The sequence below is a fragment of the Engystomops pustulosus genome, chromosome 8, assembly GCF_040894005.1.
Source record: "Engystomops pustulosus chromosome 8, aEngPut4.maternal, whole genome shotgun sequence".
NCBI lineage: Eukaryota > Metazoa > Chordata > Amphibia > Anura > Leptodactylidae > Engystomops > Engystomops pustulosus.
The window spans coordinates 41,095,577-41,230,188 of record NC_092418.1 but is presented as its reverse complement, the minus strand read 5'-3'; the positions used below and the strand labels follow the sequence as shown (position 1 = coordinate 41,230,188).

The 134,612-nt window shown below is 44.3% G+C and overlaps 3 protein-coding genes across 7 annotated transcripts; 2 read left to right on the top strand and 1 right to left on the bottom strand.

The window, feature by feature from the left end:
• Positions 1–9,706: 9,706 nt before the first annotated feature.
• LOC140075181 (lipopolysaccharide-induced tumor necrosis factor-alpha factor homolog) lies at positions 9,707–24,217 on the top strand. The gene is made up of 6 exons (XM_072120745.1): positions 9,707–9,912; positions 12,298–12,380; positions 13,071–13,145; positions 15,564–15,656; positions 23,132–23,258; positions 23,559–24,217. The coding sequence occupies exons 1-6, from the start codon at positions 9,716–9,718 to the stop codon at positions 23,665–23,667; spliced, it is 684 nt and encodes a 227-aa protein (XP_071976846.1). The 5' UTR covers positions 9,707–9,715; the 3' UTR covers positions 23,668–24,217.
• A 5,379-nt stretch (positions 24,218–29,596) lies between these two features.
• Positions 29,597–50,162, top strand: LOC140076070 (lipopolysaccharide-induced tumor necrosis factor-alpha factor homolog). Of its 4 annotated transcripts, none has more exons than XM_072122588.1 (7): positions 29,597–29,684; positions 38,793–38,893; positions 41,631–41,690; positions 44,269–44,328; positions 46,181–46,246; positions 46,331–46,481; positions 48,442–50,162. In XM_072122588.1, the coding sequence occupies exons 2-7, from the start codon at positions 38,806–38,808 to the stop codon at positions 48,548–48,550; spliced, it is 534 nt and encodes a 177-aa protein (XP_071978689.1). In that variant the 5' UTR covers positions 29,597–29,684; positions 38,793–38,805; the 3' UTR covers positions 48,551–50,162. The 4 variants fall into 4 exon arrangements, with proteins under 4 accessions (XP_071978689.1, XP_071978688.1, XP_071978691.1 ...); XM_072122587.1 differs by having other exon boundaries at positions 46,178–46,246; XM_072122590.1 differs by lacking the exon at positions 41,631–41,690.
• A 7,693-nt stretch (positions 50,163–57,855) lies between these two features.
• On the bottom strand, positions 57,856–97,927 carry USP7 (ubiquitin specific peptidase 7). Of its 2 annotated transcripts, none has more exons than XM_072120743.1 (31): positions 97,162–97,927; positions 83,533–83,637; positions 82,468–82,666; positions 80,828–80,966; positions 79,486–79,574; positions 78,906–79,014; positions 78,384–78,514; positions 77,682–77,736; positions 77,274–77,354; positions 77,103–77,193; positions 71,222–71,304; positions 70,258–70,367; positions 68,562–68,718; positions 68,302–68,446; positions 68,062–68,192; positions 67,183–67,317; positions 66,512–66,613; positions 65,884–65,995; positions 65,399–65,491; positions 65,247–65,314; positions 64,374–64,474; positions 63,046–63,199; positions 62,118–62,185; positions 61,793–61,901; positions 61,632–61,709; positions 61,084–61,184; positions 60,731–60,830; positions 60,415–60,534; positions 60,264–60,335; positions 59,853–59,943; positions 57,856–58,665 (listed from the first exon to the last, which is right to left on the bottom strand). In XM_072120743.1, exons 1-31 carry the CDS (start codon positions 97,244–97,246, stop codon positions 58,559–58,561), a joined length of 3,321 nt encoding a protein of 1,106 aa, XP_071976844.1. In that variant the 5' UTR covers positions 97,247–97,927; the 3' UTR covers positions 57,856–58,558. The 2 variants fall into 2 exon arrangements, with proteins under 2 accessions (XP_071976844.1, XP_071976845.1); XM_072120744.1 differs by having other exon boundaries at positions 65,890–65,995; positions 97,162–97,926.
• Between the last annotated feature and the right edge of the window lie 36,685 nt (positions 97,928–134,612).

Below are 134,612 nucleotides of genomic sequence, written 5' to 3'. Positions count from 1 at the left end.
GGATGCCTAGCGGTACTTGTGACCACGGCCTATCCGTGGACAGGACACGATTGTGGGAGGAGGTCACTCATAGATCCAGGCACAGTGACTATGGGAATCTTTTTGTATTGAAAACGTAATACAACAGCTGAGGAGATTTGCCTAATTACATTATGTTTTTCCAGATTGAGGGTGCGGTCACACGCCGGGTTTACGGCATGCGTTTAAAAAACGAGAGATTTGCCTAATTAAACAGCTGTTAACACTTGTGCTTACAAAATGAAATTGTTAACGTTCACGTTAACACGTACTTTAACATTTTGTTAACTGCTGCATGCATTAATGCAATGTTAATGCACACGTTAACAATGCATTAACAGTTGTGTTTTGTAAATGCAAATGTTAACATATGTCTGCAAATCTCTCTTCAGCTGTTGCAATGCGGTTTTAAAAGCATGCAGTAAATGCGACGTGTGACTGCACCCTGAGGGCGCGTTCACACGTTGCGTTTTGGTTGCGCTTTCATTGCGTTTTACGCATGCGTTTACCTGTCATGTCGGAGACGCAAGCGATTTCTTTGTAATGATTCGTAATGGGTTTGGTGTGCACTTGTTCAATTGATGCGTTTCAGTTTTATGGATGCGTCTGTAACGCAGTGAAGTGCTTAATTGGTTGCGTTTGCGTTTAGGAATTAAAGATGGACGGATGCGTTTGTGATGTTACTTTTAAATGTGTGCGTTTTGATTTTTGTCAAAGACGCATGCGTCTGATGACGCCTGCGTCAACGCGCCGACCAGCTACCATGGACAGTGTTTATTTACTTTTTCCCGCATTTTTACCTCACAACCTTACATCATCCATTTTGATGACGGGGCAGTGAAGTAGAAACTTCTCTCACAAGGATGTGGGCATACCACCGCTTGAATTTGGATGTTTCCTTTTTAATATCTTTGGTTAGTACAATGTGTATGAATTTTATGTATTTTAGGAAGGCCATTGTACTTTTTAATGTCCTTTTTGAAGTTATTTTTGGGCTGTGAAGCAAGATTTAATTATCTGTTGGTATTTGCAACTTTAAATGTGGTTTTTTGGCAGGATTAGTGTTAGGAATATTTGCCCATCTTCATGTATGTTTTTGGCTATTTCTTTGCCCTTATTTTGGTGTTCAAATTTGCTGCTTTTGTTCCAATTTTAAGTTATGACATGTGTCCCTGTCTATATTGTTTTTTAATAAGTTTAAAAAATTTTTATTTTTATTTTTAAAAGGTAATTTGATTCTGTCCGTTTGAAAATTCACACTGTCACATGTATTTTTTTTGGATATGTCTCTAGTATATTTTTTTGATTTATGTGCTAGGCCTCATGCTCACAACAAAATGATATCTTCTCTCCAGTCTATGGCTTAATTTACACAATGTATGACCGTAGTACAGCATGTATACCATGTTGCTGTGGAAAGGCGCATAGGATTAGCGCAGCTCACATCCACCCTTCTACATTGCACTATACTGCGCTTGGCGTTGTATCCCGTTGGAAGTGTGCATTTTTTTTTTTTTTCATAGGGATACAGTGTTACATTGTTGCATATGTCTGCTGCACTGTTCCGCTCACATACAGGCCTGTGAGGCCAGAGAAGTCGATGTGCCACTAATATCTGTTTAACGTATATATGTCCACCATCTGTTTGTGTGAAATGTTATTCATTTTTGTAGTATCTTTTGATGGGAACCTTTATTTTTTTTTTTTTATTTTTTTTTTTTTTTGAATTTTTTTTTGATATCTTGTAATGGACTTGTCTATGACTTTTTTTTATTTAATGTAAATTCTGGATGACTGCAAATCCTATTTTTTTATTTATTTATTTTTTTCACACACGGTATGCTGGCTTGGGGCAGGTCTGGAGGGGGATGTTTAACCCCTTTACGTTGTTTTGCAGATATATCCGCCACGGAGCTGTGAAGGTTGTATGAAGATGGCTCACAGGTTGAGCCCTCTTCATACCGAGATGGGCTTTGCTGCATCTCGCTGCAAAGTCCCATTGCTATCATCCGCGGTCTGTCCTTGCACCAATCGCGTGTGGTAATTTTTTTGTTTCCGCCGGCGGCACTTTAACCCCTTAAGGGTGCATTGATTTTCATCTAATTTCTCCATCTCCTTCTTCAAAAAGACAACTTTATCATTTTAACGTGTAATGAGCTGTGTGAGGGCTTATTTTGTGCAGAGCAATTTTTACGTTCCCCTATTTTTTTTTTTTTTTAATTTATATTACGGGTACTGCAAAGCGTAATAAATATTCAAATTTTTTAAACCCAAAAAAATTGCACGTGCTTCACATTCTTTTTTTTTTTTTTTTAACAAAATTTGACTGTTCCCCCTAAATGAGATGAGATGACTTTCAGCGCAGCTGCACCACCTGGTGGACGGCGGAGGAACTACCTTATTAAATCCCGGCCCGACCCGAATCCAGAGCAGAGAATGCGCCGCTGGATCGCGAATGGGCCGGGTAAGTAAATCTGCCCCACAGTGTCCTTCAGGGGTTAAACAACGTTGCACAGTCACACACTTGTTGACAGATATGCAGATTCAAATTTGTGTCCTGTCCATGTACGTACCCATGAACGTCGGTGTGATTGATACCTAACTTGATGATCAATGTGTGTCTCATTGCCAAAATTCATTATTTTTTTGTTATTTTCCCTTCAGAAGGAATAGCAGTTGTTCCATCAAATTCATGTTGGCAATGTTCTCGTGTAAATGGTGTGCTACTTTAACCCCTATGGTACGCAGTGTATTTGTGTATTATGATGCTTCAGGTTTCAAATCTTCCCTGTTTTTTTGGGGGGGGAATTTCATGGCTTAATGGATTGCTGTGCTTTTTGAAAAATAAAAAGGGCAGAAAAACGTCCCCTCACCTTATACCCAAGTCAATGTTTACTTTTTAACAAATAAAAAAAAAAACCTCCGGTGGGACCGATGCGTAGCACTGCTCCCCCGATGTTCGTGCGGCTCCTCTTCAGGCATCCGCGCCTGTATTCTGTCTTCTACATGGCGTCGCCAGTTTTTTTCTCCAGGGTGGCACCTAGCATGACGTCAGCAGCAGCCCATCATACTAGGCGCCGGCCGGGTGAATATCAATGGCGGCGCCCAGCAGAAGACACAAGATGGCCCAGAAGACGACCAGCGCTGCATAGTGCGGCCACGGGAGGGTGAGTATCTAATTTAGAAAATAAAAAAATGCTGGGCTTGCTGTATACTACTAGGGGCAGGCTGTATACTATTGGGGCAGGCTGTGCTGGCTGTATACTACTGTGGGAAAGCTGCCTATATTCCAGGGGGTGGGTGCTGTGACCAATGCATATTCGACCCTTGGCTTATACTCAAGTCAATATGTTTTCAAAGTTAATGAAGGTAAAATTATGTGTCTTGGGTTATACTCGTGTCAGCTTATACTCAAGTAGATATGGTTATTTGTTTACTAATTTTTAAAATAAAAATAGACTTAACCTAAAAAGGGTTTGTTTTTTCAACCCCGGCTTCACAAATCACAATCAGAACAAAATTTGTTATTTTAACATGTTTATTTAAATTTAAAATCAATGACGTTGCACTTTACTATGGTAGTCCTTATTTTACAATATTTCTATGCTGAATCTTATTAATACAATAAATTGATTAATTTGAAGGTGAAAGAACGACCTCTTCTGTGGAATGCAAAACACAAGTCCTATGCGGATAATGCAAAGCGCAAATTGGCATGGATAGAAATTTGTACCAAAGTCCATTCAACGTGGGATACATTGTCTAAACGTGAAAAAGAAACATTGGGTAATTATTGTCAGATCATTAAAAGCAAGCACAAAATGAATATCCAACATGTTAATGTATTTTTAATTTTTTAAAATATTGGACTTATTAGAAAATGATCTTCGCAAACGGTGGAGATCCTGTCGTGATCGTTTTCGCCGTGAGGTTGCACAAAATGAGAAAAGTGGGGCTTTACCATCTCGCAAGCGTCCATATCCGCATTTTGAAGAACTGCTTTTCCTGCTTCCAACACGTTCCCTACGTCCGTAAGTTCATTTGAATATTACAAAACATGACTTGGTTTAACAATTTTAATCATTGTATTTACACTTGTCCACCAATAAGGATTGTGTGAGTTCATGTGTGTTCATCCATTTTGAGGCTTGTCTTTGATCTTCTCTCAGCCACCTTAGCCGTCAGCAACATTTTCATAAAATCTGACGTCAAGCGCAACACTATGACGTCATGTTCTACGCAGCATCATAGTGAGCAGAGAGAAGACCAAAGAGGATCCTCATGCATCCACAACTATGAGTGTGATCCACAATGAACAAGGGTGCAATGGATTCAGAGTAGTTATATTCTAGAATGTTAAAAATGTTCTAGCTGTGCTCTTGAAAAAAGTCAGGTGGCTGGCAGCCTAGATACTTTGAGACTGAGACAAATGCATTAGGTACCCCTGGCGTACGCAAAATTCAAGAGCTAAATGCTTTTTCTCTGTATGTCTTTTACTTGTGTATATCCACTTACGAAAATTGATTACAAACTCAAGATTTATGTGACTACATTCTTCCTAAATTTAAAAATGCAAATAAAAATTAACAAAGTTAAAAATTTGTCATGTTCTACAGAACACAAGGCAACATTTCAGAAGAACCAACCCCCGAAAACCAGGACAGTGACGAAGAAGAGGATATTAGGCCGAATGTAAGCCCCGCATCAGCAGATGAGGAGCAACCCGAGCAACCAATGCATGACTATACTGTGCTTGGTGATTCCCCTCCTGAAACCGAATAAATTGTTCAACGTCCAAGCACGTCACGCAGGGGTCGTCGCAGGACCAGTCGCCCTTCAGTTGATGAAATTTCTCCAATAGAAACTGAAGCTGTGCGCATGATGCAAAGAGTTAATACACCAGATATGTATGATGGGTTTGGTACTGCTGTTGCAGGACAGTGCAGGAAACTAGATGAAACAAAAAGAGACACATTTATGTCATTTGTTATGATAATTGCTGAATATTTTGCAAAAACACCAATATTACCACCACTAGCTGTTCTTGAGCGTAAAATACGTTTTGCTCTAGCAACGCCAAGTTCAAACACCATCCAAGGCCAAATCCGACCCGTCACACATAGGCAGCCTTCAGCAACCGCAGCAACTGTAAATGTTACACAGCGCAGTACTATTCCCACACAAGTGCAACCACAGGCATATGACCCCGCTTCAAACACATCTTACCTAGGATTGTTAAATGCGGATCTCAGTTCATGGGGCACTGAGGTGCAAACACACGATTTGCAAACTGTCACCCCACTCCCTATATCCACATTTGAATTTGGCCCCTCAACATCTGCCGGTTTGAGCCATGTTCCTGACAAAGTTAAAAAAAAAATGAATCTTTTTGAATAGTTTTGATAAAACTTTTGGTCTTGCAATACCTTTATGTTGCAGAATGTTTACATTTAAAAGATATTAATATATTTTTTGTTACACAAATTTTATTTGTCTCTGGGATACGAAAAAGTTAATGTGATACTTTTAATATATTTTTTTTTTTTTGTGTGTGGAGTGATGTTGACTAAGTTGCATAGATTGTTGAATGTTAACTTTTTGAATTATTTCAAGTAAAAAAAATTTAAAATATAAAAACATTCACTTTGAAAATGTGGAGACAATGATACGAGGGTTTTGATGCAAGAACCCAAGTATCCAGCCATAAGGTACTGGCCATTTTTATAATTTGTATTTTATATTTATGTTTTGAGAACTTGAATTTGGAACAGTGAAAAAAAAAAGGATGGGAATATGTCAATGAAAATATTCTTTTGGCACTTGAATCCTCCAAAATTTAAATTTAAATTTTATTTTCCCACATTTGAGATTGTTTAGAAATTTAAAATATACATCTTATGTGTCAAAAATATGTGTGCTGGAACATACATTTTTGAATATGTTTACAATCAAACTTGAATAAATGCTGTTATTGTTAGTATTTTTTGGTAAAATTTCTTATTTTTCCAGGAAATTTTTTATTTATTTTTTTAAATGAACATTCATAAAATTTGTGTTGAAAATAGGAGAAATGTTCAAAATGATGGAACTTTTCACGCTACGGTACTCTGTGGACCTTAAGGTGGCACCATTTTCAAATTCTGGCCTGTGTCACTCTAATTTAACTATATTCTTTAATAAACAAAAGGCAAGCAGCACAAACAAAAGACGAAAATATTATGAGCAATAGGGTGCTATCCTCAACTCTCAACAACAGAGTCCTAGATGCATAAAAATTTTAAAACTGAAGCACTCCAGTGCATTGAAAAAACTGTGTTTTTAATCCAACCTGTGCACAGATTTTTAAATACACCCAGTTTTGTCACTGAACTGCAGCCGTTTTGGATTTAAAAAAATTTTAGGATAGCTTAAGAACACAATAAGATATCCATGTATTTTAATTGTTTTTTTTGTGTTTTTGAATTAATAAAAAACCAAAAATACAAAAAAAAAAAAAAAAATATTACAAAAATTAAACTTCCAAAATAAGAAATCAAAACGCTGGGTAAAGTCCAATACACTGCTCTCAAATAATTGAACATTGTACAGCAGTGAAAAATGTCGGAACATGCATAGCATGCGCAGACACTATACAGTGAGACATAGATGGGGTATGACTACTCTGAAGATTTTGAAGCCCCAGAGAACTCTGCAGACTGTGTGCCTCCACAAAAGCGTATAACAGCCCCCGAAAAGTTGCTCCGGGGATACTATCTATAGCAGGAAGACACTTACACGCCGTGGTCATACTTGACCAAACATGTAAGTGGGTTAACCCCCTAAATCTGAGTAAACTCCAAACATTGGTGTAAGTGCGCAATGTCACCTGGGATAGGCAGAAGCCATCCGCTGCTTCTGTTTCTGAATCCAATTGTGAGCCGGGCTCAGAAGCAGGAAGTTAAACTACGTCCCTGTGCGCAAAGTATGTAGCCACAGGAAATAAGTGTAACAAACTTGTTCACTGATGTTGAAAAAGCGCTAAACTATTTGAAAAACATGTATTTTAATAAAATCAAAAGTACACCAAAATCAAGTTTATTTTCAAAAAAATACTTACAAATATGCAAGAACACAAATCTAATAAAAACTCAAAAACTACAGTTGGCTATACTGCCAGGTTACTGCACCTGCATCACTACAAAAATAATTTGTAAATTCGTCACGAACACGCCACCCCGAAACAATATGGCAATTACAAAGGTCCCTGGTGGGTTCTCTTACAGGTTCCTCTGTACGCACTTGCATCATAGCTTCAAAATTGGGGTGACGTATGAAGTTATGAAGAACGCAGCAGGCTTTGACCAAAATATCCACATTATCCACATGAACACACAGGGAACCACGAAAAATGCGCCACTGATTAGCCAGGATCCCAAATGCACATTCAATAACTTTGCGTGCTCTGGCTAATCTGACATTAAATATGCGCTTACGAGTAGTAAGTCCTCTGCTACAAAATGGACCAACCAAATGGGATGAAAGGCCAAAAGCTTCATCCCCAATAAACACCAAAGGCAGACTGGTGTTTGTTCCTGCCAGTGTTTTGGGGGTTGGGACATTAATGTGATTCCCAATTAATTGTTTCCCCATTGCACTGGTCTCCCAAATGCGCGAGTCATTGGTGCTGCCATATGACCCAGTCTCAATTGCGATGAAATTGGAGTCAGCATCAGCCAATGCAAGCAGCACAACAGAAAAAAACTTTTTATAATTAAAATATTGGGACCCAGAATTGGGGGGCTGGATGACACGTATGTGCTTGCCATCGAGAGCACCAATACAATTGGGAAAGTTGGTTTTAGCCAAAAAGTTGGCAGAAATTACATCAAATGCCTGCAGATCGGGAAAGGGCATAAATATTGGCTGAAGCTTTTGCCAGATGACAACGGCAGTATCTCTAACAATATAAGATATTGTGCTTTTGCCAAACTGTAGATGCAGGGAGCCATAGCTTTCGCCACTTGCAAGGAACCTGAAAATAAACAATAAGCCAAATTAATAAGGGGACATCATTTTTTAAAATTAGTACTTTTTCAACACAGTAAAAAACTAAAGCAAAACCTACCGCAAAGTGACTAATAAACGCTCCGTTGCAGAAATCGGACTACGCATTACAGTTTCTTGTTTTGATAAATCCGAAGAGCACAACTGCAGTAAAAGGTCAAACTGCATGACATTTAGCCGACAGAATGCCTTGAATTTAAGCGGATACCTGTATTTAGCAAAAAAATAGAGATTACGATCTATATATTTAAAAAATTAAAAAGAAAAAAAAAAAAATAAAAAATTACCTTCGCAGCTCAGCATAAATTTTACAAAAATGACCATGGGTATCCCTTATCTGGAGCAGAGGGTGGATCCATAATCGTTTTGGCTGTAGACGCTGCAAACGCTTTTTCTACAAACACAAATGAAAAAAACATTTACAGTAAAGTTGGGACAAATAGCAGATTAAAACCAAAAATCTTAACACAAAATTGAAAAACAAATACCTGCAGAATTCGCCTTCTCCTTGCCGCCATTCCCATAAGAATAGCCACTCCACCCATAAATAAGGGATGCATGGCGGACATCAAAAGATAATGTGAAAGATCTTCAAATTTCAAACAGTCACGCACACAATCAGCAAACTATTCTCCAAAAGACTATTCTCCTTTAAGAGCACACAGTAGCAGGACCAGACGCATCTAGCACAAAATACAGGAGGTGCGTTTGCAGTAATATATTGGCTAAACAGCTGTTTGAAATAATGAACTAATGAGTGCATGCGTTTGCGTTTGTTGAAAGAAAGAATGCGTTTACAAACGCATGCAATTAAACGCACATGCAAAACGCATGCGCCCGAAACGCAATGAAAGCGCAACCAAAACGCAACGTGTGAACGCGCCCTGAGGGCGCGTTCACACGTTCCGCTATCGTCGCGTTCATAATGCGACGCTAGCGCACAGTGGGCGGGGCTCGGGCCGATCGCATATGCGTTTCCCGGGAAACGCATGCGATTAATAACCTGATCGCATGCGTTTCTCTGGAAACGCATATGCGATCGCCCCAAACTCCGGCCCCTGTGCGCTAGCGTTGCGTTATGAACGCGCCCTGAGGGTGCGTTCACATGTTCCGCTAGCGACGCGTTCATAACGTGACGCTAGCGCACAGGGGGCGGAGTTTGGGGCGATCGCATATGCGTTTCCAGAGAAACGCATGCAATCGGGTTATTAATCGCATGCGTTTCCTGGGAAACGTATATGCGATCGGCCCGAGCCCCGCCCACTGTGCGCTAGCGTCGCGTTATGAACGCGACGATAGCGGAACGTGTGAACGCGCACTGAAACCGGCATAAAACGCATGCATAAACGCCATGTGTGAACACATCCTTGAAATAGAATAGAAGGTTCCTTACCCTGAAAATTATGTGATTGGCTGAAGCTGCAGATATCATGCAGACTCATCCTGATGCACCTGTGTGGGGTTGGACCCTGCAAGTCAGAAGTGTTTCTGACACAAAGCCACATACATTAGGGGAAGGGAATGTTCCATAGAAGTGCAGGTTTGGCTGTAATTTATTTGTTCTTGTAGAAAGTATTTTTGTAAATCCACCTAAATGTTTAATTAATAGTGTTAACTATTTGGTCCCTGCGCAAGGTCTAAGCACAAAGCTTCAATGGCAATGCCCAGGAGCCTATGGATGAGTATCGCAGTATGTAACGTCATGCAGTATACAAACATCTATTTTGGACTCAATAGAATAAAAAGTCCTATTCATTGTAGGGTAAATGCATATGGTCAGCGCTCACTTGAAATTGGTGCAGAAAATCCTCTACAGATTTCAGTACCTCGATATTTCCATCCAGATTTCAGGTGTGTAGCTGGTGCAGAGCGTCTGCATCCATGTGTTTGGGGGCTGATTTGACCAGGTGCTTTCTTTTCATACATGCTGAATGCTCTGCTCTTTATCTATAGCGCTTCATAACACCAGTTAAAAAAAAAAAAAGCATCGAATATTCTGTATAGAATCCTAGTTTTGGCTTCAGGCTGGCAATTTTGAAGACCGTTGTGATCATAGTAGCGGCTACACAGACAAAAAGTATAAGGTTTTTCATAGGACACGTGGTGTTTTGAACCAGTTTTTGGCCTGTTTTTAAGGCCCGCCCTGTGCGTTAGCGTCTGCTAGTGGAAGGTTTGACCAGGGCCTAAGGGTGATGCCACACATGGCGTTTTGAAACCGTTTTTGGTCTGTTTTTAAGCAATCCGTTAAACGCATCTGTTTTTTTTTAAAAAACACATGCGTGTTTTAAAAACAGATGCTTTTTTTAACGGATTGCTTAAAAACAGACCAAAAAACGGTTTCAAAACGCCATGTGTGGCATCACCCTAAGGGTTAAGACACACGTCACGTTTTTGGGCCGTTTTTAGTTAGAAACGCGTCCGTTTTTTATAAATGCGTACGTTTTTTGAAAACGCATGCGTTTTTGTCCGTTTTTCCGAAATTGTGCAACAAAAAACGGACGCGTTTTTAAAAAACTGACGCGTTTTTAACGATGTGAAAACGCACTAACTAAAAACGGCCCAAAAACGCCACGTGTGTCTTCACCCTAAGGGCGTGTTTACACGTGGCGCTTTGGTTGCGTTTTCATCACGTTGACAATGCGTTTTGTAAATGCAAACGTTAACAGCAATGTAATTAGGCAAATCACCTCATCTCAGCTGTTGTAATGCGTTTTAAAACAAGATGAAAACTTAACCAAAGCGCAACGTGTGAACACGCCCTTAGGGTGATGCCACAGATGGCATCTTGAAAAAACACATCCGTGTGAACATGCAGTTCAGTCTGCATTTGCAAATGGAGACCAAGCCGCACCCACCGGGGCAGGCCGCGGCCTGATTGCATCAGCGTTTCTATGGAAACGCCTGCGATCGGGAACGAGCCGCCGGTGTTTTGCATTAAATTAACCCAAAACACCGGCGGCTCGTTTCCGATCGCGGGCTACGCAGGCGATACACGTGGGGCATTTGCTCTCCCCAGTCAGAACCTTTAACCCGGTAATATCACCATATATTTATGTCTCAATTCTGATACAATATAGTGGGCTATTGTATTGTATACTCGTTGGAACATTATTGTATGTTTTTTTTTGTTTTGTTTTCACGAGTCTCTAGGTGATACAATCCTGTATGGTATTTATGTAATTGTTTTTGACATCTTGGTGTCATGCATTCTTTTTTTTTCTATTTTTTGGGGGAAGTATTTTGATATTCAACCCTTCTTTGGGTTTTTAATTGTTTTTAAAGATTTGTTTCAACAATAAAATTACCGGTAGCTATTTGTCATTTATACACATCTGCTTTTTGCTTGGTGTTTACATGAATATTTTGGATGTGTGACTTATTACTTCAATTTCTAGTATTACCCCATCTTTTTGTGATTCTGTATCTTCATTTAAAGACAATTTTGTAAAAATCATTAAAAACAATAACCAATATCTATTTATCCCTCTGCAAGTTATTGGTGCCCACAGCTTTCTATCTATTCAGTTTTTAAAACACTGAGGCTAGAGTGAGATATGCAGAATATTGTATTCTTTTTATTTGAACATGTTATTTGAACATTGGGTAAAATGTCTAAAAATATGTCTGACTTCGCTATAAAAAATAATAGGTGATCTTATCAATATGATGCATGGAGTTCTGTCTCCCCCAGTGTGGTCTAGCTGTGATCAATGCTGATGTGTCGATGCCCTTAGATCCAAAAGCCTTTGTGGCAATTATTAAAGGGCTTCTGCCTCCAGGGTGAAGGATTGTAAACCAAGTACACCGACATACTGGTGTGTGTGCCCTCTATGGCAGGATCTGCTCTTCTTTAAGCTTCCTATGCCCTTGTTTTTAAGAAAAAAGGCTTTAAAATGTATGCAAATGAGTTGGGGCTCCAAGCTCTATAGACACCTAAGGAGCCTGGAGCCCCTTTGGCTCATCTGCATACTTTTAAAAGCCTGTCAGGCTCCTGCCAGAGGGGGCACACACCAGTATGTCGGTGTGCTTGGTTTACAATCCTTCATCCTGGTGGTAATGTCCTTTAAGTTCAGTACCTTGCACATCTGTAACTCTGCTTTCAACTTTTGTCCAAATGGTAGTTGATTCTAGCGATTTAGTTAATAAAATGTACAAAAATTTTAATTCAGGCCGTTAACACATAATCTTGTTATCCTAATGATAGCCTGTTTTTTTTTTTTTTTTTTTTTTTCTTAGTCCAAAAGGCCTAAAGATGTTTGATGCAGGGATCCCTAGCACAACTTGTATGGATAATGAGCCTCCACCATACCAGCCCTCAGGTATAGTTGAACAAATTTATAATTCATTTAATCTTTTTGTCTTTTTTTAATACACTTATGGCTTTGGTTCTTAGTACTACATTGGAAACTGCCGCAGTAACACAATCCTTCATCCTTTTGGTAATGTCCTTTCACATACTGCGTGTGACATAATTCTGAGTCGCTAACCCTTCATAAATATATGTGCAAGCTCCAAGGATGTTCTTTTATGTGCGACAGAAAACTGGCACAGCCAGTTTAATAGATTTGGCCCTCTGTGAGAAACTCTATCCTAAAGTGAAACTTTTTCCGAAAAAATGTTAAGAAACCATAAAATATTCTTGTTCATAACGTAAGTATGTGTACGTTCACAAGTATAAGGGCGCATTCACACAAACGTATGCCCGGCCGTAGCCGGGCTAGCATGTGTGCGCTGAAGAGGAGGGGTGACCCCCCCCCTCCACTCTCCATAGAGATGCACGAAGTATGGTCGTGTACACGGCAAAATATAGGACATGTCCTATCTTTTGCTCCTGTACAGAGCCGTACCGCAGCTCTCTGTGCGGCCACTGCAGTCTATGGGGGGCGTATGCATGGCCGCACGTATGCCCCCACCCCCCCCATGCGTTTGTGCGAATTTGGCCTAAATGTAATTTTATTTGAAAACTAAATATAAGAAATAAACTTCATTTATTGTGATTCACTTTTCAGCAGTTATTCCATCTCTGCCTGCTACACAATACTGCATACAGCCAGTGCCCACCATGACGGTCACACAGCCACAAGGTAAGAACCTCTCACACTTCCATAATCCTCTATTATATATATTTTTTATATATATATAATATTGGATCATAAGTTGCATATGAATAAGGTTGTAAAGAATTAAGTCAAAGTGAGCTAAAACTAATGGAATACATATCTCTCTCTCGTCATTTTTTGGTGAAGAATAAATAACAAGTGGGACACAATTGTGAAGTGGAACGAAATTTATTGGATATTTTAAACTTTTGTTAAAACACTGAAAAGTGGGGCTTGCCACCTTTTTGCTTTTGATAACTCATGTGACTTGCAACTGTAATCGGATCTCTATCAGTTTTACACATCACGAGACTGAAATTCTTCCTTGGAAAACAGCTCGAGCTCAGTGATGTTGGATGGAGGGCGTTTGTGAACAGCAGTTTATTTGTGAACCTTCCATTGTAGATTTTGCTTTATGTTTGGGATCATTGTCTTGTTGGAAGATGAATTTGACCCAGGTCTTTTGCAGACTCTAAGAGGTTTTCTTCCAGAATGATCATGTATTCCCTGTCCCTGCACAAGAAAAGCCCAAACCATGATGCTGCCACCACCACGTGTGACAGTGGGGATGGTGTGTTCTGGCTGTTTAGCTGTGTTGATTTTACGCCATACTTATTGGCCACAATGCCAAACAATATGTTTTCTTTTTGGTTTCATGTAACCAGAGCACCTTCTTCCACATGTTTGATGTCTCCCAGGTGGCTTGTGGAAAACTTTAAACAAAACGTTTTATGGATATCTTGGAGAAATGGCTTTCTTTTTGCCACTTCCATAAAGGCCAGATTTGTTCAATGTACACCTGAGGGTGAAGACACACATGGCGTTTTTGGGCCGTTTTTACTTAGTGCGTTTTCAGATCGTTAAAAACGCATGCGTTAAAAAACGCATCCGTTTTTTAAAAACGCATCCGTTTTTCATTGCGCAATTTCGGAAAAACGGACAAAAACGGATGCGTTTTCAAAAAACGCATGCGTTTTTTAAAAACGCATGCGTTTTTTAACGCATGCGTTTTTAACGATCTGAAAACGCACTTAGTAAAAACGGGCCAAAAACGGCCCAAAAACGCCATGTGTGTCTTCACCCTGATTGTTGTCATATGGACAGACTCTTTCCTCCCCCCCCTCCCCCCCCCCCCCCCCTCAGCTGTAGATCTTTGGAGTTCATTCAGAGTTATCGTAGGCCTATTGTCTGCATCTCTGATCAGTCTTCTCCTTGTTTGACGTGTGAACGCATCCTCGGAGATCCTCCCTGAAGTTTGCTGCACTGAAAGTAAAAGGGCTTAATAATATTGCACGCCTTTTCAGTTCATAAATTTTTACAAAAGTTTTAAAATATCCAATAAATTTTGTTCCACTTCACAATTGTGTCCCACTTGTTGATTCTTCACCAAAAAAATTTTCAATTTTATATCTTTGTTTGAAGCCTGAAATGTGGCAAAAGGGGGCTGAATACTCTCGCAAAGCATGATTAACATTTCCTTTATCTCTTGGATGAGATTCTAAAAGATTTTGCTCCATGTGAGGAAGAATTTTAATTTTTTTGCAGGGAGAATACATAGACTCCTTCTATTTTGTCATATGAAGGAAGCTTTATTATTACCTTTTCCTCGGACATCACATAAACAGGAAAATATGTTTATAGTATGTTCAGTACGTCTGAAATTATCCTCGCTAAAATAAACTTGCACCCTCAGCAAAGTGTAAATTTTTATGTTAGAGTAAGGAGAAATGGTAGACCTGTTACTGGTGTATGATCTGCTTCAGTAACATTATTTTTGGAGTTTGACAGTGGTGTAGGTGCTAATAAATCTAAATAGGGTAATAGAGTAAAACAGTAAAAAGCTATCTGGTTTCGACCTGTCTGTTTCCACCTTCATACCCGTGCGATGTTGACTTGCAGGAGACAGGGTTCCCCGGTTGCTCACTCTCTCATACTAGGAAGAAGCTAAGAGGTCTTGCTATAAAGCCCCAGGAGTCTGGTAGAGAAGAGTCCGGGATAAGCCGAGGTCTGGTCAGTGGGTTTTTTTGCAGAGTCAAGGTACAGGTCAAGTTTAGGGTGGGCAGCACATATTCCAGATCAAACTTGGTCAATACAGAAAGTCGGAGCAGGAATAAATAATAAATGTAACGTGCAGAGGTCTAAAATATGGAGGTCAATTGGCCGCAGACCAGGACAACTTTGCTAGAAACTTGTTGAGTTCATTTTTCTCATGTAATATTTGCTTGTTATCTCTGCCCTTGACATCTAAGACGCATGCCCCATAATTTGTTTATTTGTGAGTATTCCAATATAAATCTAATTTCTTGCGGTACTAACTGTAGATTTTGTTTAGGTTGTTTCACTGTCTGAATTAGTGTATGCATTAACCCTATCTTCCAGCCCCCTACTTTTGTTATTGCATAGCTATTTCGGAAGTTTTTCCTCCATGTCATCCAAAAGTCATTTATCAACAACCGGTTCCTGTTTGCGTTGTGGAGGCAGGCTTGCATCAGACAGGTAAGTGCTAGATTTTCCCTATACTCCACTGTTTCATAATCTGTATATATTGAAGTCTACATAACACAGAAAAAAAACAGCTTCTTATGACCCTGTTCTCAGCATGTTGAACAATTATTTTACTCTACAGTGGGTTTATTAGAAGACCATTGCAGAGTTCAATATACTAGGGAATTTCTAAATGCTCTGGTGCCTAGAACAGAAATGTCAAAAACCACCCACTTTGTCAACCTATCTACATGGACTATAATACACATATTTTCGTAGTATAGTAAGTAGTAGTATCTATACTATGAGTAGCATGTGAGCTCTTACTAACTTGGTATCTACAGTGGCCTAAGGTGTTGACAGGGTAATATTGGAATCTATTGCCCATGCTTGTTTAGGATTCTTACATACAGGGGTCAGTCAAAATTCCCAAAACACTCTTTTTTCAGAAACTATATGAAAAATGGGTGAGGGGCCTATGTCTGTCATCTTGAAAGACCATATTGCCTCAAGACCAAGTCTTTCCAATGGGAAGTTGTCCATGTAGCATAATTGGCTGCCAAAATCAGGTTTTTTTTCCCCGTTCACAAGTGGGGGGGATTTCAAAATGTGTCTCGGGTTCTGCCAGTTTCTAACTGGAAAACACTTGTCTTTCCCTGCGCCAGATTTTTCACTGTAATAAGAAAATATGGTGCAGGATAAGACTGTTGGTTCCTAGTTTAGACCTGCTTTCAGTTTGTCTAAACGGTGGGCTAAAATTTTGGGTGCACAAGCATTGCCCCTTTCGCACGAAGGCCATGCCCCTTAATTGGACAATTCAAGAAAATGCAAAAAAAGGTCTAAAAGCCTCTAACTGTGGTGCAAGGCATTTTACATGGTGTTTTTTTTTTTTTATGCAAAACCACCAGAGTTGTGGCACAAGTGTTTATAAATCCCCCCGGTAAGTTACAACAGAAGACCCTCCTTGTGATGCACAGCTATTTTATGTGTCTTCTCTGGTAATTAAGAGCTGAGACTGCGGGATCCAATCAATGTAAATCTGTTTGAGAATCTATGAGAAATCTCTGTGTTAACTTTAAAACCACAAGCAAATCTGATTGTACCAACTCTGTTCTTCTTTAATAAGCTAGACGACCACCTTCCCTTTGGAAAAACATGCTCTCAATGCAATAAGGTGACTTTCAAGATGGCGGACATGTTCTGGACATAATCTAAAAAAAATAAGCACCTTCTTCACTTACTTGTTTGGGTATAAATGTGTTCATTTTCATTTCTGAAATAATTGGGCGTCATGGAACTTTTGACTAACTGAATTATATTGTATGCCTTAAAGCTAAGGATGGTTAAAAGGATTTTTCAGAAATTTCTATTGATGACCTATCCTCAGTGGTAGAAGGGAAGGGGGTGACAATCGGCCCTATGATCAGTTGTTCAGTGACGCACAAGTACAGCCAAGAGAGGCAGAGGCATTTACTTCAATAGGAGCCGCAGTAGCAGTGATGGTGATCTGGTGACACAGAGCCACCGGCTTCCAGGTCCATATACTTTACTTCTCCAGTGCTGAAAAGATGATCAATGCGGTGGCTGCGTATTTCCTGCTAAAACACTTTAACACTTAATATTATATAAACTCGAAGTACAAATCGGTGGATAACTTATTTAAAACTTGGCTTTTAATTAGATTCCTAAGACAAAAATGTGTGGTATGAAATAAACTCTAAGAGAAGCAATACAAATGTCAAAGACTAAATAATGTGCTCCTTAAGAGGCGCAAACTACTAATCATCCTTGTACTCAATATGCATATCAGAATATATATGGTGGGCCACATACTTGTCCATGTTTGAGGTGGACAATTACTGAATATACCTCAGAAGTATAAATTCTTCAGGTATGGATATAAGGTATTGACCTTCGTTAAAACCATTAGAAGGCAAAAGAAAGGATCACAGAGTAAATAGTTTCTAAACGGGAGGCACTCTTTGTCTTGAGTGCAGGGTTGCCCTACACCTCGCTAACCGTGAGCAAAAGGGGTCCAGTTCCACACTGTTGGCCTCAACATGGAGCCGCAGCCCTAAACAGCTGCCACCCTGTCCCTCAATCCCTAATTGCAGGGATTTGGGGGGGGGGGGGGGTGATTATAAATTTACAGTTATGACTAGATTTTTCCGACAAAATTCATTTTGACCCGCATCGAATCATGATGAATCACGTTAAAAAACAGGTATTTCCTGACGTTGAGCCATGCTCATATATGCATAGGGACCGTGGTTTAGTCTTCAAACAATGCTGTGTTTTTCTTATGACACGCACGTGACAGCCGCTGCTCTTAGAATCGCTTCACTCTTCAATTCCATGGGCACTTACAGGGGCCAACTTCACCAAATAAGCGAAGTGGGAACGCAGCCTGACAAGGTAACATCTGTGCCAGCTCGAAAGGACTGATCTTAGGGCCAAGATCTTACTATCACATCAAAGAGTGCATTCTTTTTACACTGACATCAGATGATTATATAGATTGACAGAACCTGTTCTGTTAAACGCGGATACATGTACAAAGAGTGGAGAGGGGGTCGGCAGTAATTTTGCATTGACGTCACTGACCATTTTGCCCTTCTTTTCATCAGTCAGTGTCCCCTTTCAATCGGTCAATAATTCATCAGTATTGCTGAAGCCAAAAACAAACAGGAGTTGATCCAGAACAGAGATGACCAGTAAATGGGATATTTGCATGTCCTGTGTTCTGTATCCACTCCTGCTTTTGGCTATCAATGAAGATTTTCATCCTTCTGACAGATGAAATGTAGGGGAAAACCAAACCTAGTGGCAACGTCATCAGAATAGTGGCTGAGGCAGGTAGTTGGAATCCAGACAAATTTCTCAACATTTGGGGGAGGTGTCATGGCTGATCTAATCTGATGCATAAGGCATTGCTGTGTTGAAATCCTGGCCGATCCACGCCTGATTCATCTTGACAAAGATCAGTCTCTCCACAATACGGGTGGAAAGTGGGTTCTCCTTGGCCCCTGCCGCACTGAACACCCACTCTGATGCCACACTACTCGCTGGGCAGGACAGCTTCTCTACTGCAAACTCCGCAAGTTGCGGCCACACATCAAGTTTAGTCCAGGGGATCCTCTACCTGGGGTGGTAGAGTGCTGTCCAAGTAGGCCATCACCTGCTGGTTCAGGGTCTGCTCCATGTCTTGCTGCTGGTGGCGGCCACCCTCCTCACTAGGCGGGTGAAGGAAGCTGCTCATTAAGGACTCCAGATTTAAGCTGCTGCTGATGGAGCTGCTACTGCTCCTACCCCCCCCCCCTATCTCTCCACAGAAGCCGTGGCAGTAGTACGTGAGCGATGACTGTCAGGAATCCCTCGGTCAGACCTGACAGAGGTTGGACAATGGCGCACATAGGCAGCGGCCAACTGTGTGCACAGTATTTCTCTATAGTACTCCAGTTGTTCCTCCCCCTCGGCAGCTGGAATAAAGGGACCCTCGCTACCGGTCCAAAATTGGTGCAGGAGGGTGGAGAGCCAAAAGTCATCCCTATGCCGGATGTCACTACTTAGGCAAAGCAGCATGCTGTGGGCCATCTGCGCAAGTGACTCTTGAGGGGCTCCTGGCCTCCATCTCCACTGTATACTGCCACGATGCTTCTGGGTCATCTGCCTCAGCTTCTACCTCCTCCGGATGCTCCTGCTCCTCCTCTCTGGTCACCTGATTAGAAAAAACACTAATTTCATCAAACTCTGCTTGTGCTCCAATGTCCTCCTCCTCCAGTTCAGCCCCCACTGGACTCGTGTGGCCATGAGATGTAGTCGCTTCTTCTCCAGTGCCCTGAACAGACAGATTTTGAAGCATCTGTTCCAGGACATGAAGCTGTGGAATTACGTTATTCCTCCCATAATCCTGGCAACTGACCAATAGCGTGGCCTCTTCATAGGGCCGGAGTAAACGGCAGGTGTCACGCATGAGCTGCCAGCGGCTGACATCAAAGTTACACAGGGGAGTACTCCTGTCTGCTTGATTGATCAAAAAATCATTAATTTCTTTTCTCTATTCATACTGTCTAACATATGGAGGCTGGAATTCCAACGGGTGGAAACATTGCATATCAGCCTATGTTTGGTGAGGCCGTTCTTCCGCTTCAACTTGAAGGGTGTGCTTGGCTGTGCAAGAATGGCTGAAATGCATGCACAGTGTTCTGGCCATTTTTAGAATGTCTTGCAGATGGGTGGAAGACTTCCGGAACCTTTTGACAACCAGATTGAACACATGCACCATGCAGGGCGCATGGACCATCCCTCCTTGGTGCAGCGCGGACACCATGTTCCTCCCATTGTCTATCACCATGGTTCCGATTTGCAGTTGTCGCGGAGAAAGCCACACATTGATTTCTTTTTGCATGCACAGAGCAGTTCCTCCTCTGTGTGACTACCAGGTGTAGAACTGCATGACACCGCTGTGCCCTGCACATGTGGTATGATGGAGCAGCATTTCGACTTGTGGAGGAGGAGGCGGACAATGGCGCAGGAGCAGCAGTTTGAAAAAGTGCAGGAGAAAGCGGCATCTCCTGTTCAAGTTGTTGGTGTGGCTGGGCAGGAAGCACATTCACCCATTGGGCCATAAAGGACATGTACTGGCCCTGACCATAGTTACAGCTCCACACGTCGCGCTGCCCTGCACCCTGGAAGAAACCGATAAGCTCAAGGAATGGTCCACCTTCTGTTTTACATATTTGTGAAGGGCTGGTACTGCCTTTTAGGAAAATAAATTTCGGCTTGGCGCCATGTGTAGCGAGGAGCAGGAGCATCTGGACAGGGAGATGTCAAAGACAAATGGCTCCTTCGGCAGAGGTGCTGGAGCCTTGACTGGTTGAAACTGCATGTTTGCTACTAGGTGCTGTAGCTGCGCCTGCAGGATGGACCACCACATCTGAGACTCGTTTCTCCCAGGCCATTGGATGATGACTCTGCATGTGTTGACGCAGGGGCGTGGTGCCAACGTTGGCTCCTTGGCCGCACTTCACTTTCTGCCCGCAAATTCTACATATACACACTCGGCTCCTCTGGTGTCTTAACAAATAACTGCCACACCGCCGAGTTGGTGATTTTTTTACCGCCAACACTCTGCACTGAGTGACTACTAATGCCGCTTCCTCGCTCAGCTCCTGTGCCACTGCTTACTTGGACCTGTGAAGCAGGGTTTGTACCCCCAGCCGTTTGGCTCCCATGGCACTGGTGCCACCCTGCTGACAGACATCCACAGTAGCGATTTGCTGCCTGACGCACAAGCTGACAGCCTCTTCTTCCGACGATGATGAAGCCCTTGCTTCATCCGGCTCCCAAATGTGATCGGCTACTTCATCATCGATTTGTTTCCCTGTCACTGCTTTTCTCAACGGTCTCAGTATTCACAGCATAACTACTTGCAAGTGCAACATAACCTCCCGTGCCACTCTCCACATCTCTACTTTCACGAAACGGCTGCTGACTGTTCTCAAAGAATTTGTCCTAGCTTTATAGTGGTGCTGAGCCCAGACCACCTAGTAGCTCTCTGCCAGAGGGAAATGAACAGGACAGAGGCTGGTTGAGGACAGGTGAGGGCCGCTGACCTGCTCCTGGGCCATGCCAACTAAGGCTTGTATCTAACGAACCCACAGACTCTCTGCTGGGGTTGTCAGATATCATTTGGGATGAAGTGGACAATTTAGTCAACCAATCGAGAACCTTTGGGTTGTTGGTCAACACACTGCTGCAAGATGACACCGGCGGTTCTGGCCTCAGTCACCGCTGCTGCAACTTCACCTTACTGTGCTGCCTGCTCCACCTGCCACCTCTGTCTGACATGTTGGTTAATCAACTATGTTGATTAGACATGGATTTCTTGATATCAACTTTAGCAACAAAAAAAATGAAATTTTGGGGAATACAGAACCCCAAAAACGGACCCCCTGGACTTTCAGCAAAAATCACTCCATCAGCTACTGAGTACAAGCAGCTAGATCCTAGAGACAGCACATGCCCGCGTGAAAAGTGGGGAAAACAAAAATTGGTTCTGCATGAATACAAAGTTTACGGTGATCCGTGGGAACTAAAGTTTTCCTGAAATTCTAAACCAACTCCACTTCGTTAGAATCGATTTGCCCATCCTCTAGTTTTGACATTAAAGTTCCACAGATAAATGATATGTCAAAAGTATTAGGGAAGATCCCCAGACAGATGAGTTCAGGCATATGTGAATAGATAGGTTTTTATGGTCACAACCCTACATGACATGTTTTGCCTGTATACCATAAGCTCATTAGGGGCAAAATAGACCATTAAAGACCACATCCAGTTTAGCAACGGTGTGTTAACAGTGGGCAATATCAGATAATCTGAGAAAAGTTGTAGGCAGTGGGCAAGAAAAGAGGCGTCCATTCAGAATAATGCCTAATTGGACCTTGTGCCATTATGGAATGGCATTGTGCACACTTGACCACTACCTACAACTTTTCTTAGATTTATTCCTCATTATATAATATATATATATTTGTGTGGTAGTCTAATTAAAAGCGATCTAAGTTGTACTTAGATGTTACATTAACTTTGGTAGATCTAATAGGGACTCTACACTACCCTCCTCTTTGTACCATTGTCTAATATTATATACAGAATAATCAAGTTTTAAATTAACACTCACCATGTTGACTAATTCTGTGTAGCCCTCGCTTTACAATAACTGCCATCTCTGTCCAAAGAGTATGATGGCTCTGCAGTGCACCTCGCCGCTACATCTGTATTTGTACAATTGGGTGATTTCGCTGCAATACAGTCTAATCATACACTTTATTACTGTTTAGGTTATTGTCGAGAGATAAGGGGTTGCATCTATAGTTGAGCTATACATGAGTTCACTCTAAATTGGAATAGAATTCTCCAACATTCTTTACATCCCCTACTTCCATTCAGCCAAACAGTTAAATGATAAGCTGTCTACCACTAGAGGGAGCCCATTTCACAGGAAGGGGCTCATTTATCAGTATAGCATGTGCAATATTTTGGATGCATCTCCTCCTGTGCCTAAAACTCCCATCCGCATTGGCATAAGAACGGTTATAGAGATGCACAATAGTTTGTCAATTTCTGGTGCAAATAATGGCAAATATGCTGGGCTCTGGTTAAGCCCTACCCCCTACCCCTAAAGATCTTATCCCTACCTCCTGCTGTCCTGCAGAGCCTCCTGTTTGTTTACAGAGGAAGGTGGTTCCATCTGAACACTGCCATATACACACATTGAAAGTGATGCTGTAACAGGCAGATGGCAGTAGTTGGGAAGGAAACCAAGAGGCCACCAGTGCCGGAGGAGATGAGCATAAGATGATGATGATTTTTTTTTTTTTTTTTTTTTTAATACCACCCTCATGGATGGATGGATGGATAGATAAAAATATATAATCTATAAACCCAGACAACCCCTTTTAAAAAATCTTAATCTTTTTCAGGTAGACGTCTGGCTGATTCTCCTAGTTTTTCAACATGTCCCTCATGCCATGAAAATGTAGTGACAACAGTTTCCTTCCATTCAGGACTGCTAACCTGGCTCTTATGTACAGCCATTATGTGTTTGGGGTAAGTTTACGGTATCTTAAGAAACCTGTTGTCTGATATATTTTGCTGTATCCACCTTGTAATGCATTTATTTTAAAAGCTGTCCCCAATACATTAACTTCAGACTATCTATGGTGCAGTGAAGGCAGGTGGTCAACATCTGACAATCATAGACTATGCTAATTATTTAGATTAAAATTGCATAACAAAACAATCCTCAATAATATATCAATTGTTCTGGAAATGGCTCTTTTTTTTTTTTTTTTGAGATTTGGTTTTTCATGGTGATGCCAAATAATCCTCTTCATTTGGCCCCTCTAGGTTTCTCGCTGGATGCTGCCTGATACCTTTCTGTGTGAATGCTACGAAAGATGTGCATCATTTTTGCCCACGTTGTAACTGCTGCATCTATAAATACAGAAGGCTCTAAATCCTCCAACATCAAAGCCTGACTCGGAAGCGTGTGTGGTTTTTTTTTTTTTTTTTGTTTTTTTTTTTTGTTTTTTTAAGATACTTCTAGGTATTATGCACAAACCTCACTAAGAATCAGACTTTGCACATTGTGTACAAAGTGATTCACTGGTTCTTTAGCACCTAAAATTACAATATGTTCACATAAATATCACTTAAAGCTGCAACAGCTCTTTTATTTTTGTTGTTTCAATATGTAATTTATTAAATGCTGTAACATCCCTCGCTTAACCATCACCTGGATTCACACTTGTGGTACAGTTCAGTAAGCGATTGTAGATCTTTATATGTAAATACTTTGTATTTTTCTACTAGAATTTTATGTTACAATTCTAGCACTGTTATATCCTAAAAATGTATTTATATATGTATGAATGTTTGTAGTGTCCTGTTATCAATTACAACACATAATATTTAAGTATACATTAGAAGATTGAAAAAAAAAAAATGATTCAAAATGTATGAACCATATTCAAATGTATGACTTGTATAAAGAGAAATAGAAAGACTCTGATGTTGTATTTTCAGTATCTCTTCATTGTCAAAACAGATTTGACAATGTAAAGTAATTTGGAAATCTATAAAATAATATGATGCTAAAATTGTTCTTTCACATAATTTCTAGTTCGAGACCAGGGCTGGATCATTGGTTGGGAGCGTGCCACAGGGCCCCCCACCACTTTGCCTTTAAAGGGGCCCCCCCTCTAAATGTGGGCAATTTCAGGCAGTCGCCTGACCACCCAAATCACCCACAGTATATTTGGGTTCAGGCTCCCCGGGCCATACACAATAGACCTGCCCTAATACAATCTATGGCAGAGCAAGGGAACAAGAAGTTCCCTTCTCTGCCATAGACGATCGGAAGTTCAACAAGATGGTGGTGCCCATGGTGCCACCTGCAGCAGGGCACCACCATCTTTTTGAACCTCTGATATTCCCCCCTTACACTGCGAGGGAAGATGAGGTTCTCTAGGTCTGTATATACTCACCAGCCACTTTCTTAGGTACACCATGCTAGTAACGGGTTGGACCCCCTTTTGCCTTCAGAACTGCCTCAATTGTTTGTGGCATAGATTCAACAAGGTGCTGGAAGCATTCCTCAGAGATTTTGGTCCATATTGACATGATGGCATCACACAGTTGCCGCAGATTTGTCAGCTGCACATCCATGATGCAAATCTCCCGTTCCACCACATCCCAAAGATGCTCTATTGCAGTGATGGCTAACCTATGGCACTGGTGCCAGAGGTGGCACTCGGAGCCCTTTCTGTGGGCACTCAGACCATCCCCAGAGATGACTCCAGGTATATTCCTGCAGTCCCAGATAGCCCAGGACTTGCTGTGCACAGAGATATTTTAAAGTGACAGCTCGACCTGGGACTATTTTCTGCTTTATTGGTGTCCTCAGAGTGCTGGTATCAATGAAAACTGTGACGGAGAAGGGAGTATAAATCACAAATAAAATTTCTGTGTTGGCACTTTGCGATAAATAAGCGGGTCTTTGTTGAAGTTTGGGCACTCGGTCTCTAAAAGGTTTGCCATCACTGCTCTATTGGATTGAGATCTGGTGACTGTGGAGGCCATTTGAGTACAGTGAACTCATTGTCATGTTCAAGAAACCAGTCTGAGATGATTCCAGCTTTATGACATGGCGCATTATCCTGCTGAAAGTAGCCATCAGATGTTGGGTACATTGTGGTCATAAAGGGATGGACATGGTCAGCAACAATACTCAGGTAGGCTGTGGCGTTGCAACGATGCTCAATTGGTACCAAGGGGCCCAAAGAGTGCCAAGAAAATATTCCCCACACCATGACACCACCACCACCACCAGCCTACACAGTTTATGTAAGGCAGGATGGATCCATGCTTTCATGTTGTTGACGCCAAATTCTGACCCTACCATCAGAATGTCGCAGCAGAAATCGAGACTCATCAGACCAGGCAATGTTTTTCCAAACTTCTACTGTCCAATTTCGATGAGCTTGTGCAAATTGTAGCCTCAGTTTCCTGTTCTTAGCTGAAAGGAGTGGCACCCGGTGTGGTCTTCTGCTGCTGTAGCCCATCTGCCTCAAAGTTCGACATACTGTGCATTCAGAGATGCTCTTCTGCCTACCTTGGTTGTAACGGGTGGCGAATTTAGTCACTGTTGCCTTTCTATCAGCTCGAACCAGTCTGCCCATTCTCCTCTGGCATCAACAAGGCATTTCCGCCCACAGAACTGCCGCTCACTGGATGTTTTTTCTTTTTCGGACCATTCTCTGTAAACCCTAGAGATGGTTGTGCGTGAAAATCCCAGTAGATCAGCAGTTTCTGAAATACTCAGACCAGCCCTTCTGGCACCAACAACCATGCCACGTTCAAAGGCACTCAAATCACCTTTCTTCCCCATACTGCTGCTCGGTTTGAACTGCAGGAGATTGTCTTGACCATGTCTACATGCCTAAATGCACTGAGTTGCCGCCATGTGATTGGCTGATTAGAAATTAAGTGTTAACGAGCAGTTGGACAGGTGTACCTAATAAAGTGGCCGGTGAATGTAGTTATTATGGGGGGGTGGGGGGTGTTTATATAGTTTATAATAGGAGTCTCTCTATAGTTATTATAGGGGCAGTACATAGCTATTTCTGGGGAGCAGTGTATATAGCGATTGCTGTGCTCTGTCTGGACTACATTCAATGGGCCCCCACTAGATTTTGCGCTCAGGAGACCCCAACAACCTTAATCTTGCCCTGTTCTAGATACAACTTTCTTCTTTGTTGCTTGGGATGCATCGCTGGTTTGCTCAACTTCAAAGGACTACTAATCTTGATATTTCAATAGAAGGAAAAAAAATCACTTGGTCCCAATACAACTTGTCATCAGCGAACAAAATACTTTATTGAACAGCGTTCCAATACAACATGCCTTGGGGAAATTCTCCTTCTTCAGAAGCACAAAAAATAGGTCACAAAAGTGGTGTGAAAACTAAGGTGTGTTAAAAAAAAAAAAAAAAATTAATTTCTGGACGGGAGTCCTTGTACCATGGTGATTTATACTGCTCTGTGCTCCTTTCGGATCTGACCAGCACACGGGTTCATTTCAACGGACTAAGCACATTTCATGTGTAGGGGGTCTTATAGATGTATGGCATTCCTCTAGATGAGAACTGTAGAATTATAGGTTGGACTTAATGTGGTCAGAGTTGCCACTGGGCCCATAGGCCAGGTGAACCTACAGACCCCTGTACAACCCTTTTATCTCCTTTTGATGTCTACACTTTGGCAGTGTATGTACTATGCTCTGTGGGGACTGGGGGAGTGCTAAAAATGGGTCCCCTGGTGACAGGTTCTCTTTAAGCATGATAAAAACAGCCTTCGTCCCAGTTCACACCTAATGAAAGAAACTTGAATGGACCAGCCGAACTGTAGACTTTATTAACAGCTTTATTAACCCCCGTTTTGTAGCTTAATGGGTATCTACCACCTGAATGAAGGACTGTATGCAAATGAGCTTGAGGAACACCAGGCTCCATAGGCATTAATAAAGCCTGGAGCTCATTTGCATAAAGTCTTTCATCCCAGTGCTAGATGTCCTTTAAGGCTCAGCCGCATTCTTTTGTATTCTGACTTGCGCCGCTTTATATGGCTATAACTTTTGAACACTGTTACTTATCAAAGGGATTCTGAGACTTTTTTTTTTTTTTTTTCCCCCTCACATTGTTTACTTAATTTTAGTGGTAAACTTTGGGTTTAGTGGAGTTTTGCGTTTACATGAACAAAAAGAAGTATATAGATTGGCTACTGCTTCAGACCCAGACAGGTCGAGCCTATATCTTGAAATTAAATATATCAAAACTGTGACAGATGGGAGTAGTGAAGATCGCAGTGTTTCTTTAAGGTTGCTGTGGTGCTCTATTCCTCATTGCAGTTCACAGGCATGTAGAAGAAAAAAGAAATGGCACTCACCACCTTGGGATCTTCTTAGGCATTTATTTTTAAATACTCACAAAAGCATGGTGACAAAGGGGAGAGGAGGACAAAAAGTGCAGGACATCACAAAAAACTTAAATGACAGCGTTGCACCCAGGGACGCGATTCATCCGGTAAGTTTTGCGTTTATTTACAAAAAAAAGAAACCACGATGAATCTTTTGAAAAATTTGCCATTTTCAGAATTCAAAATTGTGTTTCAGGCAGATATTTTTACCACCTAAATTAGTTGCTGTATAACATTTCCCATATGTCTACTTTAAACTTTCATTTTTTTAAAAAATGTCGGCTTACAAATCGAATATCGATTTTCTGTATTTTCAGAATTAACTATTTTGGGGATAATTACTGTTTTTAATGACATTTTAAATATATAACATTAAAATCCCCTATATAATCAACCCATTTTCAAATCTGCACTCCTCAAACTATCAGAAACGGCTTTTAGGAAGATTGTTAACCTCTTGGGATCTTCATAGTAATTTTATTCTCACTCAGTTTGGGTGCAGCACTTTAAGCCCAACACTTTTTCTGCACTTCTAGTTTCCTGGCACTTTTTTGGCACAATTTTTGGCTCATGATAGGACCGTTTTTGGCTCATGACGCACCAACTAACAACTTCCTCAGAGGTGCAGGACCCTAGAGCAGATACAACAGGTTGGCATGTTTCCTCTTTTCCTTATTTAACAGGTGTAAGCAAAGCATCATGCTAATTTTACACAGCTCCATTCCCAGCTATCAATTATTAATATCTCCATTCTTTCTTTTGTTTCCTTCTTTTTTTTAACACATTGGGGCACATTTAATTAGGCTTTGTGCCGCTTTGCGATGCACTTTTTTGGACTGTGCCCTATCTTCAATGGGAAAATGGATTGCACAAGTATTTAAGTAATGGGTGCGTTGTGATTGTGTCACACGCAAACCTTTTTTTGGCGCAGCTTTCCATGCGACGTGTGCCGTGGGACAATCTGACTGACTCGGATTGAGCACTGGATTTAGCTTTCAAATAGTGTCGCAAGCCCTAGCCCTTAGATGCACCACTAAGGGAAACGACAGTTTGATGATATCGGGGGCACGATCTTAGTGAATCGCAACATAGTGCATTGGAGTCAGACAATTGCACTTTCTGTGAACTCCGATGACAGGGTAAGTAAATGTGCCCCTTTGCCTTTTAAGGAAGTCTTCCTTCTCCAAAATCAAAAACTTTATATACATTTCCTGTTTCTCAGTTATGTCTTGTCATGTTAGAAAAAATATGGTGTTATTTTTATGCCAAATAGATTTCTATTTCTCACAGGTAGAGCAATTCCTGCTGTCAAACTGCCCAGTGCTACCTATCCTCTATACATCTATCTCTTTAGATCATTATAGACATCCTCCATAAAACGAAGGCATAAAAGAAGAAAAATGCACCTGCAGGAATTGCCCCACCCCTGTGCAGATTTGTTGATATAAAGTGTTCTGAAACCCAGTGTTCTAAAACCCAGAGCCAATGCACAGGCAGTGCCTACAGTGGCACCATCTTGACAGTGCATCTTTTCTAAGTGCCACCACATGTCCACAAGATTTGAAGTGGAAAGGTGATGGAGGAAAGAAGTTATTGTGCTTTTTTTAAAGACAAGAGTTAGACATGTTCTTACAGTTAATGTTCCTTTGTTCCCTTCTGGTTCAATTCTGGAATAATTCTGTGCACTTAAATAGTTGCACTTATTAATAGTTGCACTGGATAAGACCACAGTCAGGTATTGTATTTCTGCAATATATAAAACCAGGTCAAATTAGTACCAGGTGCTGGGACACAGCAGGCACAGGCACTACAGGGTAACCACAACAGCACTTGTGAAAGTACAGTAATAAATTGTGTAATAGTGGCCCTCTATCTCCGTTCTTTATTAAGTCATTAGATTACCTGGTTGAACTTTGACTGTCCTCTCCTTTACTTTATGACATGTTTGACTTCAGATTATTCAGAAGCTAGTGTGGACAGAAGATCTGAAAACTAGCAGGTGAGGATCATATTATTATTTATTCCCTGTAAACTGATGTCCTAAATAACAATTTAACAAATATATAACAGTAGTTATTAATCCCTTCTTGTTGCGCTCGATTTAATATTTTTCATCCTATCCAACCAAGAGTCAGAACATTTGTATATTTCCTGCCGAGCCAATTCAGACAAGCTTTATCAACGTCAATGACCCCATTTAGAGTTCTATATAAGATTTGGGGTATTATATGGAAAAAAGATTATTGTTCTTTGGGGGTTTCACAGAGTTCTTTATGCTGTAAAAGAAAACCTAGAACTTTAATCTGTGGGTTAGTTTTAAGAAAATTATTAATTTCAAATTATAATGTTTGAAAAAGTTTTTAAAATATATAACGTTTTAAAAAATTCTTAAACCTTCTGTTCTCTTTACTCCGTGTCACCATATTCTGAGACCCATAATAATATTTTTATCTATGATTCAGCATGTAGGCTTATTCTTTAGATATCATTGCTAGTGGTGATTTTGGAGTAAACAAGACTTTGATCATTAATGTTCACATTTTTGGGGGGAAGAAAAGGAACACAAATGAGAAAATTTGGTGCTGTGCTTATTGAAGTAAAACAGGATACATAGCATGATTGTCCGACGTGGCAATAGAAATTACTTTATATTGTTTACCTTTTTTTTATATATACAAATGCAAAAATGTCATTTTTTAGCTTGAAAGGCTTGTGATTTCAATCCTCCTAGAGGACTTGAACATGTAGCGTAATTGTTTGTACGTTTCTCTGCAACAAGAATCTGTTTTATACCACGGCTGGAGCCTATTTAAAGGTGAGGAAAAGTTATAGATATTCAGAGAGGTCATATTTGATGAGACCCCCACAGATCACGGAAATAAGGGGTCCGATGGGATCCCACGTACCTCCGTCGGACCCCTCGTCGCTCCATCAGAGTAATGGAGCAGATGGCGGTGCATGACCGTTCTGCTCTATTAATCTCTATGGAGCTGGCAGAGATCATTGAGTGTGGCAATCGCACTTACCGTCAGCTCCATAGAGATTAATGGAGCAGAACGATCATGCACGGCCGTCTGCGTCAATACTCTGAGTTAGGCTGAACTTATGTTTATGGGAAACCCCTTTAATGACATGTGACATGCAGATGTATGGAGAGGGCTCTCTAAACACATCAAGTACATGGAAGGTGCCTGCTGTATTATACAAAAATATTGCAGTTTATTGTATGAGTAATCAGACCCCCTAGGCCAGAAAAAAATAAAATAAATATAAAATTGTAATGTCTTTGATATTAGATATTCCCGATATTTTCATGTGCCCGTTTTTTTAAACATTAAAGTTGTTCCATCCCAGCTATCGAAAAGTCACAATCACAACTTTTTTTTTGCCAACCAATGAAAATTTTAATAAAAAGTGATCTTGGTGATAATACAAATTCCCTCTTTACACAACTCTCTAAGACATATTAGGAAAAGTTATGAATATGGTGAAACAAAGATATGTATTCAAAAAGAGACTCATGAGAATTTGGTATCTCTGTCATCCCACTGACCCAAATAATAAAGGGAATGGGGTTTTTTAGTGAGAGTAAAAATATGTACAGGAGGACCGTAGAAAATACTGCAATTGTGGGTTTTTGTCAATTCCACCACTTCTGGTATTTTATTTCATCTTTAGAAACATAGCTCATAATATTATTTGGCTCCTTTTGGAAGCACAGTGTGTTCTACTTCAAGCCCTCATGTAAAGGGAAAAATTGAAAAAGTCACAGTATTTGGAATTTTGAAAGTGCCTGGTCCTATAGGGGTTAACATTTAATTGACCCCCTGAGGAAGCGACGGCGAAACGCGCGTCGGGGTTTTTGTGGTTCATCGCCATTTTTCCTGAGCATGATGCAGCCTGGTCGGTATACATGAATTTCTCTGCACTATGCACTTTATATATTTATATATTTGTGTTTACTAGGCGTTTGCCTACCAGGATCCATACTGTATATAGCCAGTGATATACTAGGGGTAATAGTGTTCACACGAAACTATATATTTTGGAGGTTCATTAGCACTATATTGTGTGACCGGTGTAACATTTCTTCAACTTGTCTATTCTAATTATCCTGATTGTAATATTATATCTATTGTCCCTCTGGCTATGTATTTACTTGTATTATGATACTATTATTACAGGAATGGCCATGCACTTTTTTTAGTCCACCAGGGATTATTTTAATGGGCTGGTTTTAATCTTGGTGATCATACGTCTGTAAAATTTGTGTATTAACTATTAATAAAACATATATTTTGTCAACAATTGTTGTCTATTTAATTAGATGGTTTTTATAAGGTCTGGATATAGGCATAATATATCTGTTTTGTAGCAGGTCTTGTGTTTCTTCAATTTTCCTGGATAGTTGGTATTCATAACATTTAATTGAGGCTTATCTTTCAAAAGTGTCTCAAAGTTCATTTGTTACTTAAAAAGATTGTAATAGGTGCCCACGGGGCATATATTGTCTGTTAAATTTCTTATGGTTGTAAAACTAATAAAAAATGTTTAAAAAAAAAAAAAAAAGTGTCTCAAAGTTAACTAGACAGACTTATGCTGCACTAGGTTTATCAAAGTGTCTGCTGCTGGATGATAAGGTATCCGGTACAGTTTCACATGAGGGGGAGATTTATCAGAAGTGTCTGAAGTAAAAATGGAAACCAATGGAAATTAAATAAAAGCTGAACTCTGATTGGTTGGTATGTTCAACAAGAACATGCCTGCTCTCAGAGTCTTCCCATATTCATGTATATTCGTACTTCGTAGTTTACAGCAGAAAACAGTGCCAAATTTGACTTTTTTTTATCTCATTATCTTGGTTTATGGATATATAGTTTTTTTATTTGGGTTACAATTGTGTAAGGGAGATACAATTATATATCTGTGGGAAGCTCAGTGAAATTTTCTGTAAAAGTAGTTTGGTGTCCCCTGTGGATGTAACGTTCCCTTTGCTGCATATTTTGGTGAATATCCACATGTGGGGTCTGTATGATCTCCTCACATCTTACTGTTTTAGGAAAGTAGATTTTCTTTATACAAGTATCTGGATTTGTACATATTTTAGAGGAAATTTTGAATGTTAATTGCCAAATCCATCACCTGGTTGTCTGCTTTCAAAATGATATAGGTTTTATGGCGCCTTTACTTTTTATTCTGTTGTATTGCTATATTTTGCAGGTTATGACTGTCTTAAAATTTCTAGCTGAAAGGCAGATATCTAGTTACAGTTTTAGTGATATTATGTGGATTTATTTACGTGCACATATCAATATGGGACATTTGTGAACTCTACACATGTCCATCTATTACATTTTGAAGATGTGAAGGTAAATATTTTCTGTTTGGAGCAAATTTTTTGCCATCAAAGTCAAATTTTAAGTATTTTTTAGAAAATGTTTCAGTTTGAATCAAAATTGCATGAAGACGCCTATGTCTATAAACTCTTTAATGCAATTTTGAAAATGGGGTGTCTTCTTCCAGAAAATATGTACTTTGATTCTTTTTGCTGTAATTTTGATTTTATTTTTAAACATCAAAATTGTAAAAATTGCTCTGGTCAATAACGCAACAAAATATCCAGAAATGCCGGGGTGTGTGTGAAAGGGTTAATACCGGTTGGTTTAATTCAAGGGTGACGGTGCTTATCATCTATCTCCTGTCTGTATATCTATCATCTATCTGTCTAATTATATATCTCCTTTCTATATATCTATATGTCTAGTTATCTATCTCCTATAATCTGCCCATTTATATATCTTGTTTTTCTCTATTTACTAATCAATCTTCTATTTCTCTTCTATTGTATATATCTCTCATATCTATCTACTGTATATATCATTTACTTTATAGTTCTGCATCTAGAAATCTCTATCATCTTTCATATTTATCTTCTATCATAATAATAATTAATAATTTTTTTATTTATATAGCGCACACAGATTACAGAGCGCTGCACCGTGCTGCCAGATCAGTCCATGTACCCAATGAGCCTAACAGTCTAATCAACCTACCAGTCATTTTTTGGAGTGTGGGAGAGAGCATACAACCTCTTTGCAGATGTTGACCAGTGCTGCAAGGCTGTAGTGCTAACCACTGAGCCACCATGCTGTCTATCATCTCCCTATCATATATCTCCTATAATATTCTCCAATATTACAGTTTGCTTTACCATACTAAAGGGAGCCTCTTACTGAGTGTGACTGGTCATAAAACCAGCCCTGGCCCCTAAATGGGGGGTAGACCGTGTAATGGTGGAAAGTAAGACAGAATTCTGTCAAAAAAAGATTGACAAATCTTCCACTATTTGTTGATTTTCAATATTTTTAAGCTATTGGAAAATCAGATACTTAATTTAGATAATAGATAATTTATTCATTATTAAGTATCAGGCACTGTGATATATTTGGTAAGGTCTCTAATTTGAATCTCATACTTATTTGCTCCTATAATGAAGATATCTATGTAATTCAATGCAATGGGCCTCCATTTGTGACATGTACTAAGCTTTATTTCTTCCCGAAGTTTCATGTATTTTAATAGACTAATAATACAGAGGCTTTAGAAGATCCTTGAGTCACTAATGATTGTTTATGAGAGGCGAGTGGGTGGTGAGAATGTGTTATCATTTATTAGGAATGTTGCCTCGTGCCCGGCAGTACCAGGTATTCACCTGCAAACCTGCATAGAAGGAAAGTTTACAACCCACAATTTAGTAGATTGAAACAGAAGAACCATTGAGGTAAAGAAAACTAACCCTCTATAGACAAAGCCGTAACAATATACAATGTTGTAGATAAGCCAAACTGTTCCATTACAGTCACATTCCACATTTGTGACAATAAAACTGGGAATATTTGTGGCTGAAATTACCTACTGACTCTACAGTGAAACTATCTACAAGTTAGAGAAGTTACTTGGTGTGGTCTACCTGTGAATAAGCTTGTTAGACTAGATAGCATTTTCCCTCTATAAGAAGGTGCATTTAAAGATATTTACATTTTTGGTCCATGTACTTTGCTTTTTTTGGTGCTGTATTTATTTACCATGCCTAGTCCTGGTGCGGTGCTTAGTTTTGGTACCATATCTTATTGAGCTTAACATAATTATTTCCAATGCTTGCGTCTTATACTGGATTTCTCTTATGAGCTTTTATCTGGTATGAACTCCCCAACCCCAAGTATTTTTCATGTGCAACCTTGCTTCTGGCACATGAAAAATATAGACAGGCTGCTCATCAATTCAATAAATACTATACAGTGGCGGAAATAAAAATTTGATCCCAGGCTGATTTTGCAAGTTTTCCCACCTACAAAGAATGAAGAGGTCTATAAATTTTATTGTAGGTGCACTTCAACTGTGAGAGACGGAATCTAAAACAAATTCCAGAAAATCCTATTGGATCTTTTTTAAATCATTAATTAGCATTTTATTGCATGAAATAAGTATTTGATCCCCTACCAATGAGCAAGAATTTTTGCTCTCTCAGTGCTGTTAGAGTTTCTTTAAGAAGCTCCTCCTACTCTGCATTTATTAGCTGTATGAATTGCACCTGTTTGATCTTGTTTCCTGTATATAAGACAGATGTCCACACACCCAATTAATCACACTACAACCTCTCCAACATGGACAAGACCAAAGAGCTGTCTAAGGACACCAGGGACAAAATTGTAGATCTGCACAAGACTTGGATGGGCTACAGGACAATAGGCAAGCAGCTCAGTGAGAAGACAACAATTATTGGCACAATTATTAGAAACTGGAAGAAACACTAGATTACCATCAATCTTCCTTGGTCTGGGGCTCCATGCAAGATCTCAGCCCAGAGTCATTGACCAGGGGGACCTGGTCCTGCAGATAGCTGGGAACACTGTCTCAAAGATTACCGTTAGTCATGGATTGAAATTAAGCAGGGCTTGCAAGGTCCCCCTGCTCATGCCAGCACATGTCCAGGCCTGTTAAACATTTGCCCACTGACCATCTGGATGATCCAAAGGAAGCATGGGGGAAGGTCATGTGGTCATAAATGGTCATAAGCATGGAGGTGGAAACATCATACTTTGGGGCTGGTTTTCTGCAGAGGGTACAGGTTGACTGCACCACATTAAAGGGAGAAGAGATGGGGTAATGTCCTCCTTCCCTCAGTAAGAGCATTGCAGGTGGGTAGTGGTTGGGTCTTCCAGTATTACCCAAAACACACAGCTAGGAAAATTAAGGAGTGGCTTTGTATAAAGCATTACAAGGTCCTGGAGTGGTCTTCAGACCTGAACCCAATCAGAAATCTTTGGAGGATGCTGAAACTCAATGTTGTCCAGCAACAGCTATGAAACTTTAAAGATCTGGAGAAGATCTGTATGGAGGACTGGGTCAAAATTCCTCCTGCAGTGTGTGCAAAGAAATAAAGGAAATGTAATAAACTTCTGTACCAATTATTATGTTCTGTTTTTCTAGGGTATCATATATTTATTTCATGTAATAAAATGCAACTTCTTTATTTAAAAATCATACAATGTGTTTTTCTGGAATTTTTTTATATTCTGTCCCTCAAAGTTGAAGTGTACTTACGATAACCAATTACAGACCTCTCCAGTCTTTGTAGGTGGGGAAATTAGCACCTCGGCGTGGGATAAAATACTTATTTGCCTCCACTGTGCATATATATATATATATATATATATATATATATATATATATATATATATATATATATACACTCACCGGCCACTTTATTAGGTACACCTGTCCAACTGCTCGTTAACACTTAAATTCTAATCAGCCAATCACATGGCGGCAACTCAGTGCATTTAGGCATGTAGACATGGTCAAGACAATCTCCTGCAGTTCAAACCGAGCATCAGTATGGGGAAGAAAGGGGATTTGAGTGACTTTGAACGTGGCATGGTTGTTGGTGCCAGAAGGGCTGGTCTGAGTATTTCAGAAACTGCTGATCTACTGGGATTTTCACGCACAACCATCTCTAGGGTTTACAGAGAATGGTCCGAAAAAGAAAAAACATCCAGTGAGCGGCAGTTCTGTGGGCGGAAATGCCTTGTTGATGCCAGAGGTCAGAGGAGAATGGGCAGACTGGTTTGAGCTGATAGAAAGGCAACAGTGACTCAAATCGCCACCCGTTACAACCAAGGTAGGCAGAAGAGCATCTCTGAACGCACAGTACGTCGAACTTTGAGGCAGATGGGCTACAGCAGCAGAAGACCACACCGGGTGCCACTCCTTTCATCTAAGAACAGGAAACTGAGGCTACAATTTGCACAAGCTCATCGAAATTGGACAGTAGAAGATTGGAAAAACGTTGCCTGGTCTGATGAGTCTCGATTTTTGCTGCGACATTCGGATGGTAGGGTCAGAATTTGGCGTTAACAACATGAAAGCATGGATCCATCCTGCCTTGTATCAACGGTTCAGGCTGGTTCTTGGCACTCTTTGGGCCCCTTGGTACCAATTGAGCATCGTTGCAATGCCACAGCCTACCTGAGCACTGTTGCTGACCATGTCCATCCCTTTATGACCACAATGTACCCAACATCTGATGGCTACTTTCAGCAGGATAATGCGCCGTGTCATAAAGCTGGAATCATCTCAGACTGGTTTCTTGAACATGACAATGACGTCACTGTACTCAAATGGCCTCCACAGTCACCAGATCTCAATCCAATAGAGCGTCTTTGGGATGTGGTGGAACGGGAGATTCGCATCATGCGGCAACTGTATGATGCCATCATGTCAATATGGACCAAAATCTCTGAGGAATGCTTCCAGCACCTTGTTGAATCTATGCCACGAAGAATTGAAGCAGTTCTGAAGGCAAAAGGGGGTCCAACCCGTTACTAGCATGGTGTACCTAATAAAGTGGCCGGTGAGTGTATATATATATATTGTATAGCCTGTTTTTCTTATGAAAGTTAGGGGACACCAGGATGGGATTCTGCCCAATCCTCCATTCTGCCTATGGCTGGCCCTGGCTACGAAAGGCACAGACATTACACAACTTGAAGTATATTAGGGCTATAAATTGGTGTAATTTGACAATTGCATGGAATTAAAATGTTGACAAATGGTACAATGATGTTTGAATATTTAGTAACATATCATTTGAATACGTTGTTTACTGTTGTATGATCATTATAGTCTTTCAATCTACAGATTGGTGTGTTCCTTGTACTAAATGTACTTGACTGGCAAACTGGGTTTTACACCAATTATAGATTGTTGTCTTTTATGCTCTTGATTCTTAAAATCATCGGTGACAGAAGTTTATGAACCCAAGGACATGACTTAACTGTTACTGACTAAAACAACTGCCATAAAAGTCATGTGTCTGGACTGTAGATATTCTTTTCTAAGAAAAACTATGACTATGTGTCAGTAACAACAGGTGGTTTCCGGGCAGATAAGCAAACCAGCCCCAGCTTCTCTCCCTTTATGGATGGTGTATACAGTGTCAAGGTCCATATGCTGTTTTATCAAGATGTATGAGTTCAGGAGCACAAAAGGAGGTGCCTTGTCGTAATGGTTACCTCATTCCCCGGTAAAGCCCCTAGCAGTGTCTCTATGTGAGAACAGTCCCTATACATATACTGAGGAGAGGTGAGCAGAAGCTATCAGATATGTCGTAATTTAATTGGGTTGTCCACTTTCAGCCAATAATTGATATGGTGTGTGTAAGAAAAAGTTAGACAATTTTCCAATATAGAGTAATCGGAGCCGTGTGATAATAACAGCTCCTGCAACTGCGTATCTATCACATGACCATGGACAGATTTCTATCCACTGGAAGTAAACATAGAAGCTTTCTATATAAGGACAGCATGCAGAGATCTAGAAAACCATGAGGAATTGATAAAGAAAATAAATTGGAAAATGATATAGCTTTTCCTCACACAAACAATATGAATTATTTGCAGAAAGTGGACAAACCCTTTAAGCATTTTAGTGTTTCTCCATTTGGTGGCTGCTCTATTCCAGGCATATATTAACTGGTAATTTGATAAGTCATTGCTTAGCTAACCCTTACAAATATCATGGTAGTATCATTTCTTTTTGTCTTCAGTGACCTCAGGAACATGATTGCAGAAAACGCACAAGGCACAGCTACATTGGATCCACCCACCACCGTTAATATGGATTACGCGCCCCAACCTTCAGAAACGGGTATTTGTATAAATTCAATATATTGTTCAATTCAATTTGACTTCTGTGTAAAAGGGCACCGGCTATGTAAGATTTAAAGGGCCATCTGCCCTGATAAATTACTACCCCTTATTGTCTCTCCTGCCGGATATTTGTGCTTCTATGCCTCAGAGAAAGCTGTGTTCGTTGCCCTGTGCGTTTATCCTCATTTCCCGTTGTGACCTTGATTCCGTTCCTGACTTCACTCCTGTGCTGCCTGTCCTGACCTACCGCTACGTCCCTGACTCTGATCCTGTGCTGCCTGACCTGACCTCTTGCCTGTCCCTGACTCTGTCTCTCCCTCCAGACTCTGCACCTCACCTTGGCTTCCACCGCAGACTAAGTCACACCTGTGGAGTGACCTGGTGGTACCACGCCACAACAAGTCCAACCCGCTTTGCGGCGGGCTCTGGTGAAAACCGGGTACCACTTAGACTCCGCTCCCAGGTGTCAGCTCACGTCATCGTCTGTGGTGATTCAGTGGGTCCACTACCACTGATCCTGACATCAACCATGTCGGTGTGTTAGGGATCTTTAGTCAGTTGCATGATCCAGTTTCAGTCAAACCTCATGGAAAGATCACCTCAGAATTGACTGGTATACAAAGCAGTTTATGGTCAATTCAGGGACAGCTAGGTGACAGGTCCTATGGCTGCCCTTTAGTGGTAGCCTACTAGTCTGAAGTGTGGGATTTGATTCATAATTTTAAGTGATGGTACTTGAGAGGGACCTCTTAATAGCACTTTTGAATGACACTAGCCCAAAGATTCCTACAGCTAAACAGAAGCTCATCCAGTAATTTGGTCTGGCAAATTTCATGAGCATGGCAAACAACAACAATCGCAATGGTATATGTTAGAAACACATGTGGATCATGGTCAATGACCATTTGAGTGGTTTGCTAGTGGGTATAGTTAGTTTCACATGAAGACAAGATTCTTAAATATACTCAGGATAACAACATAACTCATTCTCTTATTCACTGTTATTCCATAATTCCAACCTGTCTCTATAAGTCCTGGTGTACACAATTTTTCCCCTGCTTCCGGCCATTAATCTTCTGACTTTAGGGTCTGGTAGACATATTGTTCTCCTGTCTGACGCTGCACTGAGTTGCTCTCTGCACTCCAGCCCCCACCCCCCCCTTGAATTTCAAGATGAGCTCTAACAGAGACTTCCTGCCGGCAAGCAACAGCATGAAGAGAGTACAGCTATAAGCTATAGGCAGATAAGGTCTTTGTCCAGGAGAGGGGAAATGAGGCATATAGCAGAGCTATGTGTATGTTATCGCTGTTATAGTAGGGTTGAGAATGTCATGTGTTTTATGCATCTAATGGATCTCATCATCTCTCGTCTCTGATCTGTCTCATTGCTCTTTCTATGTGTCAGATACCAGTGAATGTTCAGAGGCTAAATTAAAGTGTATATAAACCTTGTACCCTGATAATATAAACACAGTGTATGCACTCAGCATCTTATAGCACTAGAGGGATTATCATGGGGCACATTTACCTAACCGGTCCTGCGTGTTCCCCTATCCGGAGTGTTCTACAGGAGTGCACTGTGCAGAAATTCACTTACATCGTGTGCCCGATATCCAGCATGTGTCACTGCCTACTCAGGTCTGCCGGAACTCACCTTCTTCTTCCCGGTGCATGTAAGTGCTTGGCTTACGACACAATTTTGAAATCCTGCGGTTTGTCTGAATCCTTCGAATCGCATAAAAAGCTGGCGCAAGTGTGCCAAGATCTGATCACATGCAACACAATGCCCTTCTAAATTCCTGTCCCGGTGGCACGATCCCTGAAAAGTTGGAAAACCCAATGGAAATGCGGTTGCAGGACCCTTAGTAAATAAGCCCCAATGTGTCTGCTTAGAGAGTCCCCATCTACCCTCTGGAATTTTACACTGACGATCATTGAGTGTGATGAGGTAAAACAGCAATAAAACTGAGTAAAATTGTAAAGTAAGGAGGCTGCTGATCCCTGCTTACAGAGGAAGAGGGAGGGGGAGGTCATGTGATAGTGCTCTCTCTGTGTGTATAGCAGAGTTATATATATAGCAGTGTTGAGTGCTGTGAATACAAATGTCTTTTACACAGGATATTGAGATAGACTCTCCCCTGTTCCCTATCAGTGGTTCTATCCCTGTCTGTGATTCTACAGAATTCATAATGCACCCCTCCTCCACTTTGTGCACAGTGCAGAGAAACTAGTATCCCTTATATACTTCATGTAACTGTTTTACTTATGATTTCTCACACTTATTACATGTTTCATGTTGCTCCATGTGATGGAAGCTGCCAGGGAAGTCACCATATGCATCCTGTATGTGCACAGTGCAATTTTCAGTGGTTTTACAGTGATAGGAATCTCACTGGAATGAATGCTAAATTACTTTGAGAGAGAACACAAGGTATAATGGCATATGTGGAAAAAGTTAATTTGACTGAGCTTCAGGGCAAATACAGGAAGAGGTTAGTCTCTGCCCACCTCACATCGGATCAAAAACTTTCAGAACAGAAAATGCCATAACTTTGAAAAGAAAGGGGCAGGTAACACAATGTGAGCATCATTCTGCTTGTTTTTAAAAGGGGAATAAAATATTACTATTTGGTAAAATAATTATAATTTTGGAGTTATGCTTTAAGAATGAATACAAAATTCTATTCAATTAAACCTATATTTCACATTCACAATTTTTTTTTCAATGTACACAGCCACTGCTGCGACATTTCCATCTTATGAAATAGCTGTGCCATTCACAGACAATACAGCAGGTAGGTTATATAATGTATATTAAAATCTAGTTATAGTATAATACTAATAATTAATTTTTCTTTTGTGTATGTTATGGATCCATACAATGAAAATCTGTAAACTGGTAATCAGCCTATACTCCACTATCTATTTTCTTACAACACACTTAGAACCACAGTGTCCTAATATTTTATATACCCTCTGAGCCACACATCAGGAATGATATATTACCATATACACTTGTGTATAAACCAAGTTTTTTAGCATAAAAAATGTGTTGAAGAACCCCAACTCGGTTTATACATGTAAATAAACTTACATACTCACCTTCTCGGGGTCCCCAATGCTCCGTACGGCTTCTCTTTCTGCCTTCCACACTATGACATGGCGGTGTCTCCGCTCATGATGTCATAGTGTGCGCCTGTGGGCAGAGCACATGGATGCGTCTCTGCTCGCTCTATTTCCAGTGAAGAGAAAAAGGAAGAGGAGCCGCGCAGAGCAAAGGAAACCCCCGGAAGGTGTGTATGTAAGTTTATTTACTTTTAAACACCTTGAGGCTGCATGCATCGGTAGGAGGGGGCTGGCTGCAAGGTATTTCTACATTGGGCGGGCTGGCTGAAGGGCATTTGATCATTACGGGGACTGGCTTCAGGGCATTCCATCATTGGGGGGGGGGGTGGCTGCTGGGCATTTCATCCTGATAAATTCCTGTCCCTTCCTGTGTCCCCTGCCAGATCTTTGTGCTTCTATGACTCAGAGAAAGCTGTGTTCGTTGCCCTGTGCTTTTATCCTGATTTCCCATTGTGACCTTGATTCCGTTCCTGACTTCACTCCTGTGCTGCCTGTCCTGACCTACCGCTATATCCCCGACTCTGATCCTGTGCTGCCTGTCCTGACCTACCGCTATATCCCTGACTCTGATCCTGTGCTGCCTGTCCTGACCTCTTGCCTGTCCCTGACTCCGTCTCTGCCTGTGTATGCACTCAGCATCTTATAGCACTAGAGGGATCATCATGGGGTACATTTACTTCCCCCGTCCTGCGCGTTCCCCTATCCAGAGTGTTCTGCGAGAGTGCACTGTGCCACAATTCACTTACATCGTGTGCCCGATATCCTGCATGTGTCGCTCCCCGCTCAGGTCCGCCGGGGCTCACCTTCTTCTTCCCGGTGCATGTAAGTGCTTGGCTTGCGACACAATTTTGAAATCCTGCGGCTTGTCTGAATCCGTCGAATCGCATGAAAGCTGGCGCGAGTGTTCCAAAATCTGATCACATGCAACACAATGCCCTTCTAAACTCCTGTCCCGGTGGCACGATCCCTGAAAAGTCGGAAAACCCGACGGAAATGTGGTCGCAGGACCCTTCGTAAATAAGCCCAAATGTGTCTGCTTAGAGAGTACCCATCTACCCTCTGGAATTTTACACTGACGATCATTGAGTGTGATGAGGTAAAGTAATAGCAATAAAACTGAGTAAAATTGTAAAGGAGGCTGCTTCTCCCTGATTACAGAGGAAGAAGGAGGTCATGTGATAGTGCTCTCTCTGTGTGTATAGCAGAGCTATATATATAGCAGTGTTCAGTGCTGTGAATCCAAATGTCTTCTACACAGGTTATTGAGATAGAATCTCCCCTGTTCCCTATCAGTCCTTCCATCCCTGTCTGTGATTCTACAGAATTCATGATGCACCCCTCCTTCACTTTGTGCACAGTGCAGAGAAACTAGTATCCCTTATATACTTCATGTAACTGTTTTACTTATGATTTCACACACTTGTTACATGTTTCATGTTGCTCCATGTGATGGAAGCTGCCAGGGAAGTCACCATATGCATCCTGTAAGTGCACAGTGCAATGTTCAGTGGTTTTACTTGTAGGAATCTCAGTGGAATGAATGCTAAATTACTTTGAGAGAGAACAGAAGGTATAATGGGATCTATGAGAAAAGTAAATTTGACACAGCTTCAGGGCAGGTACAGGAAGAGGTTAGTCTCCGCCTACTTCACATCTTGTCAAAAACTTTCAGAGCAGAAAATGCCATAACTTTGAAAGGGGCGAGTAACACAATGGGGTAGATTTACTTACCCGGTTCATTCACGATCCAGCGGCGCGTTCTCTGTGGTGGATTCGGGTCCGGCCGGGATAAACTAAGGCAGTTCCTCCGACATCCAATAGGTGTCGCTGCTGTGCTGAAGAGCATCGGGATGCACTGAAGTTCACCGAGCCATCATGGGTGAAGGTAAGCGGTTGTCGAGTAACACTTTTTTTTTTTTAAATGCGGTGGTTTTTCCAAATCTGTCAGGTTTTCTTTTACGGCCACGCCCTCCGATTTCCGTCACATTCATGCCGGCACCGAGGCGTCACATTCCGATCGCGTGTGCCGAAATCCCGGGGCTATACAGGGAAAATCGCAGCAAAACGGAAAAATTTGCGTAACCCGCCCTAATATGAGCATCAATCTGCTTGTTTTTAAAAGGGGAATCAAATATGACTATTTGGTAAAATAATTATAATTTTGGAGTTATGCTTTAAGAATGAATACAAAATTCTATTTGATTTAACCTATATTTCATATTCACAATTCTTTTTCAATGTACACAGCCACTGCTGCAACATTCCCATGTTATCAAATGGCTGTGCCATTCACAGACAATACAGAAGGTAGGATATATAAAGTATATTAAAATATTGGTATAGTATAATACTAATTATTAATTTTTCTTTTGTGTATGTTATGGATCCATACAATGCAAACCTGTAAACTGGTAATCAGCCTATACTCCACTATCTGTTTTCTTAAGACACACTTCGAACCACACAGTGTCCTAATAATTTATACCCACACATAGCCACACATCAGGAATGATATATTACCGTATATACTTGTGTATAAACCGAGTTTTTTAGCATAAAAAATGTGTTGAAGAACCCCAATTCGGTTTATACATGTAAATAAACTTACATGCTCACCTTCTAGGGGTCCCCAATGCTCCACACGGCTTCTCTTTCTACCTTTCTTCCACACTATGACATGGCAGTGTCTCCGCTCATGATGTCATAGTGTGCGCCTGTGGGCAGAGCACATGGACACGTCTCTGCTCGCTCTATTTCCAGTGAAGAGAAAAAGGAAGAGGAGCCGCTCAGAGCACCAGAAACCCCTGGAAGGCTGCAGGGCATTCCATCATTAGGGGGCTGGCTGCAGGCATTTCAACATTGGGCGGGCTGGCTGAAGGGTATTCCCTTATTAGGGGGGGCTGGCTTCAGGACATTTAATTATTGGGGGGACTGGCTGCAGGGCATTTCATCATTGGGGGAGCTGGCTGCAGGTCATTCCATCATTAGGGAGTCTGGCTGCAGGTCATTCCATCATTAGGGGGTCTGGCTGTAGGGCATTTCATGATTGGGGGCCAGCTGCAGGGTATTGCATCATTAGGGGAGGCTGGCTGCAGGGCATTCCATCATTAGGGGGTCTGGCTGCAGGGCATGTCATCATTAGGGGGGCTTGCTGCAGGGCATTTCATCATTAGGGGAGACTGGCTGCAGGGAATTCCATCATCAGAGGGGCTGGCTGCAGGGCATTTCATGATTGGGGGCCAGCTGCAGGGTATTCCATCATTAGGGGGGGGGGGCTGGCTGCAGGGCATTTCATCATTGGGGGGCCGGCTGCAGGGCATTCCATCATTAGGGGGCTGGCTGCAGGGAATTCCATCATAAGGGGGCTGCTGGTCATATCATTACTAGGTGGGCTGCATCCAGCATTTTATTATAGGGGGCTGTATCTGTATTTCATTACTGGGAGGCTGCATTGGGCGTTTCATTACTAGGGGGGGGGGGGGGGATCTGTATCAGTATTTCATTAATAGGGACGGCTGCTGGGAATTTCATTAGTGAGGGGAGGCTGTGATCAATTCATTTCCCAACCTAGACTTATACTTGAGTCAATAAGTTTCCCAGTTATTTGTGGCAAAATTAGGGGCCTCGGCTTATACTTAGGTTGACTTATACTTGAGTATATATACGGTGAACATGCAGTAGGACTTAGCAGGTAAACATTAGACATGTATCATTAAAGGAAACCTACCACTTGTAGTGGCAGGTTTCTGATGGCAATATCGGGCACCAGCTCAGGGTGAGCTGGTGCCGGAGCTTATTTTAGTTAGTGTTTTAAACCGCGGTATCGCGGTTTAAAACACTTTTTAAACGTTGTAGCCGGCGCAGGCAGGTACACGCTCGGCGCTTACCGTGCACGCGGCTCTCATTCACTTCCTATGTAGCCGCGTGCACGGTAAGCGCCGAGCGCGTACCTGCCTGCGCCGGCTACAACGTTTAAAAAGTGTTTTAAACCGCGATACCGCGGTTTAAAACACTAACTAAAATAAGCTCCGGCACCAGCTCACCCTGAGCTGGTGCCCGATATTGCCATCGGAAACCTGCCACTACAAGTGGTAGGTTTCCTTTAATTCTCTAAGCATTGGTTAAAACAATGGACTTACATTTTGCATCTATGTAGTAGGGTGGAATCCAGCCTTTATGCCACCACCACCCCCATACAGTGAAGCAGGAATCCAGTCGGCACCCGGTAGGTCTGCACTTCATCAAAATAAACCCAACTAGTCTTGGTAAAAGTGGTTGACACTAATTTTTTATTTTGCATCCTTAATAGTTTTCATGCCTCAAGTCATTTTCAAGACTGACTTGTCAGATAACCCAGGACTGGCTGTGTGTCCTGCCTGCAATAAGCAGTGCACAACATCCATAGAATATAAATCAGGCTGCTTAACTACCCTATTGTGTTGCCTATTGTTCTTCTTCGGGTAAGTAAAAAAGTGTAAATTTAAAAAAACTTTAAATTTCTAAAGATCTGCACATATAGGTTGGGGTTATGTTAATAGGCTTGGGGCATAGTACACTTTTTTTTAAAGGACATCTACCACCAGGTTCAAAGATTGTAAACCAAGCACACTTACATGTTGGTGTGTCCCCTGCTCTTTGGGCACTTGATCTATGCAACCCTTAGGGTGAAGACACGCGTTTTTAGGCTGTTTTTGGGCCGTTTTTAGTTAGTGCGGTTTCAGATTATTAGAAAGCGCATGCGTTTTTTGAAAACGCATGTGTTTTTAAAAGGTTTGACCAATTATCTTAATTCAAACTGGTCAAAAACACATGCGTTTTTCATAAACACATGCATTTTTTAACGCATGCGTTTTTTTCTGATCTGAAAACGCTCTACTAAAAACAGACCAAAAACAGACCAAAAACGCCACGTGTGTCTTCACCCTTAGGCTACATTCACACTGCCGCAACGGTGGGCAACGGCAGTGCATGGGGAGAGGAGGAGGAGGTGAGCGCTGCTCACCCCCGCCCCTCTCCATAGGAAGTTATGGCGCACGGCGCCGTACTACAAAGAAAGATAGGACATGTCCTATCTTTTTCCGGGGTACGGAGTGGTACGGTGCCGCACGTGTGCAGCACCATACCGCTCCCGTAGAGCGCCGTGCGCCCATTGCCGTCTATGGGGGGCGTATATCGGCCGTATATACATCCCTCATACGGTAGTGTGAATGTAGCCTTAGTGTTCACACAATACAAACTATACACTTTATGTAACTATTTTACTGCTGGATTCCACCCTTTATTCCATGCAGCGGAACCAGGGGTGGATTTAGACTGCCAAGGGCCCTGGGCTGTATGATCATTATAGCTCCTACATGTCTGAAATTCACTTCCTACATATGGTACTAGAATCACCTTCTTGGAGAATGGAGAATGTGTCCCTTCTTCCTGCTTTCAATCTGCGGTTTAGGGACCTGTTGAAGCACCTTCTAAGTCTCTTGTGTACATGTGTATTGAGAACAAGAACAGATGAACAAGGATTTCATGGGTGAAGGTCGTTCTCAGTATAAAATTCGGTTGGTGGTTTGGTTGGCCATGGCCCCCTACAAGGCCCCAGGCTACTGCCCAAACCGCTGTGGAACGACTTCTCCACATGATGCTCAATGTGGGGCTCAAGGCTCCCAAAGATCCTTCTTCACACCTTCTTCTTCTCCTTGACAAAGAGTCGTGTCGATTTTTACAACATGGCGCACATTCAAAATCGGAAACTACCAGTTATCAATGTATTCTTAAATTGACAACAGAGAACCAGCTTAATGAAGTTGTAATGGAAGATGATACAAAATTATTCATGAATAATACGAGTTTTAACTTAATGAACTGACAGGTCCACCTTAAAGCAAGCAACTTTGGCATATTATTGCTTTGTCATAACATTGGCACACACTTCTAGAGTTTTATCTGAAGTACTAAGCCCCCATAGTAGCACCCAATTAAAGGTGCCACTACAAATAGTATGTTGCTCTATACTAACCTGTTCAAAACTTTGGTCAGGAGTTGGGAAGTAAATACCACCCATGGCTATGCCACCTTTCCTCTCGGATTGGAGGACAGTACTTTGGATACTTGGCGTAAATTATTGGCCAATGTCCGATTAACTCCCCCTTTAGTGGGATTACTTAGGGGCTCCTAAATACATTGGAAAACAAACCCAGCCTTGTTTGGTATTGGTACCCCAAAGTATTAGAACTCTTACACTAGGACTGGTGTGTGCATGGGGCTTTATGGTACAGGTGAAAGTGACTTACTGTGCATGTTCACCAATTGTACCAAATTAACACAAGTGGTAAGTGCCACGTTTCAAGTAAACTCATTGCTAATAACATGTTTTTCAAAAATAACAGTTTATTTTTAAATATGACTTTATCTCCTTTCTTCCAGATGTGTGTTAGGTTGCTTCCTAATACCTTGCTGTATCAAAAGCTGCAAAGATGTGAACCACTACTGCCCCTATTGTAAACATCTCATCCACCGACACAAGCGTCTATAAGAGTTCTAAAAATCTCCTGCATTTTTCCACATGAAAATGACCATAATTGCACTAGAAAAAAATGAATGCTGTATGATAATATTGCTAGGAATGCACGTAATATTAAAACATGTAATATGTATGTAATATAAAATTAAAGACCTGAAAGTGGGAAGTTGTGGGATGCCCTAATGACCATTGGAATGGGCGGTTTCCTATTACCCAATGATGTCTCACTTACTGAGAACATCTCGTGGAGCTGCAGTAGTTACTCAGAGCAGTAGCCAATTCTCAGAGCTTTGCATTCTAAAGTTACCTTTCATACAAATGATGCAATAATGTAGTTCTTAAAGTGTCATTGTGTCTTCTTCAAGTGTAGTTAATATTAAAGCACCTTCACAATGGGGACATCATTGGCAAACTGGGCCCAGAAATGCTTCCGGATTGATTTCATTTTGGATACATTGGGGCACATTTACTTACCCAGTCCACTCGCGATCCCGCGGTGCGTTGCTCGACAAGGATTCAGGTCTGCCGGGATTCACTAAGCTCGTGCGCCCGATATCCACCAGGTGTTGCTGCTGCGCCGAGGTCCGCTGGAGTTCACCTTCTTCTTCCCGGTGCATGTGAGTGCATTGTCTTGTGACACAAATCGTTTTTTAAATTCTGCGTTTTTTCCGAATCCATCAGGTTTTTGGTCGGCCACGCCCCCTGATTTCTGTTGCGTGAAAGCCGGCGCCAATGCGCCACCATCTGATCGCGAGCGTGAAATTCGGTGCAAAACGGCAAAAATCTGTAATATTCGGGCAAACCCAACCGAATCGTGGCCGCTGGACCCTTAGTAAATGAGCCCCATTGAGTTATATCTATTCTTGTGAACTGCAGGTGCTAATATCAATTCTTTGTGCTAAGAAAAGTTTTCAGTGTAACCAAGTGCCCACTGCAAAATTATTCAGCATACAACTTGGTGGGGTCACATCCTCAAGTTGTGATGTACCCAAAGGATCCTCATAGATCCTGAGCATCGTGTCACATATCCAATGGCGATCACATAGAGAATGAATAGAGAGGCGTTGTGCATATACAAATTGCCGCACTAGGACCCCATTCTCTATATAATTGAGAGACCAAAAAAATACTAGGCTATAGGTAGTCCATGGGGTTCTCTTGGGAATCCCCATCTTGTGCAGCACCTCTGTCGGCCAGATTAGGTTCAGTTACTACAGACAGGACATTTTGCATCTGATGAAATTATGAGCACTCAGTTCCACTAGGTTTTACTCCATATCCTACAGACATGTCTCCAAAGTCTTAGTGGAATTTACTTTTTTTCCAACTTTGGTCGCCCTGAAATATATACTTTTTTTCATGCATTTTTTGGCTATGGCTTTTTTCCTATTACATTTGTAAGATACAATCTGCACAAATTTAATTAAGAAGCCTATGGGGATCCCCCCAAATGATCATTCTGATTGTGCAGCATTTCAAATGACTTAAAAAAAACTTTCTAAAACCCAAAATAATCATGTAAATACGCCATTGAGAACAGCATTATTTTCTCAGTTGGAATTCAATAATTCTGCATTCATTCTATTTTCATTATGTTGGTAACCTGTAACTATTTCAGAATTGTTTATACTCTGTAATTAAAAATGTTCTATATAAACCTAAATTTCCTTTTTATGTATAAATGTGTGTGTGGGGGGGGGGAGAAGTGTTCCTGCACAGTATAACAGAGGGGCTCTGGTAACGCCACCATAGCCCCTCAGGTTCATTAGCATAATTTTCAGAGTTGATTTTAGAAGGAAAGATGCCATGGATAACAGATGTAAGAAGAAATAATTGTTCCTGGTTAATCATTCTTGGTTTTGATGGTAGATTTCCTTATTTTGTTTTTTTACCCTTTTATTTAAAGGACATTTACTGTTGCAACCCATCAGCCATCATGGGTTGTAACACTATGGGGGTCATTTATCTTTATTTTCTTCCTGGGTTTTTTTGCCTTTTTTGCGCCTTTTTGGGGACACTTTGAAATGTTTGCCGGACATTTGTTTTTGTCAGTATGGCACATTTATCTTCTACTCCAGATGTGTTAAATGTCGCAAATAACATTTATCATTTCAAATTGTCTACAATTTGTGACATTTTTGGCAGAAAAAACTCCAGACAAAACCATACTTAGGGAAAACTTTGAAAACAGAAAGAAATGACTTGAGACATTTGTGCAACATTTTTGAGACTCGAAAAGAGATTTAAAAAAACCCCATTTAACACAAGGAAAAAGTGAGATAGATAAATTACCAAAGTAGCAGACGGCAAAAAGACAGACAAAAACTAGCCAAAACAAACAGAGATAAGATAAATGACCCCCTATGTTTATTAGGAGCTTTGCTCTTTTGGTTTACTTAGAAAACTTAACTTTCTTTTTATAGTAATGGGCTTCGTTGGGATCTACCCAAAAGCCTTAATAGTTAATAAGCAAATTGTTAATAAGCAAGAAATCTTTCTTTCTTTAAATATAAGCAAAACAAAACCAAAATAACAGCAAGTATGTAGACAGGTCGCAATAAAAAGGCATTGAAGTCAATGGAAATGTTAAATTTGATGTGAACTGGACCTCAGTGTGCACAACAAGTTACTTTAATGGAAATCATATCTGTTCTGAAACAGATTAATGTAAAACCATGTAATGTGTAGGTGGGATGTTCTCAAACAGAAAATTGGGAAGGTGCCTTAATGTATTACTACAATAATACGTCATTAGACTGCATTCACACGACCGTATGGGGGACATATGCACGGCCGCAAGCTTGCAGCCGTACATACACTCACCGGCCACTTTATTAGGTACACCATGCTAGTAATGGGTTGGACCCCCTTTTTCCTTCAGAACTGCCTCAATTATTCGTGGCATAGATTCAACAAGGAGCTGGAAGCATTCCTCAGAGATTTTGGTCCATATTGACATGATGGCATCACACAGGTGCCGCAGATTTGTCGGCTGCACATCCATGATGCGAATCTCCCGTTCCACCACATCCCAAAGATGCTCTATTGGATTGAGATCTGGTGACTGTGGAGGCCATTTGAGTACAGTGAACTCACTGTCATGTTCAAGAAACCAGTCTGAGATGATTCCAGCTTTATGACATGGCGCATTATCCTGCTGAAAGTAGCCATTAGATGTTGGGTACATTGTGGTCATAAAGGGATGGACATGGTCAGCAACAATACTCAGGTAGGCTGTGGCGTTGCAACAATGCTCAATTGGTACCAAGGGGCCCAAAGAGTGCCAAGAAAATATTCCCCACACCATGACACCACCACCACCAGCCTGAACCGTTGATACAAGGCAGGATGGATCCATGCTTTCATGTTGTTGACGCCAAATTCTGACCCTACCATCCGAATGTCGCAGCAGAAATCGAGACTCATCAGACCAGGCAACGTTTTTCCAATCTTCTACTGTCCAATTTCGATGAGCTTGTGCAAATTGTAGTCTCAGTTTCCTGTTCTTAGCTGAAAGGAGTGGCACCCGGTGTGGTCTTCTGCTGCTGTAGCCCATCTGCCTCAAAGTTCGACGTACTGTGCGTTCAGAGATGCTCTTCTGCCTACCTTGGTTGTAACGGGTGGCGATTTGAGTCACTGTTGCCTTTCTGCTCGAACTAGTCTGCCCATTCTGCTCTGACCTCTGGCATCAACAAGGCATTTCTGCCCACAGAACTGCCGCTCACTGGATGTTTTTTCTTTTTCGGACCATTCTCTGTAAACCCTAGAGATGGTTGTGCGTGAAAATCCCAGTAGATCAGCAGTTTCTGAAATACTCAGACCAGCCCTTCTGGCACCAACAACCATGCCACGTTCAAAGGCACTCAAATCACCTTTCTTCCCCATACGGATTGTCTTTACCATGTCTACATGCCTAAATGCACTGAGTTGCCGCCATGTGATTGGCTGATTAGAAATTAAGTGTTAACGAGCATTTGGACAGGTGTACCTAATAAAGTGGCCGGTGAGTGTACTTCCCCCATAGACGGCAATGGCCGCACGGAGCGATATGGTGCCACACACGTGCGACATGTCCTATCTTTCCTAGTGTTGAGGCCCGTATTCCGTGCATTTCTATGGAGAGGGGAAGGGTCACGCCCCCTCCTCTCCATGGCACGGATATGCCCGTCCGGCCGTAGCCTTGCAGGCATACGTCAATTTGAATGCAGCCTTAATCTACATTTTTCTCTGGAAAAACATTTGAAGACCATAAAATGACAGGTTTGTACGTGTATTTATAGGGACTATAACATGATACGTTATCTATCCTGTCCAAGCTACAGGACAGATAAAAAAAAGTTACAGAGTCCTTGAGATAAAGAGCAGGTTTAAAGTGTTTCTTTTCCTTTAAGTATTTAGGGGAGAAGTTTATTCCACCCTCATTTATGTTTAGAACCACATTCACTTTATAAGAAGTTACAAAGTTTCAATGTATTTTATGAATCCTTTCCTCAAGTTTTTCGGGATTTCTGCCTGCATCCATCCAGTGTGACCCTTCATTGCCTCCCAGTCATGTGAAGATCTCACAGTTACAGTAGAGATAACAGAGCTTATCTGATCATCACATGGCTGAGACAGATTTTCATCCCCAGTTTGAAAACAATTCACAATATCACTACATTACAAACCACAGAGCCACTGGGCTGTTTAGATCTGTTCCTTGGAGGGAAGATAGAGCTACCTCCAGAATTGATTTATCTCTCTGTATTTTCAGTACCTATCACCCACTGAAACTACCATGCACCCTGATATATCTGTCCTCTTAAAGGAAACCTACCACTTGAAGTGGCAGGTTTCTGATGGAAATACCGGGCACCAGCTCAGGGTGAGCTGGTGCCGGAGCTTATTTTTGTTAGTGTTTTAAACCGCGGTATCGCGGTTAAAAACACTTTTTAAACTTTATAGCCGGCGCAGGGAGGTACGCACTCAGCGCTTACCATGCGCGCGACCACATAGGAAGTGAAGGAGAGCCGCGCGCATGGTAAGCGCCGAGCGCGTACCTCGTTGCGCCGGCTATAAAGTTTAAAAAGTGTTTTAAACCGCGATACCGCGGTTTAAAGCACTAACAAGAATAAGCTCCGGCACCAGCTCACCCTGAGCACGGTATTTCCATCAGAAACCTGCCACTTCAAGTGGTAGGTTTCCTTTAAACTGAGCTCTCAACTCCAGGCATGTGACGGGTACTCCCAGATTTTCATGTTTGACTGTTTTGCTCTGTAATCCACCATCTGTTGGACCACAATCTGTATTTTCTTTCTGATTTTTGGCAGCTGGAATCCAGGCTTTGATCTTGCTTTAAAGGGAACCTGTCACCGCTGTTTGAAAAAATTCAGTTGCGGGCAGATTCCCATAGAGCCCTAATAGCATAAGTGCAAGCTTTCTTCAGCTAATAACATCGCTGCTCCGAAAAGGAAAAGATGAACATTTATTCTCTGCCTGGTAACCAGACAGAGAGTCTAGCGAGTCAAGGTGGGCGAATACATACATGCGAGTCTGGCGGCTTGCTCACACCGCCTTGCCCTACGTCAGTGGTGGCGAACCTATGGCACGGGTGCCAGAGGCGGCACTCCAAGCTCTTTCAGTGGCCACCCAGGCCATCGCCCCAGCACACCAGACAGGACTGGGAGAATGTGTAGACAGGGCCAAATTATCTTTGGAGAAGCTACTGCTGGCCCCATTGGTTCTCTGTGTACAGAGGGACACTGGAAAGAAGCTACGATGCAAATTTTACTTCCTACTTTCTACTGTGTTGGTGTCCTCAGGAGGCCCGTATGATTGAACGTTGTTGAAGAACAGGGAGCAATAAGTTACTGCTTTAATTTTTGGTTGGCACCTCGCGATAGAGGGGTGTTTGTGGTTGCAGTTTGGGCACTCGGTCGGTAAAAGGTTCGGGGCATGCGCAGAAGCAGGAAGCTAAGCAGTAAAGCCAAGCATGCGCAGTAGGCATTTGTGTAAAAATAAATGTTAATTTTTTTCCTTTTCGGAGCAGTGATGTTATTAGCTGAAGAAAGTTCGCCCTAATGCTATAAGGGCTCTATGGGAACCTGCCCACAACTGAATTCTTTCAAACAGCGGTGACAGGTTCCCTTTAATGACAGAAGATTTGCAAAGATCATACAAATATGGAATGACCTTTCTTTCCTTATGAAAGAGGCCCTCTCCAATACTAATTTTGTGAAGACGCTGGGAGCTACCGCAACCCCAAAGAGAAGAAGCAGGTGTCTTAAGACTCCTCCTAGATAGATTGGCACCTTTAAATATCTTTGGTCATGGGGATGAAAGGTACATGATAATAAGCATCCGAGGGGTTTGATGCAATTTAGAACAGATTTATTGATGATGTAAAGGTTTCTACTAGAAGGTATTTGTTTAGAAGCCTTAAACTGATGGTAGTACATAGCGAACCATCCAACTTTTTTACATGAAAAATACCCTGTTGCCAAAGCTTCCTGCGTTGTGACCTACAGATAATATTTTTATCTGCCCCTCAACTTCCAAATTAATTTTAATATTTAATATAAATTTTTAACCTTCTTTAACAATATTTAGATCCATTTTCTTCCTGTGTATAAGTGAGAAAGCCTGCCCCCTACTGGAAACCTGTTATAATTGTTGACTAGATTCTTTTTAGAGGCTCCTGAGAATCTAATGTCCCTCCTTTTAATCTCTGGTCTTCTGACTCGGGATTGAATTTACAAAGGACATAAAAGAAGAAACCTTGATACACAATTACTGCTATTTTAGGCTTAAACGCTGCGGAAGAAGATTCTTATGATCTGCAAAGAAAGCGGTCTGCCTTTTTATCCATCGGATCTTTTAAAAAAATCAGAATCCTCAAATGGTAAGGACTTTCTTAATACCTTAGATATAGCCACATATAATATTGGTGTTCTATCCCAATTCTCTGTTCCTTTCTTTTAGAGGAGATATAGGATACTTGCGTTTTACCGCTCTTGGAATTAACAACTTTTTTTCCCCCAAAATGAAAAAAAAAATGGTATAGTAGTCTGAATGGTCTTCTGCTCCTCCTGCTCTTCAACCTCCAATGTGGTTCTAAATAGCTTCAGAAAATGGTCCTTATCCTCTACAGTAAATTAGGGGACTCCTTAATGATCTAACTCCTCTGAATCAGAATCAGACTCATTATCTGAATTAACTCTTCCCTCAACAGAGTCAGGAACATCCAAAACAGATTACAGAGGTACCAAATAAATGTAGGAGATTCCAGAGCCACTATGTACTGACTATGGGAATCACTATTACGCTTAATTAATAATAATTCCTTTATTTATAGAGCGCACACAGATCCTGCAGTTCTACAAAGAACTTGCCAAATCGGTCCCTATTCCCAATGGGGCTCACAATCTAATCAACCTACCAGTATGTTGTGGAGTGTAGGAGGAAACCAGAGGACCCGGAGAAAAGCCACACAAGCATGGAGAGAACAGCTTCTAATAAGAAGATGATAAATCCTAACCACAGATTCTATATGGGCCTCTTCCCCCTAGAAAACACATTTAAGCATAAAAAAAACCTCAATAACCCTTTTAATAGGGCCGTACTCACCACCACCTAGGAACCAAACCCCTGCACTCCCATCATACCTTCTTCATCCGAACTTCATCCTATTTTCAGGGGAGGCCTTATACTTCTACTCAAGAAAAAAATGCACTAGGTCTTATTTTTGGGGGGCGGCATATTTTCAGGAAAACAGGGTAGCTAGCAGAGGGAAAGGTACAAGGCTAGGTAAACCAAAATACAGGCGGTCCCCTACTTAAGAACATCCGACTTACAGACGACCCCTAGTTACAGACGGACCTCTGCCCACTGTGACCTCTGGTGAAGCTCTCTAGATATTACTTTAGTCCCAGGCTGCAATGATCAGCTGTAAGGTGTATGTAATACAGCTTTATTGATACTTACATCCCCGCACTCCTACCAATGGACAGAAAACCATAAGGAGTCAAAAATGTATTGACTGGACTTCCTCTCTATGGTGGTGCGGTCATGGTGGTTGTGTTGGTGGGGGGACAAAAACATATGGCTTTTTGGAAGGCAAGGGTTATAAAAAAACAATAGGGTAGCAGTGGGAAGATGAAAAAGTGTGCCGACGCAGAAACATGGCAGTGGACGCAAGAAACTTGGGGTTTGAAGGAGGGACCTTCTCTATCTATACGAGTCACGGCCTTTGTATATATGGGCCCGTTAAAGGAATTCAAAAGTGTTTGGGATCCTGTCAAACAGGTCCAGGTCATACAGTTAATGCCTTTCCTTGGTGAAGATGATTTAGGTGTGCAGACCCTCAAGACACCATCAGTATAAAAGCCATCACTGACACTTTGGGGAGCTATATCCACCCGCAATTTAAGACCGCCTCAAGAGACTTATAGCCATTAATGCTCCTCTAGGGGAATCTGGGAAATATGCAAATAAGTTTTCCAGAATGGGACAATGAAAACAAGACAGTCCCCCTTACCATCAAGCATGACTTCCAGGAAGCCTAATGACATGTGGCATTAACTCCAAAGCAGATCATCTATGAAATAGAAACTGGTTTGGATTTAATGCCACATCCTGAAAGTCCTGCCTTATGGTAAGGGGGCTCCCTTACAAGGTCATCAACCCCAAGCCAAATGGGCAATTCTCCCAATATTTCCTACAGAAAATGTGGCCCATTTAAAGGAATTTTTTGAAGGGCTAATTTAATACAGAAATGGAGACTTTTTTTCTTGTTCCTACAGACTGGGCAGATAAAGCAACTCAGCATTTACATTGTAGATCATTCAAAGAAAATATATATATATTTTTTTTAATAGAAAATTTTTATTCAACAGACAACATTTTCCAGCAAAAAAAGGCAATATACAGGTAGAGTTGTACACTGCTGCTAACAGGAGAAAAATAAAAGACCAGAACCAAAAGTAAAATTAATTTGAATGGCTGTAACCTATTTACCGCACTCAAACTAGACACGCTTCTGTCCTTATGTGTGATGGGAGGGAAAAACAACAGATTGGGGGAAATAAAAGGGGAGGGGAAAAAACTGGAAGAGGAAATTAAACTACACACAAGAATATCAACATCAGTGAAAGACCGAGACTCAACCAACAATATGAACCTCCATGTGTTAATTTGTACATGTTCATTAAATATACATTTTAGGTCTGTAGTTTTTGTACAAAGTTATCCTACTAAACACTAGTGAGCATGCCCTCTGTGCTCAAGGCGGGTAATGAAAATGGTGTTTTTCAAATCAGCATCAACAGCTATATATACACACACACGTGGGTATACATAGGATTTATTATTTAGCTTAATTCTTTTTTTTAATTTAAATTCTTCCCCCAAATCTGGATGTCCTTCTACATTACGGACGGACAGCAATGAACCGCTCCACAAAATAGAAAGACTTCTTCTCAAGGTTATTGTGCCGGATGGGTATTTGATGATTGCCAAAAAAGTGCCGACAAATGTACACAATGAAGTAGAGATTGCTATTTATTGAAGTGAGGGTTTCTGAATTTACAAATGCACAAGGGAGGGATTTAAAGGGAGGAAACTTGAGTGTAAACATAACTTGCTGCAATGAAGGTAGAATAGGAACACCAGGGTCGGCGTGCAGCCAGCCATCTTATGCCTCATACAATATTTTCTAGGAACAAATTGGGCCAAATCCATTGTACTACTTAAATTTACCCCACGTTCTCCTTTCTGTCTTGCTTTACAGTTACCATAAAATATTACATTGGCATTCAAGCTTTATAAAAACACCTTCATTTTCCTCAAAAAGGGCAGTCAATAGATACAGAGAAGCCAAACGGAACAGCCTCAACAAAATAAAATTAACATCAGCAGCAAATCTTCTTGCTGTAGACTTCAAATATAGTGCACGTGTACCAAAGTTCTAGCTTTGTTAGAAAGGTGCACACACACACACACACTTATATGTCCCTTGGTTTGGATAAACTTGGTTACGGCGAGTCAGTTATGGATCTTAATTGCTTTCTCAAGGTATGTGTAGCGGCTTCTCTTTGGGGCTTTATTGAAGTGGTCAAGCCCTAGCCAAGGCCGTGGATGGGACATATTGCCTGGGGAAACAGAAGAGGACATAGTGAGATTTGCAATTATACAAATGGTAAACCTGAGCATGGATACAACTGTAGATGGAGAGGAGGGGGGTGACCTGGAGATTTACAGGTGTTGTCCCAAATTTTATAGTTCTACACTAATCGGGGGAACAGAAATGCCATTCCCACTAATCTGAAATGGCAAACAATGGTAGAAGGATCAGAGCTCAAATATTTTAGGCAAAATGATGATCTGCTATGTTAAGCAAGATTTCCTTTAACTCTGATGTGGGGGGAATCTACCAAAGTTCAGCATGATAAACCAGGGACACTTACTTATAGATCCCGGCACTAAGAATGTGGTGATCATATTATATTTGTTATCCAGGGCCTCCTTCCAGCTAAAATCAATTTGTAACATTATCCTATTGAAGGGCTCTGGTAACACTCCAAGAGCCCTTCAGGCTCATTAGTATAATTTTATAAGTACTGCAGATTCACAGACCGTTATAGTGGGCAAGGAGAACTCATCCTCCTCCCATTGTGTGCTGAAAATTCCGCAAGCAGAAGGAGTGGGTAAGGCAGTAACAGCCTTTGAAGCTACAGCATGGAGAGGGGCTCTGGTAACCCCCCAGGATCACCCTCGGCTCATTAGCCCAATTTTAAAAGTTGATTTTAGATGTAAAGAGGCCATGGATAAATATAAGAAGTTTACCACAGGCCCGGTGCCTGGATCTATGTGCCCCCCTGGTTTTTCCAGCTTGATTTTGATGGTAGATTCTCTTTAAACACTTACTTGCAGGTGGACATTGTTTTAATAAGTGGAGCCTATCTGTATTAAAGTTTCCCAAAAAGCTAAATATTAACACATTGTCACAGACTTATGGTGTCAAAGTTTACATGGAGTCTACAGTTACTTGCTGAAATCTTTAACACGTACAAGGATATAAAATAATTTCACGTCAATGATTTCAGACAGGTCAGAACAGATGTGGAAGCCTTACAAGTTACATTACGTTAATTTAAGAGTCTCTCAAGAAGAGAAGAAACTATTGTAAGGAGCTTATAATCTGCACAGGAAGTTTGTTTTTTTTCTAGAAAGGTCTAAACAATCAGAATTTATAATCATTTCCATTGCCTTAATATGTTAAAATAAAAGCACTTCAATGCCCAACACTTAGCCAAAGACTGAATTAGTTTGCACTCACCAGGCTGGGGCTCAAAGTCCTTTAAGTTCACTTCGTAGTCCTCCTCATTTATGTACTGATGCCGGCCCATCATTACAATTGCAAACTTAAACTGTAGGAAGAAGAAACAGATATTGAGGGTTTGCTCAAGGCTTCTATTTTGATCCAATATAGGAAAAGAGTGATAAAAATAGCAAATCCTAGATGTTTAAAGTGGATATGACTGAGACTACAAATCCCATCAAGAATGATCGGGCCTGCATTTGTTCTGGTCTCATTTTGTCTATGATTTCTGATGGAATCAGCAGAGCAAAACCTCTCTCACGAACGATCTTATAGAAAATGTATACAATAACTCAAAACATGACAATTACTTTCTGGATAAACGCAGATGTAATCAAAATTCACAAGGATATAAAACCTCAAACATACTTTTTCAAACTCCTTTTCTTGGATTTCCAGCATGGCCTGAATCCTTTTCATCACCTCTCTGAATGGCTCGCCCTAAGAGGAAGAAAGAGTCATTGTCATCACAGAAGAGGAAAACCTTCCCCAACAAATGCATCCATATCCATCCACATACCTGTTGTATCCGAAGCAAAAATGGAATTCCAAATGTGCCAAACACCTCCTTGTGAAAATGTGCCACAGTAATAAGCATTTCATTTTCTTTATCTATGTCCACCTGGTCCAAGGGTATTTCCTGCAATTTTACAGAATTAAAAAATATATAGTATTAGTCATTTACACCAACCAGTAGAGACATCTCATTCATCAGAGGGGCTTGCAGAAATCCATGCACATAAATGTAGACAATGCCCCGATCTGATGCATAACAATATTATTTGTAAAAACGTTCTCCTTGTATGAACACTTGGGAATTATTTAGAAGAAATTACCTCTATTCGAAATGTCCGACTTGTAGCAGGTGATAAGCACTCTAGTAGTTCCTCCTCCTGGTGTACCCCGATGATCTTGTAGCTTACAATTTCTAGCAGCCTTTAATATAAAAAATGAGAATAATTGTTAAATCCTATAACTTCATTGTGAATTACCTATGTCCAGTCACTGGTAAAAGTGTCCTATACACCACACAGCTTAACAGTTAAGTGGCAAAATAAATAGTTTAGTAAATACAAGTATTCATGAAGCTTTGATTTTTTTTTTTTGCAAAAATGTGTCACCATACATGAGAAGCCATGAATGTTCCCCCCATAAAAAGAACTTGGGGGAGAAAAAGGCAAGGATTTACCTCAATTTACCAGATCCCTTCTCAGAGAGTTCAACAGCTCTTTTACATTCTTCTAGAAGATCTTTGACACAACCGTGCTTGTCTGGGTATAGTGTTATTTCCTGTACAAGGGAAAATATTAAGAATATAAAACAGTCATTAAACAATTGGATAAAGAGTTCTATACTAAATGCCTACACTACAGATGTACAGAAGTACATCTGGGTTTTATGACTTGGGTAGTCAGCTTGAACATGGTGCCATAGCAGCAATGGAGACATGTGCCTGCCATGGGTATAATGGGTGTGCATAGGCCTTGGTCTCAGTTTTAATAGAAATGGTCCTGAATTAGGAGATTGACTATATACTAAACTTTACAGATGAAATGAAAATGTTGTATAGGGAAGTGGAGCACTATAGAAGTGCTGGAGCCAAACGTATTATCTGAATTGGTGGAGTTTCCATAGGTTGAATCCAAACCAATCATAAACAGATACCATATTACTAGTTAGGATGGGTATAACCCTTAAAGCCATACCCATCATTTAATGTGAATACGTAATACATACCTCTTCTCTAAACTGGCTATTTAGCCATATACATTTGAAGCTCCTCCTATTCTCAAAGTCTGTAATTTTCATTTTAAGCTGAAAGAAATATAAAAGTTGTAGTTAAGGAGATCGGTGTTCGAGGACAGTATAAATTATTAGTACATTATATAAGAGCATACCTGCTGATAGTAGAGTTTCTTGGGTTGTCTGGGCTTGAAGAATTGCAGAAGGTCCCGTAAAGTACCTTCATAATTATGCCTAAGAGGGTTTCCAGGACCATCCCTGTAACTGAAAATATCATAAAGTGACATCAACTAAAGGTTCATCATGAGAGCATCTACTCCAATCACTTGCTGAGCTATGAAACGTCAAGGGGGAGAAGAGATTCCAGCACCATGTGCTAAAGTTTTAAAGGTATATTCAGGTATTTTATTACTAATGATCAATGAAGGATGCATAGTCAGCTCCGTGAATAAAGCGTGCATTGGCAGATGCACAACTTACCCCTGAGATTTAAAGAACTGTAGAAGCATTGGATCAGTGTTGAGCCTTTGTGCAACAGTCTTTGCGACCTGAAATAGAGAAATATAAAAGTGAATATTCCATTTTCCAAATTCTGAAAAACCAGGTTAGCTTCATGCCTGTGAAAGGGATGTTTAAGGCAGGTAGCAGCCAGGTTGAACGTATCTTGCAAGGTTTAAAAAGCAGTGACAGACATTTGAGAAACTGCCCTGGTGTCTGAGCCTACACATTCTCTGCAGACACGTCAGAGGATCAAAACTGAAGGAATCTGAGCTTACATACCACGGCAGATTTAGTAGATCCCAAATAGCATAAGTGAAAGTCAGACTTCCATTATTGGTTAAAAAAACAACCCCTTGCTTTTCATTTGCATCTTTAGAAAAGTTTGGTTTCTGACTGTGGGGGCACCAAATTATCAAAGGGTAAACTGGCCAATGGTATTGTGTGCTTTGTATGAACCTGCAATACCAAGGACACACACTATTTACTTGTAAGCCAAATGAACAGGATATCATTTACCTGGTCCCGAAAGAGTCTGCTGGTGGAACTCCTGAACAAAGCATCATAGGGGCAAAAAAAGACCAAGAGAGCAGCAGGTCCCCCATGCGTCAGCGTGATCTGCTTCTCCAGTCATCTCAAGCCCAACAAGGGTACAACGGACCCCCATTGTCCAGATCTGTGGGGGTCTCATAAGACTCCCAACCGATCAGCAAGTTAGACCTTATCTGCCTTAGATAGATAAGGCCTGACTTGCTATTACCAGAGAACCCCATTAAACTTTGGTCTTCGGTTGCAGCCATGTCTGCTGTGTAGCTCCAGATTTAAAGGTCTAAATGTTTTTTCTTCTAATATCATGGTTCTTACTAATGTACATTAACTTTGCCTAAACTAGAGAACAAAAAATACATACATGAGAGTAATTCATTCTGTTAGACAACGTAACAACGAATCCTGGGTCATTAGGAATTGTCTTGTCACAGAAAATGACGTCAACACGGTGATAAAGGTCTCTGAAGTACTCCTTAGCAGTCGCCAATTCACTGTTCTCATTCTCTGGGTCATCTCTATGCAAAATAAGGAAAAAGAAGGTGGGAGAAGGAAAAATTTAATTCCTCAACGATTGACAACAATGACATCCACAAATTCTAAATCATTAATTTCCTTAGAGATCAAGAGGGCACCAAGACCTCACACTATGGATCCTAATCTTCATAGGTCACTCATGAGTTTAACAAGGTATAAAATAGAATTTTACTAAAGTTTTCTGCAGGAAGAAAAAAAGGGCCCACATCCATCTTCAAAATATACCTTTTTAAAATATTGTATGTAGCATAGATGTACAATATATTTGCTTAACCCTTTTTCTTGGGTTTCTACAGACCAGATTTGTATTCATTTCCTATAAGTTTTGCATAACACAGGAGTATAGGCGTTTTTAGGTTAGGTTATAGAAATTTAAAAGGATTTAAATCCGATCGCTTCTTTGTTCCGGCTTGTTCCTTAAAACGCTGTGAAAACACATGCATACACAGCTTGTTAAACAGTGGAAACCCTCACATGAATACTAAGCTTACAGTGGTCCAATGTTTGGAGGGCTATGTACGGCAGTGTTTGCTAGCTTTATCGGTATGTTCCAATAAAGCTAGCGGTTTAACACAGCTATTACTGGGGTAGGGCTTGGGAGCTGCTTACTTGAGTAAGCAGCTCCTAAAGGCAATATTTGGGTGACAGGTCCTCTTAAAATGAGTTTCCCAAGTTTACAAGTTACCCCATTGGCACAATAGAAAATAGGCAGGTGATCGTAAGGGTGAGACTGCTGGAACTCTTGCCAAATCACAAGAGGAACCCTACAATCTGGAGAAAGGGTAGAGAGTCAGGCAAAGAATGAGCCCTGCTGCCTCCATTCTATTCTAGTGGAGTGCCATAGGATTGTGCTCAGCCATCTCCCCAGCACTTAGTGAAAAGAACAATTAGAACGAGACCCCTGCAATCAGACCCCCAGCAATAACCTTGTTATAACTTATAAACCTGGCACAACCCCTTCAATTTATTTTGAATATTCTTTGATTTAGTTTCTGAAAAACGCAAGTTACATTAATAAAAGACCATCTTGCAACTCCTGGTTAACTAATTTCCATGTTTCCAGCATAAAATAAGGGATACAACTAGGAGTAACATCTAATACTTTCTTGCTTCTCGTGGGAGTCAAAAAGAATGTAAATGCAGGACATTACTTACTTCTGGAATACTATGATGTCACCATCCATAAGCTCATCAAGTGCTTTATCCAGAGACACATCATAATCTTGAATGCGCTCTGTTAAATTCGGTTTCACTTCCTGCAAACAATTCAACATGTATTACTTTTCTCAACTTAACATTTCCTATTACGCTGTATGAAGATAAGAGATCTACGACTACACAGATCTGCTGAGAAAGTACATGCTGGTCCCTACAGTAAGAGTGTGGTACTACACGGGTCAAATTCTGATGGAACGGGAAACATGAAATATATTTATGCCCATTTTGCATCATTTCTACGCTGGGTCACATAAGAAGCCACCCTATCATGTGGTTCACCCCTGACCAGGCAAATAAAAGCAGTTGTTCTAATGATAAACACGTTACCCACACGTTCCGAAATAGCATCTACGCACTTGGGGGAAGATTTATAAGGGTTTGTTTTCTTTACCCCCTTGCGCAAACTCCACACCAAGTGGGCATGGAGGGGTGTGATGGGGGCCGTGCTGAGTGGTGCTGTGGGCCAATGTTAAGCAAGGGAAGGCCTGGTGTAGAATTTGCTTGGCTGCAGCCTCCTAATACATCTGGAGCAGTGGGAGAGTTGTGTTTTAATCATACGATGGAGCACAATATGTACACAATGAAGTTTAGACCCCATATACATCAGCATCTGTTCCGTAGTCATGGATAGAAAAAAAAAACGAATTTAAAAAAAAAAAAAAAAAAAAAAAAACCACACAAAAAAAAAGTGTGATGGATGGATGGATTTTCAGAAACGTCCAATGCAGCCCATCAGAGGCATATGGACAAGGACAGTACACAAATATGACACCATCGGAGATTGGCATAAGAAAATTCAAGCCCACTTACCTCATAGAGGATAAGGTTAGTTCCTTGCGGAAATCCAGCTCTCTCACACATAACTGGCAGTAGGTCACCTGTTTCAGGTAGGAAAAAAAAATTAGATTTAGGACTACAACAAGAGGATATTTATCCAAATATCACATATGCAGCATACTTACGTATTTTACAAGAAATTGGGGTGTAGATATGTCCACAGTAATTTAAGCTCCGGCTTTTAGGATCGTACATTTTCAAAAAGAGCATAACGTCATCTGCAGAGAAGAAAACTTTAGTAAGGAAAAGCTTAGACACAGAAGGGGTGAGCCTTCTCTGTTCAAAGGGGAAAATTAAATGTAAGTAGCTATATATTGACAGACAAAGTGGATCCAGTCACCATGAGGGGAAAAAAAAAAAAAAAGTTAAAACGCCCCAATACACACACAAGAAAAGTCAGGAGTTCCCAGCAAAGACAGTACAACCAGCCTGTACAGAGCCTCCCATGGAGCTGGGGGCCTCGGCGGTGGACTGGAAATGAAACAAATAATCAGTAATAAAAAGTGAATGCAGTTTAGAATAACTGAGATTTCAGTCTACCTGAAGAGAATAACGCCCCATCCCCAATACCAGTATATGGAAAGAGAAATATTTAGAGAGGATAGCCTACACTTACGATCTTTGTCAAACTTGGGAAGCGTTGCCCCACTAGCAGCCATTTCTGGATCTACAGTTTCCAAAAATATTGTCCAGGGATTCTCATTGTCACTCAGTTCAATCATCTACATAACAAGTATAATAAAGACGCACATTAGTGGAAATAAAGTTGAAAATTAACCTTTTTACTTAACAACATTACATATTTTTCAATAAGAAAAAATTGTGAATACATTTTTGAACATCATGGATGGGTCTTTAAAATAAAATTTAGCCAAATTTACATACATACTAAAATGTTGGCCCAATCCCCCTATTCCGAGAAAACACACCACCTCTAGATGTAATGAATTAACTGGAGACAAAATTCCTTTTGGCTACCATTTTCTAGAGCTGGACTATTTGCATTATAAGATTTTGTGTATAAAAAAAAAATATATATATATACACCCATTCCACAGCAGTAATTCTACATGTAAAAGTACAAAGCTTGACCTTTCTGGATCACTGTGGACTTCAAACAGAGGTCAATGACCCACCAAGACCACAAATAAGTTACATGTAAAGATACTACACTAATTACATTCAGCAAATGACTCCTGAAGAGAAGTGAAGGCGCCCAATATATAGTGAATATTTACAGTTTTGCTGCAATCCGCTTCATAATCCAACATTGCCGGCCTTTTTGTTCCATTACTCCGAGCCTGCATGGGCCATAACCGAATTTGGTCCTGTGGAAATCCCTACAAGAAAAGAAGGAAGGTTATACAATACATGTATTAAAAAAGGGAATCCAACTATAACTTCACTGGATAAGCTGCCATGTAAGTACATGTGGATTAAAACATCTGGCCATTACACTAATTGGGGGAGATGTCTACGCAAGAAAAATGGAGTAATTTGCACCCGAAATGCCACAATTACTGAACGTTTTAGACATTTTTAGGCAGTTTTTCGACTGCTCCTAAAAGGTGTGTGGTCGGACTAGACCAACCAAAAGGAGGTGCCAAGTACGACTTGCTAGTCTTATACGGCACCAGATTCATCATGCAGGTATCAGACACAGGGATTAATGGTGCCACAGAGAGTCGTGTAGTTCTACTCTTTACAGACACATTAATACATCTCCCCCACTACATCTTTAGTATACATAATCAATAGGATTAATTTAAAAAAAAAAAATATCTTTAATAGAATCAAAGATTCAGAAAGTGTAAAGCTGACGGGCTAATTTGGGTTCATGTTCTGTACATGACAAGCTGGTCACCGGTCAGCAATTACATTACACAAACGCTCCGGTACATTTGCTTACCATAGTTTGTGAAAGATTTTGAACAAATTCGGCAAGTGTGGAGTTTTTTAATACTTTGAACACAGTGTATTTAACTTTCTCTTCATCATACATGTCATTGCCTTGGTGACCACAGAACTGATCCTCCGCAACAATCTGAAAAAAAATAGTGAAATAAAATGTTTTACAGGATATTAATTGTAAAATGAGCACAAGATGCAGATTCCTAGCAGATAAGCGGTGATCTTCTACCCACATTCCCTACACAGTAGTTGCTTCTTGAATGTGTTCATTTCCATCTTGGATATTTCAAATAGAGATGGTTTCTGTATTTTTATACAAAATTTCTATGGGCAACATGTCAATTGAGAAGATCAAAGGATTGTCACCATGCAGATACCACCTCACCAGAAGGGACAGGGGCTGGGGTAACTTTGTATGGATATTCTATAAATGTCTTGGGCGGGAATAAAACTTAGATTATTTTAAAACCATCTGCCTTATAAAGAAAGCACTGAGAAAGTGTTCCCAAATAGGTCATGTGACACCCATTCTTGAGACCATACTTTGATTATTAGGGGGGAGGGGGGAATCCTTTTAAAGGACATCTACCACCAGCAGTTTACCAATGGTAGAAGTGACCTAATAAGTTCCTGAGGAACATTGTCCCTCATTACTTCTTTTATTATGCACAGCAATAGAGTTATAAAATTATGCTAATTAGCACTGGGGTTCCGGCTATGCCACCAGAAAAAACCCAAGCATTTACATAACTCTAAGTAGTTTCAGTAATAGACACCGTTGTCCATACTAAAACCATCTGCCTTGACACAGAAAGATAAAACAATGGATAATTTTCATGTTAATATTAAATTAAGTTACCAAACGAACAGCACCTACCTGAACTTGCATGTAGAGATGCGCTTCTTGGCGCTCTTTTCTTTTCTGAGCCTCTATGCGCTTTTCTTCCTGTAGCCTCTCTACAAGCTGCTGAGGGATATCGTGATCAGTCACTGCTTGTAGGACTTCATCTACAAAAGGACAATGAGGTTTTAATGCTATACAGCAATCGTTTCCCAATACTGTGCTCCAGCTTGTACAATATATATTGCTAAAATATACATGGAAGCAAGGACTTACTCAGCTTGGAGTCCCTGATGTACACCAACATGTAGGCATTTGTACAGTGCCGTACAGACAAGTCATCATCGTGCCCTCCATAGTTATGTTCAATAGCTTCCTCCTTTGTACATCTTGACACTACATCATCGTCAAATTTACACCACTGTGGCAATTAAAAAAAAAAAAAAAAGAAAATCAGCGTTGGAGCATTTATATGATAGTCTGTAAAGTGCTGTAGCTAATAGTAAAAATAGTCAAAGTAGAGAAAATTCACATACTTTGCCTTCTCCTTTGGGATTTAAATAGACAACATAGTGTCCTCCATGGTTGTCTCCGCTGTGCACCAGCACGGCATGCAGTATGTAGTTAGCAGGGTCTTTGACATCAGGCTTCTGCAGGAATTCATCCAGTGGCAATTGTTCTGGAAACTCAAACCTAAAAAGTTACCAGAGAAATATGATGGGTAAGATCCTTTCTAAGCTGTGAACTTCAATAAGTGCAGATTATCTTGTGACACGCTTCAGAGAGAAAACAGAATTGCACGTGGAAGAATTTCCCCATATTACTTGCACCAGTTTACATCCCAGTTATTTCATTAATTTTTGTGGAACACACATTGGTTTGATCAGTTATTTTATTGGGTTTTGGGTTTGTTTTATTGACTTCTGAAGGTGTTTATAGTATCAGAGTCTTTTTTTCAGCATTTTTTTTTGCACCCTCGTCTGTTTAGTCACAGGGGTTGGTTTGGTTTGCATGTATTTAAAAAAAACACCATGTGACTTGTCTGTGCTGCAGACTCCTCAGCTCTCAGCCCCCACCCTTGTGCTCCTGTACAGCGCCTCCCTCCTGCACAGAGCTCACAGCCTGGTGAACAAACATCAGTGGGAGAGGGAAGAACTCTTCAGAGGCACAAAGGTGGGGGCTGAGAGCTGAAGAGTCATTGAGCAGCACAGACAAGTCATTTGTTTTTTGAAATGCATCCAAATCAAAGCCCAACCCCAGGGACTACACAGAGTATGCCATCAGGAAGCCAGGCAAGTTATAACACACAATTATATTGTAATTCAAATGCTTAAAGAAAGCAGGTGTGATAGGCTTCTGCAACCTGTCTTTAGTGAAAATGAGATACCTGGAGACAGGTTCCCTTTAAGTCTCTTTTTGAGCAACCCATTCTAATATTTTCTTATGCCAGAAGGGTATGGAGAGGAATGGAGCACCGTTGTGCATCACTTTGCACAATTATTATTATACATCAAAATCTGGATTCCAAAGATAAAGTAGGAATAACACTGGAAAATTCAGTTGTGGCAAACTTTGCTGTGCAGGTGAAAAACTCCCACAGGATAACTATTAGGTCCCTTCCATGGGGCTCTAGCTATGGGTTTACCTGCTTCATCAAAGGCTACTCTTGATAAATTGTGATGAAAGGTCCTCTTAAAATGGTCTTGTTTTTTTCATTGCAGCGATGAAAGCCATTATTAGCATGGTTTAAAAAGTTTGCTTTTTGAGGCCTAGGACCTAACTTTAGGAAATTGGTCAGGCTCTACTATACTAAACAAAAAGCCTGAGCTCTATCTAATGGTATCCTTTCTACACCTTTTGATTTACACCGGGGTGCTAGGCAGGGGTGCCTGCCTTTGCCCTGCAGTTATAAATTGTCCTTTATGCGGACAACCTCAATTTTCAAGGGGATAAGGGTCACTAAGTCAATATGGTCTGCAGCAATCAGTTATTTTGATGACTATTCAGGATTTCGGATTAATTAGAGCAGGTCTGTTTTTTGCTCTGGATTAATCCTCTTCCGGAGACGTCTGATGTAAGTAGTTCAAACTTTTAATTATCTTGGAATACATATATCAAAGCCAAAGATTTTATCTCCCTGAGTGTTACCCCTAATGGATAACAGATTGTGGTTGTTCTGCTTTAGAATGCTCCTGAAAGTATACCTTATGCAATAAGGAGAATATGCGTTACCTGTCATTAATCTTGATGTTCTGGTCTGTCTGTGGATCATACATGAATCTCATTAGTTGCAGATGCAACACCGGTGGTAATGTTAAAAATTTGACACCTTTCTCTGCTTCCTGTAAATCAATAAATATATTAGTTTAAAAAGAAAAACACACACAAGATGTTAAATTATTACAAAAGAGGAGAGTTCAATGGTTTATCCAGGTTTTTATTATTTTGCTCTTCGTCGATGCAGTAACACAGCTCTAGATTTCTGTAATGAACTGGGTGGCCTGAGCCCATCCCAGCAAATCATCAGCATGTCGCACCCCACCATACTACCTGACATATTACTGACACATCTTTTGAATGACTACAGTGGTCACGTTGGGAGGGATTAGAAACCTCGACAACCCCCAAAAAACCCTTTCATGCACCATCACTGCAGGATTTGATTATGAAAAGGGGAGGCACATAGCACCCTGAGCAATGATGTCAAGCGCAGTGAATTTTAGACAGCTCTAGCAGCATGGGGATTTTTAATAGCCTCTACCCTCTTAGCAGATATGGCGACATCTCCACCAGATCAGACCGAAGACCAGGTATGATCTGCACCAGCGTAGACTATAGTAAATGTTGCGGGCCAGGGTGTCAATGCCCCTGTCACACTCCCCACCCCGACACGCCCAGAGCGTCTTGTGGGAAACTGATGCGGATGAGGAGCTCCCTCTGCCTTCGCCTGCACAATAATGCAGGAGAAGGCACAATGGGGGAGATTTATCATCAAGTTTCTGAGGTAAAACTGTTCTAGCTGTCCATGGAAACCAATCAGAGCTCAGCTTTCATTTTATAAACAGCTGTGGGAAAATGAAAGCAGAGCTCTGATGGGTTGCCATGAGCAACTAGAACAGGCCTGCTCTAAGAGACTTATGATAAATCTCCCCCTATGAATTTCCCCCCAATGTCTCTCCAGAGAAAGATAACTCACCTGCAAGCCATGCTCCCCTGCATCATACTTGTTGTCACCATCTAGCTGCTCAACTGCAACATAGTCAATAAACGATTCAAAGACTGGAGAGAAAGAAGAAAAAAAAAATTAATGAAGGGTCAGTGCTCATTAAAAGTATAAAATTTGTATGTCATAAGAGACACAGGAAGACACAGGTAACCTGTGGACCTTTCACCCATACATTCAGCACTAGGAGCTCTTAGTGCCTAAACAAACGCTGCAGTGTTAGAATGATAGCGTTAGCGGAAACTTCAGATAACGCTGTCTAATACTGCGGCGGAGTAAAATGTATTCTTGATGGGGTGGGAGACTGCCGCATGACACGCGGCAGTCACCACCAGCCTATGTAGGGAGCGGGGCCTCGGACCGACCCCTCATGAATACTTTGAGAGCGGTCTGGCGTTTACATTTTACTCGGCAGCAGTGTTAGATAGCGTTATCGGAGGTTTCTGGTATTATTCTAACGCTGCAGCGTTTGTTTAAGCACTAGGAGCTGCTTACTTTAGTAAGCAGCTCCTAGTGCCGAATTTATGGGTGACAGGTCCTCTATAAATAAGTATTTATAAAGTCCCCTGCATGAAAGGAGCAGGGGCAGAGTATGTGCATGTAAAGTCTATGGCATTTCTGAAAATAAGCAAAGGAGATAATCCATCCGCACCAAGTCCTGTGCATGGTGAACAGTGCAGTAGAGCACATACGGGACCAGGAGCCTTTCACTTATTCCTGGCCACCACTTGCATATTGTTTGCAAAACTTAAATAAGTATCCCAACCCATATTCCAAAGTTTTCATATTGAATAAGCCAATGTTGAGCCCACCCAGAGGTCGCACTAACATTTTTTCAAAAGGGTAAAAATACTCCTCTCACCATTTTTGAGGAGTATTTTTACCCGAGGAGGAGTATGAATATTTTGGTAATACACCGCACACACTGCACAGCACATACAGCACACACTCACAACACAGCACACACTCACAACACAGCACACACACACTGCGGACTCACAACACAGCACACACACACTGCGGACTCACAACACAGCACACACACACTGCGGACTCACAACACAGCACACACACACTGCGGACTCACAACACAGCACACACACACTGCGGACTCACAACACAGCACACACACACTGCGGACTCACAACACAGCACACACACACTGCGGACTCACAACACAGCACACACACACTGCGGACTCACAACACAGCACACACACACTGCGGACTCACAACACAGCACACACACACTGCGGACTCACAACACAGCACACACACACTGCGGACTCACAACACAGCACACACACACTGCGGACTCACAACACAGCACACACACACTGCGGACTCACAACACAGCACACACACACTGCGGACTCACAACACAGCACACACACACTGCGGACTCACAACACAGCACACACACACTGCGGACTCACAACACAGCACACACACACTGCGGACTCACAACACAGCACACACACACTGCGGACTCACAACACAGCACACACACACTGCGGACTCACAACACAGCACACACACACTGCGGACTCACAACACAGCACACACACACTGCGGACTCACAACACAGCACACACACACTGCGGACTCACAACACAGCACACACACACTGCGGACTCACAACACAGCACACACACACTGCGGACTCACAACACAGCACACACACACTGCGGACTCACAACACAGCACACACACACTGCGGACTCACAACACAGCACACACACACTGCGGACTCAACAACACTGCACGCACACAACACAGCACACACTGCGGACTCAACAACACTGCACGCACACACACACACACTGCGGACTCACAACACTGCACACACACTGCGGACTCACAACACTGCACACACACTGCGGACTCACAACACTGCACACACACTGCGGACTCACAACACTGCACACACACTGCGGACTCACAACACTGCACACACACTGCGGACTCACAACACTGCACACACACACACACAGCACACACACACACACAGCACACACACACACACACACACACACACACTGCGGACTCACAACACAGCAAACACACTGCGGACTCAACAACACTGCACGCACACAACACAGCACACACTGCGGACTCAACAACACTGCACACACACTGCGGACTCACAACACTGCACACACACTGCGGACTCACAACACAGCACACACACACTGCGGACTCACAACACAGCACACACACACACTGCGGACTCAACAACACTGCACACACACACACACACACACTGCGGACTCACAACACTGCACACACACTGCGGACTCACAACACTGCACACACAGCACACACACACACACACACTGCGGACTCACAACACAGCAAACACACTGCGGACTCAACAACACTGCACGCACACAACACAGCACACACTGCGGACTCAACAACACTGCACACACACTGCGGACTCACAACACTGCACACACACTGCGGACTCACAACACAGCACACACACACACTGCGGACTCACAACACAGCACACACACACACTGCGGACTCAACAACACTGCACACACACACACACACTGCGGACTCACAACACTGCACACACACTGCGGACTCACAACACTGCACACACACTGCGGACTCACAACACTGCAGACTCACAACACAGCACACACACACTGCGGACTCACAACACAGCACACACACACTGCGGACTCACAACACAGCACACACACACTGCGGACTCACAACACAGCACACACACACTGCGGACTCACAACACAGCACACACACACTGCGGACTCACAACACAGCACACACTGCGGACTCACAACACAGCACACACACACTGCGGACTCACAACACAGCACACACTGCGGACTCAACAACACTGCACGCACACAACACAGCACACACTGTGGACTAACAACACTGCACACACACACACACACACACTGCACACACACACACACACACACTGCGGACTCACAACACTGCACACACACTGCGGACTCACAACACTGCACACACACACACACACACACACACTGCGGACTCACAACACTGCACACACACACACACACACACTGCGGACTCACAACACTGCACACACACTGCGGACTCACAACACTGCACACACACACTGCGGACTCACAACACTGCACACACACTGCGGACTCACAACACTGCACACACACACACACACACACACACACTGCGGACTCACAACACTGCACAAACACACACACACACACTGCGGACTCACAACACTGCACACACACACACTGCGGACTCACAACACTGCACACACACACACTGCGGACTCACAACACTGCACACACACACACTGCGGACTCACAACACTGCACACACACTGCGGACTCACAACACTGCATACACTCACAACACTGCATACACTCACAACACTGCACACACTCACAACACTGCACACACTCACAACACTGCACACACTCACAACACAGCACACACTCACAACACAGCACACTCAACCACAACACACACAACGTTGCACTCACACAACACTGCACACACTCACCCAGCACTGATCGTAGGTCCAGCCGATCACATAAATGCAGGCAGCTGCGGGCAGGTAGAGCAGGACGGAGAGCATCATCTTTGCAGCCCACAAGTCTCCCCTGGGGCCGGTGCACTCACTTCGGGTCTCTCCGGCGCGCCCCTGACACTGTGTCACGTGTCCTGCTGAGCGGTCCAGCGCGCGCTGCGATCACGCTACTGACATGTACCTCATTTGCAGCGCGCGCTGAACCGCTCAGCCTGCGCGCTACAGGGAATAATTGCCATGCGTTCTTTTACGCATGGCAATTATTTTGGGGGGTAATGGCGCCTCATCACGCGTCTATGACGCGTGGTGAGGCGTTAATGCGACCTCTGAGCCCACCACAGCTCACATCTACATAAGGTATCCATGGCTATAACAACCTGCAAGACCGAGCTTTGCCCCTACCAATTGCAGACTCTCCATTTAGCGCATCGCTTGAATATTCCAAAAAATACGGTTTCACTTAACACAATTTTTCCCATTTAAGAATGGACACAGTTGTGTAAGCTGACTCCACTATAAGTAAATAGGATCTGTCCAGTGCAGTCAGTGTCAGAACAGACTTCAAGAACGGGCAATGCTTTGCCCCACACAAGCCAAAACTAGAAAATTTGAAAGCCGCAATGTAAAGGTCGATAGCAAAAACTGCTGAAAATCAAACTGGAAACTTCCCAAGACAAGAAGTCATCCTCAATGTCATCAGAAAACGTGGGACAGCTTATAAGTCATGTTTCCCCTTCACCAAGGTTTTCAAAGAAGCCTTGAAGAAATCTCCCTGTTCAATGCCAAGCATTAACACAGTAGAGCTGCAGAGCTGCGGCCAGAGAGCACATGTAGAATTAGACAGGTCAGCAAAAATATTAAAGCAAGTCCTATTACCTAACTCCACAAAACAGCAACTAGGGAAACCAAAAATAATAAAGATGCTAAACATTTACAAAAATTCCAAACAATGAAGGTAATCCATGAGAGAAATATTGAGAAGCCCAGCACAGAAGCGCGAGGTCACATCCCAGCAATGGGTTAACTGAACTGATCCAAATGGGAGAGTAAGAAGATGGGTGAAGGCAAGTATGAACAGCACCATTGTGATTAGAGTTCAGCGCTGTAATTCCGCAGGGACTACATGCACTGCTATGATACAGGACACGTCCCCATGGTTTTTCCTTGAAATCTGGCCAGTGCATGAGGTTTTGTATCTGTATCAGACCACAGACAATGGGGCAGATTTATCAAGCAGTCTGAAAGTCAGAATATTTCCAGTTGCCCATGGCAACCAATCACAGCTCAGCTTTCATTTCACCAGTGCTCATGAATATTTTAAAGCTGAGCTGTGATTGGTTGCCATGGGCAATTGGAAATATTCTGACTTTCAGACTGCTTGATAAATCTGCCCCAATGTGCCAGGAAGTACCCAAAACCAATGTAACCTGCATTTCCTGCTGCTGCTCGATAACACAGGCAGAAGGAGAAAGAGCAGGGGTGAGGGAGGGGGCGATATGTTCTGCTTAGTGTAACAGCCTGTGAATATGCAGCACCGAGGGGCACTGGATACACCAGAGCCTCTCAACCTCATTAGCATAGTTGTAAAAGTTGATTGCAGAAGGAAGGCGGCCATGAATAACAAATATAAGATGGTTACTACAGTCCTTGGTTTATCATGTTGGATTTTAATAGTAGATTTCCAGTAGAAATAAAAATTCCTTAGAGGCTGACCAACAAACTATAAAACCTTTGATTACCATTTATCGCATCTTTATGAGGACATGAACTTTACTAAATGTCAGCAGCACATCCCCCTTGTGTAAACAGGGAGGGTAGTTTTTAGACCAATATTGTTGACACACACATATGCTACACCCGGGCTGGGTCCTGGGCGTTGCATAGGTTTGGATGGAGAGGTGGAGGTAAGCTGTGTTGCCGGGCCGTACAGATTCTCTTTCTGGCAGCGGCGCAGTGACAAATGTGTTCTCACAGTGGTGTGCACAATGCACTTCTATGGCAGCCGTATCCTCGTGTATATATGCGGATATGAAAGGGGCCTAACGGTGACTGTATGAGGGCAACACACACCAATCCACCATCTATATCCTTGATCATTGCACATTGTGCGCAGGTTAGTTGGCCATGTTAAAGAACCCCTACAATATAATAGTCACTGAACACATATAATCAGATGCCCATATACTGCTGCCACAACCAAAAGCAGCAAGAACAAGGTAAAAATATCAGATGCTGCACTTTGGGTTCCAGCTTTCTTTAACAACCGCACCGCTCACTTGTATTTGGTACTTACTGTTTTTCTTTCCTTTTATGCTTAGTTGAATATCATAATAGTCTTCTATCCGCTCTGATCGGTAGTCTACATGTTTACACTGGATGTAAGACTGAAGGAGAAAAACAGTGTGAGCCTCTGACCAGTAACAATTCATCACCTTCTTATCAGTGACTAAAATAAGACACATACCACCATCTTTCCTCTGAACAACTTTGGGATGGTCCCTTCTACACAAGTTCCTTTCATTTTGTTTTCCACATTGTCCAGTAACTGCCAAGGAAAAATAGAAAAACTATTATACAGTGACTGCTTTAATAAGCTGGATATTTTCTTCTAAAATGTGCACAGTAACAGCTTGTGAAGCTACAGTGTGGAGGGGCTCTGGTAAAGCCCCCCCAGAGCTTTTAATGCTCATAAGAATAATTCTAAAAGTTTATTTTAGAGGATAGGAGGCCAGAGATCTATTATTATTATATAAGATTAAAGAACATTACCACCTGTCCTTTCATGCAAGGCCATCCTTCAAAGTTTGGGCAGAACCTTCTGTATCTTACATATCATATATGTAATATATATGAAAGGACCGTGAAAACTTACCACTCGACATAACTCTTGGACATCGTGTTGCATGAAGCTATCTAAAGTCTCCCACCTGATAATAAACAAATTCATACAAAGTCATTTTCTGCCAAAACTGAAAGAACAAACAGTATTAAGGTTTGTTGGGGTCTTTAAATAAGAACCAGCAGCTTAAATAAGGTAGGAATTGATAACTGTATAATGCGGCCTAGAATTTGTGAAAAGGGAAGCTAATATGCGTCTGTAAATTGGACTAGACAGCCTAAAGATAAGCAGGTGTAGCATCCAGTCCTATATTCAGAAGTGTGGATCATCTGGCAGCTGTTTGACCCAAGTAATACCAGACTAAAGGCCCCTTTCACACAGCATGTGTGGCAAGATTGCGGGGGGGATATATGTCCCCATAGATGGCTATAGGCGCCTGGAGGTGGCACTGTACCTTACCATTCACAGGAAAAAAAAAAATAGAGCATGCCCCATCTTTCCCTGTATGTACCGCCACGATCAGCCCCCCTCCTCTCCTGCAGGCTGCCATGTGCTCACATGAGCTTCGGGGGATAATCACAGGTTAGTGTGAAAGGAGCCTAAAGAAAACTGGTTCTTGTTTAGGGTCTTGTGCTGCACCTCTTCTTATTGCAGACCTATCTACACATCTATGCTGCGGGCACAACACATAAGTCTCCAGTGCCGAGACACTGCATTGCATCTCCAATAGCTTACCCAAAAGATTTTGTTAACTTTTTAGTTCCCACAGGTTTGTCACTGTGCTGTAATTCGTAAAACACCCTCTGTAAAGCTAGAGGAACGCTCTTGGAGGAATCATCACCTTCTGTGGGCATCATGTACACAGCCTAGAAGAATAAAATTCCAGAACATAATGTGAATTCTTAGCTTGACCAGTTAATAGTCCTACACACTTTAACACTAAGAAGCTGCTTACGGGAAGTCATGAAAATGTTATCTAAAACCAATCTTCCAATTTTCACATTAGGATCAAGGGTTCGAAATACATAAAATTTTATTAACAACAACTGATGGGCACAAACCAGAATTAGAAACCCAATGAATCATAATTTTGTAGATAAAATATTTCCATAGAAGTTGCTAAAATCCTAAATTCCCCACATTCCCATAAAATGGACATGTAAGGAACAATGCTAGAATGTTAATCACAAATAATCAAGGGGGGGGGGGGGGGGGTCGGGGAGAGGAGGAATGGAAAAAAAAAAAAAAAACACTTACCCTACGGAGTTGGTTGGTGAAAAACAACGTTTGCAGCAAACTGTTCATGTAACATGTCGCTCCCTGATTCTTCAGGCCAACATAACCTGTGTGCTTCTTTGAATCCCAACTGTAAATTGAAGTAGGAATTAGATAACTAGCACAGAGAAACAGTGCCACACCTGTTGTATGGACGTGTTTGGTATTGCAGGTCCGCTGAAGCAAAGACTCAGTTAATTGGATCTGCCCATCATGTCACAGTAACCAGCCATCTCTAAACACAGACATGCAGAGAAGACACAGACTACATGCACGGTCCATTGTTTGCAGCCCGTGTCTATGGCATGCGCGGACCACTCGCATGCTAATACTGGTAAGTACAGGACCTACACAGAGTTTTGCAGCTCAAGCATGGGGTACACACACAGGGCCATGGAAAGCATGGGGGAATTTATTGTGCACTGGCATAGGATAAAGACTTAGGCCTCTTGATGTATTTTTAAAAACCATGCCAGGTCTATGCTAGGATTAACAAAACAAAAAAACACCACCACCTACTTCCATACATAAGTACAGTAAATTAAGCAATGTGTCTACTTACGCAACACCGTGAGGAGCGTCTGCTTGCACATAAACTTCAAAAGTCACTTTATCATCCTCTATGAAACCTTTATCTGGATCGGTAACTTCCTGTAAAAGTGACAGAATCAATCAGAATTAGAAATTGTTAACTTCACCCCTGAACAACTCGCCGCCGCTTTGGTCAGTTATCCTGGCACATACATTCAATTCAATTAATAAATATGATATTCTAGAAGGTGCTGCATCATCTCCATTTATTAAAAAAAACAATACCACACACTACAACGATTTGACACAGGACACTGTATTGGCTACTGTTGGGTGGGAGCTCAGTAGGAACGTACACCTGAGTGTACAACACTAATTAAAAGATGAGAGGAGGACAAGAAATCATGTGAATGTGTCTTGTGTAGATATTATAAATATTCTGCATTGAAATGAAGACTCCAGCAAAACTTTATCTTTGTTCCCATTTGATTGAAGGTTAAACTCAGTGCAAGTCTATGAGAAACTCAACACAAATCTCTTGCATTGAGGAATAGAGCCGACCAACACAACAGAGTTCTGCATGTTTTGGGACACAACCTGTGATTTTACAGAACCTCAAACAGTAAAAGCTGCTTTCATGTCCTTTACAAAAAAAAAAAAAAAAGGGGTAAATCACTGAAACTGACTGGAGAGCCCTTTTTTAAAAGGGCTCTTCTTTCAGCTGTTGATGTCCTTATTTGTACAAAAAGGCTTTAAAAAAAGTTTGCAAGTGAGGGATTCCAGGCCCTATAGATGTTAATTGAGACCAGCGCCATTCAGGCATGTACATAATTTTTAAAGCTTTTTTGTTGTAAAAACCAGGGCATCAAAAGCTAAAAGAGGAGATCCTGCTGGAGGAGGCAGACACCACTATGTCAGTGTGCTTGGTTTACAATCCTTCATGCTGGTGGTAGATTTCCGTTAAGAGATTTTACCAAATCTCCATACATGTAAACCCAGAATCGTGTATGGAATTGTAGAAGCTTTGACTGCATCTTTCCCTGTTCCCAGCGTTTTGTCACTTTAGAAAGAATTTGGTCTCTAGATTAATGCAAATGAGCCTCTTGGGGCACCAAGGTCTGAGCTACTTCTTATTGAATTGCCCCTTTCACAATGCTGGGTGATGAAAATGGCCGAACCAATAAACGTATTGCACCAAAATGTTTATTTTCATAAAGATAAGATGTGATTTTCCCTTTATATTGACAGATCCCTGGTAAAAAGGAAATGTGAACACTGAATAGTGTAGATTTCCAGATATACATGAGGGGACATTGAGGAGCGGGTAAACTCCCTGTAAACAAATAGTGCAGGCTAAATAAAACGCTACTCACACTCCAAGCCATGAAATTGGAAAATCCCCAATCATTCTCCTTGTGAAAAAATAAGTGACTAATGCGTCTGCTGAAAGATTTTTCATCGTCCTTGTAATTAATTATCTTCAGCACTGCCTGTGCATGGCACGACCATGACCTGCAAGAGACAATGGCACATCTGACTAAAGGAAACACACGTAATACAAGGAGATTTGCTGTAATGCACCAGATTATTAAAGTGTAACTAAACCGTTAACAAAATTTCATTAAATGAATAGTGCAGCTTAAAGTAAATATTGTAATATGCTTCTGTTCCTGTGTTTCTTTTCCCCTGCCTTTCTACCTTATTTCAACTGTTTGTGTAAATCAGCTTTCTGTCCTGTAGCCACTGACAATTGACTTAGGGTGTAAATGATGTAACCCATCAGGATAACAGCAATGCTGCTGCAGGTCCCATTATACACAACAGAAACTTGTACTTCACAAAGAATTCAGCTGCTTTGTTTTTGAGAAATTGCATTTAGAAAAGGTATCCATCTCGATCAACTTCTGGAGCCAGAGTCATGAAGTCAATGTGAAAGACACCCCTACAAGGCTACTTACCTTTCCAAATGCGATTCCCAAAAACAAACCTTTTAACTCTTTACAGACAGAGCAAAGATATTCATATCTCCTCAAAGAGATTACTCCTTAAGGGGGAATATTCTCCATATATGGAGAGTTAATCTTTAGCCTCCTTTCCTTATCTCTATGCTTTGTACAGGACTTTGGATACACTACTCACTACAAGAGAAAGAAGCAGCAGAAATGAGTCTTAACTAAATGAAATATATTACATAGTTTACAATTTAGTCCTTTATTCATTTCTGCAATAAAAATTAGCTTCAAAAGTTTAGTTAAGCTTTAAATAAGTAATAACTATAGCTCACAAGATGACAGAACACAGTATTCCTGTAACCTCATTTAAAGGGGTCGTCCATGATTCAAAGAACATAAATTTAGTGAAATAAAATCAAGCTTGTTATTGAATTCATGGACAACCCCTTTAAAGTCATTCCGATTTGCTTAATATGTATTAAGGCCTAATGGGAAAATATACCTTCGGTGCAATCCCTGACCAGATATATTTGCAGCAATGTAAGGTCACTCAAAGTTGCTTAGACCTCACAAAAAATTAAGTAAAGGACTAATCAAGTCAGTGAGAACTGGCTTCAGATTAAATGTCAGATTTTCTGTAGAATCAAAATGGACAGGCTGAAAAAAAAAAATAGAAAACTGCAAACTTGAAGGCAGCCAAAAGGGGCTGGGGGATTTAATCAATGGTATTTTTTTTTTTTAGATCAATTTGACTAAACCCTAAATCTTTAAAGGGTTATGGTGTAAATTGTAACATAAGTTGTCTACAATTACAATACAGTTGTCCAATAGGAACCAGGGTCCTATTCCCTTGTCTGAATGTGGTAGCAGGTTGAGCCGCCTCATTTATTCTCTGTAGAGCTGCATGTGTTGTACTAAGAACCTCCCTCTGTTCCATACACCGAGTCCACGTGCAAACGGCTCCTCCATTCAGACAGATGAAGCAGCTGACATTAAAATGGCCCAAACCCCCTCAACATCCAAAACACAAAAACTAAGCAACAATAATAAAATGTCCGTACGTGGAATCGGATTCAGCGTTGCACTGAAGAAAGAATCCCACACTTTTCTGATGAGGTCGATCTGGGTAAAATCGTGGCATCACCATAATTTTCCAGGGCAGATTTCGCACAAAGCAAGGAGGGCTCAGTACAGATTCACTAAGTCGACTAAAGCGCTCCACCGTGAACTGAAATGTCGCTTCCGATCGCCAACTGGTATCTGAAAAGCAGAAAGTGACCACAAATGTTTTCTCCACAGTATCTGACATTTATAGGACACCATGATGAGGTTCATAAAAACATTAACTAAGACCATAAAGAATGTCACTGGGGTACGAGCTGCAACATGCTCCTGCATTGTAGATATCTACTCCCACAATGCTACACTACAGGGATGGATTCTATAAGCTTAAAGAAATTAACCAGGGACACTCATAGATCCAGACACCGTGAGTGGTAATATTCTTAGATTTGTAAAAAAAAAATGACCTCCTTCCTTCTAAGAATCAACTTTTAAAATTATGCTGAAGGGATCCGCTGGGTGTTACCCTCCTCCTGCTTCTTTTGCACTCCCCCCTCCCATTGCATAAGATGATGTTTCAGCACACAGTGCGGCAAGTGCTCTTGTAAAAAGTGTAAGCCTATGAAGCTACAGCAAAGAGGAAGAGCTCTAGCAACTCTCCCAGGAGCTCTTCAGGTTCATTAGTATAATTTTAGAAGCAAGGAGGCCATGGATAGCAAATATAAGATTACCAGTTACTGTGCCTGAATCTATCCGTCAATGTTCCTGGTTTATCATGATGGATTTTGATGGTAAATTTTTATATAAAAGGGTAGTCCCATCTCGTAGAATCTTGTGGGATTGCCATTTAGAAGCTGGGGTTATCACAGGCCGGGGGTCAATTGCGACTATTGCCTCTTTACAATCCCAAGAAAGGCATAGAATCTGTGTTCTAGGAGATAATCTAGTAATCTCTGCAATGTTGTGTTAAAAGGAACTTCCTTTATAAAAGTTCCCTTGAGAGTTGACTTCCTTAGGATGAGAATAGCCAATCTCCACGCTTGTGTGCCACCTGCATGACTTACCGTCTTCCATGTCCTCTTCTGCGTTATTGTGGCCATCACCCATTGCGACATTTCCATTTATTACAGGATTAGGTGTGATTCTTGGAGGGTCATCAGCATCGCCAGCTGAAAATACAAAAACAATCTAAATGGAAGTCCACCACAACGACCCTTTGTATAAAAAATTTAAGGGATTTGCACATTTTTAACATAGTTTTTCCGATATGTAGTGTGCTACTTCGGTCAATTGTAGCTGTATACAATGGTCGAGGCCCTTTATTAGCATGGTCATGAAAACCCAGGGCTTCCCAGAAGGACCACTGCAAGAGGTTAAACTCAATGACTATACAGTCACAATAAATGTGATGCCACTTACTAACATTAACAAAAAAATAGTCCACTAAGCACCCAGAGAGGAATACCCAAATCCCCAGACTGCTATAAGGCCACGTATGTAATATACCAAAGCCCATATATACACACAAAATCAACACCAGCCCCTACGTACTATAGATTGTGATTTCTGTTGCGGACACAGGTGGGTTGAAAAGAGTCACCAAAATTAAAAGGGGTTTTCCCCACAAACACAAGTTAGGCCCTATCCACAGGTGGGACACCATCGGACCCCTCGTTTTCATGATCTGTGGGGGTTTCATCACAGAGACCCCCACTGATCAGCAAGTTAAGCCTCATCCTGTGAATAGAGCCTAACTTGTGATCGTGGGGAAAACCCCTTTAAGAATTTTTTTTTTTAAATACATACCGTAGTTGTGGTATAAAATGCACAGAAACTGAAATAATTTATTAAATAGAATATCTATATTTTTCCACAGACATAAGTCCTAATTGTGTCACTAACCTTCATATTTATCCCATTGATTAGAAAAATGACACATTCTATGGGTGTACACAGTTCTGAAGAGGACGTGTAGATTTAAAGGGATCAGAGAATCTCCATATAAAACGTGGAATCATTTCCCAGAAAGGATCAGACTCCTACTTTCCATGTAAAAGATACTTTCCAACATTTGATGTGGTCTTAGGAGGTTTTTACAACAAGCATGAAAGCAGCTTTTCAAGTGTGTGGCCCAAATCAGAAACCAGTGGAGCAAATACTGTGCGAGAAGCTAGGAGAGGTCCTCCCAGACACGTCTCAACCCCGTGGACTCTTTACCAGCATTGTATGCAAAATACCTTTCTAAAAGATGCCCCATTTCCCAGAAAATAGAAGGGCATCACTGTGATCCTGTTCCTGCATAACACGTTAGTAAAGGCTTGTGGACCAAACCCTCATGACAGGGTTTTCCAGAAATTTTATACTGATCAACTATGCTTAAGATAGATCTACTATAATAGACTGGTGGGGTCCAACGTGCACCCCATATCATCGGCCTTTGGTATTATACACTGTATGGGGATGGAGACAAGTTTCGTTTCTTCCATCAAACTCAAGGCTGGGGTTACCCAACCCGAACACTGAGTGGCTGAATGGACTTCAGTACATCAGCTCAGCAGCTTTATAATCCAGCAGAAGTCACGGAGACAGAGGTTTGACAACAAACTTGCTTGTGTGATATCGGCTTCAGGCCAATGGCACATGACTAAGCAGATTCTTCATGAACTCAACATCACACACCAGCACATTAATCCTCCTCCATATGTGCATATTTGTATACACCGTTTTGACCATTTGGCTTATAGCTGGGCCACAATGTAAGATACATAGACAGATTAATAATTCTCCCCCTAAGAATTTGTCCGGGCTCTCCTACAACTAGCTCAACATAAGGGAAATGGCCTGTGAAAAGGGGCGGGGCTCCACACACAAAAAACTGTCTGTGCTCAAAAAAATACAGCTAATCCAACATAATTTTGTCCTAATTTTCTAGCGTAAAGTAAACCAGCTAATAGGAGCTGCAGAGTACGACTAGACTTATACCAGGACAGATTTATCATCCAGCACCAGATGCTTATATAAATCTGGTGCAGAATAAGACTAGTCTAACACTGCATTGTCTAACCTTACGACACTGCTCCATAGAGATTAGATTATCAGTAGTGAAAAAAAAAAAAAAAAAAAACGGGGGGAGATTTATCAGAAGTTTGAGGTAAAAAAAAGTTCTAGTTGCCAGTGGCAACCAAACAGAGCTCTGATTGGTTACCATAAGCTACTAGAACAGTTTTGCTCTCAGACTCTTCTGATAAATCTCCCCCATCAGGTCTCTGTGACACCTGAAAGGCTGCTCCCTGCAAACCTCATGCTCCTGGCTTCCTTGCAGTCATACTACATGTCTATTTTTAGCATCTAGTATAATATAGAATTTTTTTATTTTCTTTCTTCAAAGCCCCAATTTTATATTTTTACCTACCACAAGGCTTTGGTTATGAACATTGGACCATACACAGAAGTGACAGATTTTAATTGAACAAAAAATTCTTAATATCCTTTTAGCTACATACAGAACACAGCATCTACAGAAAGACCCCCATAACTGTACAAATCCTGACGGGGTGCAGTACATCTAACTCCAGCACTGCACACACAATGATGTATGAATTTCCTATGATATATGTGCATATAGTCCTCCTACAAGAGGCCATACCTGACAAACATAATATTGACCTTTTAAAAGGGTACACCCTAATCCAAAGCCGTAGGTCATTATATAAAATCCATTAATAAAACCCTAGACCCCTACGCGTACACAGCTATAGCCATTCATACAAGTTTTACATCTTCTCTCTGCTATGGCAATAGGTAAGTATCAGACTGTACAAGTGAATACTCTGCAGCTCTACCGATTTCTCGGGAGAAGCCCTTAGAAGTAATAACATATAACAGATTGCATTGTTTTGCAAGTAGCTTCTTATTTGGGATCCATTATAGAATCATAATGATGATAAAAATATTGGTGGAGTCACCCATTACATGTAGTCTCTGGAATACGTGGCTGCAGATCTGGTTATACCGGAATATTCATCTTAATTAATGGAATGAAGTTACCCATTCATTACTGAGGTGATTCATTGACTTCACAAGCCTCCTGTGCAGCTATGAAACCAACAACTGGACAGAGTATCCCACTCCCTCCACAAAAAATATATTTATAATATTTATTATATATGCACACAGTGAGCTGCAAAAGTATTCACACCCCTTGAACTTTTCCACATTGCCAAATGTCACAGCAGCCACAAAAGACATGTATATTTAACAAGATAACCATCATGTGCTTGTAAAATGGAAAAAACACTGTTCGGCGCTTTTGCAAATCATGATTTGGCAGATGTGATAGACGGCGCTGGGGATGGAGAATTCCAAGAGTGACAAGCGCCTGTGTGACACCTGCGAGCATGGAGGAATAACATGGAGAGGTGTATCAGGGGTGGCCTATAAGTCATGACACATGATTAGGCTATGCCACCCCTGTCCTGCTGGTAGGCAGAGAGGAGTAATCCTGAGCTGGGGTATCAGACCTCCTGGTCATTAGGCTTTGCCACCCCTGTCCTGCTAGTAGGCAGAGAGGAGTAATCCTGAGCTGGGGTATCAGACCTCCTGGTCATTAGGCTTTGCCACCCCTGTCCTGCTAGTAGGCAGAGAGGAGTAATCCTGAGCTGGGGTATCAGACCTCCTGGTCATTAGGCTTTGCCACCCCTGTCCTGCTGGTAGGCAGAGAGGAGTAATCCTGAGCTGGGGTATCAGACCTCCTGGTCATGAGGCTTTGCCACCCCTGTCCTGCTGGTAGGCAGAGAGGAGTAATCCTGAGCGGGGGTATCAGACCTTCTGGTCATTAGGCTTTGCCACCCCTGTCCTGCTAGTAGGCATAGAGGAGTAATCCTGAGCGGGGGTATCAGACCTTCTGGTCATTAGGCTTTGCCACCCCTGTCCTGCTAGTAGGCAAAGAGGAGTAATCCTGAGCGGGGGTATCAGACCTCCTGGTCATTCGCTTTGCCACCCCTGTCCTGCTAGTAGGCAGAGAGGAGTAATCCTGAGCGGGGTTATCAGACCTCCTGGTCATTAGGCTTTGCCACCCCTGTCCTGCTAGTAGGCAGAGAGGAGTAATCCTGAGCGGGGGTATCAGACCTCCTGGTCATTAGGCTTTGCCACCCCTGTCCTGCTGGTAGGCAGAGAGGAGTAATCCTGAGCGGGGGTATCAGACCTCCTGGTCATTAGGCTTTGCCACCCCTGTCCTGCTAGTAGGCAGAGAGGAGTAATCCTGAGCAGGGGTATCAGACCTCCTGGTCATTAGGCTTTGCCACCCCTGTCCTGCTGGTAGGCAGAGAGGAGTAATCCTGAGCGGGGGTATCAGACCTCCTGGTCATTAGGCTTTGCCACCCCTGTCCTGCTAGTAGGCAGAGAGGAGTAATCCTGAGCGGGGGTATCAGACCTTCTGGTCATTAGGCTTTGCCACCCCTGTCCTGCTAGTAGGCAGAGAGGAGTAATCCTGAGCGGGGGTATCAGACCTCCTGGTCATTCGCTTTGCCACCCCTGTCCTGCTAGTAGGCAGAGAGGAGTAATCCTGAGCGGGGGTATCAGATCTCCTGGTCATTAGGCTTTGCCACCCCTGTCCTGCTAGTAGGCAGAGAGGAGTAATCCTGAGCTGGGGTATCAGATAGGAGGCTGCACTGCCGGGTAATAGTCTCTCAGAGGGATTATCCAAAAGGTTGTGCCATTTCACATCAGCAAAAAAAAAAATGCATTAGTTTTCGGCATTAGGCTACATTCATAGAGTGTTTATTGCCTCCATTATCATGATATGTCGGGAGGATTCCCGATGTGTCTTTGAAACAGAAGGGTTAGATGTATCCCAATGTTTGCACAGTGGAATAAGACGTCCGGTTCCTCCCCCAGAAAGCAGGAGTGAGGATCAGCAGCAGCCAGGGACTGGCTCTGGTCCATGTTCACGGTGTTTCCCCAGCGATGACACTCTCCTTATATAAATAGTGACATCACTGGGGACCTCCCAGAGCGTATACACAATCAAAATTATACAACACCACACAACTTCCTAAATGTCAAGGTCATTGTGTAGCCCTATGTGAATGTATCCTAACATGAGAATATTTTGCACTTATTTCATAAATTGTATATATTCTAAAGCACCGAATAAAAAAAGTAAATGAAAAATGATTAAAAAATTTGAGAAAACTTTCAAACACCTGCAAGTTATTGGTGTTTATCTGGCACAGATTTGCTGATCTGGCAACTTTCCAGTTCTCGGTGCAAATCTGTTGTGCCGCTCCAAAGTGACCGAAACCCTACGGCAGCAGGTTGTACAGATAAAGCCAAAAGGGTGACCCCATCAACCATAGCAAGAGAAGTTATTCCTAGTCTGTGATTTCTAGAATATTGCAGAATTACAACATCTTAAACACATTCAAGTTTCCCAAGAAAGCTGGTCACACGCAAAATACAAAGGCAAGAGAGGAAAGAATAATGCAGAGAAACTCCATGGGTAACTGTCTCAACACTGCAATTGCTCACCAGTTCAGGTCTGAACAGGGGAAATAACGGTCTTTGTCCCGTCTTACGACTCAATGTTTGAAAGCATTTGGACTGAAAGGCCACTGCAGTGACCAAATCGCACACTAGCGGAAAGAATCCAGAGACTAGACTCACCTCTTATGCTGTATGCACTAAGGAGAAATGGTCCACAGTTCATTTTAGTGATGAACGCCAGTTCAATTTATTTGGGTCAGATGGGAAACATTTTGTTTGTCAAAAAACTGGGAAAATACTGAACCCAAAGTGTGTAAAGTAGTCAGTGAAAAGTTGTTTGGGAAATGTTGGGCAGCAGGAGTTGGGCCTCTCATACAGCTACATGGCAAGTGTGTATCAGAACATTCTTCAACATGTGGTTTCTTCCCTGTGTTCTTTACTCAATCATCCAACAATTTTCACACAAGACAATGCCCCCAAGCACACAGCAAAATGGCTAAAGCAGTTCCTTAAACAGTAAACAATGAAATAGCCACAGCCCAGAGTCCTGATCCACACCGAATAGAACACCTCTGGAAAAGCCTTGGTAACAAAGTTATGCCCAAGAAACCCACAACAGTCACAGAGGGAAGAGTGTGGACTACAATCCCAGCAGAGCCGCAGATGTGCTGAAGCAATGGCCTGAACACTTCCTACTGATTGGCGACTCCTGGAACCATCAGGAAATTTTGTTATATTCTTTATCTGTGCTACAGTCATTGCTGTTCTCCAACTATGATCCTTGCTTTTTTTTGCAACCTAAAGGGTTATGTTTATATGGTTATTTTTTTTTTTTTTAAAACACTGTTTTGTGCTGATCAACTGATCATACATTTTTCTTTCATTTCAATCTCCAGTTTATATGGCTCAACAGGATGGAGCAGCATGGAAGACACCTTGCTGCATCTTTCCATCCTGTGTTTACAATGCCTTTGTATACCAGTACAAGTCCAAGGATACGCTCAGCATATATGCCGTGTGATTGCAGCCTTATAGATGCATGTTTTTTGCAAAAGTTAGATGGCAAATAAACTAGCACTATGGCCATTTTTTTTCCTTTCACTTAACCTGTCACCACCCCCCCCCCCCCCAAACAGTATCTTCTTCTGTAACATGTACATCACCTGGAGGTCCTCATTTTTATTACATTGCTGCCTAAATGAAAAATCATGTTTTATTCTTTTGTAAGCTGAAGTCAAGGAGGTGGAGCCGTTCCATCAAGCAGTCAGGTAACCCCACATCTGTCAGTCAGTCTGCTCTACCAACTATTGTCAGTAGTGATGTAATGATGGGTCAGTGTTATCTATATAGAGGTCATTGTACAGGGAGGGGGAGGAGATAAGCGGTGACATCATCTATTGTCAGTAGTGATGTAATGATGGGTCAGTGTTATCTATATAGAGGTCATTGTACAGGGAGGGGGAGGAGATAAGCTGTGACATCATCTATTGTCAGTAGTGATGTAATAATGGAGTGTTATCCATATAGAGGTCATTGTACAGGGAGCGGGAGGAGATAAGCTGTGACATCATCTATTGTCAGTAGTGATGTAATGATGGGTCAGTGTTATCTATATAGAGGTCATTGTACAGGGAGGGGGAGGAGATAAGCTGTGATATCATCTATTGTCAGTAGTGATGTAATGATGGGTCAGTGTTATCTATATAGAGGTCAGGTGTGCAAATCAATTGTGACATGGAATAGGAAATATAAATCAATATTGCTTCAAAGAAAAATATAACATAGGTGACATTCCAGATTATACACAAAAAAAAACATTTCAAAACTGTTCAATTTCTGAATAGCATTGACTTGAGGCCTAATGGGCTAAATACTTTGCAGGTACCTTTTATTAAAAGTTGTCCCAAACATTTATAATCATTTGTGCTGCTGAATTGGGGAAATATAGCATAAGCTGCACAATGGAGGAAGTATATTGGTATTTTGGATCAAGAATGCACTCCATAGCAGATCACAAATCCTAAAGACTACAGATCAATTTAATCCTACATAAACATCTACAACAAGCAGTGGTAAATCACTTACATATAAGCCAACATGCTGAAAGTGACTCCAACTCAGCCTCCTCATTTTCCCCAACTCTGACTCCAACCCCGCCAACATGGTCAAGGATTCAGACTTCACGGCCCTTCACGACCCAGGAGTGATAAGTACTTCCATGTCCTCTCCTGCTCTTGGAGCTGCTCCATTCTAGATCCAGATCCCAATGCATACAACCAGCATGGAACAGAGTAGAGCAGCACATGGAGGGGAGGAGATGCTGCAGGGAGGAGCCAGCAGGAGAGGGATTCGTTTATTTTTATTTTTGTCCAGTATTTGTAGTGTTTTGGGTGTGTTCAGTACTATCAGTGTGCTATGGGGTCTCCAGTATTATTGTATACACTGGGAGGGGGTCTCCACTATAATTGTCTGCTTGAATGCAGTATTTGGTTGCTGGGGTGGTATTTATTGCTGTACTATGGTATTTATCATTTCTGGGGTGGCATTTTGTACCGTACTGTGGTTGTTGGTGCAGCTAGGGTGCTGGTTGCTTATGTGGCCCCTTAGTTTAGCAGTAAGAAATGATTTATGTTAGGTTAACAAATAGGTTAGAAATTGCAATATTGCAACTTGATAAAGAAACTATTTAGAGCTTAGCCATGATCTCTTCATTCTACTTCACCTACAAGGCACATGCCGATGACCCCAAAATATGCATTAGATCTGACATGTTTTTCTTGGGTCTAAACATGGAATATCCCTACAGACATTATTGCCTTCATTATTGTAATCTGCTCGGGGGGTGGACCATCACCTGCACACAGGACACATTCACAAAACTCTACATTTGATGTTAGAGAGAACATGCAAACCCTGTATGAGGAAAGGAGGAATAAACAAGGATAAACCTAAACTACATAGTAATCCCGGCCATCACTATGTAATAGCGTAAAAGGATTGTATAGGGCACTAAAACCTGATACAAATAGTATGAGGCGAGTACATTTAGTAAGTGAATTGAATACGATTCCCGCATGATAAACAGATCACAATGTTAAAGGCCCAAGTTTTAAAGGTTAAGCCCAATCTGATCTGTTTCCCAGTAGGTCCCGATGAGCAGCTGTCTATGAGATTGCAGGATAGATAGGTGGTCTGGTAGCTTAAATTTAAGAAAAATCATAGCTAAATATTGTGACTAGAGATGAGTGAATAACAATTCCTTCTGAACTATCCCAGGGGAGTATGTAGAAATTTCCAATGGAACGGATACTATTTCATACACATGGATGGGGTCAGTCTAGCCAAAATCCTTGGGTTTGACTAGCGGTACTCTAACTTGTATTGTCACTTTTTTACCACCAGGATGAAGAATTGTAAACCAAGAACACTGACATACTGATGTATGTCCCATGGGGGAGGATCTGCTCTTCTTTTACCTTCTTATGCTCTTTTTTTTTTTCACGAAAAGAAATTTTTAAAATTAAGCAACTGAGCCTCGGGGGCTCCAGGCTCCATAGGTATTAATTGAGCCAGGCGCCTTTCAGCCTCCTTTGTGTAATTTTCAAAGCCTTTTTTGTAAAAACAAGGGCATACGAAGCTAAAAAGGAAGAGAATATTCTGCCAGGGGGGCATACACCAGCTGGCCAGTGTGCTTGGTTTACAATTCTCCATCCTGGTGGTAGATGTTCTTTACTGACGGAATTTGACCTTTGAAAGTTTTAGACGTTTGGGGTACAGTACAGAGGATATCCAATAATGTGAGATAATGGCTCCTTGTGTCCAAACTAATACAGAGCTGTAAATCCTGTGTATCAAGGTAGATGAGGTTGAATAAAGAGACAGGTCCATCAGATCCAACCTATAACCGTACAGTACTGATCCAGAGGGGGAAAAAAATACTATTACAGAGAAAATGAGAAAAAAAAAAATCAGGGAGAGAATCCCATCCCAACTCAAATATAGATTACGAGATCTTGAGTCCTATAGTCTGACTGCTCTTACACTGAAGAATCCCTGTATCCTCGGTGCAGAAATGAGAGCCCCTTGTTGGTACCAGTTCTTAGTCTGAAAAGGTCAATGTAAGATCTCAATACTATATCCAGAGATCCAGTCTATTTTTAACTGGGATTTTCATTAAAGGGAACCACATTTTCACAAGTTGCAGAAACTCATTACAACTGTATTGCAATGATGACTTGTCTGTGCTGCTCACTCACTCTTCAGCTCTCAGCCCCCATCTTTGTGCTCTTGTAAAACTCCCTCCGACTGATGTCAGCTCACCAGGCCTTGAGCTTAGTCCTTGTATGAGTAAAGGAGCAGGAGGGAGGAGCTGTACAGGAGCTGAGAAGAGACGAGTGAGCAGAACAGACAAATCACGTTTTTTTTTTTAAGTCAAACCAAAACAAACCTGGGACTTCAGAACATTATTCTGTCAGGGTGCAAGGCAAGTTAAAGCACACTATGTGTGCAAATGCACATTTAAAGGGAGAAAGGCATCTTTGCAATCAAGCTGTAATGGCCTTATGCAACCGGTCTTTAGTAAAAAAATGAGGTCCCTGGTGACAGGTTCCCTTTAAACTGCATATCAATGCCTACTAATATTGGCAGATTTTATGAATAGAGGTTCCTTGCAGTGGAAAAGTGGGGGTGCATGCATCACTCTCCATCCACTTCTATAGGAATACCAATAGCAGACCACTGGTTCCTCTTTTCACTAGCCCAGAACTCTACCAAACATCTTTCAGGAATCGGGCCTAGTATTTGGGTAAGGCCTTGTTCTGTTTAATTAGACAGAGCGGTAAACAGGCCACAAGTGGATGTGATGTGAATGGCCTGTGCCACAACCACTTTAAGCAGATGACTGGCAGGGGATGCCCGGTGTCAGACCCCTGTTCCCAATCTGATATTGCTCACTTATTATTCTTATAACATAATAAATTTTCACCAAAATCAGAAAATTCACCCGAGAAGTGGCTTTGATATGGGACATACAATGTCGTCTATTAGACCCCAGTTACAAGCTATAGACCTCATCCCAGAGGCGCACAATGTCCTAAAAATCACACGTGGCTATTTACAAACAAATCCTAGTTTCCCCTTCTGTGGATCACTTATTTCTGGACTTAACAAATCTACACCCCTGTGTCTAGAGAGCAATCCATCTACACAGATTTATTCTTACACAATGATCATAGTGCATAGGGACCGATACAGAACATAAGATACAATGTAACGGAAAGGACATGCACAGGAGATGCAAATGTAATACAACTAGGAGATGCTACAAGCTATGGGCGTCCCCATCTGCCCCTGTTATTCTGGTGTATGTTATCAGGTAGTAATGTAGGAGATGCTATATACACCCATCACCCCCTGGTACTCCGGTGTATGTTATCAGGTAGTAATGTAGGAGATGCTATATACACCCATCACCCCCTGATACTCCGGTGTATGTTATCAGGCAGTAATGTAGGAGATGCTATATACACCCATCAGCCCCTGGTACCCCGGTGTATGTTATCGGGTAGTAATGTAGGAGATGCTATATACACCCATCAGCCCCTGGTACTCCGGTGTATGTTATCGGGTAGTAATGTAGGAGATGCTATATACACCCATCACCCCCTGGTACTCCAGTGTATGTTATCGGGTAGTAATGTAGGAGATGCTATATACACCCATCAGCCCCTGGTACTCCGGTGTATGTTATCGGGTAGTAATGTAGGAGATGCTATATACACCCATCACCCCCTGGTACTCCAGTGTATGTTATCGGGTAGTAATGTAGGAGATGCTATATACACCCATCACCCCCTGGTACTCCAGTGTATGTTATCGGGTAGTAATGTAGGAGATGCTATATACACCCATCACCCCCTGGTACTCCAGTGTATGTTATCGGGTAGTAATGTAGGAGATGCTATATACAGCCATCAGCCCCTGGTACTCCTGTGTATGTTATCGGGTAGTAATGTAGGAGATGCTATATACAGCCATCACCCCCTGGTACTCCGGTGTATGTTATCGGGTAGTAATGTAGGAGATGCTATATACACCCATCACCCCCTGGTACTCCGGTGTGTGTTATCAGGCAGTAATGTAGGAGATGCTATATACAGCCATCACCCCCTGGTACTCTGGGGTATGTTATCAGGCAGTAATGTAGGAGATGCTATATACAGCCATCACCCCCTGGTACTCCGGTGTATGTTATCGGGTAGTAATGTAGGAGATGGTATATACACCCATCACCCCCTGGTACTCCAGTGTGTGTTATCAGGTAGTAATGTAGGAGATACTATATACACCCATCACCCCCCGGTGCTCCGCTGTATGTTATCATTGTACAAGCTATATACAGCCATCGCCCCCTGGTACTCCGGTGTATGTTATCGGGTACTAATGTAGGAGATGGTACAAGCTATATACACCCATCACCCCCTGTTACTCCCATGTATGTTATCAGGTAGTAATATGTAGGAGATGCTATATACACCCATCACCCCCTGGTACTCCCATGTATGTTATCAGGTAGTAATATGTAGGAGATGCTATATACACCCATCACCCCCTGGTACTCCCATGTATGTTATCAGGTAGTAATATGTAGGAGATGCTATATACACCCATCACCCCCTGGTACTCCGGGGTATGTTATCAGGTAGTAATGTAGGAGATGGTACAAGCTATATACACCCATCACCCCCTGGTACTTTGGTGTATGTTATCAGGTAGCAATGTAGGAGATGGTACAAGCTATATACACCCATCACCCCCCTGGCACTCCAGTGTATGTTATCATGGTACAAGCTATATACACCCATCACCCCCTGGTACTCCGGTGTATGTTATGAGGCAGTAATGTAAGAGATGCTATATACAGCCATCACCCCCTGGTACTCCGGTGTATGCTATGAGGCAGTAATGTAGGAGATGCTATATACAGCCATCACCCCCTGGTACTCCGGTGTATGTTATCAGGCAGTAATGTAGGAGATGCTATATACAGACCTCACCCCCTGGTACTCCGGTGTATGTTATCGGGTAGTAATGTAGGAGATGCTATATACAGCCATCACCCCCTGGTACTCCGGTGTATGTTATCAGGCAGTAATGTAGGAGATGCTATATACACCCATCAGCCCCTGGTACTCCGGTGTATGTTATCAGGTAGTAATGTAGGAGATGCTATATACAGCCATCACCCCCTGGTACTCCGGTGTATGTTATCGGGTAGTAATGTAGGAGATGCTATATACAGCCATCACCCCCTGGTACTCCGGTGTATGCTATGAGGCAGTAATGTAGGAGATGCTATATACAGCCATCACCCCCTGGTACTCCGGTGTATGTTATCAGGCAGTAATGTAGGAGATGCTATATACAGACCTCACCCCCTGGTACTCCGGTGTATGTTATCGGGTAGTAATGTAGGAGATGCTATATACAGCCATCACCCCCTGGTACTCCGGTGTATGTTATCAGGCAGTAATGTAGGAGATGCTATATACACCCATCAGCCCCTGGTACTCCGGTGTATGTTATCAGGTAGTAATGTAGGAGATGCTATATACAGACCTCACCCCCTGGTACTCCCATGTATGTTATCAGGTAGTAATATGTAGGAGATGCTATATACACCCATCACCCCCTGGTACTCCGGTGTATGTTATCAGGTAGTAATGTAGGAGATGCTATATACAGCCATCACCCCCTGGTACTCCGGTGTATGTTATCAGGCAGTAATGTAGGAGATGCTATATACACCCATCACCCCCTGGTACTCCGGTGTATGTTATCATGGTACAAGCTATATACAGCCATCACCCCTGGTACGCCGGTGTATGCTATGAGGCAGTAATGTAGGAGATGCTATATACACCCATCACCCCCTGGTACCCGGTGTATGTTATCAGGCAGTAATGTAGGAGATGCTATATAGAGCCATCACCCCCTGGTACTCCGGTGTATGTTATCATGTAGCAATGTAGGAGATGCTATATACACCCATCACCCCCTGGTACCCCGGTGTATGTTATCACCTGGTACAGGCCTTGGGTGTCCCTATCCCCCCTGCTGCTGGTGATGACTCTGCACCATGGTGGGTGATGGGTGCGGGACACATGGCCGGTGAGGGGCACAATGACTGGCAGTACAATGATGCGCGGTACCTTCCATCTCCATGTCCTCGGGCTCACTGAGCTGCTGCTCCCCGGGCTTCGGCTGCTGCTGTTGTTGCTGCTGATGGTGGTTCATGTCTCTGGCTCCGGCCTCTGAGGCCTCGATCAATCCTGCTCGCTGCGCCGGCGTAGATTTGGGCTGCAGGCCCGGTTGTGATGGGGCGGAGAGCGGCCTCGGCAGGGCCTGCGCAGCGGCTGCAGCCTGGGCCTTTCCCGCGGGCGCCTGCAGATGCGCTGGAGGCGGGAGAGCGGAGGGAGCCGGCGGCAGGGATACGCGCACGTATTTGCTCGCTATTCGCCCAATTTCGGCGCCTTTATAGGGGTAGGGTGAGGGGATGCTGCTCCCCGGGGGCCCTGGCGGCAGCGGCCGGGCTAGTGGCGCACGCGGCTCCGCAGAACCGGGACTGGGCCGCGCAGCTCCGGGCCGGGCACAGCGCTAGTGCTGCTCTCAGGGGTCGCCCCGCCGCTCATTGGCGTGAGGAGAGCACAGCCGCTGCAGCGGGAGCTCTGCGGCCTGACACTGCCCGGCAGCCCCCGCGTCTCATGTACCCGCTCCCCGCACACACTAGCGCCCGGGCCGCTGGCTATCCCACTGTAGGGCGGCAGGCACCGTCACACAATCCCGCGTCTCCTGTCCCCCCGCCGTGCCGGGCTCTTTCCCTCTCCTCAGCCTGTGTGTGTGTTGGACACCAGGCTCTCAAAATGGCGGCTCAGTGAAATGTCACATCCGCATGGGGCAGCGTGAGAGGAGGGAGGGAAGGAGGGGGAGATAATCAAACGCGAGACCGCCACATCCCCTCCTCCTTCATCCATCCATCCCCATCGCCTCCACAGAGCTACTGTTCACATGTGCGGGAGGCGGCAGCTCCGTATACCGCCCGTATAACGTGTGCCAGGCACATAGATACATGACAAGTGCCACCACAGGGACATATTTGTCACTTCTGCCCAGGGGTGCCCATCCCATGTACCCATGTATTATCATCCTAAAGTGTAGTGAGGTGGCACCATATCATAACCAGAGCCTGAACTAAAGATGGGTGCGGCAGTGGCATCGCCCTGGTCCTGTACCCACCGGTATCTACCCCCATAAACATGTAGGGATCTGCTGGTACTGGTTCCCTGGCCTGGTACTGATCCAGCAAGGGTCACGTCCCCTCTCATATGTCTCAGAGAGATCCTCACAAATACATTAATCATATGTTTACACAGAAATTCCATCATGAAAACCTGTGCCCGTACCCCTCTGCCATGGAAATCACTGTGGAGGCGCAGATGCTGCTCAGGGCGCGTTCACACGTTCCGCTAGCGTCGCACAGGGGCGGAGTTTGGGGCGATCGCATATGCGTTTCCAGAGAAACGCATATGCGATCGGCCCGAGCCCCGCCCACTGTGCGCTAGCGTCGCGTTATGAACGCGACGATAGCGGAACGTGTGAACGCGCCCTCAGAGGTTAGGACCTGCCAGTCAAAGTCCATATCCAAAAACTCCACAGTAGATGTGCCCAATCCGTCAGGGGCTTTTCTCACTTAACCCTTACAGTACTCAGCCCTTTTTTATTTTTGCATTTCTGTTTTTTTACTCCTCTCATTCCAAAAGAGATAACTTTTATCTTTTTCAGTTTACAGACCTGTGTGAGGACTTGTTATCTGCGGGACAAATTGTACTATTTAGTGGCACCATTTAGTATTCCATGCAATGTACTGGAAAGCTGGGAACAAGTTCCAATTGTGGTGAAATTAACAAAAAGACACATTTGCAGTGTTTTCTTATGCGCTCTGTTTTCAGCGCCAAATAACACTTGCTCTTTATTTTTTGAGTCGCTACAATCACAGAGATATCAAATTTGTATAGGTTTTAGTTGATTTTTAAAAATTAAAATCTTTTGTACAAAAAAAGGATATTTGCCATTTTGCCAAATTCTGAGGTCAATAACTTTTTTACACTTTTGTGTACGGACCTGTGTAAGGTGTCATTTTTTGATGTACACATATCAATTTGGGACCTATGTAAATGTTTTATCATTTTTATTTAATGGATTAAAAATGGCGATTTAGAGCTATTTTCTGTTACAGTGTTCACGGGAATAATATTTTTTATATACCCGTATATACTCGAGTATAAGCCGAGGCCCCTAATTTTACCACAAAAATCTGGTAAAACATATATTTTTTTTACTCGAGTATAAGCCGAGTTATGGTTTTTAGCACTTTTTTTGTGCTAAAAAACTAGGCTTATATTCAAGTATATATGGTATATTGATAGATCGGGCATTTTGGGATGCAGTGATACCTAACGTTTGTGATTTTTTATTTATTTTTACGCATGTTCTAGGGAAAGGAGGGTGAATTAACCCCTCAGTTACCAAGCTCATTTGCACCTTGATGAACAAGAGCTATTTTTCAAAACCAGCATGTGTCAATTTATCCAGTTATAACTTTAGAACACATTGGGGCAGATTTATCAAGTGTCTGAAAGTCAGAATATTTCCAGTTGCCCATGGCAACCAATCACAGCTCAGCTTTCATTTTACCAGTGCTCATAAATATTTTAAAGGGGAGCTGTGATTGGTTGCCATGGGCAAACTGGAAATATTCTGACTTTCAGACAGCTTGAAAAATCTGCCCCATTAACTTAAGTGTTTTTGAGTTTGTTTCTCCGTTACATTTTGTACTTCAAGTCAGGCTGCATTCACACGACCGTGTGATTTTTCACGTTGTGTATCTTTCTGGCGTATGTGCACATATTGCACTGTATGGCTCCGTACCGTGTCCGTATAAAATACGGTGGGCTAGCAAATGATGACAAATGATGACAACACTTGCCCATCCATAAATTTGGTCTCCTGAATAGCCCAGACTCCATTTTGACTTTTCTGAGTGGTTAGTCTCCATTGCTGCTACTGGCTGTGGTTTCTGCCGCTTCTTGTCTCTTACGATGGCGTACAATCCCACTGACGATCTGCTCCTATACTGGGTTGCTCTGCAGTTTCTCTGAAGGTGCGGTTTCTCCGAGGCAATGGGTGAGGAGGAGCCGCAGGCGACTAGGCGATTTTGAGTTTATCTCATTGTTGCCGAGTGGCCTAGGAGGGGTCACTTTATGAACTTGTATGCTGACCTGCAGCATCCGGACAAGTTTTACAACTATGTTCGGATGACTGTGACTTCATTTGATCGTCTTTTGGCGGACCTGCGATCGGGGCTCCAGTTCCAGGATACCAACATGGGGCATTCTGTGACACCAGAGGAACGGCTCATCGTGACACTGCAGTAAGTTTTTTCAAGTATATACATTTCATTATTTCAAGTTGCACTGTGGGGGTCATTTACTAAGGGCCCGATTCGCGTTTTCCCGACGTGTTACCCGAATATTTCCGATTTGCGCCGATTGTACCTGAATTGCCCAGGGATTGTGGCGCACGCGATCGGATTGTGGCGCATCGGCGCCGGCATGCGCGCGACAGAAATCGGGGGGCGTGGCCGAACGAAAACCCAACGTATTCGGAAAAACCGCCGCATTTAAAAACCGAAAAAGTGTCGCTTGGGGAGCACTTACCTTCACCTGGTCCAAGGTGGTGCATTCCGGCGCGATGAGATGACTTTCAGCGCAGCAGCGCCACCTGGTGGACGGCGGAAGAACTACATTCATAAATCCCGGCCGGACCCGAATGCAGAGCAGAGAACGCGCCGCTGGATCGCGACTGGACTGGGTAAGTAAATGTGCCCCCGTGTCTTTAAATATTAAATGTATTTTTTTCTGTGGTTTTGTTGGGTTTGGCTGACAGTGACTTGCAAGTTTATAATTGTGGACATTGGGGCCTATGGAAGGTGTGCGGATGCAGCGGTCTTCAGGACTTCCAGAATGGGTGAACGGCTTCGTATCAACCAGCTGACCTTGCCCGAGCCGAGATGTCTACCTGGATCTACTGGACCTCCTGCACTATTTGTTATCGTCGTTGATGAAGGGTTTGGACTTTCCCATCATGTGTTGCGGCCATTCCCTCGGCGTGGTTTGGAATTAACAAAGGCGCATTTTCAACTATTGGCTCACCCGAGCGAGACGTTATGTGGAGTGTGCCTTCGGGATTCTTTGCAGCAAGTAGGGGTTTCTACGTAGCTCCATTCAGATGGATCCAGACAACTTTAAGAAGGTAGTACAAGCCTGCGTTACTCTTCACAACTTCGTTCGGATCCACGATGGTGCTTCAGATGGTGACCTGGAGGGACAACATCCAACAGCGCCTATTCCCCTCTCCAAGGACAACCCAGAGTGGTTGGACTGTTTGCCTCCTACTTTGTTTCTTCGGAGGGTGGACTTTTAGATTAGTGTTTTTTTTTTTAATTTTGAACCATTTTTGTTTTGGCAGTTTAGTGTAGGGACTCGCAAGAGATGGGGCCCCTTGACGCGGATTGTGAGCTTACTACTTCTTTGACCCATTTTTGAATAGTTGCTTTTTGGCTGACATTGAAAAATGCGTCAAAGGAGTAAACTAAGACCTCATCAAATTTTTTTTTTTTTAAGAAAATTATACACACACTTTGTCAAGTGTTTTTTTTTTCAAAGACATTAGCAATTTGATTGTATGGTTATGAAGGGGGATACTAATGTGTGCATTTGAATGTAAAAATCTTCCAAAAAAAATTTTAAAATATGGCCATATCTGCTCTTCTTTTAGCTTGGTCCTGATATTTAGGATATAATCCAAATGTGCCTGCGGGGCTCCAGGTATCATAACCGTTAATGGAGCTTGGAGTTCCTCAAGTATATTTGCCACATGGATGCAGGGGTGACTCAGGCCACATGGCTGCAGGGGTGACTTAGGCCTGATGGCTGCAGGGGTCATACAGGCCACATGGCTGCAGGGGTGATACAGGGCACATGGCTGCAGGGGTGATACAGGTCTGATGGCTGCAGGGGTGACACAGGCCACATGGCTGCAGGGGTGACACAGGCCACATGGCTGCAGGGGTGACACAGGCCACATGGCTGCAGGGGTGACACAGGCCACACGGCTGCAGGGGTGACTCAGGCCACACGGCTGCAGGGGTGACTCAGGCCACACGGCTGCAGGGGTGACTCAGGCCACACGGCTGCAGGGGTGACTCAGGCCACACGGCTGCAGGGGTGACTCAGGCCACACGGCTGCAGGGGTGACTCAGGCCACACGGCTGCAGGGGTGACTCAGGCCACACGGCTGCAGGGGTGACTCAGGCCACACGGCTGCAGGGGTGACTCAGGCCACACGGCTGCAGGGGTGACTCAGGCCACACGGCTGCAGGGGTGACTTAGGCCTGATGGCTGCAGGGGTCATACAGGCCACATGGCTGCAGGGGTGATACAGGGCACATGGCTGCAGGGGTGATACAGGTCTGATGGCTGCAGGGGTGACACAGGCCACATGGCTGCAGGGGTGACACAGGCCACATGGCTGCAGGGGTGACACAGGCCACATGGCTGCAGGGGTGACACAGGCCACACGGCTGCAGGGGTGACTCAGGCCACACGGCTGCAGGGGTGACTCAGGCCACACGGCTGCAGGGGTGACTCAGGCCACACGGCTGCAGGGGTGACTCAGGCCACGCGGCTGCAGGGGTGACTCAGGCCACGCGGCTGCAGGGGTGACTCAGGCCACGCGGCTGCAGGGGTGACTCAGGCCACGCGGCTGCAGGGGTGACTCAGGCCACGCGGCTGCAGGGGTGACTCAGGCCACACGGCTGCAGGGGTGACTCAGGCCACACGGCTGCAGGGGTGACTTAGGCCTGATGGCTGCAGGGGTCATACAGGCCACATGGCTGCAGGGGTGATACAGGGCACATGGCTGCAGGGGTGATACAGGTCTGATGGCTGCAGGGGTGACACAGGCCACATGGCTGCAGGGGTGACACAGGCCACATGGCTGCAGGGGTGACACAGGCCACAGGGCTGCAGGGGTGACACAGGCCACACGGCTGCAGGGGTGACTCAGGCCACACGGCTGCAGGGGTGACTCAGGCCACACGGCTGCAGGGGTGACTCAGGCCACACGGCTGCAGGGGTGACTCAGGCCACACGGCTGCAGGGGTGACTCAGGCCACACGGCTGCAGGGGTGACTCAGGCCACGCGGCTGCAGGGGTGACTCAGGCCACGCGGCTGCAGGGGTGACTCAGGCCACGCGGCTGCAGGGGTGACTCAGGCCACACGGCTGCAGGGGTGACACAGGCCACACGGCTGCAGGGGTGACACAGGGAACATGGCTGCAGGGGTGATACAGGCCACATGGCTGCAGGGGTGATACAGGCCACATGGCTGCAGGGGTGACACAGGCCACATGGCTGCAGGGGTGATACAGGTCTGATAGCTGCAGGGGTGATGCAGGCCACATGGCTGCAGGGGTGACACAGGCCACATGGCTGCAGGGGTGACACAGACCACATGGCTACAGGGGTGACACAGGCCACATGGCTGCAGGGGTGACTCAGGCCACATGGCTGCAGGGGTGAAACAGGCCACATGGCTGCAGGGGTGACTCAGGCCACATGGCTGCAAGGGTGACTCAGGCCACATGGCTGCAGGGGTGACTCAGGCCACATGGCTGCAGGGGTGACTCAGGCCACATGGCTGCAGGGGTGAAACAGGCCACATGGCTGCAGGGGTGACACAGGCCACATGGCTGCAGGGGTAACACAGGCCACATAGCTGCAGAGGTGACATAGGCCACATGGCTGCAGGGGTGACACAGGCCTGATGGCTGCAGGGGTGATACAGGTGCAACACCCTCGCCGATGCAAGGCAGAGCTGTGTTTGCGAATACGTCCCACCATGTAACTTGCAGCCTGTGTAGGGTCTGATCAGCCCCACAGCATGTCACTACATAACACTAGATAACACAGATGAGTACTGCAGTGGTAGATCCTGCCTGGCAAGGCAGGAGTTAATTCTTTAATGTGATGTAAGATGTGTCATCCAATCACATGTATTATTCTAATGTATTGTAAGCTGGGATGTAATTGGAGGAGTAACCATCACATGACCAAGAGCTGAGAAAAAGTGACGGTTGGAGATTTCTAACAGTCAGTTCAGTCAGAGAAGTGAGTCTGACAGGATTCAGTCAGAAAGACTAGCCAGTCAGATCAAGCAGTGAGACAGTAGAGTGTAGTGAGTTAGACAGAGAGAGGAAAGGGGTATCATCCTACCTTCCAGGGTGATACCTGAAGCAACCCAGGACAAGCTGAAGCAGCCTTTTAGGACACAGCTATCTCCCAGCCTGCCATTGCATCCAGGCTGATGATCCCTCCTGTGGCTCCCTCCAACTGCATCTCAGCACTCCACCATTTAGTTAAGGCACGTTGCTGCGGTTCCTGTCGGTTCCAATAAAGAACTGCAAGTTGTTTTTTGTTCAACGTCTGCCTCCGTCTGGTCCCTGCTACTACGGCTGTCACCATCACGGGCACCCTGTCCACCACACACTCCATACTCTAGACATCAACGGGTTGCCCCAGGGAGATCCGCTATAGCAGACTCTCCCTCATCATTTCTTGCCAACACCACCCTGCTGGAGACCTGCGAGGCTGTAGGACAGCCCTCCGGTTACCCATACCAAGCACCGTGACACTAGCGTGCCTAGGCCGCAACCGCCAGCCACTCAGGTACTGCGGGCCCCGGCTGACTCCAGGCCCCGTGAAAAGGCTAGGCCCCGGTGGGGGATGTTGCAAGTGGCGTCACGAACACAGGATCATTACTTCTGTGCCTTATTCTGGCACTAGAGACTATCCTTTATTGAAAAACTACTGTGCTGCCTAACCCTGCTACCATTCGGGTATAGGCCCAAGTGATTTTGTGCTATATTTCACATTGACTTTATTAATGCTGCCAAGCGCTGTCAAGCATCGCTCCAGCAATCAGGGGGTTAATCCCTGCCAACGGACTCTGTTAGCTCAACTACAGTTGGTGCAGAGTGGTTGAAGCATTTACCTCACAAGGCTGTGGCGCAGCAAGTATTTACAGCCCGCCAAATCCTCACTGGCGGGAACTCCAGAGTCGTCACTAGGCTCCGCCCCCTGCGCAAGTGGCGCGAAGCACCGTGGAGGAGGAGCTGGAGCGTGTGCGGCTGGCAACAAAGAGGGTTAATCGGCCATCTTGGATTTCGGCCGCGCCTGAAGCCTGCCAGCAGCGTGCGCCTCAATCGGAGCTCCTGCGACTGCAAGAGAACACCGCTGAGAATCACCGAGCCCCTGCTGCCTGCCGGACATCGAGAACGGAGTCCTTCATGCACCGGAGCTGTCCTGTCACCGCGGCTGATCCTGAGTGAGTACCGCTGGGGAAGTTAAAGGGGGGTAGAGATTGTTTCCGATGCTAGGTTATTGGCTCACCTCCCAGGGAATAGTGACTGTGTCTTAAAGTGCCCACGTCCCATTCTAGCCATCGTCCATAGCAAAGGACATTGTGTAACCCTACAGACTTCCCTCAGCTAGGCCAGTCATGTCCGCCCAGGACGAAGATACGGGACTGGAGCTGGTCCCGTCCCCTGGTCCCTCCTCAGGGTACCGGAGCATGTTAAGCCCTCCAGAGAGTCCTTTCACCCCTGCTACAGCCAGGGCCCTGGGACCCCCACCATGATGCCTCTGACTATGCCCTACTATCTGGGGGCCCCCTGGTTACCCCACTACGAGGGAGAATCACACACTCTCCCTGAATTCAGGGACAAGTTGTTAGCCACCTTCGCCCTGTACCCGTTCACAGAGGAACAGAAAGTGGGCATCCTAACCGGGCAGTTGAAAGGACCCGCTCTCCGGGAAGTCAAGTCTTGGCCCCGAGAACAGTGTCAGAATGTGGTCCACATTCTTGATAGGCTGCGCAACACCTTTGACAAGTGTACTGCCTCAGAGTTGAAGCAGCAATTCTTCGGGAAAAGACAGAAGCCCCAAGAGTCCCTCCGAGACTTTGCCCTCTCCCTACAAGAGACATGGAAGGCCATAACCCGTCTTGATCCCAAAGACGCTGAAACCTCTGATCAAACCCTGAGGGAACAATTCATTAATGGACTTGTTGATAGAAATCAAAGGTGTCAACTAAAGATCATCTCTTCTCAACATGCCCAGGCCTCCTTTCTTGAGTTTAAGGAAATTGCCATTGACATATTAGGGGACCGACCGCCTACTGGACCGCAGAAAGAGCCTGAATCCGTGGAAATGGAGGACTCTGCTCTAGCTTGCCATCCAACGCAGTCGACATCACCTACTCCTGCGGCTACGGAAGTTGCTGGATTAGCAGGACAGATCCCTAATCTGGTGGACACCCTGCATAAAATACTCGATCGGTTGACCCAGTTGGAAGTGACTGTCTCCGCTATGAGGAAGAAACCTCCAGAGAACTCTGTACGGTCAGCTACCCCTCGTGACTCTCCGGCCAAACAGCGCCCAAGAGAAGCGAAGTCGTTAAGCACCTGGAGTCAGAAGAAACCCCGCCAGCGGTGCAGCTACTGCCATAAATATGGGCATGAAGAGGATGCATGTCGTCAGTTAAACGACAAACCCTTGGAGCTAAGGGACGACCTCCAAGGGAAGAACCTGTAAGTCCCCGAGATGCTAACTGGATGCCCAGGTTCGTGGGGACTCACCCCATGGTTCATGTAACCATCAATCGAGTTACCCTACCGGCCTTAATTGATACCGGCTCTCAAGTGACCATCCTCCGGAGTGCTGCCTTCGAGAAATGCCGAGGAGGAGCATGCTTTGTCCAGCCTCCCAAGGCTTACTTGAACATTATTGCTACGAACAGAAAACCCGTACCCATCCGTGGCTACTGGGAGCCCACGCTAACCATTGGAGACACTGAGTTAACCAGACAGGGCGTAGTGGTGACACGAGTGCCCGAAAACGGTAACTTCTCCCTGGTACTGGGTACCAATGTCCTCCGCAACTGCTACCCTGAAGTGCTGAAGGCTCTCCATGACTCCCTGCCAACAGTGCCCAACGGTTCCCGGAAGGTAATTCAGGAGACTATGCAGGTTCTAGCGGCGCAACAGAAGTTTGCTGGCCCTAATGGTGAAATCTGCAGAGCCCGGATCAAGGATCCCCAACCTGTCCGCCTTCAACCTGGGACTGAGACGTTAGTATGGTGTCGAGCCTGCATGGGCGTCCAAGGTCAAGACTACCAGGCGATAGTAGAACCTCTACCAGCTGATGAAGACCTGCCCATTTTAGCCGCCCGGAGCCTAGTCACTGTATCCCGAGGACAAGTACCCATTCGACTACTAAATGTGGGAGACTCCCCAGTGGATCTGAGAAAGTACCAGGCCGTAGCCACTCTCTTCAGCGTCCATCCTGAAGACTTGGTGGAAACCTCCTCTGCCTCCCAACAGTTGGAACTGAAGCAAAGTGCTGAAGGTGAGCCTGCCGAGCAATCCTGGTGGCTTGAGCTCAATATTGGAGATGACGATTTTACTCCTGCAGACCAAGTACAAGGTGTCCTGGATGTCGTTATGAAGCACCACCAGGCCTTCAGCAAACACCCACTGGATTTTGGGCAGACTACCCTGATCCAACATACCATCCCTACTGGCTCTCATCCCCCTATCAAGGAGCGATACCGGACCATACCTCCAGCCCGCTACCAAGAGGTGAAAAAGCTGGTACAAGAGATGAAGACAGCCAACGTTATCCGGGAGAGTCACAGCCCATGGGCTGCCCCGCTGGTCCTTGTGAAAAAGAAGAATGGAACCCTTCGATTCTGTGTTGACTATAGGAAGATCAACAATATCACCCACAAGGATGCCTATCCTCTGCCTCGAATCGAGGAATCCCTCGCAGCCCTAGGGTCAGCTGCCTACTTCTCTACCCTGGACCTGACCAGTGGCTACTGGCAAGTGGCCATGGCGCCGGAAGACAGAGAGAAGACGACTTTCACCACCCCAATGGGCCTGTTCGAGTTCAACAACATGCCGTTCGGGCTATGCAACGCCACAGGCATATTTCAACGGCTGATGGAGAGATGTTTGGGTCATCGAAACTTCGAGACCGTCCTGCTATACTTGGACGACATCATCATCTACTCCAAGACTTATGAAGATCACCTCCACCATCTGGCTGAAGTCTTCCAAATCCTGACCCAACATGGGTTGAAGGTCAAGCCATCCAAGTGCCACCTGCTACAACCTAGCGTCAAGTACCTGGGACATGTGGTGAGCGCTCATGGAATTGAACCGGATCCAGAGAAGATTGCAGCTGTCCACGACTGGCCTACCCCATCAACCATACGGGACATCAAAAGCTTTCTGGGATTTGCCAGTTATTACAGGCGTTTCATCCCGAAGTTTGCCCAGCTGGCGGCTCCCCTGCAAGAACTTCTAAGGGGCCTGCCAAAAGAGAGCCAACGTTCCCGAGTATCCATTGAGTGGACAGCCGAACGAGAAGCTGCCTTCCAGATGCTCAAGCAACGGTTGACTGAGCCTCCGGTGTTGGGATATCCAGACTACAGTCTGCCTTTCACCCTATACACTGATGCCAGCAAGCAAGGCCTAGGGGCTGTACTATCCCAGCTCCAAAACGGAACTGAAAGGGTCATAGCCTACGCCAGCCGTTCCCTCCGAGAACCGGAGCAAAACGACCAGAACTACAGTTCCTTCAAGTTGGAGTTTCTGGCGTTAGTCTGGGCTGTGACCGAAAAGTTCAAGGACTACCTGGCTGCATCCTTCTTCACAGACAATAATCCCTTGGCGCATCTGAACACCGCTCGTCTTGGAGCACTGGAACAACGGTGGGCCTCCAGACTTGCCAACTTCAACTTTACCATCAAGTACCGGGCTGGTAAGACCAATGACAACGCCGACGCTCTGTCCCGTCTCCCTGACCAGTGGGAGGGACCCTCCACGGATGCTCAGTGGGAAGATGTCGAGATGCCAGCGTTCTATGCCCGGTTTGTGCGTCAAGATGCGTCAGAGAGTTTACTCCTTACCGTCAGAGGCAGCGCCAGCTACTCCTCAAGAAGAGTCAGAGCCCCCTGCGGAAAAGGACCTCTGGATAAGTCTTCAGGCTGATAGCCGCGCCATAGGAGAAGTAATGGACTATCTCTCTAGTGGGCGAGTGCCTGAAAGAATCCGCCGCAGAAGAGCTGATGGAGAACTGTCTCAATTGTGGCGCCAGAGAAAGACTCTGAACATGCATCAGGGTCTGCTAAAGAGAAGAACTCTGGACCCTATCACTTATGACCGGCTGTACCAGATTGTGATTCCCAGGAGGGACGCCAAGATAGTACTGGATATGTACCATGACCAGTCCGGACTCTTTGGCGCTCAGAAGACTGAAGCCACCCTCCGAAGGCGCTTCTACTGGGTCAACATGAAGCCCGACATCGATACCTGGTGTCGGGAATGCCCAGCCTGCGCCATCGCTCGAGGAGAGCGACACAATCAAAGGGCCCCTCTACATCCCATTGTGAGCCAACGGCCCTTAGAGATCCTGGCATTGGATCATGTGAAGTTGGAGCCCAGCAGATCCGGTCACAGTTATGCTCTCACGATCATCGACCACTATACCAAATTTGTGGTTGCAGTACCCGTCAGAGACCTATCTGCAAGGACCACCGCAGCTGCCCTGTGGAAGAGCTTCATCCTCCCCTATGGCTGTCCGGACCAGATCCTTACGGACCAAGGAACAGCTTTTGAGTCCCAAGTCTTCCAAGAGCTGTGCACTCTATATGGTTGCAAAAAGCTGAGGACCACAGCCTATCATCCCCAAGGCAACGGGCTTTGTGAAAAGATGAATCAGACTCTAATCAACATGCTTAGGACTCTGACCCCTGCAAAAAGGGCTGACTGGCCAAAACTGTTGCCCGAATTAGCAATACCACTCATTGCTCCACAGGATACACCCCGTATTATCTGATGTTTGGGAGACACGGCCATCTCCCTGCTGATATGACCTGGGACATGGAGTCCCCTGATTCCCAGTATTTACTCCCCCAGACTGACTGGGTTCACGAACACCAGAGGCGCCTGGCGGATGCCAGAGAAGTTGTGGATCTGTGGTTGGAAGAGGCCCGAGAGAAACAAAAAAGGGACTTCGATCGTAATGCCTGTGCTGAGCCTCTTGCCCCAGGAGATCGAGTGTGGCTGCGCAACAACCATCCCACCAGTAAGCTCGATGGGCGTTGGGCGCGTGAGCCATACCTAGTTAGGGACAGTCTCTCCCCTGAAGTCTACAAGATTTCAAGAGGAGACCGTCCACTACTCCGGGTACATAGGAACCGGCTGAAGAGATGTCTTCGTCCTTTTGCCCCTATGTCCACACCTCTCACCTCGACCCCCAACTTACAGACCTCCTTGTGTTCACCTACCCCTGTTTCCACTCCAGTAAGAGGTACCCCTGAGAGACCATCATCCCCACCGCAGTCTCCAATACTGCTGCCTGTGGAGGATGATCCGGCTCCAGTGTCTGCAACCCCTGAAGCATCAGAGACAGCTGAGACTCCAAATCCAGCGCCTGACTCAGAGGAGGACGATGAGGAGGTTGTTATCTTCTCCCAGCCGGAACTTCGGAGGTCTCAAAGAGAGACAAAAGGTAAAGCTCCTGCGTACCTGAAGGAGTATCAACTGGTGTCGCACAGAAGGAGGAGGCAGGTACGCTTTTCTGACACCGAAGTACTTACCACCGAAGAAGATACTAAGTAACCCCTGATGGGCTGAAAGCCTTACCAGGTACTGTGTACATATGTATATTTATTTCTGCTACTCCCATTTGGGCTGAGCGCCCGCTAACCTTATGGAGCCAGAGACTTTCCTGGGACTCTCACCCTTATTTATTTCAGTCAAGAGACATATCTTGAACTGCCCACTGTCATGTGCTATGATGGCACCCCTTCCTCTGCCACAGCAGAGATTCCTACAAAGGACTCTGTCCCTCTACACATAGAGGAGACCCTTTATTCCTTTATTGCACTTTTCCCCACCTCAAGGGCTATACCCAGAAGATGGACTTTGCCATTAAAGACCTTCTGTGAGACTTTTGCCAACTCCAAGGAAAAGCTGCTACTTTATTGACTTCTTATTAGATTGCATTTAATGCCTTCCTTTTAGGTATGGACATTCTGCATGCACTTTTATGCATTTTCCTTTTCAGGTAAAGAGACATTTTATCCTGCTACCCTGAGTAGCCTCTCTTGTAACGTTCAAGATGTGTACCCATTGAGCTCCTAAGCCAATGAGAGTTTACCAAAATGTTTGCACACTGTCAATTTATGCCAGTAGTTTGCACTAACCTTTGATAGGCTTTTCAGATTGTAGTGCGGCTGTGTCGGACCGTCTAATATGTAAACCCTGACCACTATCTTATGCCACTCATAAAAGGGTAAGAATGTCAGTCGGCAGGTACTTATACATTTGTATAATGTCTCATTGGGGGTCATTTACTAAGTGCCCGATTCGCGTTTTCCCGACGTATTACCCGAATATTTCTGATTTGCGCCGATTGTAGCTGAATTGCCCTGGGATTTTGGCGCACGCGATCGGATTGTGGCGCATCGGGGGGGGCGTGGCCGAACGAAAACCCGACGTATTTGGAAAAACCGCCGCATTTAAGAACGGAAAATGTGTCACTCGGGACGCGCTTACCTTCACTCAGCCCGAGCCGGTGAACTCTGGCGCGTTCAGATGCTTTTCAGCGCAGCAGCGCCACCTGGTGGACGGCGGAGGAACTACCTTATTAAATCCCCGCCGGACCGGAATACAGCGCAGAGAACGCGCCGCTGGATCGTGAATGGACCGGGTAAGTAAATCTGCCCCATTGTGTCACATATGCCAATATAATGCATATATACACTATATATTTGTCGCCAGGGAAGAAGTGTTTATATAACAAATATACAGGCCCTGGTGCAAGGAGTGGATTACAGTACATGACACCACACCTTTCCTACTGTACAGTTTGGTTTAATGGCGTTAGCGACCAACTGTCACACATGTCCTTGTCTTAGTCCGACACCAACCCAGGTGCCTGTCTCCAGGACCATGGGCGGTTTGTCCCTACAGATCATGTAGCCTGCACTCCACAGAAGTGCCCCTATCTACCTCTGCGCCCCAATCAGTCTGTAGTCGAGCCGAGGGCAGCTCTTTCAATTGCCCCGGGGGTATGCAACACCCTCGCCGATGCAAGGCAGAGCTGTGTTTGTGAATACGTCCCACCATGTAGCTTGCAGCCTGTGTAGGGTCTGATCAGCCCCACACCATGTCACTACATAACACTAGATAACACAGATGAGTACTGCAGTGGTAGATCCTGCCTGGAGAGGCAGGAGTTAATTCTTTGATGTGATGTAAGATGTGTCATCCAATCACATGTATTATCCTAATGTATTGTAAGCTGGGATGTAATTGGAGGAGTAACCACCACATGACCAAGAGCTGAGAAAAAGTGACGGTTGGAGATTTCCAACAGTCAGTTCAGTCAGAGAAGTGAGTCTGACAGGATTCAGTCAGAAAGACTAGCCAGTCAGATCAAGCAGTGAGACAGTAGAGTGTAGTGAGTTAGACAGAGAGAGGAAAGGGGTATCATCCTACCTTCCAGGGTGATACCTGAAGCAACCCAGGACAAGCTGAAGCAGCCTTTTAGGACACAGCTATCTCCCAGCCTGCCATTGCATCCAGGCTGATGATCCCCCCTGTGGCTCCCTCCAACTGCATCTCAGCACTCCACCATTTAGTTAAGGCACGTTGCTGCGGTTCCTGTCGGTTCCAATAAAGAACTGTAAGTTGTTTTTTGTTCAACGTCTGCCTCCGTCTGGTCCCTGCTACTACGGCTGTCACCATCACGGGCACCCTGTCCACCACACAGAGTCCCATACTCTAGACATCAAAGGGTTGCCCCAGGGAGATCCGCTATAGCAGACTCTCCCTCATCATTTCTTGCCAACACCACCCTGCTGGAGACCTGCCAGGCTGTAGGACAGCCCTCCGGTTCCCCATACCAAGCACCGTGACACTAGCGTGCCTAGGCCGCAACCGCCAGCCACTCAGGTACTGCGGGCCCCGGCTGACTCCAGGCCCCGAGAAAAGGCTAGGCCCCGGTGGGGGATGTTGCACAGGCCACATGGCTGCAGGGGTGACACAGGCCTGATGGGTGCAGGGGTGACACAGGCCTGATGGCTGCAGCGGTGACACAGGCCTGATGGCTGCAGCGGTGACACAGGCCTGATGGCTGCAGCGGTGACACAGGCCACATGGCTGCAGGGGTGACACAGGCCACATGGCTGCAGGGGTGACACAGGCCACATGGCTGCAGGGGTGACATAGGCCACATGGCTGCAGGGGTGACAAAGGCCACATGGCTGCAGGGGTGACACAGGCCTGATGGCTGCAGGGGTGATACAGGCCTGATGGCTTTAGGGGTGACACAGGCCACATGGCTGCAGCGGTGACACAGGCCTGATGGCTTTAGGGGTGACACAGGCCACATGGCTGCAGCGGTGACACAGACCACATGGCTGCAGGGGTTACACAGGCCTGATGGCTGCAGGGGTGACACAGGCCACATGGCTGCAGAGGTGACAAAGGACACATGGCTTTAGGGGTGACACAGGCCTGATGGCTTTAGGGGTGACACAGGCCACATGGCTGCAGGGGTGATACAGGCCTGATGGCTTTAGGGGTGACACAGGCCTGATGGCTTTAGGGGTGACACAGGCCTGATGGCTTTAGGGGTGACACAGGCCACATGGCTGCAGGGGTGACACAGGCCACATGGCTGCAGGGGTGACACAGGCCTGATGGCTGCAGGGGTGACACAGGCCACATGGCTGCAGAGGTGACAAAGGCCACATGGCTGCAGGGGTGACACAGGCCTGATGGCTGCAGGGGTGACACAGGCCACATGGATGCAGGGGTGACACTGGCCTGATGGCTTTAGGGGTGACACAGGCCACATGGCTGCAGGGGTGATACAGGCCACATGGCTTTAGGGGTGATACAGGCCTGATGGCTGCAGGGGTGACACAGGCCACATGGCTGCAGGGGTGATACAGGCCACGTGGCTGCAGGGGTGACACAGGCCACATGGCTGCAGGAGTGATACAGGTCTGATGGCTGCAGGGGTGACACAGGCCATATGGCTGCAGGGGTGACACAGGCCTGATGGCTGCAGGGGTGACACAGGCCTGATGGCTGCAGGGGTGATACAGGGCACATGGCTGCAGGGGTGATACAGGCCTGATGGCTGCAGGGGTGACACAGGCCTGATGGCTGCAGGGGTGACACAGGCCTGATGGCTGCAGGGGTGATACAGGCCACATGGCTGCAGGGGTGATACAGGCCACATGGCTGCAGGGGTAATACAGGCCACATGGCTGCAGGGGTGACACAGGCCTGATGGCTGCAGGGGTGACACAGGCCACATGGCTGCAGGGGTGATACAGGCCTGATGGCTGCAGGGGTGATACAGGCCTGATGGCTGCAGGGGTGATACAGGGCACATGGCTGCAGGGGTGATACAGGCCTGATGGCTGCAGGGGTGATACAGGCCTGATGGCTGCAGGGGTGACAAAGGCCACATGGCTGCAGGGGTGACACAGGCCACATGGCTGCAGGGGTGACACAGGCCTGATGGCTGCAGGGGTGACACAGGCCACATGGCTGCAGAGGTGACAAAGGCCACATGGCTGCAGGGGTGACACAGGCCTGATGGCTGCAGGGGTGACACAGGCCACATGAATGCAGGGGTGACACTGGCCTGATGGCTTTAGGGGTGACACAGGCCACATGTGCAACACCCTCGCCGATGCAATGGCGAGGTAGTGCTTGCGAATACGTCCCACCTGCATGTAATCCCATTACACAACATGGTTCTAATAGGACATAGGGATATTGCAGTGGTGAATCCTGCCTGGCAAGGCAGAGGTTAAGTATTTTGTATAATGCCAGATGCTGTTATCCAATGATATGTGTTACATCCTGTGCTCTGTAAGCTGAGATGTGATTGGAGGAGCAGCCACCACCTGACCAAAGGGAGGTAATAAAACCTCTGGCCAGGAATGTTCTGGAGACTAGATTATTCTAGTAAGGATTCTGGAGGATTCTGTTGTAGGAGAATCAGTGAGTGAGTGAGTAATCTCTGTCTAGCCCATACCAGAGCAGGAAGAGCCTAGCCCCTGCCTCTGAAGAGTGGAGCATTAGACTAGAGTTAGTGTAGTGAGGAAAGGGGTATCATCTTACCTTTGAAGGTGATACCTGAAGCCCTACAGGACAAGCTGAAGCTTCCTACCAGGACACAGCTGCCTCCCAGCCTGCCCTCTACATCCAGGCTGGTGAACTATCTCCTGAGGCTCCCTCCAACTCACATCTTGGCACCCTACCTACCTGTTAAAGGCACGTTTGCTGCGGTTCCTGCGGTTCAAATAAAGAACTGTAAGTTGTTTTCTTCAACTTCTGTCTCCGTCTGGTCCCTGCTAATACGGCTGCCTTCATCACCGGCACCCTGTCCATCACCCAGAGACTCACACTCGGGACATTAAGGGGTTGCCCCAGGGTGATCCGCTATAGCAGCCTCTCCCTCATCATTTCTTGCCAACACCACCCTGCTGGAGACCTGCCAGGCTGTAGGACAGCCCTCCGGTTCCCCCGTACCAAGCACCGTGACACAAGCGTGCTTAGGCCGCAACCGCCAGCCACTCCGGTACAGCGGGCCCCGGCTGACTCCAGGCCTCACCTTTAAGGCTAGGCCCCGGTGGGGGATGTTGCAAGTGGCGTCACGAATCACAGGATATATACTTCTGTGCCTTATCCTGGCACTAAAGACTGTACTTTATTAAGAAAAAGACTGTGCTGCCTAACCCTGCTGCCATCCGGGTTTAGGCCCAAGTATTTGTGTGTTTCTACATTGAACTTTATACTGCTGCCACGTGCTGTCGAGCGCCGCTCCAGCACTCAAGAGGTTAATTCCTGCAAGAACTGTTTCAGCTCTGCTACATCCGGCGCTGCTGCGCCTGAAGTATTTACCTCAGAGGCGTGTGGCGCAGCAAGTATTTCCAGCCCGCCAAATCCTCACTGGCGGGAACTCCAGAGGCGTCACTAGGCTCCGCCCCCTGCGCGAGTGGCGCGAACTACCGTGGAGGAGGAGCTGGAGCGAGTGCGGCCGGCAACGAAGAGGGTTAATCGGCCATCTTGGATTTCGGCGCAGGCCGCGTCTGAAGCCTGCCAGCAGTGTGCGCCTCATCCGGAGTTCCGGCGCACGTGTCCTGCGACTGAGAACACCGCGGAGCATCACTGAACCCTGCTGCCTGCCGGACATCGGGAACGGAGACCTTCGTGTACCGGAGCTGTCCTGTCACCGCGGCTGATCCTGAGTGAGTACCGCTGGGGAAGTTAAAGGGGGGTAGAGATTGTTTCCGATGCTAGGTTATTGGCTCACCTCCCAGGGAATAGTGACTGTGTCTTAAAGTGCCCACGTCCCATTCTAGCCATCGCCCATAGCAACGGACATTGTGTACCCCTACAGGCTTCCCTCAGCTAGGCCAGTCATGTCCGCCCAGGACGAAGATACGGGACTGGCGCAAGTCCCGTCCCCTGGTCCCTCCTCAGGGTACCGGAGCATGTTAAGTCCTCCAGAGAGTCCCTTCAGCCCTGCTACAGCTAGTGTCCCTGGGACTCCCACCATGATGCCTCTGACTATGCCCTACTATCTGGGGGCCCCCTGGTTACCCTACTACGAGGGAGAATCACATACTCTCCCTGAATTCAGGGACAAGTTGTTAGCCACCTTCGCCTTGCTCCCATTCACAGAGTAACAGAAAGTGGGCATCCTCATCGGGCAGTTGAAAGGACCCGCTCTCCGGGAAGTCAAGTCTTGGCCCCGAGAACAGTGTCAGAATGTGGTCCAGATTCTTGATAGGCTACGTAACACCTTTGACAAGTGTACTGTCTCCGAGTTGAAGCAGAAATTCTTCGGGAAAAGACAGAAGCCCCAAGAGTCCCTCCGAGACTTTGCCCTCTCCCTACAGGAGACATGGAAGGCCATCACCTGCCTGGAGCCCAAAGACGCTGAAACCTCTGATCAAACCTTAAGGGAACAATTTATTAATGGACTTGTTGATAGAAATCAAAGGTGTCAACTAAAGATCATCTCTTCTCAACATGCCCAGGCCTCCTTCCTTGAGTTTAAGGAAACTGCCATTGACATATTAGGGGACCGACCGCCTACTGGACCGCAGAAAGAGCCTGAGTCCGTGGAAATGGAGGAATCTGCTCTAGCTTGCTATCCAACGCAGTCGACATCACCTACTCCTGCGGCTACGGAAGTTGCTGACTTAGCAGGACAGGTCTCTAATCTGGCGGACACCCTGCATAAAATCCTCGATCGGTTGACCCAGGTGGAAGTGACTATCTATGAGGAGGAAACCTCCAGAGAACCCGGTACGGTCAGCTACTCCTCGTGACTCTCCGACTAAACAGCGCCCAAAAGAAGCGAAGTCGTTAAGCACCTGGAGTCAGAAGAAACCCTGTCAGCGGTGCAGCTACTGCCATAAATATGGGCATGAAGAGAATGACTGTCGTCAGTTAAACGACAAACCCTTGGAGCTAAGGGACGACCTCCAAGGGAAGAACTTGTAAGTCCCCGAGATGCTAGCTGGATGCCCAGGTTCGTGGGGACTCGCCCCATGGTTCATGTAACCATCAATGGAGTTACCCTACCGGCCTTCGAGAAATGCTGAGGAAAAGCATCCTTAATCCAGCCTCCCAAGGCTTACTTGAACATTATTGCTACGAACGGAAAACCCGTACCCATCCGCGGCTACTGGGAACCCACGCTAACCATTGGAGACACTGAGTTAACCAGACAGGGCGTAGTGGTGACACGTGTGCCCGAAAACGGTAACTTCTCCCTGGTACTGGGTACCAATGTCCTCCGCAATTGCTACCCTGAAGTGCTGAAGGCTCTCCACGACTCCCTGCCAACAGTGCCCAACGGTTCCCGGAAGGTAATTCAGGAGACTATGAAGGTTCTAGCGGCGCAACAGAAGTTTGCTGGCCCTAATGGGGAAATCTGCAGAGCCCGGATCAAGGATCCCCAACCTGTCCGCCTTCAACCTGGGACTGAGACGTTAGTATGGTGTCGAGCCTGCATGGGCGTCCAAGGTCAAGACTACCAGGCGATAGTAGAACCTCTACCAGCTGATGAAGACCTGCCCATTCTAGCCGCCAGGAGCCTAGTCACTGTATCCCGAGGACAAGTACCCATTCGACTACTAAATGTGGGAGACTCCCCAGTGGATCTGAGAAAGTACCAAGCCGTAGCCACTCTCTTCAGTGTCCATCCTGAAGACTTGGTGGAAACCTCTCTGTCTGCCTCCCAACAGTTGGAAGTGAAGCCAGGTGCTGAAGATGAGCCTGCCGAGCAATCCTGGTGGCTTGAGCTCAATATTGGAGACGACGATTTTACTCCTGCAGACCAAGTACAAGGTGTCCTGGATGTCGTTATGAAGCACCACCAGGCCTTCAGCAAACACCCACTGGATTTTGGGCAGACTACTCTGATCCAACACACCATCCCTACTGGCTCTCATCCTCCTATCAAGGAACGATACCGGCCCATACCTCCAGCCCGTTACCAAGAGGTGAAGAAGCTGGTACAAGAGATGAAGACAGCCAACGTTATCCGGGAGAGTCGCAGCCCATGGGCTGCCCCGCTGGTCCTTGTGAAGAAGAAGGATGGAACCCTTCAATTCTGTGTTGACTATAGGAAGATCAACAATATCACCCACAAGGACGCCTATCCTCTGCCTCGAATCGAGGAATCCCTCGCAGCCCTAGGGTCAGCTGCCTACTTCTCCACCCTGGACCTGACCAGTGGCTACTGGCAAGTGGCCATGGCGCCGGAAGACAGAGAGAAGACGGCTTTCACCACCCCAATGGGCTTGTTCGAGTTCAACAACATGCCGTTTGGACTATGCAACGCCCCAGGCACATTTCAACGGCTGATGGAGAGATGTTTGGGTCATCGCAACTTCGAGACCGTCCTGCTATATTTGGACGACATCATCATCTACTCCAAGACTTATGAAGACCACCTCCACCATCTGGCGGAAGTCTTCCAAATCCTGACCCAACATGGGTTGAAGGTCAAGCCATCCAAGTGCCACCTGCTACAACCTAGCGTCAAGTACTTGGGACATGTGGTGAGCGCTCATGGAATTGAGCCAGATCCAGAGAAGATTGCAGCTGTCTACGACTGGCCTACCCCATCAACCGTACGGGACATCAAAAGCTTCCTGGGATTTGCCAGTTATTACAGGCGTTTCATCCCGAAGTTTGCTCAGCTGGCGGCTCCCCTGCAAGAGCTTCTAAGGGGCCTGCCAAAAGAGAGCCAACGTTCCCGAGTAGCCATTGAGTGGACGGCCGAACGAGAAGCTGCCTTCCAGATGCTCAAGCAACGGTTGACTGAGCCCCCGGTGTTGGGATATCCAGACTATAGTCTGCCTTTCACCCTATACACTGATGCCAGCAAGCAAGGTCTAGGGGCGGTATTATCCCAGCTCCAAAACGGAACTGAAAGGGTCATAGCCTACGCCAGCCGTTCCCTCCGAGAACCGGAGCAAAACGACCAGAACTACAGTTCCTTCAAGTTGGAGTTTCTGGCGTTAGTCTGGGCTGTGACCGAAAAGTTCAAGGACTACCTAGCTGCATCATCTTTCACTGTCTTCACAGACAATAATCCGTTGGCGCATCTGAACACCGCACGTCTTGGAGCACTGGAACAACGGTGGGCCTCCAGACTTGCCAATTTCAGCTTTACCATCAAGTACCGGGCTGGTAAGACCAATGACAACGCCGACGCTCTGTCCCGTCTCCCTGACCAGTGGGAGGGACCCTCCACGGATGCTCAGTGGGAAGATGTGGAGATGCCAGCGTTCTATGCCCGGTTTGTGCGTCAAGATGCCCAGAGAGTTTACTCCCTACCGACAGAGGCAGAGCCAGCTACTCCTCAAGAAGAGTCAGAGCCCCCTGCGGAAAAGGACCTCTGGATGAGTCTTCAGGCTGATAGCCGTGCCATAGGAGAAGTAATGGACTATCTCTCTAGCGGGCGAGTGCCTGAAAGAATCCGGCGCAGAAGAGCTGATGGAGAACTGTCTCAATTGTGGCGCCAGAGAAAGACTCTGAGCATGCACCAGGGTCTGCTAAAGAGAAGAACTCTGGACCCTATCACTTATGACCGGCTGTACCAGATTGTGATTCCCAGGAGGGATGCCAAAATAGTACTGGAAATGTACCATGACCAGTCCGGACACTTTGGCGCTCAGAAGACTGAAGCCACCCTCCGAAGGCGATTCTACTGGGTCAACATGAAGTCCGACATTGAAGCCTGGTGTCGAGAATGCCCAGCCTGCGCCATCGCTCGAGGAGAGCGACACAATCAAAGGGCCCCTCTACGTCCCATTGTGAGCCAACGGCCTTTGGAGATCCTGGCATTGGACCACGTGAAGTTGGAGCCCAGCAGATCCGGTCACAGTTATGCCCTTACTATCATCGACCACTATACCAAATTTGTGGTTGCAGTACCTGTCAGAGATCTGTCTGCAAGGACTACCGCAGCGGCCCTGTGGAAGAGCTTCATCCTCCCCTATGGCTGTCCGGACCAGATCCTTACAGACCAAGGAACAGCATTTGAGTCCCAAGTCTTCCAGGAGCTGTGCACTCTATATGGCTGCAAGAAGCTGAGGACCACAGCCTATCATCCCCAAGGCAATGGGCTTTGTGAAAAGATGAACCAGACTCTAATCAATATGCTGAGGACTCTGACCCCTGCAAAAAGGGCTGACTGGCCAAAGCTGTTGCCCGAATTGGTGTACCTGTACAACAATACCAATCATTGCTCCACAGGGTACACCCCGTACTATCTGATGTTCGGGAGACACGGACATCTCCCTGCGGATATGACCTGGGACATGGAGTCCCCTGATTCCCAGTCTTTACTCCCCCAGACTGACTGGGTTCACGAACACCAGAGGCGCCTGGCGGATGCCAGAGAAGTTGTGGATCTGCGTTTGGAAGAGGCCCGAGAGAAACAAAAAAGGGACTTCGATCGTAATGCCTGTGCTGAGCCTTTTGCCCCAAGAGATCGAGTGTGGCTGCGCAACAACCATCCTACCAATAAGCTAGATGGGCGTTGGGAGCGTGAGCCATACCTAGTTAGGGACAGTCTCTCCCCTGAAGTCTACGAGATTTCAAGAGGAGACCGTCCACCACTCCGGGTACATAGGAACCGGCTGAAGAGATGTCTTCGTCCTTTTGCCCCTATGTCCACACCTCTCACCTCGACTCCCAACTTACAGACCTCCTTGTGTTCGCCTACCCCCAGTTTCTTGGAACTTGTGACTGTGCCTCAATTCTGTTTTGTTTCCACTCCAGTAAAAGGTACCCCAGAGAGACCATCATCCCCACCGCAGTCTCCAATACTGCTGCCTGTGGAGGATGATCCGGCTCCAGTGTCTGCAACCCCTGAAGCATCAGAGGCAGCTGAGACTCCGACTCCAGCGCTTGACTCAGAGGAGGACGATGAGGAGGTTGTTATCTTCTCCAGGCCGGAACTTCGAAGGTCTCAAAGGGAAACAAAAGGTAAAGCTCCTGCGTACCTGCAGGAGTACCAGCTGGTGACACGCAGGAGCAGGAGGCAGGTACGTTTTTCTGACACCGAAGTACTTACCACCGAAGAAGATGCAGACTAACCCCTGAAGGGCTGTAGCCCACTTCAGGTACTGTACTGTGTACATATTGTATATTTCTGTCCTTACCCTATAGAGCCAGAGACTTTCCTGAGACTCTTACCCTTATTTATCTCAGTCAAGAGACATACCTTGAACTGATTATTGTCCTGTGCTATGATAGCACCCTTCCTCTGCCACAGCAGAGATAATTTCTTCAAAGGACTCTGTCCCTCTACACATAGAGGAGACCCTTTGCTTCTCAGTGCACTTTTCCCCACATCAAGGGCTGTACCCAGAAGATGGACTTTGTCACTAGAGACCTTCTGAGAGACTTTTGCCAGATACTACAAGGGAAAAGTGGCCATTGACTACTATTTTGCACTTAATGCCTTCCTTTTAGGTACGGACATTCTGTTTGCACTTTTTATGCCTTTCCTTTGCAGGAAAAGAGACATTTACTATCGTGCTACCATGAGTAGCCTATCCACCTCTGTAACGTTTGCAATGTTATAAGATGTGTACCCATTGGGCTCCTAAGCCAATGTGATTTTTGCCAAATATTTGCACACTGTCATATCTGCCAGTAGTCTGCATTAACCCTTTCATAGGCTTTTCAGGTTGTAGTGTGGCTGTGTCGGACCGTCTTTTATGTGAAACACTGACCGCTACCTGATCCCTCAAACTGAGGTTTGCACATGGGGGTAGTCCGTAAACTGCGGGTCCTTAGGGGACCGGGGGTGTTACACAGGTAGCACCTGGATGCCACCCATACATGGGTAAGGATGCCAGTCAGGAGGTACTCGTGTCGCATATGCTAACGCAATGCAGATAGACACACTATATAATTGCCGCCAGGGAAGAAGCGTTGATCAAACAAATATACAGGCCTTGGTGCAAGGAGTGGATTACAGGACATGACACCACACCTTTCCTACTGTACAGTTCGGTTTAATGGCGTCAGCGACCAACTGTCATACAGCTATATTTTTGTCTTAGTCCGACACCAACCCAGGTGCCTGTCTCCAGGACCATGGGCGGTTTGTCCCTACACCTCACATAGCCTGCACTTCCCAGAAGTGCCCTTAGCCCCCTCTGTGCCCCAAAACATCTGTAGTCGAGCCGAGGGCGGCTCTTTCAATTGCCCCCGGGGTATGCAACACCCTCGCCGATGCAATGGCGAGGTAGTGCTTGCGAATACGTCCCACCTGCATGTAATCCCATTACACAACATGGTTCTAATAGGACATAGGGATATTGCAGTGGTGAATCCTGCCTGGCAAGGCAGAGGTTAAGTATTTTGTATAATGCCAGATGCTGTTATCCAATGATATGTGTTACATCCTGTGCTCTGTAAGCTGAGATGTGATTGGAGGAGCAGCCACCACCTGACCAAAGGGAGGTAATAAAACCTCTGGCCAGGAATGTTCTGGAGACTAGATTATTCTAGTAAGGATTCTGGAGGATTCTGTTGTAGGAGAATCAGTGAGTGAGTGAGTAATCTCTGTCTAGCCCATACCAGAGCAGGAAGAGCCTAGCCCCTGCCTCTGAAGAGTGGAGCATTAGACTAGAGTTAGTGTAGTGAGGAAAGGGGTATCATCTTACCTTTGAAGGTGATACCTGAAGCCCTACAGGACAAGCTGAAGCTTCCTACCAGGACACAGCTGCCTCCCAGCCTGCCCTCTACATCCAGGCTGGTGAACTATCTCCTGAGGCTCCCTCCAACTCACATCTTGGCACCCTACCTACCTGTTAAAGGCACGTTTGCTGCGGTTCCTGCGGTTCAAATAAAGAACTGTAAGTTGTTTTCTTCAACTTCTGTCTCCGTCTGGTCCCTGCTAATACGGCTGCCTTCATCACCGGCACCCTGTCCATCACCCAGAGACTCACACTCGGGACATTAAGGGGTTGCCCCAGGGAGATCCGCTATAGCAGCCTCTCCCTCATCATTTCTTGCCAACACCACCCTGCTGGAGACCTGCCAGGCTGTAGGACAGCCCTCCGGTTCCCCCGTACCAAGCACCGTGACACAAGCGTGCTTAGGCCGCAACCGCCAGCCACTCCGGTACAGCGGGCCCCGGCTGACTCCAGGCCTCACCTTTAAGGCTAGGCCCCGGTGGGGGATGTTGCACATGGCTGCAGGGGTGATACAGGCCACATGGCTTTAGGGGTGATACAGGCCTGATGGCTTTAGGGGTGACACAGGCCACATGGCTGCAGGGGTGATACAGGCCACGTGGCTGCAGGGGTGACACAGGCCACATGGCTGCAGGAGTGATACAGGTCTGATGGCTGCAGGGGTGACACAGGCCACATGGCTGCAGGGGTGATACAGGTCTGATGGCTGCAGGGGTGACACAGGCCACATGGCTGCAGGGGTGACATAGGCCTGATGGCTGCAGGGGTGACACAGGCCTGATGGCTGCAGGGGTGATACAGGGCACATGGCTGCAGGGGTGATACAGGCCTGATGGCTGCAGGGGTGACACAGGGCACATGGCTGCAGGGGTGATACAGGCCTGATGGCTGCAGGGGTGATACAGGCCTGATGGCTGCAGGGGTGATACAGGCCACATGGCTGCAGGGGTGATACAGGTCTGAAGGCTGCAGGGGTGACACAGGCCACATGGCTGCAGGGGTGATACAGGGCACATGGCTGCAGGGGTGACACAGGCCACATGGCTGCAGGGGTGATACAGGGCACATGGCTGCAGGGGTGACACAGGCCACATGGCTGCAGGGGTGATACAGGGCACATGGCAGAAGGGATTAAGAGTTGCAAATGTCCGCAGGGTAATGTTATGCACATGGCTGCAGTGATCGGCAGGCTGTGGTATGCACTTGGCTGCAGTGTAGGGTAATTAACACTCACCAAGAGCTGCAATGTCCCTGGTATTGCATTGATCCGGCAAAATTATAGCCATTATCTGGCTGCAGGGGTGATACAGGCCTGATGGCTGCAGGGGTGACACAGGCCTGATGGCTGCAGGGGTGACACAGGCCTGATGGCTGCAGGGGTGATACAGGCCACATGGCTGCAGGGGTGATACAGGCCACATGGCTGCAGGGGTGATACAGGCCACATGGCTGCAGGGGTGATACAGGCCACATGGCTGCAGGGGTGATACAGGCCTGATGGCTGCAGGGGTGACACAGGCCTGATGGCTGCAGGGGTGACACAGGCCTGATGGCTGCAGGGGTGATACAGGCCACATGGCTGCAGGGGTGACACAGGCCTGATGGCTGCAGGGGTGATACAGGGCACATGGCTGCAGGGGTGATACAGGCCTGATGGCTGCAGGGGTGATACAGGCCTGATGGCTGCAGGGGTGATACAGGCCACATGGCTGCAGGGGTGATACAGGTCTGATGGCTGCAGGGGTGACACAGGCCACATGGCTGCAGGGGTGATACAGGGCACATGGCTGCAGGGGTGACACAGGCCACATGGCTGCAGGGGTGATACAGGGCACATGGCAGAAGGGATTAAGAGTTGCAAATGTCCGCAGGGTAATGTTATGCACATGGCTGCAGTTATCGGCAGGCTGTGGTATGCACTTGGCTGCAGTGTAGGGTAATTAACACTCACCAAGAGCTGCAATGTCCCTGGTATTGCATTGATCCGGCAAAATTATAGCCATTATCTCCTTTCTACTTTTTGTGCTTCAGGGCACGGTCGTGGAACCCTTCCATCCGCCACAGCCACAGTCTGGTGAGATGACATCAGTGGCAGAGGGAGGAGCTGTAGAGGAACACAAAGGTGGGGGCTGAGATCTGAGGAGTGAGTAACACAGACAAGTCACATGTTGTTTTTTAAATGCATCTAAACCAAAGTCCTGCCCCTGTGACTACCCCAGGATTTTGTAAGGGTGCAAGGTAAGTTATAACACACAATGATATAGTAATGCAAATGCTTATAAAAGGCAGAGAGGCATTTTCGCACTGCAGGTGTGATGGGCTTCTGCAACCTGTCTTTAGTGAAAATGAGGTCCCTGGTTACAGGTTCTCTTTAAGGCGGTAGCCTGTGTCACTATACAGGAGATGCGGCTGCCGGCGGGAGAGAAGCTGCAGGGGAGGCTGTGTATACAGGGGAAGGCTGTGTATACAGGGGGAGGCCATGTATACCGGGGAGGCCATGTATACAGGAGGGAGGCCGTGTATACTGGTGGAAGGCATGTGGCATTGGGAGGAGTAGATGGGAGGGACCTGCCAAGCAGAACACGCCCCCTCTGATGTCCAGTTGTATGAAAAAAAAGTTGATTTTATGGGGATGTGAGGGAAACAGGTAAAAGAAGGGTGTCATTTGCTAATAGGCCTCTATAGGAACCTGTCACTATCTGTATTTGTGAAAAATGTGACCGCAGGTTCCCTTTAAGATCATCTGACCTACAAACGACCCCTAGTTACAAATGGACCTCTCTGCCCACTTTCACCTCTCTGGATGCTGGTAATTTACTGAACTTTAGTCAAAGGCTGCAAAGATCAACATTAGGGTGTCTGCAATGAAGCATTATTATAATTTATTGCTAATCTTTGTTCCCTTGTCAACCCAAAATGTTTTAAATCTAATTATAACAGGGACTAAACATATATTGTCTGGAGTTACACTTACAAAGTATACCAGTTCCGACTTACATACAAATACAACTTAAAGGGGTTTTCCCAAAAAACAAGTTAGGCCCTATCCACATGATTTTGAGAACGGTGGTCCGTCAGTCCTATGTACTCCACTTGGACTCCTTTTTCGCGGAGCAGCCGGCTGCGCATGGCTGGACTGCTGCATTCATCTCAATGGAGCCGACGGAAATTGCAGAGCACCATACTTGGCAATCTCCGGCAGCTCCATAGAGGTGAACAGGAAAGCCTGGACATGCGCGTCCTGTTCCTCCACTCATCTCAGGTAGCATTGAGGGGTCCAACTCGGACCTAGTGATCTGTAGGGGTCCCATCAATGAGACCCCCACCGATCAGAAAGTTAGGCCCTATCCTGTGTGGTAGGGGCCTAAACGTTACTTTTACCCCCGATTTTTATTTATTCCGATTGCCTGTACATCAACTATGCCAGAACGCTGCTCTTCCAGATCTCATCTTGTTCCTGATGATTTTCCTGCTACTTCACACAAGCATCTCTTGATGTAGTCAATGGAGCAGATTTACTTACCCGGCCCATTCGCGATCCAGCGGCGCGTTCTCTGCGCTGGATTCGGGTCCGGCCGGGATTTATTAAGGCAGTTCCTCCGCCGTCCACCAGGTGGCGCTGCTGCGCTGAAGTTCCCCGGAACGCACTGGAATACACCGAGCCGAGCTGAGTGAAGGTAAGTGCAAGCTCTGCGACACATTTTTTAAAAAAAATTCTGCGGTTTTTCTGAATCCATCGGGTTTTCGTTCGGCCACGCCCCCCGATTTCCGTCGCGTGCATGCCAGCACCTATGCGCCACAATACGATCGCGTGCGCCAAAATCCCGGGGCAATTCAGGGAAAATCGTTGCAAATCGGAAATATTCGGGTAACACGTCGGGAAAACGCGAATCGGGCCCTTAGTAAATGACCCCCAATGTCTTATGTCCAGATGCTTGTACCGGGGAGAAAGGGAGAAAACTAAAGGGGTCATATGGGCTACTCTATAGGATACTGCTCTATCCTATAGAGTAGCCTGAACACAAATTACTTAGGTGCCACAATGGTCCACAACCTGTCGGCAAATCTTCCTGCATTTAATCTTTGGCCTCAATTGTGTGTATGAAAGATCTACCATATTGTTTTTCTTTAAGGGAAAATAGTAATTGTTTTTTTCAGTGTATATATTTAGCATTCTCCCATACCGAACATAGTCGTATAAGGAAGCAAATGTTGGGCATTCTAAATTTTAACAATGTGGATCCCTTTTATCCCCTGAGATATGCAAGTGTCAGAGTTGTCTGGCATGGCTTATCCCATGTGGCAATAAAAATGCTGATCCAAGAGAGTCTGGGGAGATGAGTGTCAGTCAGGCAAAGCCTAAAGCTTTCTTATAGTATAGTAACATATTATCAGACATTTTCACATTTTCTAGCCATTGTTCTACAAGCCAAAAGTGTATCCTAAACACGGATGGGGTACAAATCTGTACGTACCCATTTAAAATTTTGTTTTCTGGTCCTGGTTACGGATTATAAACAGGGTCAGCATCAGCACCAGGCAAACCCAGGCAAGTGCCGGGGCCCAGAGCTGCTGGTGGGGGCCCCTGTGGCTGAATCTCAGTCCCTAGCAGCGCCTGGTGAGGAGAGGGGGCTGTATATAATAGAACTGTGATGGGGCCGTATATAAATAAACTATGAGGGGGCTATATATAAAATAACCATGACAGGGCTGTTTGGGAATGATAATCTAGGGAATATTTGAATTACTATAGTTTTTGAATTTTTAATGGTGCCCCATGAGTTCACTGCTAAAAGGCCCACTGAGGTACTGTTGCCCAGGGGACTATTGAAACCTGGAGCTGACCTTGATTATAAAGGCTGATGAAGTTTGGCCTAGGGGTGCACAATACTTGGCACAACTAAAACTCTACAGGTACACAAGAAATGTGGAAGGGATGAGCTTGTACAAGTTGCCACCTTATGTAGGTAATTTAAGAGGAAAATGTCAGATCAAAGGGAACCAAATAAAACAGCATTTTGTATGCACGTCCCTTGCCCTAGTGACTTTACGACTCCAATGAGTTAAGGTATTCCTCAGCATCCTTTTTTGAGCATTGTGTTGCAGAGAAAAAAAACTTAGAGTAGGTCCAATTCTTGGCAGTGTTTGCTCCTCTGCCATCCCATTGATATCATAAGTTGGGCTTTGTGCGCTTGCTTTTATTTTTTGGTTGGATTTTCTGCTGGTCAGATGTGGGTTTTCCATATTAATATATCTGACATTTGATGAATTCAAGGGAATCTGCCATCAAAATGAACCATGATAATCCAGGGGCACTTACTCATAGATCTAGGCAGTGTGACTGTGGTAATCTTCTTATATTTGTTATCCATGGTCTCCATCATTCAAAAAATATACTTTTAAAATTATGCTCACAAGCCAGAAGGGCTATAGGGGGGTGTTACCAGAGCCCCTCTGTGTTGTAGATTCTCATGCTGTTACAGTGTGCAAGGAGCCTTCCTTTTGAATTGCCCATGTTGCAGTGAGATTACATCAGGCAGAGGGAGGTGGGAAGTGGCGAGGAGAGGGGAAGACACTGAAAAAGCCTTGGCAGCCAGAGCACACCTCCCCCAGAGCCCTTAGGGCTCATTAGAATAATTTTAAAATGTGATTTTAGAAGGAAGGAGGCCATCAATATAGGAAGATATAAGAAGATTACCACAGTCTCAGTGCCTGGGGCTAGGCATAAGAGGCCCTGGTTTATCATGCTTCATTCTGATGAAGATTTCCTTTAATTTAGAAAAAACTAGAAAAAAAAACTCAATTAAGTTTTCAAAAAGATCTAATTTAATCTTTAAGGTTTATACTTTAATTTTTTTTCCTTTTTTTTTACTATTACTTCAGGACCCCTAAGGTATTTTAACTCTAGGGGATTGATCCCAATATACTGGTATACAACGTTTTGTAGTATTCTGTGAATATACTGCTTCTGTATTACAGTTTGCCTCTGGCGGACTGTAATGCAAACTGCTTAATGCCAGCTCCTAGCTGTCATGGCATCTGATCTCCACCCCCACCGTTGACGTCACAGGGGGGCACCAACCCACATTTAAAAATGGTGATGCCCATGAGCGGGGCTTATAGATGCAGAACGTGGTTCAACCGCAGAGGCTGCAAAATACAGCTGACGCCTGCTACAAACAGAGGGGCCTCATCCTGTGAGGAATAATAATTGAATATCACAGCACAGACTTGGGCAGTGACTTAGCAGTAAGCTTATTTTGTGGGGAATACAAGGTTTGACTAAGCAGACAAGTCAGAGGAGTCCCTGCTGTTACAGTGTTAAAGATCCAATGCTCCCTTGTGATCTGTAATTTATTTGTATATGTCCGCCCCAATCAGTGCACAGCGCTATAGAATATGATGGCGCTATACAAATAAAGATTTGTGTATAATGATTTCCTAACTCCCTTCTGCCACCTAGTGGTAAACATCCACTTTTTTGTTTTTAACAAAGCAAAAAGATACCAGGGAGAGTGGGTGCAAGGTAAATGTACTGCTGGGAGGGTGAGGTAAATGAGCCTAAAGGGGTAAATGAGATGTCCTTGGCCGAGTCATGTGTTTTACACAAGAGACACACATAACTAAATTGGTAACTTTCCAAATCTCATTACATTAGGATTTCTATGCACAGGGAATATACAAAGTCAACAAATGCAATTATTTAGCTGTAAATTCTATTTAAAGCTGTTTCCATCTGGGATTTGCTAGTGGTTTGTGCTTATAGACAGAAATATTAAGACTCTGACTCGGTCGCAGTCTCTTGATGACTACAAGTCTGATTATACCTCTAATATAGTTTAACCACCTGTCCTTCCACTATTTCTAGCCTAAAAATCTGCAGCAGCCCCCGAAAATTTCATGGTATAAATGAGCTAGCCTTCCATTGATTGAACTTATGAGGAACAGGAGGCGACCAGAAGATTTTTCATTCATGCATTGTTTTAAGTTGTATGCATGCAGATAAAAAAAGAGGGCAATACACCATTACATATAGTACTGTATAACAAAATCTTGTTGACTAAATGGTATATACCTTGGCTGTGGTAATCTTTCTATATTTATCCATGGGCTCCTTCCAAAATTATTCTTCTAAGGGCTCAGGAAGGCTTCACCAAAGACGCTCCATGCCGTAGCTTCACGGGCTGTTACACTGTGCAGAAGCACATCTACATTCCTCTGCCCTCGTTCCTCTGCACTTTCCCCCTTCCTCTGCCAACAACACAGAGGAGCTCTGGTAACACCCACAGAGCCCTTCTGACGTAGTTTAAAAGTTAATTTTAGAAGGAGGGAGGCCAAGGTTAACAAATATAAGAAGATTATCACAATCACTGTGCCTGGATCTATGAGTGAGGCCCGTTCCACACTTGCGAGTGTGATATGCTGAACTCGCATCACACTTGCAGCAAGTGCTGCCTGGATCTCCCGACCCGAACGCTGCAAACTGGAACTGAACTCAGAATGTCGGTTTGCAGTGTTCGGGCCGAAAGATTGAAGCAGCACACACTGCGAGTGTGGAACGGGCCTAAGAGTCCTTGGTTTATCAAGCATGAATTTGATTGTAGCTTGAATGTTCAAGTTAAATAAGCAATAAAACAGTGAACAGGGCCCTTGCGGTGGCCTGATCTTACCCTGTGGTCTTCACATATTTAAAGTCCCTCCTCTGTACCTGGCACCAACCCCTGATGAAGGAGCAATCCGAAACATGCATGGGAAGTCTTCTCCATTACTCTCAAGGTGTAGTATTTTTTTTTCCTTGGTGTTTAAACTTTTAAATGTTACTTTTGAATGTTACTTTCTGTATTTTTTCACCTCAATGACAGTTCATACAAGCGCTTCTCAAGACATAAGAAAAGCAGCAAAAAGGTTTTTTTTTCAGTAATTCAATTCAAAAAGTGAGTCATTACTTTTTCAAGTGGTTATTTCTGTTAATCTTGATAATTCTGGCTTACAGACTAGGAAAAAGCCAAAAGTCATTGCCCTCATTTATCAAAAAATAATGCTGCCTGTGTAGTGTGTATAGGGCGCCAGATTCATGAATTGTGTCGCCTGTTCTCCATGACTCCGGCACCCCCTGCATTGCTCGGACAGAGTGCACCAACCTTTTTTTTAGGCACCTTTAATATGGGGCACGGCCGACTGCAACGGAATGGTGCTTTTAGTGCAGAATTTTGCATCGCATTGCGTATAGTGTAGCCCTGACACAAACGTGTGGCGGACACTTTATAAATATATGTGCAAGCAGTTTGCACGTTCTTTAAGAACACTGGCACAAATGCTGTAATAAATGTGGGCTGTTATCTCATTATCAGTGAACTACTATAAAAATATTACATTTTCAAATATTTTAATCTATTGAGAAGCACTTATATCAACCGTGTTTCCCCAAAAATAAGACAGTGGCCCACATTTTTTAAAGCCTTGCACCATTTTTTTTTGTCTGACTTTGCACTGAAAGTGCCCGATGTGACACAAAATTCTGCACTAAAAGGAGGCGTTCTGGTGCACAGTTGGACCGTGCGCCACATTTATCATGCAAGGTCCAAAAGAATCGTGTCGCAGGCTCTGTTAAAGGTGGACAAAAAAAAGTTGTCAGAGCAGTGCAGGCGGTGCCAGATTCATGAAGAGTAATTTTTCCCTTAAGTTCCCTTAATGTATTTTATTTTGTTAGTGTCACATTGTTAGCAGGAGGGAGGTAAACTAAAGTATATACCATTTTATTATTACAATTTTGTTGAGCTATATGAAATGGTGTCTTTTCCTCCAAGTTTCATGTTTGGTGTAGTTTAACTCCTTTGGGAGCCTAATTTGGCCTCTAGGACGCGGCCCCATTTTTCAAATCTCCCGTGTCACTATAAGTGGTTATAGCTTTGGAACGCTATAAGATATCCAGTGGATTTTGAGATTGTTTTCTCGTGACACATTGTACTTCAAATTAGTTTAAAAATGATATTTTTTGTGTTTAGTTATGAAAAAAATTGGCAAAAGTTTTGAAAAAAAATCTTTATTTTCATAGTTCTAAATTCTCTACTTTTGATGCAGATAGTCATAGCACCCAAATAAATTTATAACTTACATTTCCCAAATGGTCTGCTTTATGTCGTCGTGGTTTTTTAAGAGTCCACATATTTTACTAGAATTTTATGAGGCTCAGAATTTGGTGCCATTTTTCAAATTTTTGAGAAACTCACCAAAACCCGTTTTTAGATGGACCTGCTTAATTGACTGTGAGAGGCCTAAGTAATAGCTATACTAGTAAATGATTCCATTATAGAATCTACACACTTCAACGTATGAAAAACACTTTGAAGAAGTTTGTTAACCGTTTAGGTGTTTTATAGGGGTAAAAACAAATGGAGGTGTGGTCTACAAATTGTAATATTTTTTTATTATACCATCCATCTCCCATTTATTTTGGGTGGAAAATTAAACATTTGCAATGGATTAAATGAAAAAAGGCTCCACAAAGTTTGATACCCAATTCCTCCCGAGTATGTGGTGGTAACCTGCTGTATGGGCGCACGGCCAGGCATAGAGAGGAAGGAGGCGCCATGCAGAGCAGATTTCTATTGTCACATTGTACAGGCTATAATTTTTTTTGCTTTTTTTAATATGGACCTTTTTCTGCCACATGAGATGCAGTTTTCTGGTACATAATTTTGGAGCATCTACAGCTAATTGGTGAGATTTTATTAACTCTTTGTTGGTTGAGGAAATGAGAATCATCAATTTTTAAGAAGATTTTTTTGTGTTTTTTTTGGCCATTTACTATAACATAAAAGTAGTATATTATTTTTATTCTATGGGTCACCAGGATTACGAAATAACTCATTTATATAGATTTTTTAAATAATGTTTTCCCATTTTTACTGAATAAAAAGTAATTTGGCGAAAATGTTGGTTAAGGACTTATTTTTTGTGAGAAGGATTGTTCTTTTTAGTGGTCTTATTTAAGAGTGCGTAAGATTTTATCACTTTTTAGAGCATTTTGTAAAGGGTATTAATTAAAAATCATCTTTTTTTAGCGTTTTTTGGGGGTTATTTTACAGGGTTCACTTTGCGGATCTAATATCGATCCTGTTTTATTATGCAGATTGTCACTGTAGAGCTGTGTAAAATGACTGAGCATGCAGGCGCATGCGCAGAGAGTTTACAGTCAAACCCGGAAGGGGTGTGACGGTCAAGAACATTGGGCAGCTCCGGGGCACTTGGCAGACCTCGGGGCTGCCCAGAAGGGGATCGGATCCCCCGGTAAGCGGCACAGGGGATCAGATCCATAGGGGGAAGATCCTTACACGACGCGGTCATGTTTGGACGCGGCGTGTAAGGAATTAACACTCGCAATTGGAGCCGGCTCCGATCACTGGTGTTAGAGCGCAGTGTCAGTTGTAATATACAGCTTACAGCCGCTGCTTCTGGTGCTGGCTTGGTCTGTGAGCCACTGCCAGAAGCTGAACGTTATAGAACGTCCCCGTGTGGGAAGTAACTCCTGCAAAGACATACTATAACGTCCAGGTGCACGTAATGGTTAATCTATTCAAGGGTACATTCCAATCTTTATAGTTATTTTTGTTTACTTGTTACTGTGCCATATTGTTTTTTTGGGTGTTTTTTGAGCATGGCAATTAGCAAGAAATTGTGATTGCAGTCACTAACACTGAGTCCTGAGGGTGCGGTCAGAACGTTAGCGCTTCGTTTACAAACACAATGCTAGCGCTGGGGGGGGGGGGGGAGTCTTGTCTCAATTGCATGTTTCCAGTGAAACGCATGCTATCACCCATGCATTTTACTGGAAACCTATATTCGATTGGGTCAAGGCCTGCCCCCATGCATTCGTGTAGTGTTTGTAAACACAGTATTAGGGGTACATGTGGGCACCTTCACATGTAGCAGAAGACCTGCAGATTTGCAGCACAGAATTTGCACAGGTAATGTGCAACCCATGGGGGTGGATGTAGGAATGAAGTCACACAGAATGCCTGTCAGACTGTTTTACAGCATATTTTAGTGCACTTGCCATGTGTAAATAAAAAATATTGGCTGAAAGTGGATTTTGGCATAATTTCTTTGCTGTGTGAGCTTACCCTTAGGCTAATTAAAGTTAGGT

What these genes read in the sequence shown, in the direction of transcription:
- LOC140075181 (XM_072120745.1), top strand. Translation starts at nt 9,716, where the DNA reads ATGGCAATGCCCAGGAGCCTATGGATGAGTATCGCAGTATGTAACGTC. An exon ending in TCCACCATACCAGCCCTCAG is followed by an intron (nt 12,381 to 13,070) that starts GTATAGTTGAAC and finishes TTCACTTTTCAG; the next exon opens with CAGTTATTCCATCTCTGCCT. An exon ending in ACAGCCATTATGTGTTTGGG is followed by an intron (nt 23,259 to 23,558) that starts GTAAGTTTACGG and finishes TGGCCCCTCTAG; the next exon opens with GTTTCTCGCTGGATGCTGCC.
- LOC140076070 (XM_072122587.1), top strand. Translation starts at nt 38,806, where the DNA reads ATGATTGCAGAAAACGCACAAGGCACAGCTACATTGGATCCACCCACC. An exon ending in ATTCACAGACAATACAGCAG is followed by an intron (nt 41,691 to 44,268) that starts GTAGGTTATATA and finishes CAATGTACACAG; the next exon opens with CCACTGCTGCAACATTCCCA. An exon ending in ATTCACAGACAATACAGAAG is followed by an intron (nt 44,329 to 46,177) that starts GTAGGATATATA and finishes GCATCTATGTAG; the next exon opens with TAGGGTGGAATCCAGCCTTT.
- USP7 (XM_072120743.1), bottom strand. Translation starts at nt 97,246, where the DNA reads ATGAACCACCATCAGCAGCAACAACAGCAGCAGCCGAAGCCCGGGGAG. An exon ending in CCAATTTCATGGCTTGGAGT is followed by an intron (nt 79,575 to 80,827) that starts GTGAGTAGCGTT and finishes TCACTTTTACAG; the next exon opens with GAAGTTACCGATCCAGATAA. An exon ending in TTTTGCTTCGGATACAACAG is followed by an intron (nt 60,336 to 60,414) that starts GTATGTGGATGG and finishes TCTTCCTCTTAG; the next exon opens with GGCGAGCCATTCAGAGAGGT.